The sequence below is a fragment of the Pholcus phalangioides genome, unplaced genomic scaffold (assembly GCF_987345545.1).
Source record: "Pholcus phalangioides strain wild (caught in Gottingen) unplaced genomic scaffold, Ppha-v1.0 ptg000015l_1, whole genome shotgun sequence".
Taxonomy (NCBI): domain Eukaryota; kingdom Metazoa; phylum Arthropoda; class Arachnida; order Araneae; family Pholcidae; genus Pholcus; species Pholcus phalangioides.
Genome location: NW_028301608.1, coordinates 99840541 through 99984719, shown reverse-complemented (window position 1 = coordinate 99984719; position 144179 = coordinate 99840541). Strand labels below are relative to the sequence as shown.

General features: G+C 36.9%; 4 protein-coding genes across 4 annotated transcripts in view; 2 read left to right on the top strand and 2 right to left on the bottom strand.

Moving 5' to 3' along the window:
• The window catches only part of LOC149077193 (uncharacterized), a 22681-nt gene extending 7795 nt beyond the window's left edge, over nt 1-14886 (top strand). The window contains exons 6-10 of the mRNA XM_089242353.1: nt 10286-10484; nt 12712-12924; nt 13026-13208; nt 14041-14173; nt 14397-14886. Of these exons, the coding sequence (XP_089098479.1) occupies nt 10286-10484; nt 12712-12924; nt 13026-13208; nt 14041-14173; nt 14397-14751 (1083 nt within the window). The 3' untranslated portion in view covers nt 14752-14886. The remainder of the gene's footprint in view (nt 1-10285; nt 10485-12711; nt 12925-13025; nt 13209-14040; nt 14174-14396) is intronic.
• An 8809-nt stretch (nt 14887-23695) lies between these two features.
• SdhB (Succinate dehydrogenase, subunit B (iron-sulfur)) lies at nt 23696-28499 on the top strand. Its single transcript, XM_089244936.1, has one exon. The coding sequence runs from the start codon at nt 23715-23717 to the stop codon at nt 24576-24578; it is 864 nt and encodes a 287-aa protein (XP_089101062.1). The 5' UTR covers nt 23696-23714; the 3' UTR covers nt 24579-28499.
• Nucleotides 28500-31071: 2572 nt separating this feature from the next.
• On the bottom strand, nt 31072-57919 carry LOC149077191 (general transcription factor 3C polypeptide 3). The gene is made up of 27 exons (XM_089244935.1): nt 57763-57919; nt 54615-54701; nt 53031-53163; nt 52645-52719; nt 51641-51702; nt 51062-51188; nt 49952-50028; nt 49687-49801; nt 49316-49485; nt 48808-48895; nt 48654-48712; nt 47858-47964; nt 47669-47756; nt 46598-46744; nt 43048-43228; nt 42837-42868; nt 42586-42715; nt 41386-41448; nt 40678-40748; nt 38571-38675; nt 37864-37950; nt 37661-37759; nt 35672-35747; nt 35082-35206; nt 34869-34956; nt 33245-33324; nt 31072-31260 (listed from the first exon to the last, which is right to left on the bottom strand). The coding sequence occupies exons 1-27, from the start codon at nt 57853-57855 to the stop codon at nt 31150-31152; spliced, it is 2676 nt and encodes an 891-aa protein (XP_089101061.1). The 5' UTR covers nt 57856-57919; the 3' UTR covers nt 31072-31149.
• A 3322-nt stretch (nt 57920-61241) lies between these two features.
• LOC149077190 (netrin-1-like) lies at nt 61242-141527 on the bottom strand. Its single transcript, XM_089244934.1, has 7 exons — nt 140351-141527; nt 79655-79843; nt 71027-71176; nt 70817-70900; nt 67478-67546; nt 64604-64792; nt 61242-61928 (listed from the first exon to the last, which is right to left on the bottom strand). Exons 1-7 carry the CDS (start codon nt 141375-141377, stop codon nt 61789-61791), a joined length of 1848 nt encoding a protein of 615 aa, XP_089101060.1. The 5' UTR covers nt 141378-141527; the 3' UTR covers nt 61242-61788.
• Between the last annotated feature and the right edge of the window lie 2652 nt (nt 141528-144179).

The window sequence follows — 144179 nt, the reverse complement described above, 5'->3', positions numbered from 1 at the left end:
CCAAGGACACTTCCCTGAGGAACTCCACTTGTGACGTCTGTCCAACCAGAGAATTCCCCGTTCACCATAACTCGTTGCGACCTATCTCTTAACCACGATTCTATCCAATTCAGCAAGTTGCCCCCTATTCCAATCTCGTGTAAACGCTTCAAGAGTTTGTAAACGCTTCAAGAGTTTGAACTTGTTGAGTATTGAACTTGATGACTTCGAGCCAACCGAGTGGATTAACATTGCAACCTACTGATGAAATAAATGAACTGGGCCAGAAGTGCTGGAACCTGCGTTGCATTGTATATTCATTAATTATTGGGGAGTGGGCTCAAACACACCCTTAAACAATTAATACAAATATACAACGCCACAACAGGCAAGATGCCCAACGAGGTGGCTGAGAAAAAGGTGCCCTTAACAAATATGGATGTCATATTTCAAAAATACAGCAACCCAAATAAAAACACAATCACAAATTATAAGCAATATATACACATGATAAAATATTATACAATGCCCCATAAGGAATATATTGTGGTTGTCTTATTCTAAGTATGGATAGCTTCTCGATTTACCCCAACATGTTTATTGTATTTCTTTTTAAACGTGCCAATTGTGTTACAATGTGTACTAAAAGTTCATGGTCCGTCCCGTTGAAAATATTGAACACTTCGATCATATCTCCTCGACACCTGCGTTCATCCAATGTACGCACATTCAAAAAATGAAGTCTCTTTATAATTCCCACTTACACATTTATAGTTCATTGGACCTGAATTTGTCCATGTATCCTGTTTTTTTCTTTTCATGTTCTTCATTCGGGCCTATGAAAAAACCCTTCCAACAGAGAATGAGAGGAGTTGGTGTTGCAAATCGGCTGATGGTTGGGGACAGAGTACGGTGATGAAGGCGGATGGCTCGGGATGTTTTCGTTGGTCTCTTGCGGGCGATCCGCCCGGGCTTCTTGGCGGCCGACGGGGGTTTCCGGGGACTTTGGGGGTGTAATTGCCGCGAGTCGGAGGCGATGGGGGCCCCGGCGGGGTTGGGTCCTGTGACTTACGGGCCGGGGATGCCTGCCGGGCCCGGACATTAAGAATTTTTCCCAGCATGGCCCAGCCGCTAGGTAATCTTCAGAGCTGGGCGATGTTTGGTGTTAATGTTTTTAGTCCTTTGCGTGGGTCGGAGGTCGGTCCGTGGCCTTGGTGGCTAGCGGGGATTTTTCTTTTTTCCAGCATGGCCCAGCCGCAAGGTAGCCTGCTTATATCCCACAAGGGAACAGAGCGGGGTCCATGTTTGGTGTTTACGTAACTCAAGCCCCGTGTGCCAATAAGGACACGCGTAGCTGTTCTCTGCACCCCTTCAACCAAGTCTATGTCCCTCTGTAAGTATGGTCTCCAAAACCTTACCCCATCCTCCTGTATAAGGGCTAGAATCACGTATATACGGGACAACCAGAAACTTTCAGCCCCCAAAAAGTGGGCTGACAAGAGATTACATCCGGCTCGTGAAAAACTTAAAGTACCCAGTGCTTGCAACACGATAACTGCATCACTTTGTCAAGCTGTTGCCATCTCATATCCAGCTCGCAGACCGAAATACGATTATATGATGCGCTATTAATTGTGGTGCAGTAGTGACTATGCAGCAATTATTCCAGCATCAATTGAACATTTTCAAATTAATTTTATCCGGTTTTCTTTTGCCATATTTTTGCCATATGGCCCGCGAGCCGAAAATTTTGAACATTTATGTCGGGGCCCGAATCAGACGGGTGGGGATCTGTGACTTGGATTCAAACGTTCATTAAATCAGTGAACTTATGTTTAAATTCTGGGTCCTCCAGAGCAGAGCCACAGGTTGAAGTGCGCATGTGAGTCTGGTGTCGTGGGATGTAAATTTCATCTTGTACCCTCTCTTCGACACTACAAGGGAGCGCCAAAATACTTGCTTGCCTCGGCTGACCAAGCATCTAGATGTGACCCTGACCAGTATCATCTTAACGCATGGGCTTACCTTGACACGGCTCGGGGGCCTTAAAAGAACAAAGGGCCACACAAAAATAGAATCTGGTTGAAATTTTCGAGAATTTGTCAGAAGGATGTTGGAAAAATCATATGGCCCGGAGGCCCACGATGCTTTTCAGACGGCCCTGGCGGAGATACGGGGTAGGGCATGCTCCCCGCCGGCCAGCGTCGAAGGTGAAGCTGAATGATCTAATATACATGAGTATGTATGAATTGATATCAGCATAATCATGCCCCCACCCACCCATCCCCTTCAGACTCTCAAGTCTATCTCCGACTATGGCATTGGCCTCGGGCAAACGCTTCACTTATCCATGTGGAAATCGGACCGTGTTCTATGATCAGCAAGTAACGTGGAGCCGAGTTATAAAAAAAAGATTAAATCGTAACTTATATTAATTCCCAATCAACGTTAAATATCGAAAGGTTACAGACACTCATACTCTGTAACAAAGAGTTGTCGTAAAACTGGAACGCCTACCAGCAAATTCAAGATGTAAAATGGAAATGAAATTACCTCAGCTTATAAGTGCAACGTCGATTCTGAATTTTTAGCTTCAAACTGGCTGCAAGAGTGAACGTTTCAAGAGACCTTTTCGCACATAGCTACTCATTTAAGAGTTAAAAGTACCGTTATAGAGGGATTTATCGTAGTAATGGGCGCAGTAGCCCATTACTACTCGCCTGAAGCACAAAATGATGCTTAGAGGTACCGCGAGTTCGATACCTGGTTCGTCCTTGTCAGGAACTTTCCTAACACAGGGGGTACAACAGAAACGGTGACATGACAACAGAAAGATTGCTGCCGCAGGGAGCCCCGCATCAAGGGGTTAGCGCACCAACCTCTCGATGAGTATAAAAAAAAGGATGCCGTTCGGAATCGACAATAAATTGTAGGTCCCGGTCTAATTAACCCTCGTGTGCAGAAAATGACCGTAGTGCGACAAAAATGATAAAAAAGATCGTAGTAAAGCAATCATCCTCATGAAGTATGCGTCACGGCTCCTAGGGGCGTCATCAAACACCCCTAGGAGCGACTTTGTCAAGGGCGACGCGATGTGCATGAAATTATTGACGTGTGTGTTTATATGTTTTGAAGTGGTTCTTTTATGAATGCACCATATACAAAAGTTTGAGAGCCACCTGTAGTAAAGGATATCGTTGTATAGAGAGGAGTTTAACATTTTCGCAGTTCCAAACTAGATTTTAAAAAGTACCCCATTGTACAGAGATTTATGGTTATATCGAGTATCGTTGTAGCGAGGTTTTATTATATATAGTTTTTCCGAAAATCATTCCATCCAACACATCCACAGTTTGAATTTTATTTAAAAAAAACTTTATTTTCCCAAATTTCAGTCAATTATTTTTTTTTCCTACCAAGTTTTGGGCACCCCCCCCCTCCTATAGAGACGATTCGTGTGGCCCTACGAGTAGTACAGCCAAAGAGAAGCTCCCGACTGTATATGAAGATTAGTAAAGTAATTGTTTTAGTGCTGTACTAATGTCATGCACATAAGGTAAAGTGAAACGATGAAATGCCCCGATTCACGTTCAAGGAAAAACGAACTGTTTTTATATACTCCAGTAGGTTCGTGTGTGCCAATTACAAAAACTGTCTCCTCATAACCTGTATTTTGGCATCACACTTGACCTGACAGCATCTTTCGTGTCGACGTAAAATATTTTTAGACAGACGAAGTAAATAAATTTTTTAAAAAGACATTTTCTGAGGAAAATAATTTGCTTTTGACTAAAAATGACTTGAATTTTGATCGATAACTAACCACAGTAACATCATCAATAACTCTATATAATTACTAATGTAATTACAGTGGGGTATGGCATTTTATTGGCAAACCTTGATACTAGAGGTATACTTCCACCTAGAAAAAAATTCCAAATAACGTGTAGTACACTCAGACACGTCATTCATATTTTAAGGGGTTGCATAGTTATTAAAACAAAAAGAAATTACCTTTTTATACAGTCCCCGTGTGTCCCAAAACCAAGTTAGAAAGTTGTTGCCCTGTCTTTTTTGATACCACCAAAAAAATTTCCACGTTTCTAAGTGCAATGTTTGTTTAGATATTTGAATTCAAAAATCGGAGAAAAGTTGGGAAAGAACAACCGAAACTAACGGAAACACACACGCACAACAAACGCTTCTTTCCCAAATTTTTCTTCAATTTTTTTTTTTTAAATTCATATATTTCTACGAATATTGCACTTAGAAACAGGGATTTTTTTGACATCAGGAGAGACAGGGCAACAACTTTTTAATTGGGTTTTTGGGCCCAGGGTGTCCATATATAAACAGATAACTTTTTTTTTTACTTTAATTACTATACAACCCCTCACAACATGAATGCCGTAGCGTCAAATTTCTGACTTCGCACATTTATATTCCGCTAGAATGACTTTAATATCTGTCATCGTTTTCTTGTTATCCCATTTGGGAAACCGTCAGTCGATTGTGGTACACTCTGTAACTAGTTGTGTAATCGCCTTGTAAGTGTGCTTGATCACTGCATAACGTACGGTTTTTATGACAAATTATAGGTTTCTTTACATATTCTACTACATCGTTTTTACATTTCACACATCGCTGTTTTTTACTTTCCTGACCATGGCAACAACAGATTTTCTCTCATTTAGTCATTTGTTCTGGCTTAGTTAGACCAAACTGGTCTTTCTGCGGAGCCAATAAAACGAAAATCCAATCTAATAAGATTATCTTTGTTTTCGTTCTGCGTACCATTTCTATACGCTTCGTGAGTCAAAATGCCTCACAAATGATATACATAATTAAGAAAAGCACTTCTCGGTGACTATTCAGAAAGTTATTCTGATTGAGTTCCAAAAACCTTTTTTGGATAGTATTTGAAACAAGTACAAGCGCATTGTCCTGTTGAAACAAAAACTGTCGAAAGCAATGAGCTGCGCCTCAGGAAAATAGAAATTCCATCGATAGACGAGTCTTAATATGACTATACAGTGGATCCTGCTTATAACATTTTACGAAAAATATCGTCATGATAAAACATTGTAAGCGGGAAAACGCTTTAAACGGGAAATTTCAGTAAGAATTAGTTAGAGTTGGAACCACTAAAATAGCTCGTACTATCCGAGGATGATGTCACTCTCTACTATCCACACGAAGGTTTTTAACAGCTGGCTGATACGAAGATATATTTAGGAAAGAGAATAAATTCAACTGCCCTTGCGGGGAATCGAACCCACGTCCTTTCACTTTCCGGGTGAACGCCCTAGACTCAAAGGCAACGAATATCTCAATTTTTCCTTGGAGCTTGTGTGCATTGAACGGGATCGTACATGGACGATCGGACCTAACTCGGGCCAAAGCTCACAACTGTTGACACTGCCACCAGATGGCGACTTATCCGAGGATGACGTCACTCTCCACTATCCATACGAAGGTTTTTAACAGCGGGCTAACTCGAAAGATTGAGATATTCGTTGCCTTTGTAGTCTAGGGCGTTCAGTGAAAGGCGTGGGTTCGATTCCCCGTAAGGGCAGTTGAATTTTCTCTCTTTCTTAAATACAGTATATCTTCGCATCAACCAGCTGTTAAAAACCTTCGTGTAGCTTGTACTAAGTGGGAAAACTTTCTGAGTGACAACGTTGTAAGCGGGATCGACTTTATTTCCAAAATATGGCTCTATAATTTCAAAAGTCATTAATATTCAATATTGGTGAGTCAGGCTAAATTGCTTCTCATCAAAGAAAACATCCTCATCCCACTGAAATATGCGCGATTTTTGGCCGATTCACGTCGCTTTTGTCTGCTGTTTTATGAAGGAAAGGAAAGGAGGGAGGGAGGATATTTCGGTTTCGCATACTAGACATGAGTTTTTCTTTTTATCACATTAAGCACTGTTTCACTTGTTTAAAGGTTAAGGCCGGGATTACACTATAAAAGTTTGATAAAATATCTTTGACGAAACTTGAAAAAATAAACAATAAGCCAAGCCTATTGAACGCATTCCCTCGAATGTAACCTATGAGCTTTGTTGGTTGGATTTTTTTAAGTTTTATAAGAGGGATTTTATCAAACATTTATAGTGTAAAATCCCGGCCTTACTTTAGTTAATTACTTCCAGTTCCTTTCTCTTCTGCTTGCAAAAATCCCTAAATTACGATGTATCATTGCTCACTACTTCGCTTAGCAATGCTCAGAACTAAAAACATAAGCTGGTGTATTTAATCATTTGAATGTGAGGAAAAAGGTCGGGGCATATTAAATCACAGCATGTTTATAACTTGCTCGTATGATCGTGCATGCACAGAGATGCTCGCCTCAGCTGTGCAGTGAGCCAGGCCAACACCTCCTATAACTACATCTAGCTATAGATGGCGTTGGCCAGGCTCGCCGGGTCTATTCTCCTAGGGTGCTTTCAACCAGCTGAAGAAAGAAATATGGCCGAGGAGTTTGAATGTAGGTCCTATCTTCCAGAAAAATACCAAGTTGCCTAGCTCTCAAAAAACATTCTCAATTCACAAAATGAATTCAACAGCATATAAAAAGCCTTTCTTTCGCTAATATATTTCAGTTTTTTTTTACAAAAATATTTCAAATTTTTTTAATTCAGTATTATTTATTGGAGGGCAGGGGGGTCCCTATATCACCCCTCTCCGTGCCCCTGTGTACTCTTCTGGAGGAGGCATTCGAAGCTTCCTTGGATGAGAAGAGCACCAGAGATGGAGGATTTCGGTTTCGCACACTAGACATGAGTTTTTTTTTTTATCACATTAAGCACTTTTTATCACGTCCAGCACTAAATTTTGCTGACAAGGAGGGGGGGGGGGTTAAAATAGCCAAAATTCTGTACTTGCGCGGCTAATTAGAGGAAACACACAGTTCCCTGAAGGTCTAAAAATATGAGGAATTTCGAAATATTAATAATGACTAAGATTTCAGATCACTCCAGGAAGGAAAGTCATCGGTATGAGAGTTACTTCTTCTAGAACATTAAGGTAGTAACAATTTTGAAATTTGAAATTTATTATTACTCACACACATACAACATATAATAGATAATACACACAAAAACAAAAAACACATACAATGCAGACGCAATATACAAAAACATATATATTACCATTTATGTATTAGCCCAAGGGATTACATAATCCGTCCAGGGCATATTGGAGTTGACAACAGACCAATAATTAAGATATAATATTCAGTGGAGTTGACAACAGACCAATGGTGTATATAATTAAGATATAATATTCAGTCCTCACATTACATTCGTAAAGAGGGAAAAAAAGAAATGCATGTATAAGTTATTATTCAGTTGCGTTGATTTTATTTATTAGTAGTTTTTTAAATTTGTGCAATGATTTTTCTGATTTTATTTCGTCACTCAATCTATTATATTCCTTAGGCGCTATGTATTTGAATTATTTTTGTATTATGGTTTTGTTTGGTTTAGGTATGGCGTATTGAATTGTCTTGTTTGTCTGTTGGCGTTTAATTTCGAACCAATCAGGATTTTTCTGAATAAAAAATAATATTTTGTAAAGATAGAGTTTATTGATGTTAAATCTATAACCATTGTGACACAGTCTTGGATTGTATTTATTTTTTCAGATATATTATTCAAAACTTTACTCAGAGTATTTCTTATTATACTTATATTTAAGTCATAATCACCGCCCCATACCGAAATACCATATTGTATAATTGGTAAAATCCAGGCGAAATAAATCGTATGGAAAAATTTAGGGGATATATAATATTTTTCAAGCAGTAAATCCTGATATTAATGTGTTTTAGTTTATTACTTACTGTCACCGCTCGAGACTTCCATTTAAGCTTTTTATTAAAAACGATTCCTAGATAGTTTATTTCATCGGATTCATTTAATTCGGTGCAGCGACAATTATTACGTGAGCAATGTTCTACATGATATTGTATTATTATTGGTTCTATGTTTCTGTTGTTTTATAATTGGAAATGCATAAATTTAGTTTTATTTAGATTAAGAGTCAATTTATTATATTTTAGCCATTGTGAAATTATTGTCATATCATTTTCATCTTTATTTTTGAGGTTTAGGTTATCATTATCCGAAATGAAAAGCACTGTGTCATCTGTATAACTTATAATATTTCCATTCATTTGTAAGTGTTATGTACCATTTACATAAATCAAAAAGAGTATCGCTCCGAGTACCGATCCCTGTGGGACACCGCTTACTATTTGCTTAAAAGATCCTATTCCATTTTTAATTTTATTTGCCTGTTTTCTGTTCGTTAAGTAGCTTTTAAACCAGTTGTGTATTTTTCCTCTTATACCAGCCTTATACATTTTATCCAGGAGTGTTTTATGGTCAACGCTGTCAAATGCTTTACGTAAATCCAAAAAAATAGCAAGGGTTTTTTTTATTGTGTTATTGACATTCTTGTAAATGTATTCAGTGAGTTTTAGAATTGCCATTTCTGTGTTTTTATTTTTAAGAAATCCAAATTGGTTTTTTGCAAAATAAGAGTTAGAGTTGAGGAAATCTATAATTTTCATTTTCAGAACCCGTTCTATGACTTTAGACATAATTGGAAGTATCAATATTGGGCCATAATTATTATAATTATTAATATTTCCAGTTTGGTGAATAGGTCTAACAATGGCATATTTAAGTTTTTCAATAAAAGTACCTTCAGTAATTGAAGTATTGATTATATGTGATATAAACCGCAGATGGTGTTTACAAACTATTTTTAACATTCTAGCATTAATGCCATTGTATCCAATCGCTATATTATTTAATTTCATAACTATATGTTTAACATATTTTTCTTCTATTGGAGTGAAAACCATAGCGTTAATTTGGTTACCAGGCACTTGTATTGGGGAATGATCATTATCAGTATTTGTCTCATTTGATTCACTTCTGGCTACATTAATAAAATAGTCATTCATTTTTTCTGCCACTATACCGAGATATTCATCAGTGGTGTCTTTATTTTTTTCTCATTTTTATTTATTAGGTTATTAATGATTTGCCATTGCTTTTTTTCGTATCGTTTCCACAAGCATTAAATTTATTTTAAAAATAATCCTCTTTAGTACACCTAATCTTTTTTTTCCAGCATTTTTTCATAAGTTTTGTACTCTAACCTGGCTTCTTGATTATGTGCGTTTCATTTGAATTTTTTATATAATTTCTCTTTAATATCAATCATTTTTTTTTTTTAGTTCAACCGTAGGGTTATCCATTCATTTTTCTTTCCATTTTTTTTATTTTTAATACTAATTTTTACTTTTGCATTTCTTATGGTCGATGCACGATGTAGATCGGGTAGGTTTATCGATATAAGACAAAAATCCATTTTTCTCCATCATGCCTGTTAATTACTCCGTTTCGTGGTTTATCTTTAAGATATCAATATTGAAATCTCCCATACAAATGACATTTTTATATTTTATATTGTTAATAATTGATTCAAATTCTGTTACGGGTTGCATTGGTTGGAAATCATGTGTCCTATAAATCAATATTACACACAAATCGAGATTAGAATCATATGAACAAGTTATTTCTGCTGTAGTCATATGCAAATCGAGTTTTTGTGCAGCATGAGAATTTTTTATGTACTATGCTATTACTCCTCCGGAATTATTCCTAGTTCTTGTCTCACAATTAATATATAATATTCGGGTATTTGATATAAATCTATTCCATCATCTTATTAAGATCGCTTAGTATGGGGCAGCTCCCCCCCCCCCCTCATCTTCATTTCAATTAGGAACTCGATTGTCATTGGAGATGACTCATATTTTCGCTTTAACAATTTTCGACCCTTATCCTTATCTACACTTACAAGTGTGTTACGTGACACCTACTTTTATTCCCTCAACGGTTTTCGTTCACAGTCGCTGTTTATTGGAGGATCATTCGTTACAGTTCGTTACAATTACGAAACGGTCTGTGATGCTTTTTCTTACCTTCCCTCGACTTATTAGCGTCTCAAATGACACATGAAGCAGAAGCTCGTACACAAACAGACATTACGAACCTACCTACACACGCGTGCACGAACACAAGCACAGCTGCAAACATTGAGTGTTGAAAGTAGTCCGTTACAGTCACGACGAGATCCTTCTTCTACATCACCACAGAGTTATATTATCAGGTGTTTGTCTTGTCTGGTAAAACCAACTACTTTCATCAAGGTTTCGTACACAGGTTTAAGTTTATTTAAAGCTTATATATTTGATGAAATATTGAGTGGTGTGAATCATGATTATCAAACTCTTCCATTACTGCTTGTGTTTCGCTGCCCTCTACTTCATTATCTTCAGCATAACCTGTTTGAAGACATGTTTTTTGAACATGTGTGGAATTTTCGTGTTGTTTCATTTATCGCAATGGCTCATGGAGACGACGAGAAGATATTTTTCTGTGAAGTTACCAAGGGACAAACGAGCCGTATTAATAACGGGTAAGTTGTCTTACTTCAGTTATGATAGCTATACAGAGCGATTCCATAATTCCCTTGACAGCATTTTACTGACGAACCGTTCATCCCAGACGCATACTTCTAATTAGAAAAAGTATTCAAATAACGTGTAGAACTCAGATACGTCATTCATGTTGCAAGGGGTTGTGTAATTATTAAAATTTAAAAATAAAAAAACCTTTTATACGGACACCCTGTGTCCGAAAACCGAATTAGAAAGTTGTTGTCCTATTTTTCTTGAGGTCAACAAAAGAAGTTCCACGTTTCTAAGTGCAGTATTTGCAAAGATATTTCAGTTCGAAGAGCAGAAGATAGTTTGGAAAAAACAACATAAAAAATCAGAGAAAGAGGCAGAGAGAGAGAAGATTTTTGAATTCAAATATTCTAAAATCAAGTTCGCCTCTAGAATCAACGGTTCGCCAGTATAATACGACAAGGGGAATCATGGAATCGCCTTGTATACGAGCTACTCAGGAAAACCCATTAAAAAATAACCTGAAAATACAAAGGATAGTTAAAAATAATTCTCAGATGAAAATAATTATCTATTTACTCTATATATACATGGTAATTCAAAAATGTATATGCAAACTTATAGGAGGTTTAGGGGAGCACTAAGACAAATCGGAGTCATGAGTAATACAGGTCAGTAAACACCTCCTCCGTGTGGTATCTGGCATGTATGGCTCTGTGTTTCTTTTACGACATCGTCTTCAGTAAGAATTCCTAAGGATTAAGAACGACTGCGTTTGAGCTGACTAATGCACATTGGACACTGGGCGAGAGGAGACACGCTAAATTGATTGCACCAGGAACTGTACACTATAAGAGGAGTATAGAACCAACTTAACACACATTGGTGCACCTGAGCGCGCGGTAGCCCAGGTCGATAAGATAATCGCCTAAAGCACCAAAGGACGTTTAGAGGTGTCACGAGTTCGATACCAGGTTCGTCCTTGTCAGAAACTCTCCTGACGCTGGGGTATAATGGAAACGATGACATGACCACACAAAAAAGATAGCTACTGCAGGGAGGATCTCACCGAGGGTTTAGCGCACCAACCTCTCAGCGAATATAAATAAGGCTGCCGTTCGGAATCGGCAATAAGTTATAGGTCCCGGTTTAATTAGCCCTCGTGTGCAGAAAATGACCGTGGTACGGCGAAAATGATCAAATGCTCACTTCTTCTAAAGAAGTGACAAAAGACCAATGTAAAATGCGAAGAGGAACTTACAGCACGAATTTCATTGTCTCTTGGAATTGTTTTAGACACACCAGACATTTTTTTTTTTTTTTTTGCAAAATGTACCTAATTCCATTTGTTAGACTAACAAACATGTCTAACAGCCTTTTCAATAGCCGTTGTGCGGTCGTGAGAGACATCGTGCTGGACGCTCATAGTGAGGATTCAATTTTCGAATCCTGTTGACGGGACAGGGAGGGTCGGCTGAAGTTGGTTTTCTGTGGTTTTCTAACTTCGAGAAGCCTTTTCCCCATCTGAAAAAACTCTCGACAGAAAGCAGGCAGTACATAACATGAAAATTCACGCATTTGTCGTTTCAACTTCAAAGTATGGAAGACAGTTAGCAGCACCAGCAGAACAAGAAACAAGCACAATTCTGACGACGTAAATACGTTAGATGCTGCACATACACTTAGAGCACACATTTTGGCATTTACCGATGCGTTAAAAAGGAATGCATTTCGCAGGCATGAACGTGCAGAATTTCTAACGTTAAGAAGCACTGTTAAGAAATAGTTGCTTTCCCAATACTGTAACCATACGCAGGATGAAGTTTACCTGATGCGGCGTACGTAATAAAAGCATATATCACTGGCACATGATGGGAGCCGAACAACCTCCATCTTGATGGTGGAAACCTCATTCGCAGACCTCATTGTCACATGGTTGTTATGATCTGTCTTTGTGAATGTGATTCCTGCCCTTCTTGGAAGTGTATGGGCAGTCCCCTCCCCACACCCAGATAATACAGTGTCAGCCTATATATATACATATATATGCATGTTATTTTTTTTTTTTTATCAGCCGACAGGTATCTGAAACTTTTTGCATATTTTTTATGTAATTTGTAAAATGGTAATGTGTTATGCTTTCTGAGAATGGGGCTAAGAGTACGTCAAGCATATATTCAAATGTTGGATATCCTGACGTTTTTCATTATAATTCTGTGTGTTTCTCCCATGTAGGTTGCGACTCCGGGTTCGGGAATCTCTTGGCCAAAAGGTTTGACAGACTAGGTTACCAAGTGTTTGCTGGTTGCATGTTCGTGGACGGTCAAGGAGCCAGTCATTTAAAGTGTAATTGTTCGTCAAAATTACAGATCGTTGAGATGGACGTCACGAATGACGACAGCGTGCGAAATGCTTTTGATACGGTCAAGAAAAATATGCAGGACAATGGTATTTGTATGATATCTGTTGTTTATAATTGCTCACAAAATAACAAGATTCAAAATCTCTTTTCCGAGTATTGAAATTATTTTTGAACTTTTTCTCCGCAGTTTTGTGGGCCATAGTAAATAATGCTGGAGTGATTCAAACCGGTGAAGTCGACTGGTGTCCATTGTCTGACTTCCAGAAGGTCATGGAAGTCAACACCATGGGAATGCTTCGAGTGACCAAGGCTTTCCTACCTCTAATAAAGAAATCGAAAGGAAGAATCGTCAATACGTGCAGTCATATTGGTAAGTCGTACTTAAGGTTACCATAACTAGTAGGTGGATGAAATCAAATGCATGATGGCCTAACCACGTGATTCTTCGAATTATTCTACAATATTTTCACTGCAGAGCTAGGGGTTTTCAAAATCCGAGGCTACTTCACCAAACACCAACTCTGGCCATATCGCTATATTGCAATTTACTGCCATTAAAATTAACCCAAAGGCTGGGTTCATGCGCCATATTTCTGCGGAATGTGACGCATAAGTGGGTACGAGCTCTTCGAACGGGTGGGCAAATCAATAGTGAAAGGGAAGTGGAATTTTCCCCCTCCGCCTATGCTAATAATAAACATTTTTCGGGGAACGGATAATATATATTTTTCAGGGAGATAACCACCTATGTTGTGACGTCAGTTTTATCACCACAGCTAATAGTTGTACCCTATTCTGCTTTTTTAACGATTAGGCATCACTTGGAGCAGAAAACTGGTTTTGCCACTCAAAGCTGCAGGACAATGAGTCCGATCGGTATATTCCAGCCCACAGAGAGCAACATGCCTACAACGGTAGAATTTTCTATCATTTAACTTATAGTTCAAAATATAGATGGCAAATGGCAACGCTATAACAATTAATTACAGAGAAATAAACTTCACGTTAGGTTTACATCAGATACACGCACACTTTCCATCATGGCCCAGGTTTTCTTCGATCACCTTCTCTTCATTAATAAAGAGCGGCGAGCCATGTACCGAAGTAATATGTGTAAATGAAATTTGAACATTTGAATTTTCTCAGTGTGTGAAGATGGGAAGAAATGTAATTTTTTATCAATTTTTCCCACACATATACAGGCCGCAAAACGTATCCTGGATTCGTAGGATACGGCATGAGCAAAAGCGCCGCCATTTCACTAACCGAAGGTTTGCGTATCGAGATGGGAAAATGGGATGTCGGTGTCATAGGCATCGAGCCATACTTCTACAGGTGACGTATTGATTCTTCGCTAAGATATAAAAAATCAACTTTATTCAATATCAAAAACGTTGGCCTTCAAATACGTCTGAATGTTTATTCAATTTGTACTCGCGTCTAAATGTGTATAATTGTGTATATATAATGTGTATAATTTAATATGTACTTAATCTTCTACAAGAATCGACAAATGGACTGTATCCGAATGATTTGATATCGCTTGAAATTTTTTCAGGACGCCTTTGACTGCTCCGGAAGGCGTTGTCGGTCAACTAGTCGATGCCTGGAAGAGAGCACCGCAAGATCTGAGGGATATCTATGGCGAAAAGTACTTGGAATCACACAAAAACATTTGCCGTATCATAGTAGGCCTGAGCAGTACTCACGTCGAAGATGTCTTGGAATGTGTAGAGGACGCCGTCACGTCGATGGATCCTCACACAGTCTATTTCCCATGTTACGCTCCGCACAAAGCGCTTCTCCGAGTTCTGGAATCTTTACCGTCTGTTGTCATCGAGACAATGCAAACCGTTTATTACAGTTTTTATACAACGCCTCAAGTCGAAAATGTGCAAAGTAAAGAGGATTAAAAACACGGTGAATCTTTATTTCTTTATTCATGTATCGCAGGGTTTTTCAACCGGTGTGTCGTGAGAGAATCGTAAGTGTGACACGGAAAATTTCAAAGGAAATTAACTTAATAACTTTCTAAAGAAGTTCAAATTCTGTAACAATAAGTGTACAAACCAAAATTGCTTGGTATCTATTACATAAGTACAGTAATAAAAAGTACAAGGTGGACGAGAAGTCTCAGAAGCACATTTGAAACATTTATAACAAATCAACCAATTGGCATAAAAAAGGTGCGGTTTGCACTCATCCTTTTTACTTATCATGGATTAGAGGGTTTTTTGTTTTTTTTTTGATAAATTAAAAAAAAAGTTCAAATTTCACTCACAGGTGGTGCTATAGACGAAAAAACTCGGCACGACACGTAAAATGCAACACACACACAGTGTATAACTATTGTTTATGACAATTTGCGTTACATAAAAACTAAAATTTCAACATGAGCACCCTTTCCCATTTAGATGTTGTTATTCACCCATTAGAAATGTTAGCCCGAGCTAAAAATGGCACTCAAATTTATATGCGATAGTTTTAAACGCAAATTTTCGTAAACATTAATTATACACTGTTTGTGTTGCATTTTATGCGTTATGCCAAATTTTTCCTTTTTCAGTGCCACCTGTGGGTAAATTTTTTTAAATTAAAAAAACTCTAGGGCAGGGAATTATCGCGGGCCAAATGAGGCCCTCGGAGCTTTTTTGCTGCGGCCCGCTGACCATTTTTAGAAAAATATCTACTTTACACACATGAAAATGATCAAATTTCAAAAAAAGAAAATCCTTAGTGTCCTGACCACTGAAATCTGTACTGCTGTATTTAGAACTATGGGATACTTTTAAAGAGGACCGGATTAACCATTAAGCAAAATAAGCACGTTAGGGCATCAGAAGAAAAGGGACACCACAAAAAGTTATGAAATTGTATTTTTTTATAAATGCCCAATTTTTTTTCTTAGTATCAACCATTCGGTAGAAAATCCTCAAAGATCATATTAGAAATGAAAGTATCTTGAAATTCCTTTCGGACGCAGGATGAGACGCACATGCAATTTTCCACAGCAATAACATTGAATTCTCAAATTGTTGTTACCATAGAAGCAAAAGAAATCCTACCGGATCTAGATTGCAAGCGAACCCGGAAAATATATCAGAAGGAGAAAAAAAAGCACCCGATGATAGTGATCAACCACAAATATAAGGATCTATAAGTAGAGTCAATAATTCGAATCCCGAAAGTTCGAGGATAATCCGAGGTATGTTGGAATTTTTTGAAATTCCTTCACAGAAAACCCTCACTTTTTCTGATTTTTTGCCAAGAACGTGTTTTGGTTCATTTTTCCTAGAAATGTTAGTACAGGCGTCTCTCGTTTTACGCGATTAACTGGTTCAGCAAAACATTCGCGTAAAAAGACGAAATCGCGTAAAGTGAGTTGAACTTAACGTGGGAAAGATAGAGATCGGGTGGGTTGGTTTTTTTTCCTTAGAAGGATTAAAACAATCGAACCCAACATCAAAGGAACTTTTTTAATGAATTAATTATTCAAACTAATTTAATCAATTCATTAAAATTAATTTCAAATTAATTTATTGAAATAATAAATTAATACTTTTTCCTCTCTCTTCACTACTTCTGCTTGATTCTAGTGAGTGTGGATGTTTTTCTTTCCCGAAGAACCAGGTATCATAGGATAATAACTATGAAAAAGATTTGGCTGACAAGCAGCATTTTTGTCTCCTTATAAAAACATTTGTAGTTGAGCCAGAGAATTTTCCGCATATTTCTCGCAAATATGGAAATTCTAGTTTCACTTGAACCGCTTTTTTTTCGATACAATTTCTCTTGGCATTGTTAATGTCATTTACTAAACGTTATCAATGAGGTTTGGTGAGTTTTAATGCAATCCCTTGCAATTTGATTGAAATTTCCATAAAAATAAATGCTATGAAGTGTCTCATAAATTCGTTTGAAAATTCAAGGGATTAATACTCGTATATTTGAATGCGGTTTGCGAAAATATATTATTCCCGGAAGGTGACTTTTTCTTGGTAGGGGAAAAAAAAATTCCTCCAAAATTTTGTCGACAGAGGACGCTGCATGAAAATAAAAATATAGAATGTTGGAATGTGGAAATACACTTCACTGGGAATATGCAAATCAAAGTCCTATAAAATGCATAGTGTACGATTAATACCCCATTTCTGAATTTTCCTTTTACGGCGCTTACATTAAGTTTTCATTGTGATCTTGGCATTGGGGGATGAAGCACTTTTGGTGAAGTTGGCAACCAAATTAAGCGTCCGCTAATTATAAGTGTTAATTGAAATTAACTTGTAAATTAATTGACTGCCATAATTAATTAATTATTTTACTACAAACAGCAAAAACAAGTTTTTAATGAATCAATTAACCATCATTATAGTATATTAGTTCCGGGCACTTATTAATTAATAATTATAATTCATTATAATAATTAACTGATCAGAAATGATCACGTTTTAGTATCAATTGTTTCATGTTGTTCTGAAAGATGTGCGTACTATATCAGACAACTCTTAGGGGTTAGGAGGAGCCGTCCCAAGCGTGACCGTTTCGAGACGGGGGGGGGGGGCAATACGGGCTAGCTTTCGTAGGGTAACGACCGTATTGAGCGGCCACAGCTCTAACTATAGTGATTATCTTTACATTGATTCGCAAAAGAGCCCATCGCCCCGTGCGACAACGCGATCAGCAAGTCGTCATGACAAAACAAAAGCGAAATCACGAATTAATGGTTAATTACGTAATTAATTAACGATTAATTAACGATTTCAATTTTATTCATCATTTAATTTTATTAATTACTTGATATTATTGATTAATTAGTACACGGAATTAGATGTTGGTGAGCATACAATGGTATTCTTAAAATTGGACAGTGCGATTTTATTATTCCAAAGCTGTTTTTTATTCAGACTCTGGTGGGGGGGGGGGGGGATTTAGTGTTTCACGGTTAAATGATTAATTAACGATTTCGCTTCATATGTCATAATCAAGGCACGGGGGGGGGGAATGTTGATGATATTTGCTTCTTTTCTTTTCTTTTATTTCGTTTTGGGGAATTTTTGGCATTTACATGATATTTTCTCACTTTTTAATTTTTTGACGATGAAAAAGATTGAAAAAATTATATGAATATGAATACAGATTATGATATATATACACAGTACAAATCATATATTTAGCATACACAGGATTTTCCCTTGGCGGGGGTTCATTTTCTGTTTTTTAATACACACACACACCTTATCCCCCCCCCCTCCCCAGTAAGCACGTCATGGCCCCTACATCTAACAACTTCTCAATAGTGAATCTCTTCTGAGAAAACAAAAAATAATAAGAATCGTCTCTCGTCTCAGGCCCCAAGCCGGAGCCTAACCCCACCCTTGTGTTCCGAACCTAGTGTTCGAAAACTGAGGTAGGAGGACGGCTGCGCACGCACCTTTTATGACACTTTTCCAAATTTTCACCGCAGATGACACCACAAGGAGTCAGTATTGAGGGTGTTTGAATCGTGTTTTTTTTGTTTCTGTGAATGGAATAGGTTAAAAAAAATCCTCCTCTTACTCTAACTCTCCCATTACAACACCTATAATTCCCAGAACACGGAATTAGATGTTGGCGAGCATACAATGGTATTCTTAAAAGTGGATGGTGTGATTTTATTCTTCCAAAGCTGTTTTATTCGGACTCAGTGCCATCTTAAGGCATGGGCCCACCCGGGGGCCTCAAGCGAAGAGGGGGCCTCACAAAAATGAAATCTGGTTGAAATTGTCGAGAAGTTTGGTAGGGCCTCAGAAAAATCAATCCCATAATACTCTTAAGATGGCCCTGTTCGGACTGTCTTTTCCATATTATCCTGGGGCAAGCTGGGCCTATAGAATAGCATCTGTTCTGCTTGGAGGCAATTTAATTGGGTTCTTGTATTCTTGGAATTTCGAGGGTGATTGGTTTGACCAAAGCTTGCAAAAATGTGTGAAAAGCAAAAAAAAAACACATGAAAGCACTCATATGAATAAAGAGCTATATGTTTCAGAGTGACAAAAAAAATTTCCCCAGAAAAAAAAAGAAAAATAATTCTGGCAACCTGAAAAAAAAAAGGACAAGATATCAGAAACGTTGGAGGACGCATGAAATGACATCAAAAAAGAAGGACGTCTGATAGCCTTATCCTAACCGATTCATGTACAACTTGTTTATTAAAAAAATATTTTGATGAAATCTAAACAAAACAAAAAAACTTAATTAAAAAATTTATACATGACTTTGAGGCCGTCTGAACTTTTTTCTTCCGCATTCGAACATTATTTTGATGCCATTTTTTTCCAATTTTTTATAGGGCATTTCTTAAAAACATTGGACAGATATCTTAAAGACATTTTCAAGATTGTTTAGGGAAACAATATCCGTTTTGCGGAATGCGAGGAATTTTTACGCCGAGTCCTGCCCTCAGGGCGATTACAGTTTTCAGCCAGACCAGCATCAGAATTTTACCCCCATTCCCAGAGCCAAATGGGCTGATAGTGGGAAATCCAAACGGGCCCAGATAGGCCTATGAAGAGGAAGAGAGGTGTATGTCAGTACAGAGTTTTAGTGCAAAAAATATCCATTTTATAGTGAAAAGAGTTTCCGTATCATAAAGGAATATGATTCTAACTAGAGTGACCATACGTCCCGTATTTCCCGGGACAGTCCATGTATTTTCTGTTTTTTTGGTCTTCCCGACTTTTTGGCAAAAGTGTCCCGGTTTTTCCCGTATTTTACCACGACCTCCTATATAACCTTATCTAGGTGGTCGTGATTTTACACAAAGCCTACTTATAAGGGGGACGTCGCGTTGAAGGTGCGTCTCTTTTCCGTGAGGTGGCGGAATATCCCCAATCACTTGATATTGGAGGGATGTCCAATTGATACACGAAACTACGGAGCTTAACGAAGAAGACTTTATTTCGAAGCACACTCAAAACAGACAACCGTACAGAACGGAAGCCACATTCCAACTCACGTTCTCTTCTCTTGGAAGATAGATTTTCTCTTCTCAACTTCTTTTAACAACGTATAAACATACAAAACGCATTAGGTGCTGTAAGGCCACAGAGAGTTAGTAAAAATATCCATACTGGGAAAATAGATTCGTTACAATCTCCCCCTCTGGCTCCGACGACGTCTCGGCGAGGAGCCAGTAACAGCCATCTCTCCTTTGGGAGTAGTTCCTGACGAACAGAACGGGAAGCTCCGGGCAACTGCTGACACTCTTGTCTCAGGTCGAAGTTCAGTTCTCGAGTCACACCGGTTCTTGGGACGTCGACTAGGGTCCGGATGCACTTTTGAAGGACGCCACTCTCTTGGGGTCCGGGTAACCACGGTTGTGGTCTCAGCATCTCGTAATGGAGTCAACTCCCTTTGGAATCGGTACTGCTTTACCGGATTCAAGACGAGTTCTCGTTTCCTCCCGTTTAGGAAATCAGCTTCCTGAATAGATTCAACGTTTTCAATGATCTTATCCAAAACACCATTCCCATGTTGGGAGTCGTGGAGAGTCCGTGCACTCTTCTCCACTACAATGAAGTTCAACAGCTCACACTGCTCGGCTCCCTTACCAATTTTGCTGGATAGTTTATCAGCGTGGCTGCCTGGACAGTTACGAGCAATATGACCACGATTTTCACACTGGTAACACACTATCTGATCCCAACATCTTCGGGCAACGTGTCCACGTCGACCGCAGTTATAGCAAGCATGCCTTCCTCGCAAGGTCGAGCGAGAATTTGAAACACGACACTTTTCGTAGCCTTCTCCAGGGTCACCTTTACAGCGGTATACCCTGTCATCACCACACTTGTTGATCTGGTGCTTGAGGAAAGGTCTTCCTCCCCCTAACTTGGAACATCTATGGGATTCTTCTGAGAAGGAATAAAGTTCTCGCTGCTCGATGAAAGGTATCGGGCCTCCCCCTGGCTTGAAGCATCAATTGAACTCCGCCGGGGATGAATCAAGTTCTCGTTGCTGAGAGGTAAGGTGGGTACCTTTATGTTCACGAAGTCGACACGATTGTGACTCAGCAGGTAGTGCCAGGAGGGCACTGGTTTCAGATGGGCCTTCGACGAACGGATGTCGCTTCTCAGGAGCTTCAGAGAAGTACCACTTTCCTTGCTGAACATCCAGGACGATACCAGCATCACTGAGAAAGTCGGTACCGAGAAGGGTTCGGTTTTCTCTGGCCTGTGGTAGCACCATCATCTCGGTGGGAATCACTTTACCTTGGACGTTAATGTCCACAGTCGTAGTTAGGACTTCGGCTCTACGAGCATATCCATCGGCTAGTCTCATAACGATAGTCTTGCGGGAAAAGGGCAAACCATGTTCTTGTAGGAGATGATATAGCTTCTCCCCTGCCACCGAATGTGTGGCACCCGTGTCAGCACACACGGCTCCGCGCTTATGACAGATCATGACTTCGATAGCATTTCTTTGACGTCTCTCAGTTGAGAAACTGTAAAAGTCCAACTCGTCGACACTAACTTCTGGGGTGTTCGTGGCAGGATTGCACGTTCGACATCGGGACTTGACGACACCAGGTTCTCCGCACCCGTAACATCTTAGGATATGACTGCTACTGTCATCTTTCGATTCCGTATTAGGATGGGATGATAAACTGTGTAAGTCCAAAGCGTTGACACTGGGTCCTGGTCTATCCGTTGGAGGATTACACGTTCGGCATCGGGACTTGGTAACACCAGGTTCCCCACAACCATAACATCTTAAGACAGGATGACGTCCTGCATCTTCCGATTCCGGATTCGCACGTTGATTAGAATGAAAGTCTCTTTGTCGCACTGGGGACCTAGGGGGTTCATGTTGCTTTGACTGCAACCTCTTCCTCTCATATTGCATCTCGCTCTTTTTGTTTCGAAGGTTATCATAAGCATCAAGCTTCTCCACGATTTCATCAGGGGTAGTCCACTCACTCCAAACATCCAGAAAATGTTCTTTAACTTCAGGTGGGATCCTCTTCTTCATCTGATCCGAAATCATCAGATCTTTCAGCTCGTCAAAGTTGCTGATGTTCAGTTCGGACAGCCAGCCTTCGAAATAACTTTGGATCTCAAAGTGATAGTCCTTCCAGGTACTTCCAGGGGATTTTCTGTGCGTAGAGAAGAGCTGCCGGAACCTTTCCGCACTCAGCTTGAAACGGCGTAAGAGAACCTCCCGGATGTGGTCGTAATCATGAGCCTTATCTTCAGGTTCTCGAGCAATGAGTTTAGCAACTTCATTCGGCAAAACTCCCAGCAGATACGCAACCCAGTTCACCTTCTCCACTTTCAAGAATTTTAGCTGTCTTTCAAACAACTTTAGGAATAGCGACATATCATCTTCACTCGGATTGAAATTCGGGATCAACCTCTTCACGTCGAACTTGGGCTGATCGATGAGAGCCACGGATGACTCTTCTGCCGGTTGCGAGAGTCGTTGAAACTCGAGCTGCAACCGCATCTTTTCAAGTTCAAACGAACGTTCTAGTGCGATTCGTTCTTTCTCTCTTTCTTCGGCTATTCTGGCTCGTTCCTTTTCTTCAGCGATTCTAGAGCGATTTTCCTCTCTCTCTCTTTCTTCGGCTATTCTGGCTCGTTCTTCTTCTCTTTCCTCAACTATTCTAGCTCGTTCTTCTTCTCCCTCTCTTTCTCCGATAATAGTAGCCAGCAGGGCTTTCACGAATTCTTCCTCATAACCGGAGGACTTTGTTATTATATGCTTGAGATCTACTACACGCGAATCATTCGGAACTTCCTCTCCTAATTCTAGAGCGAGTAGGATCAAATCACGTTTCTTACCTTTGGCCAAGTACGCCATTTCGATTTTAGGAGCTATCAGGAACCTCACAGTTGAGATCGAATGTCCGTTTCGTACTGCCTTGAGTTCGAGCCACGACGTTGGGCGCCAGTTTTATAAGGGGGACGTCGCGTTGAAGGTGCGTCTCTTTTCCGTGAGGTGGCGGAATATCCCCAATCACTTGATATTGGAGGGATGTCCAATTGATACACGAAACTACGGAGCTTAACGAAGAAGACTTTATTTCGAAGCACACTCAAAACAGACAACCGTACAGAACGGAAGCCACATTCCAACTCACGTTCTCTTCTCTTGGAAGATAGATTTTCTCTTCTCAACTTCTTTTAACAACGTATAAACATACAAAACGCATTAGGTGCTGTAAGGCCACAGAGAGTTAGTAAAAATATCCATACTGGGAAAATAGATTCGTTACATACTTGAATTTTTATTCTTTATTGAAGTTAAAGATCGACATTATTTTTCAACTCAAATTATTTTATGATTATTACAACTATATATGAGAATATTAATCTTCCACATTTGCCTTAGTTAACGTTTTTTGTTTTCGTTTAATATATTTTAATCCAATGCAATTTGCAGTAATGCATCATTTCCCGCCATTGTGATTTTTCCGTAATTTCAACAATATTTGGCAGCTTTTTTTGGTTTTGGCGTCGTTTTTGGCGATAATTAGCAATGTCCCGTATTTTCCCGTATTTGGAATCTCAATGTCCCGTATTTATCTCGAAGAAATATGGTCAATCTAGTTCTAACTCTGTAAACTGCAATTAATTCCATTCTGTTGTGAATTCCCATCAGAAGATGGCGACATGTGTGCCATATTTCTATAAACATAGTTATAGTTATATATATTTCATAGTTTTGAATTCGAATCAGCAGATGGCAGCATAAGCTGAGTGTAGATTGATAAACGTAGTTTTTTTTGCTTCGATGAACACATGGCAGCACAGACCAGCTCCATAACACAGAGGACGCATCGAGCTCCGTAGATTTTTCCTACCGGGTGGAAGTAAACAACTCGCCGGCGCATCGAATGAACTTGACGAAAAGCAAGATGGCAGCCTGTTGTTTGTTTTCGTTTCCGAAATCCTTGATGGCCGTAAATTTCAAAGTCATATCACGTGGCGCCGCGACGGCGTCAAACTCCCGGGTCAAGACATTCTCGGTCTACAGATGGGACCCGGACAAGAAGAATGACAAGCCGCGGATGCAAGATTACAGCGTCGACCTCAACACCTGTGGGCCCATGGTGCTGGACGCGTTGATAAAAATAAAAAACGAAATGGATCCCACGTTGACCTTTAGAAGGTCTTGCCGGGAAGGCATCTGCGGATCGTGCGCCATGAACATAGGTGGCGTCAACACCCTGGCCTGCATCTGCAAGATCGACACGAATTTCTCCAAACCGGCCAAGATATATCCCCTCCCCCACATGTACGTCATCAAGGACCTGGTCCCGGACATGAACAATTTCTACGCTCAGTACAAGTCCATACAGCCTTGGCTTCAAAAGACCTCCGGCGACACCAAGCTCGGCCAACAGCAGAACCTGCAGAGCATCGAGGACAGGAAGAAGCTCGACGGCTTGTACGAGTGCATCCTCTGCGCCTGTTGCTCGACCTCGTGCCCAAGCTACTGGTGGAACGGGGACAAATACCTTGGGCCGGCTGTCCTCATGCAGGCCTACAGGTGGGTCATCGATTCCAGGGACCAGGCCACCGGAGACAGGCTCGATAAGCTTCGAGACCCTTTCTCTGTCTACCGCTGCCATACCATCATGAATTGTACCAAGACTTGCCCAAAGGGACTCAATCCTGGCCGAGCTATCGGGGAATTGAAGAAGCTGCTATCGGGTATCGCAAAGAAAGACGAACCACAACTGTCCGGCAATGCCTAGATACGATTTGGTAGAATGTTGTAAATGGAGGATGTTTTTCCCCCTCTGTTTTCTAGCAATATAATCCACATAGTTTGTTGACTTTGCACCTAAAAGATGGAATTTACCTGTGATGACGTGCTCAGAGCTATATCATTTGGGTTCCTATTTTATTTCTAATGTAGATTCAATATATTGGGTTTATTTACCTCAATTTATACCGATCTGCCATCATTTGAAAAAAAAATGCAAATTGTACAAGATTTCAGAACAATATATTTATTAATTTCCTTATGTTAAATTAAATCATGTCAACTTTGGAATTAAATACTAAACACTGATGATATGTGCCATCTACCCCTGATTGCATTCTCTTGGCAGCAAGAAATGCGTCTCTGGTGACAACTCCAGATGCTCGTTAACCCTCACAATTAAATTACACAAGCACCAGTGAATTTCAAAAATGGTAAATTTCCAGTGTATGGTATACTACTACTTAGCAACTTTCTTTTTTCTTTGGCGAGAAAAACATGAGTATGATGAGAAGTCAAGAGTGAGACACGATCATACTTTTTGGATGCCTTTCTTGCCAAAGAAACAATCGCCAACACATAGCTAAAAAGAAATAATACTATGGCTATTAAAAACAAAGAAAAAAACAGTGATGAAAAAGAAACATCAAAAACAATAACCTCAGACAAAATAAGGGATTGCGATTAAAATATAACATCCTGGAACGTAAGAGTTCAGTAAAAAACAATTGCAAGGTTGAAATTATAATGGCCAGTATGTTAAAAGTTAATTAAAATGTGAAATGTGGAACCCCTGATGAAACAAATCTGAAATAACACATTCCGACAGGAAAAGCAATGTAACATGCTGGGAAAACAGTATATACCATAAATGAATAAACAAAAAAAAAACTAAACTTAACATGCTCTTCAAATGGGACGGTCTATACTAAATACTAAAGCTTATTATTAAATGACTACCACTGAGATGTGATGTCACCTTCAGATGATAACCGATGATGAAAAAAGTAACAACCCAGAAGCCTAAGTGGCCATTCGCGTATTACGTCAACAAATGTTCAGCCATCTTTGACAAAATTTCCTCGGCTCTGCCCCCCCCCCCTACTTTCTAACACATATTGGGATCAGAGACACGCAGTTAAAAACAAAAAAAATTGCTCATAACCCCCGCCCCCCTCTCTTCCTGAGACAGATTTGTTTTTCGATGCAAAAAAATTTTTAAAAGAAATTAAATATCAGAAAGTCCTTGATATGTTATGGAAGTAAATTCCTGTTAATTTCAATTATATTTAAGGGCTCAAAACTGCTCTGAGAAATTCATCTCAATTCCGTTCAAAGAGCATGTATCCTCTTTTGTACAGGAGTCCAGCAAATCACTCAAGGACAATGCATGTAACGTGACACGAAAGTTTAGCCAACCCTCTCCCCTACTCTCTATAAGTGAAGCAAGACCATCTATATAGTATACTATATAAAAAAATAGACTATATATACGAATCTATTATCTGGCGTTGATAGAGGACTTGTCAATAGAAGGGAATGCTAGTTCAGGTGCCCCAAACTAGGGAAAGGTTTTTCTTGGTTTTGGCAGTCCCAGTAAAAGTATTTCATATCGTTTAAAAAAGGTGGTTTATGGGCATAAGCATCATTCAAACACTCTTCCCTCTCCCATTTTTATCAAAAGTCAGCAAATCTGAAACCCCCTCCCCTTATTGACGCTGACGTAATACTTGAATGGTTCCTAAGGAAATAATAGACAAAAAATGCATGTGGAATAAATTGGTGGACCAAGAAGAAAAGGGATTATACTATAGCTGTTCCCTAAAATGCTTTCGAAGGAGGGTAAAATGCTTAAAATGAAGTACTGCAAGTCCCTGACAAATAAATAGCCAATGTTGTTGAATACAAAAGCATTTATTTTCAATTAATTGCATGTAGATAAAATCAGAATTCATAAATTGAAATAAAAATTTGATTATTTCACAGAAAGTATATCAAAAGTGAAACATAGTCCAGAAAAACTGCCAAAAGAATGTGGTTAGGAGGAAAAATGTATCGCATTGATAAAATGAGTGAGCAGTTGAAGAAATATGTTTGTTTTGGCTTCTAGTCAAAAAGAAATCCTATATGAGCTATGTATGATGTGATGTATTTGTTTCAGCAGTAGTGAATATATTTTTCCTTTCCCTCGTTCTGACTCATGAACAATGATTGAGATAATACCAATGTAAAGGATTCTAAGATCTGTAGACCCCAGCCTGTGTTGATGTTTTTTTTTTTTTTACTGTAGCCTACATTTGTTATTGCTGTAGCATCAGTTTCAGTTCATTCTGATCAAATCCATGATGAAAATTTAAAGATAAGGCAAGTCAAAAATAATTTCCTGCTTTTGAACCTTAGCTTTTCGAGAAGTGCTTTCTTTATTAATCAGCAAAATATGTAACACTTCAAAAGAAAATGCAATCAAGTTTTACAGCTATCTATGTTGCATTGTGAATACCCGATATGTGTTCCCTGTGATAAAAGTTTTTTTTTTTCAAATCAGCGAAAGTCATTTGTCATACAGAGGCACGTAAGCACGATCCTTTATATATAAATCCTCTCTCACCCCTCCCCTTTCCACACACAAAGTGTCATCTTTTGCATATACCTATATAGGGGTCTGTCCATATTTTTTTTATATAAAGTCTAATTTTTGTGAAAAAAAATCATTTTGTAGGAAAATGTCACATTTTGATTTCATTAATTTTTATTTTGTTAAGGGTGTGGAAAACGGACCCAAATTTGACTGAACAGAACAAACCCTTGCTATTACTATGGGTGATGCATTCAAAACTTGCACATATTACTTTTTGAAGCATAGGAGTAAATAGACTTGAAAGTCTGGCGGGGGGAGGCACGATGTCATATATACGTTAGATCAGACGACTCCACCTTTAATACTGGGCCCCTTCCCGTATCTTTGCCCATGTTTTGAAATAGAGCAGCGGTTCCCAAATACTTTTAGTCCTAAACCCCCCTCTCCCGGAAATCTTGGTGTCTGCCATGTACCACCATTCATAGCAGCAGAAACTACCACCATCTACCAGCAAGAATATCCTCAAACAATGGAGGGCATTCTATCTGGTGCTAGTAAATGTGATGTGAAATGGCACTGCCATCTACTGGACTGCAAAAGAACAAAAGCAATGTTTCATACTCCCCTATCAAGAGATGTCACCACAAGTATAATTTTTGTCAAATTATATTACTACTGCTGCAGTTTACCAGCTGTGTTTTTGTGTGTTTAATTTTAACATTTTAATTTATTACAATTATTTTTTGTTTCAACTTAGCTTCAATTTTTTTTTTATAATTCTTCAATTGGGCCGTGGACCCCTAATTAGAAACTGCAGGCCTAGAACACAACCATTGCAGCATGGAAATCATTAGGGATTAATTTTTTTTCTCTCCCAAAATAATTGCATCATGAATTTGAAATTTTTTTGTCCAATTGTCATATGCATGAGAAAAGCTGACCAATTAAATTAAGCACCTTAATATGTTAAATGTGTGTGCAGTGGATGGTAAACTTGTATAAAATGGTTATTTTCATTTACCTCAGCATTGTATTGGGACGATTATAACCCAAATTCGAAAGATTTTTCTGTTATCTTCGCTTCCAATATGTTCATTGCGAGATTTACGTCAACAAAATGCCAAATTTAATATTAATTTCATCTATTTAAACCTAGATCGCACAGCGTTATTTATGAATTTTGTGTTTTATTAAATTATATCCATAGAGAAGCTATTTGCATGTTCATTGAGAATCATTGAGAGAGGTAGCATATTTTGGATTACAGGGTTTTAATTTATGGATGTAAACGATATGGTGGTTTTTAGTAGCAATAAATATGTTCAAGCTCAATTTTTTTATTTTTTTTGTCAATTTACTAGCTAATTATTCTGGGTATTAGTCGATTATCAGGACAATGCCTATTGGAGACAACAAAAACCAGACAAGCCTTATGTTTGAGCATTTTGAGGGTTAAAAAAAAGTCACTTCTAAAATTACTATTATGGATAAGAATACTTGGCTACCATCAAATATAAAAAAAATGTGCTCTATATAATATCCCGCGCGCGTGCCCACTAGGGCATGTCTTGGGAGCCTAGGAAATTGAGGTCTGGTTCAAATTTTCAGGAGAAAGCATGTTAATTGGTAAGCATTTCTAGCTAGGTGGGGGGGGGGGGCTGCAGAAAAACTACTTTGCCCGGAGGTCCTCATGATACTCCTATTAAGACAGCCCTGGATGAAACTTGGCTATATGTCTCATGTCAGGCAATCCTATTCTTTTCTAAAAGCCAACTGTGAAAGCTTAGGTGCTGACAAGCGATTCTCGATACAAATCAATCACTTTACCTAGAAAAATAGAATTGTCCGCCACAACGTAGCTGTCTCATCTTGTGGTTGGAGGACTATATTAGATTTTTGAATTATGCAATTACTATATTACAAAATTATGACCAAAAATAATAAATTTTGGAAATTTTTGTTTTTAAAAATACCAGTTCTCACAATTTTACTGTGGCAAATTATTTAGTGCCAACTTTTTTGTCACTATTTGTTATAATGGTGATTGGCAGTGCAAATGCATTTGTAATATTAAACCACACAAAGCTAAGCACAATATCCTGCTATACTACAGAGAGGGAGGAAAAACTGTATTATATCTGTTTTGTAAAAGTGTTTCACGAAAGGGATCAAGCATTGTTTCAGCCATGGCTTGACAAAAAAAATTAGTCACGGTCAAATTTATTTCAAGCCAAGCACATGTTTTTCCTCAAGGAAAAATAGATTCCAAAATAATGTTTATTTGAATTTTCTACTTAACCTTTCGCTTGTTTAAAAATAAATTTTCACAAAGTCAGAATTTTTGTGTAATCCTCATACTAATTTTATGCAGCACCGATTTTCTAATTGTCACCTCGAATTCGTCAAGCCTTGGTTCAAACCAGAACTTTAAAAAGTAAAAAAAAATAATGTGCCAGCCAAATTAATATGGAGTCAAGTGTATTTTTGTATCTACACACATATAATAAGAAATAATGCTCATTTTTCTAATACTTTGTTATCCCTATTTCCTGTTGATATTCAATTTTGCATTGTCTTCAGACTCAAATTTAATGATCACACATAGAAACCTTTAGATGGCCCAGTTAATTTTGTAGTCACCATGGGAAGGTTTCCAACTTCAAGGCGCGAATGCGAGCCGATCTCCCCGTTGAAAAGTCTCGCCACAGAGAGCAACAGGCTTACAACGTAACAAATATTTAATCATTACACTTCACTTACAATTTGAAATATAGATAACAGCACTGAAATATCAAGCACAACACTAATTACACACTCAGACTGTTAGGTGCACTCACTTCGTTCCAGACTCTGCCACGAAGCTGGGCTGGAAGAGATCTCGGCAACGGGATAAGTCCGGTGGCAGAGCCCCTAGCGTTCATTCATTCAGTCACCATGGGAACTTACGTTTTGTCAAGTCCTTATTTCAACAGTTCTTTTACAATGCCTCTCTTCAAAGAAATTGTTATCAAACCTGTGGACCGCCACTTGGCAGAGGTGTATGCAGGGAGGGGAGCATGGGTGCCCAACCCCCCAAAAACAATAAAAAATTAAGAATAATTTTAAATATTTAGAGAGATATAGATGCCTTTTTTCTCAGCCAGAGATATCAAGGAAACAGTTATTTTCCGGATATTATGCTGAGGTGAGCTCGGAAAGAAAAGTCATCACGTCCCCGCCGGGACTCGAACCCAGGCCCTCTTGCATACCGGGTATGCAAGAGGGCCTGGGTTCGAGTAATAATTTCGGCATAATATCCGGAAAATAACTTTCCTTGATATCTCTGGCTGAGAAAAAAGGCATCTATATCTCTCTAAACCGTCCCACCCGGGGGCCATTTCCTGAAGTTAAGAGAGGCTACTAATGCCTCTACTTCAGCGCCTCACGACACAGTGCGTGAAATTAGGAAGGCAGATTCATGTGTCTCCAGTGGTGTAGATGGTAGCATGCTTGCCCGGTATGCAAGAGGGCCTGGGTTCGAGTCCCGGCGGAGACGTGATGACTTTTCTTTCCGAGCTCACCTCAGCATAATATCCGGAAAATAACTGTTTCCTTGAATTTTAAATATCTTGGTAAAATTATTGAAACATTGAAAGAAAATACAGTTATGTGCTAAAATGTTTTTTTTGTAATTTGGTAATAGAATTCTCAGGAACATGTTAATTGCACCCCTCTCAAACTTGGTATGCCCCCCTTCAAAGGTCAATCTTGCATACGCCCCTGCCACTCGATTAAACACTTCCATAAACTCAAAATACTGAATAGCTTTTCCTGTATAAACAGAATATTGACAGAACTTATACAATAACACAATTTCTGATATGTGGATACACAAAAAACTTGAGTACAATAAAGTTTAAAGGGGTCAACATTGAAAAAAGAAGTTTATTTACAAATATATAAATGTATATGGCATTGACCTGTCTGGATGGCTCATCATATACTACACAACATTGTAAGTCCGAAGATACAAGGATGCCAGGTCGTGAGAACCAGAACTTTGGTATATCAGAGCTAGGTTATAGGCGATTTCACACTTCAGGTCGAAAATGTTCTGCAATGAATTAATATAAAGTGAAAGCACATGTGCAACCCAAATAATGTTGTTTAACATTCTTAATCTGCATACGAAGTGTCAAATCAATTTAATTTTGATCAAAAAGACAAAAGTAGTTCAACATTTTCCTCTCTTTAAGGGGGTCTTTTTAATTTTTATGTTATTCAGGGGCCTTGACTTGTAACTTTAAATCATTCCTGAACGCTGCTACTCGCATTTTGAAAAAATTGTGGCGTGGAACAAAGTTTTACCATATAAAATAATGGACATTTCTTTAATTCCTTCTCTGCTAAAAACAAATTAGGATTGAGCCATACAGAGTATTCTATGAAGAATGAAAGTAATAACACTTCTCCACATCTGAAATACAAGCTTTTTCTTATGAGTTTCATATTCTGAAGTTGAATATTCATTCTTGCTATATCAAAGTATTTCCATCGAATATGTTTGCTAGCAACTTGATTACTTGTACACCAACGTATATTAGTGATAATTTTCTGTTTTGACATCAGTTAAATCACTTAATATTAGTGACTCAAATATTCTTTAGTAAGAAGTGAAAATAAAATGCTACTTAAGCATTCAGATTTTTTTTGTGAATAGGGAAAAGAAAGCAGTGTAAAAAAAATATTGAAAAAGCCATGTTTTTATTCAAAAAAAAAATGAGCCAAAAACCTATTTCCAAAACCATAACATTCAGGTTCCAACTCACAAAAAATACAGAGTTTGCACAAATGAGTGAAACAATTTCAAAAACTCATATTTTCAAAACTATCACATAATATAATCAGTGTACATGAAAATTAATAAAAACATTTAAAAGGGTTTTTTTTTTTTTTTTAGTGAGAAATATTCAGTGCATGAACCTTTCGTAACACGATAAACATCTAATCTACAACATTATTACTTTATTCCCCCTCACCCGATTTTATCGGCAAACTGTTGATCCTAGAGGATCAACATAGTCATACCGTCGAGTCAGAAAAATTATCTAAATAACATGTATAACTTATGAATGTTTGTGTGATCATGTTGCAAGAGATTATACAGTTATTGAAATAAAAAAATTAACATTTTATACAGGCACCCAGTCAAAAACCCAATTAGAAAGATGTTGCCTTGTCTCTCCCAAGGCCAAAAAAAAATTCCCACAATTCTAAGTGCAATATTTGCAAAAATTGGAGGGAAGTTGGGGAAAAACTGTGTAAACACTAATGGACAATGTTTCTTTCTCTGATTTATGCTGGTCTTTCCCAAATTTCCTCCGATTTTTAAATTCAAATATCTCTGCGAAAATTGCACTTAGAACTGTGGAATTTTTTTGTCCTCTGGTGAAACAGGGCAACAACTTTCTAATTTGGTTTTTGAAGATAGGGTATCTGTATAAAAAGTTAATTTTTTTTATTTCAATAACTGTACAATCCCTTGCAACATGAATGATATTTCTGAGCGAATGTGTATACATATTTTTCTGAGTGAATGATATTTCTACACGTAACTTGGATAATTTTTCTGATTAGAAATATGCCTCTAGGATCACTGTTCATCAATAAAATGTGGCAAGGGGAATTAAGTAAACCCCTGTTGTGTTACGATAAACAGTTCCACATCAAACATTTGTAACTGAAAAAACCTTGAAATGTTTTTCTTAATTTTCATGTGTCACTGATAATATTATGCGTGATAGTTTGGAAAACATGAGTTTTTGAAATTGTGTCATTCATTTCTACAAATCCTGTATAGTATTTTATTGAAAAGAAAAGCTTTTATAGATATGGCTTTATTTAAGGAAATATATATAGGTATACATTATTTTAAGGAAATGATAATATACTTGTCCATTGAAAAAAATTTTAAGTGCATTCAGACTTTTTTAATAACTTGAATTTGCTGGATCACACAAACAGTAGAAGCTTTAGAAGCTTCATCATTGAGTGTTTTAGTTAATTCAAAATTTTAAAAAACCTCAAATTTTGCTTACTTCTTCCCCTTCTTGACCTTTGATTACCGGAGGAGCGTCTAGTGCTTTTTTATAGTAAACAACAGCACCATCTTTGATGCCTACACAAAAAAAATGTGTGCAACAATGAGCATATAATTGAAAATAAAAATGCTGATATATTTTATCAAATTGACAATTGTGTTACATATTTATATGGTACAAATTTGACATGCTGTAACAAATAAAAATTTATCAAATTAAACCACAGGTTCACAATCTCATTTGACCAACTTATCTGAATTAATTACCTTTAATACATTAGTTAAGAGTTTAGGGGAAAGAACTTGATATTACAGTGAAATCTCGTTATAACATTACTCTGCGGACCAAGAGAAAGTATTGTAGAAAGATTATTGTTGTCTCAAGAGGCAGCAGTTTAGCATTAGGGTATAGGCATTTCAAAACAAGACTTGAAAAAATAATCTCGTAGCAAGATTTATTGTTATATTGAGTACCAAAGGTTTTCAACTGCTGGCTGACGCAAAGAGGAATTCAGGAAAGGAAGAATTAAAAAAATATAGTTTGACATAAAGATGGTTCAAAGATAATTTAACTGTCTTTGCTGGGAATCGAACCCACATCCTCTCACTTTCCGGCTGAGCACCCTACAGCACTAGACTACAAAAGCAACAAATCTCAATCTTTCCTTAGAACTTGTGTGAACTGAACGGGACTGTACATGAATGTCGAACCTAGATCAAGCCAAAGCTCAATTGCTGACACTACCATCAGACAACTACTTATCCAAGAATGATATCGCTCTTCACTATCCATGTAAAGGTTTTCAACTCAATCGCTGGCTGGTGTGAAGATGAATTTAAGAAATAAATAAAATTCAGCTGCTCTTTGCAGGGAACCGAACACCCACATCCTCTTACTTGCCGGGTGAACACCCAAAACCACTAGATGGTCTGAGAGGATGTGTGTTCGATTCCCCCTCAAAGGCAGTTGAATTTTCTTTCTTTCTTGAATTCATCTTTGCACGAGCCAGCTGTTGAAAACCTTCATACAGATAGTGGAGAGTGGCATCATCCTTGGATATTGAGTACCATTGAATTTAGGTTTCAGTTATCGAGGGAGGGGTGCTACTTAACCATGCATGCACCTCATACGCAGGATTTACCTCCAGAGGGGTACAATGAATTGCTTCCAGAGAAGGGTTACCAGCATTCAAAAAGCATTTTGAATTAACAGAAATTGATTAATATAGCATATGAACGTGTTTTATTTTAATGCCTCAATCAGTTAGTTAACAGCTATTTAAAAATATATTTTTAATTTTCGATCTTGGGGTGGGCACTGGAATAGGCGTACACAGGGAGTTCCTTAGGGAGGAGGCATTCCAACCCTCCAAAAAGACCAAAAATTAGAGAAAAGTTATTTTGGTAAAAAAATTAAAATATCGAAATACCCTTACATGCTTTATTAACCAATTTCTGTTAATTCAACTGCTGTTTGAAGAGTGGTAACTCAAAATTTCTCTGGAAGAAAATTTTTGTATCCTCCCTTTCCCAAGCCTTTTGTGTCCCCTTCAAAGGTTGATTCTGCATATGCCCCTGGGCACGCCTCATTTCACTGTATGTTATAATTAGAATTCACATACCTAATTGATGTAATGCTCTTCCAATATTATAAAACGCTTCTTGGTTTGAGTTCCGACTTTCCAAGTATTTCTGAAGAAATGCAAAAGCCTACAACATGAAGAAGAGAAAAACATATCTTGAATTTATAAAAGAAAATGCTGGCAGTAATTTTTTTAAGTTCACAATTTTTTGATTTATTATAGTTGGCTGCAATCCAAATTTGTCACACACACCTGGCATACAAGCAAATACCGCTTCGTAGCAAACTTTTGAGATGCCATATGGGTGAAGATGATGCCAACATAGAATAGAAGCATGGGATCACTGGGATGCTTTCTCAGAAGATTTGTATACTCCCCTGTGGGACAAACCAAAAAATTAATCAAATCACTAGTCAAAAATAAATACCTGATCGCTTTCCTTATTTTAACAATCATTCAATTTAATTTTGAAATTATTAAATTATATGAAAAATGTGTCTATTTAATTTCAATTGAAACACAATATCACATCAATTGCTCATAGGTAACTGAGAAGTTTGAGTGTGTTGATGTAATACAGTTGAGTCCCATTTTAACGAATACCGTTATAGCAAAAGTCTTGTTTTAACTAACACTTTCTAATCCCCCAGATAAGTTTACATAGAAACAATGCAAAAACCTAGATTTTCATTATAACGAAGTGATTTTCCTGGTCTTTTGAAGTTCGTTATAACGGGATTCAACTGAAATTCAACATCTTAAATGACACTAAACTGAAGTTATCTGATAAAAGTAATAAGATAAGAACAAAATAAAGAAAGAAAGAAAGAAATATATACTACCTAAAGCATGTTTGTAACTCCCAGAATTCATCGCTGTATGACCATTGAAAAGACCCAAGGCAAAGTTATCAATGTTCTAAATTCAATAAAAATACATAAATTTAAGCATTGCATAACAATTTTGTATTAGAAAACAGATCATATCACCACACATTTGCAATGTGGTAAAACTAACAATTCAATTAATAATATTTTCTCGAGCTTAAAAGAGCCATCACAAGTTTGAGTGCAATTTCTATGTTTCTTCAACACCATGGGTTGGCATCATCATCAGATATTAAATCAGGGGTCTTCTAATATTGTGAGTCAAATAAAAACTTTCAATGAAGCCTACCAGCCACCAAGTCATACTGAGAAGTATTTCCCATTATTAAACAGGGTTCCCCAAATTATTGAACACTTTTACTTACTGTGAAATTTTCTTTCATTGAATTTGAATTTTTATTTTGAAATTATTTCTTTTATTAAATCTGAAATTTGCCCCTATAATTCTGAAATTCTTTTTTAATTAATTCACCATTTAGCATACTTGTCAAAACTGACTATAATGATTTTTTTCTATTCCGTTCATTGCAGTCAATTTCATCCAAGGGATTACTTTCTGTTACCCACAGCTGACGCTGGGGAAATGTAGAGTCAATATTCAAACTCACAAACTCATGTCAGCTCTTAAGCTAAAGAAAATCATATTGCCATTAATCATATTGCCAATCAAACAATTGCCATTAAAATCTAATCCACTAAGAAATTAAGTTACTCCAGTTTAACTAATTTCTCAGATATTTTTTTTCTCCTCATCCTATAGATGAATATAGAGCGTTCAAGTACAACACAAGTAGAATTTTGGCCATTTTTGACACCCTCTCTCCCCTTGTCAGTAAAATTTAGTAAGCTGGGCCTAGACTGGTACTAGTCTCGGCGCGAAGGAAAGGGGGACATAGGGGCCCTGTGCTCACCAAGAGGAAAAAAATAAATTTAAAATTTTGAATGTGAAATATTGTTGTTAAAAATCAATGAAATATTGAAGGAAAGATGCCTTCATATTTTGTTTCAGTTAATTTCTATAAATTCAAAATATTTTTTGGAAACTATTAACCAAAGACTTTTCTGGAAGATTCACCCAGTATCCCCTTCAAATGTATATAGGTTCTTTGTGATCCCCTGGTCCCTCTTTTCTTCTCCAGTTAATTAAAAGCACCAAGGAGAAAAGACCTGGTGAGTCTGGTTTACTGCACTACTACTAAGGTGAGCGTATCTTCATGCATGATCATAAGTTATAAACATGCTGTGATTTAACATGTTTGTGTTTTTCTCAGAGACCCATTGTGTTTTTCTCAGATTTTTTTGAGACCCATCTTCCCTTGAGGTGCCCGGGTGGGTCCCCATACGTTAAGGCGGTACTGGTTCTGAGCATTACTCAACAAAGTGTGATGAGCAATGATGTATCCTAATTTAGGGATTTCTGCGAGCAGTGGTAATTCATAAATACTGTAAAAATATTTGTGTCATTCATTCTAGGTTACTGCAATTAAAAAAAGCAATATACAAGTGAGTACTGTTTCATAGTTAACATTTATTTTTTTTAACGATCACTTTATTAACCAGCAAAAAAAAAAAAAAAAAAAAGTCAATTAGAAGAAACCTTTTCTTTCTTCACTCTGTAATTTAGAGCGGTAACTAGGATTTTTGTCCAAGTTAAAACCAATTTCCTTCATTTTTTATTTGAATAAAATTATTCCCTAATTTCATATTGCACACCCAATTGCTTGCGTAATCATCATTCCAATCCCTCTCTCCCATTTTGTCATCAAAAGTAAGCAAAGGCCCCAACACCAATTGGTGCTTTCATAATACTCGAACAGACCCTATGCACAAAATTTGGAATAAGAAAATATATATATTTTTTTTAGTTTGTTTGTGCATCTAACTTTTTAAAATAGTGAATATCATAAACTAATGCAGTCTAAATATAACCAATAAAGTAGAGACCTTGAAACTTAGGCGCAGACAGAATCGATGATGCCTGGCTTGTTGACTGCTCATCACATTGAGACAGAAAAGATTCCACAATCTATGATTGCCGAGATCCTAAAATATTTTAAATGTACAAGAGTTTCATTGAGTAAAAAAATCTTGGAGTAAAAAAAAATTTACAAAAGAGTTATCAGCGATTATTGTTGTTTGAACATTACCTTGAAAATTGCATCTCTAAGCAATGTGTAAGCAAATGAGTGAGACTTATTATAAAAACACGATAGCAGAGCTAGAAATTCAGCATCCTGATAATTGGGAAAACAAGAACAAACATGTAATTATATTACAGAAAATATTTTTTTTCATTCTAATCAATGCAACATTTCATTATATCCTCACAAAATAATATTTAATGAATTGTAATCAGTGAAGTTGCAATAATTAATCTGATGAAACACATTTAAAGAATAATGCATTTTATCTTTGATCAATTCAAGAATATTGAATTTTTTTTTTCATACATGCTTCATCATGCAACATAACATTCCGATTGGGATATATGAAGAACCTATCCCTACTTAGAAAACACAACCATAATTTTTTTTATGGGCAGTGTATCATATTTTATCATAATTATTAATTTTTTTTGTGATAGTTGCTATTACTTTGGGTTAACTTTATTTTACAAGTATTTGACATTCATATTTTTATGGGTTTTTTATTTCAGTCCCCTTACTGGCACAGAAGGTTCACTATACATACACACACATTCCAACATGTACCAATTCGTTAGAAGTTCCACAGAGGAATATGGACGAGGTGCTTTTCTGGTTTAGTAGTAGTAGTCACCTCACTGGCCTGTTGTGTCCTTTGTATCTGTGATAAGGAGGAAAAATATACATATATGATGCAGAATAAAATTTACTTTTGTCATTGTAGGGCTTTTCCTCCATAAACTTGATGCTAATCCCATGAGAGAAACATTCTGTAGCTCTTGAAACCTTTCAAGTTCAAATAGTTTCCGGCACAACTGCAAAAAAGAATAATAAATATGCACAGAATTTAAAAAATAATTCTTATATTTTGAGTGAAAAATAATAAAAATTGAACACTATATCTACCAGGGCTTAACAAATTTATTTCAGATGAATGTAAACATTTTGACTGGACATATATTTTTTTCAACCACATGCCTGACTTAACCATATAAAACATTGTGATTCGTACATATATTAAGTTGGGCATGTAAACTTTTGGAGATTAGTTTTTTTAGAGAATTAGTTATTTTTTAGGTTAGTCACTGATTTTGAAACAATTTCCATCTTCATATACTGTTGCTCATTTCCCTTAGAAACTGTAGGAGATATCTGGGGGGATGCTGCTTTCTGTATGATAAAATTGCTCTTCACTGTGAAGACAATAGGTTTTGAACTTTTCATTTAAAACTCTCATCAAACTCAATTTGAAACTGAAATCCTCACCAGTTTTTGTTGAATCGACTTGTCGATTCTCTGAGTTGTACAGTGATTTTTTGTGCCAAAGGAATAGCAAAATAAAGCTTTTTTTTTTTTCATTTATATAACTTATTTTGCAATGTACCTCTCAGTTATGTCACAGAAAATTCAGATTTTTTAATTTTTTCCCCAAAAACGATTTTTTAAAAAATCTAAACAGATTTTCAATGTGTATAATAAAATATTTTTGTATTATATGTTTGTTGATGATTTTATTTTTAACGTGTAAAATACGATGAAATTATTTTACTTTTCTATTATTTTTTGTTACTTGTATTTTTCATATTTTTTATATCTGTGATAGTTTCCCATCCAGGGTTTAAGTTACGGTTGCATTTTTCGCAAAATGCGAAAGAAAATCATAGAATGCAAAAAAAGTAGTAGCCACTTTCGCTAAAATGTGTACAGGAGGTACGCAACGAGTAGACATCCAACCATCAATCATTACATTAGCATTGTAGCATTTTGCTAAAGCTTTTTCTCCCCATTTTCGCTTTTTTGCAAAAGGAATTTTTATCCAACTTAAACCCTGTTCCCATCTCTGTAATTGGGCTCAACCTGTTGAGAAGTGTGAATAAATATAACAAATATGTATGAATATTTGTTATATTTGTGTTCAGAGAGACAGCATTCTATTCTTTTCTTTCCCTGAACTATATCTCTGTTTATGACCGACTATCCATGGATCAGAATGGGTTCTCTATGAAAAAAGGGGTTCTTTTCCACTTCCTACAATCCTTATTGTGGGATTCTAGTATCCATCATCACCTTGTTCGATGTAGCTTATCAATATCAGTTGACCAAGCTCCTTCACAAGTGCTAGGGATTTCAACTGAAGGGGTTAGTTGAATTGATGTGATGAGAGAATGGTGATAGGACTAAGAACTTGCAACCAATAGCAAGTGTTTTAGAAAGTGTTGTTTTTGAAAGAAATTGCATTTCAAGTTTGACCACTCACTACAGCTTTATTAGCTTTATGCTATATATTATAGCTCAAGCTATATTTTTCATGCCTAAAATGGGTAAATGATTCAGTTATTGATTCCATTCAAAATTAACGAATAAAAATTTGATAACTGCGTCAGTAGAACTACAAAACATTCCTTTTAAATGCACATGACAATGATCAAGAGATCAATGCAGAAAATAATTGAAAAAAAAATATTCAGAAACACCTGAAAAAAATTTAGATGAGCTAGAATTTTTTCATAATTTTTACAACTAACATCCAGTCATACAAATCGAAAATACAGCTTTCACAGGATAGATGACAACAAAAACAGTGTTTGATTTTAAGTATCTTTATGATGAAGAAATATTAGAGTATGTTCTGAGAATAAGACCAGTATCTATACTAAAATACAATGCACTTGCGTCTGAAAAAGACATTTGGAAAAAAATATATTGTTTGAGACCAGAGAATTACTTTCTAAGAGCATGCAAGTCTGTAAATTGAAAGTTCATAAAATCAAGCATTCGCTGAATTTGTAACATGCACAGAAAATTATTTTATGATACCTTTTGGTAAAGCTCCCACTGTTTTTCCATTGGGACATCTGTGTTCACAAAAGTTGGCTTGCTGCTTTGAACTGCAAAAGATAATCAACCATTCACAACATAACATTTATTTGTCCCCAGTCAATTACCAAAATACAATACAAATTAGAGTTTACAATTAAATTATATATTTTACAATATTTGAAAGAAAATGCAAAGAAAAAGAAAAAATATTTGAACGGACACTGTAGAACAGTTAATTCATAATGTGAAGAAGAAAGCTAGAATATAGGAAAGAGAGCAGTAGCTAAAAGCTAGTAAAATGCTCTAGAAACAAGAATGATGTGATATGCAATAAAAAATCATAGCAACATTCTTTCAAAATTTATTATTATTGGCCTACTCTACTACGCATTTAGCTTCTAACTTGACTTTTCTAGAACTAAATTTAACTGAATTCATTTAAAAGATAGAGAGCACTGCAATGTTAAAAAAAAATCTACAACCATGTGATTGAATTAATTTAAAAAAAGTCTGTCAGATTGATTGTTTCACCATAGGCCTATGGATGAAACAGTGTATAGGCTTACAGTGTAATGTGAAAACAAAAATGAAATTTAAGAATACACTTCGATCATGTGATTAATGGGGTCAGAGATATAAAAAATTACTAAGAAAACAACTTTATATGGATTATTTATTTAATCATGCAGAGCATAAAAATTCTACCGATAGATGGTAATTCCCTCAAAGCTTCAACTCTCCTTCTGTATTGCTGAACCTGCACAACAACTGTAAAAAAATGTGGTATAAAAATAAAATTTTAAAAAACTATTCACTTTTCAACTTTTAAAACTCACTTGTTTAACAAAAATTGTGAATTCCATATAACACAAGTAAACAAACCACACCTCGATATTTTCACAACAGATTTGAGAATTAAAATAATTTCAATGTAAAATTCAAAAAAAAAATTAAAATCCATTGAAGCACAGGTGCCCTTCGCTTTACATGATTAATTCCACAAAATGATTGTGTAAGCGAGTTGAATTTAACATAGGTAAGATAAGGATAGGGAGAGTTCCTTCAAAATAAAAAAATAACTAAACTCAACCAGAAGCAAAAGTGTTTTGTGAATAAATTAATGAAATAATTCAAAATTATGTAAATTAATCTTGTAAATTTACTTTTGATGAATGAATTTAAAATATTTTTACTTTCGACTTTTCTCAACCAAAGAATGAATGGATTAGTGCTGGTGAGTTGATCTTCGCTTAACTGAAGAGCCTGGGATGATAAGTTGATAGGTCTTAAATTTTAAAATGAAACAGCCAAGATTCTGCTGAAACAGGCAGTGCCTCCTCCTCCATAAAAATTGTTGTAGGAAACCAAAGAATTCTGTATGAATATCCCTAAAAAATTTAATACAATTCTATTCTCACTAAGACCATCTCCTATCAAGTTTTGATGGTGTCACCAATATTATGAAAAAATTTTTATTAATGATCTCTGGCAAGTTGGATTTGAGCATTTTATCCACATTTGTCTCATCTACATCCTCAAATCTATCAGATTTTTGCCATTTTAACTATATCACACTTTTAATTTGCAAGCTCATTGCCAGATTTAATGTAATTAGAATCAAACTCCAGGCCAAATTTCACAGGTTCCGATTTATAAAATTATATATATAATATCTGTGCATATCTCGATATCTGTGCACATGATACATGTATACACATGTATCACGATTTTAAGTACATTAAAATCATTTTATACTAATTTTTATAAAAAGATATATCTCTCATAGAATTAATAGATATAAAATGATCTTCATGTAAAATAAAATTTAACACAGATAATGTGAAAATCATTCTACCCTTTGGAATATGATACAATCACAAAAAAGACAGAAATTTCGTAGAAAACCTTTATACTCTTCATCTGTCTCAAGTTTGTAGCAGTGGCTATACTGGGCTATAGTAGCAGCTTTTATGAAGTCTTCAAAATATTCCAGTTCATACAAGTATTCACATCTTTGAAAAAGAACACTCAGATCCTTGACAAAAGGAAAGTATTAAAGCTAGTAATTTTTATAGCAGTCCAAATGTAATATCATACGTCTCAGAATAAGCAGAGTAAGGTGTAAGTGAGAGAAATATGCAGAGTAAAGTACATACTGTAACAGCATCTTCTTTTCCATCCTCATATTCTAAGAGAAGAATGAAACAAAAAGTCTCTTCAAACAAGTTGTTCTAGTTAAGAAATTGAATTTTCTGGATGTTATGCTGAAACTAGTACTTGGAAAGAAAAGTTATTTGTCTCCTTATAATGTACTAATTAAATTAAATGTAATTTTCTTGAAATGTATAAACTAAAATATAAAAATACCTTGTTTTAGAACATTAGCAGCCTCCAGTTTATTTCCAGATTCCAATAGAATCTTAGATAAAGAAATTCTAGCTTCTTGATATGAAGGTGCCATTTGCAGAACTGTGTTATATGCCTCGGTAGCTTCATTGCCGCGCAAAAGCATATTCAAGCAATCGCCATATTTCAACCATACTGCAGCCTGTAAATAAATGACTGCTATTGGCCTAATATGAAAAATTAAAATATTTTATCAAAGTACAGGGTGTCTATAATTAAAAGACCCTATTTTGAAGTAGCCTACAAGCAAAACTAGTCATCAGAAAAGTGTGAAATTTTGTGGAGGACTTCATGAAGTGATGGAAATTTATTAAAGGGGGAAAAACATTAGATGCACATGTCACTGCCAGAGGGCATTTCACTTTGAATACTTGTAGTACACATGTAAATTTATGTGATGTCACGGAGCAGCTGTTATAAAACCTTGAAACATTCGTGGAGATCTTTTTTCTCAATGTGTTTGCTACTCACAATGACGATAAGTTTACAACATCACGCTTTCCTGGTCAAATTATTTTATCAAAACAGCGATTCAGCAGTAACTGCTCTACGGAAATATCAGACTTGGAATAGGATTCGAAAAGGTTCAATGAATGTTAAAAACCTTTGGAGAGTATGATAAAAAAAATTGAAACCACAGGGTTGTTGGCTGTTCATCCTGAAAAAGGAAAAAAACCCATTTCTATAGACATAGACGCAGTACAGGAGATTTCGCTGCAGGTGAAAGAGGACAGAGCTTCAAATTCTCATGGTAGTCTCAGGCGTGTAGAAGCGTTGAATAGGCCATGTCCAACTGTACATAAGATTATACAGAATATCCTCCAAACTTTCACTTGTGCAGCAGTTAGATGCACATGATTATGATGCTCAACTCCGGTTCTCACTGCAGTTTCTAGCTCGCGTTGAGGTCAATTCAGAATGGCCTTGGAATATTCTCTGGACAGACAAAGCGCATTTTCACTTCAATGGTGCAGTCAATACTCGCAACTGCCGAATTTGGGAACCAGAAAATCTGCACGCTATCTTACAGGTTCCATTGCATTCACCAAAAGTGACTGTATAATGTGGATTTACTGCATCATTTATTCTTGGTCCCTACTTCTACAAGGAGTTATGTCCTACAGGTTTAGTGACATGTTCAATCACCGGGAAGCGATATGCATCGCTGTTACAGAATGGAATTGTTCCAGCTCTGCAAGCAGGTCACTGCCTTGCAGACACAATCGTTATGCAAGATGGAGCTCCTCCACACATTGCAGTGTGTGTGTTAAGAATGTTCTTAAAAACATTTTACAGAAGAACATGTCATCAGCCGACACTTCCCTAATCTATGGCCTCCTTGATCCCTCAGACCTTAATCCATGCAATTTTTGGCTTTGGGGGCATTTGAAACGTCTGGTAAGTCGTGACAACATGACAATCCAAGAAATTTAATTGGCTTTAAAGGTAGCATTTCACGCAACATGCTGAACATTTCCCCGCACACACTTCAGTCAGTTGTGGATCATGCCATCTAGTGATTTCACATGGTATCTGAAAATAATGGCCATCATGTGGAACATGTTTTGTTGCAGTAACAATTGTAAATTAAGAATCATTTCATAATTATGAATCATTTCATTTGATGTTTCAATCATAATTTCATAAATCATGAATAAATCCTAATTTAGAACAAAAAAATAGAGTCATGAGAAAGTATTATAGGGACTTGATTTTGTCATCATACTAACCACAACTACATTCTTTATTTCTTTTTCTTGCAAAATTTATGTAATTTTCTTTCGCTTAATTTGATGACTAATAATATACAATAATAATAATATTTGTGTTTGTTAACATAGATTATAAATTTTCACTATCAACAAGTATGGGTCTTTTGGCCACTTGGCTAATTTTCTTCTTGTACGTTTTGTAAGAAACAAAACAGATAAAATAAATCATCATTGTTGTAACAAGGCAACATGCATCAGATGAAGGATTAAGGGGGCCATTCAAGTACTACGTCAGCAGATTCTTAGCCATTTTTTACCCCCCCCCCCCTCCATCAGCAAATTTTGTCAGCTCTGCCCCTACCTCTTAGTACATATTGGGGACTGTGCGCCCCTCCTAGATAATCAAAAATTTATTTTTTTATGCAAAAAATATTTAAAAAATAAAATTTTGGAAGAAAATACCTTTTTAAATATATATATTTCATTATTATCAATTTCTGTTAAGTTCAATGCTATTTGAAGGCTAAGAACTCAAAATTCTTCTTCAAGAAATTCATTGGGACCCGCCCTCAAAACCATATATGCAAGACACATGACTTGTGGGACAAATATGGCCCGTCATCTCAAACCTAATTTTTGAAAAATGAACTAAGCAGCACATTTACAGATCACTTAAAAGTGAACCCATGGTACAATTCCATAGCATTTGAGCAGCAGCTGTGGAACATTTACAGATCACTTAAGTGGCAAGCGACACATTCACAGATCACTTAAGTGCCAAGCAACATATTTACAGATCACTTGAGTGACCCGCGGTACAGTTCCAAAACACTTAAGTCTGTATCACATTTATTAGAGATCCTTTAAGTGATATGTGGCATAGTTTTAGAGCACTTTTTAAGCGGCCCATAGTGCAGCTCTGTATCACTAAAGTTACCCACGGTACATTCCAATCTTACTTAAGTGATTCATGGCATGATTACAGATCACTTGAGTGATGCAAGCCAGTTCCAGAGCACTAAAGCAGTCTGCTGCATATTTCTAGCACACTTGAGTGGCCTGGACACATTTCTAGATCACTTGAAGGATCAACGGAGATCACTAAAGTGGCTCTATAGAGGGCTTATCAACAGGTAGAATGGTATAATTCAGGTGTTAAGGTTAGTTCAAGTTCAGAATGTTAGTTCAGTTCCACAACATAGGGGAAAGGTTTTTCTCATTTTTGGCACACTTAGTAAAGATGCAAAAAAGAATATTTCATTTCTTTATAAAGGGTCCTTGATGGCATAAGCATCATTCAAACCTCCCCCCTTGTCATCGAAATTCAGAAAACCTGAAGCCCCTTCTTCCCCCTATTGATGGTGATGTGATACTTAAATGACTCCTAAAGAAAACATATATATATATTTCCTTTCAATGATATATATTCTGAGAACTGCCATAGGTTTATTTTTAATGCCCTGGAACTGATACCATGAGATGCATCATGACTGTTGCATTAAGCATTTTGAAAATTCTACTTTCCACTTATGAATATCAGCTTACCAGAATAAGATATTAAAAACCTTATTCACCTTATTTTGAAACAATAGGAAATATATATTTTAAACAACAAAAAGAAAGCCGTCTGGCAGTCGAGTTGATAGTATGCTAGTCTTCAGCTGTGCAGGTCTGGTTTGGATTTGGACATGGATGGCTACTAACACTAACAAATTCCCTTGACAAATCATGTGAATCTCTTGGGAAAAAGTAAAGGATTGTGTTACTTAAAAATATATATATATATAATAAATATTCACAAGATTGTATTTCTCAGATGCAATTAGGTCGATCAGAAGAGGCTCTGCATGCAATGGTTCATTTGCTTCCAAGAATGCTTCTGCAACATCCAAGTATAAATCACCGACAACATCAGGACTTTCCTGCTTTAACCTAAGCACCAACTCCTGATCAAAGAAAAAGATTGAAGCAAACATGTTAGCAGGTGAAAATCGGAAAGAAAAAAATCGAAACATGAGTTTGAAATTTTCAAAATGTAATATACTAATGAAGTTACAACTCCCCCTCCCACTCCTGACATCAGCAACGCATCTGATGAAATCTACCATCTCATCCACTAAATGTCACAGTCCTACATACTGTATGATAAATATAGCTGATTTAAACACAAATTCATTTAGTAACACATAGTAAGGAAGAGAGTGAAGCTACCAGTAAATGTGGAGAAAGAGTGAAGCTCTCATGAGGTTTTTAACAGGGCGTAGGAAGCCACAGTTTTGAGAGCTTCAATCAGAAAAAATAAAATACAACTGACAAAAGAATAATCTAATAAAAATTTAGATGCATGAGAAAAAAATATTTCCTGTCATAAGCAATGGTATTCCGAAACAAAAGAGTTATCACTATGAATCTTATTTAGATCTTCAGTCAGGTCCATACCCGTCATGCTACAAGATGCCAAATGACACAAAAACCTATTTTTGGCTGATTTTGCCATCAGAATTGTCCAAGCTGTAAACTAAAAACAGGTTTTTGAGTGGTTCAGTGTGATGGGTGTGGAATGGACTTCGGTTTTTAAAATAAAAATACCACTGATCAGTAATTTGTCACCCATCTTGAATAAAAATTATGCATACTAATAAATCTGAATCATCATTTATGGTGCAGCACATTACCAGAAATTGGTATACTTCCCCAAAGAATATTAGTATCATCAAGTGATTTAGAGAAAAAAAAACCTTGTATTAATTTTTTTTTAATGGATGAGAAAGGAATATAAAATTATTTAGTATATATATACTATTTTTTAAATAGATTTCTTCCAAAAATACTTCATGTTTCACGAGATGAATATAGCAAAAAAAACCCACCTCAGCTGCTTTTATAGCCTTTAGATGAATTATGCAAATCAACAGCTTTACTTGAATGTCAATAGGTAAAACATCTGGGACATCACATCTAAATAAAAAAAACAAATGTGTGTTTCAGGCTTTCTGAATACTTTTCCTCTATCCTAAAATAGCTTCCAATATTTAAAAAAAAAAAAACCTCATATTTACTTTTTTATTTCTTGCAAATGATCATCTAAGCATGAGTCCACTTCCTCTGATGATTTGATAACTTTATCTGCAAGATGAAGGGTCACGCCACAATGCAAAACATAAGTCTACAGGTAAAATATATTGAAAATCATTTAGATCAGGTGTCATTTTATTAATCATTTAGGCATATAGCATGCTTACCAAAGGGCAAAAATTAGTGACGATTTATTTAATTACAATTGTATGATTGCATGTTTCTTTAAATTTAGAGATGTCTGCATAAATTTCGAAATAAAACCTGCCACATTTGACAATATATGTATCATATGTATTTTTCTGGATACAGTGAAGAAAGAACATGATGAATTAAAAATGATATCAGGAAAATCATCAGTTTCGGAAAAAATCTTAGGTAGTGATTTTGGATTTATTGGTATAATACTGTTGGATATTAGTACTTAAAGATGCTTGATAATAACATCTGAATTTGCCAGATTTTCAAAGAAAAAAAAATTTATACTCCTTTTAAATAAGTATATTGTTCCTCTCATGCCAGAAGCATAATGAATATGTGAATTTTCACTTTTTGAGTTCATCAGCTGGTTGGATCTCTCATTTTGCTAAGTTTTGTCAGAAACGTGAATGTTGTTGATTCACGTTAAACGTGAAAGCTCCATTGAAATTTGTGTTACAAAGCATTTTAGGGAAACAACACTCCTAGAGTAACATGGGTAGAGTAAATATTCAAATCATTTCCCCCATTTTTGAAATTTGCACATTCATGCTTTTGTTGTGTGAGAGACGATATAATCACCTTCAAAGCAGCTCTGTAATATTTCTGAGTTACCTGTAGCTCTAAAAGGAGATTGACATCTGGGGGAAAAAACAAAATAAATATATTAGACAACTGTGCAATTTCCAACACAAAAAAATTCTATGTTATACTGTATTTTTTTTAAATTTTTTACCTTCTGACGTAATCAAATTCGGGAATTTGGAAAATGCACTCTCAAGGACTTTGATGGCATTAACAAAATCTTCATTTTCATGATGGACCTTAAATCAAAAATAAATAATGAAGCTTAAAAAATAAAAAGAAATGAATAAATAAAAATACATTGACAGAGTATTAACAAGTTTTTAACAAGTCATTTATTCAATGAATAGTGCTAATTATCTTAATATTTATGTCTATTCAATCAATATGCAATCAGAGAAATGACCTGCAGGTATTTTGCCAGCCAATAAAAAATTAAAATGAAATTGTTTTTCCTTCACCAAACAGAAGTCTGTTTCACTAAAAAAACAAAACGTGTCACTACATACTTTTTCCACATATTTGTTCACCGTAAAAATACTAAAGGGTTCCTAAAAAAACTGACCAACAAAACTGTAGAGATAATAAATTGGATAGGCACAATTATTTTTCAAAAATAGCAATACAAAACAATGTATACATGAAAAAAATTGACTAACCTTTGCTATTTCTCTTGATATTTCAACACACTTCTCACCATCATCTGGACTGCTGAGATTCTGCAAAATAAGCTCATAGCCAGCCAATGCATTTTTTCTATCTCCAAGATGTTCATACAAGTTACATCGTTCCCATAGATATGCAATATTTGTTGGCTCATTCCTGATGGCTAAAAAAATTCAAAAATACAGTACATATATGCTTAGAACAAACTACAACTAAAGACATTTCCAAGTGAATGTCATTGAGTAAAAAAGAATATAGCATTCAATTAATATACTTTATACTTATTCTAATTTTACATCTGGATTACTAACTGACGAAACAAATGACACTTATATAAAAACTAAGTACAAAAGTGATCACAAACCAGATGAATAACATCGAATAGCTTGTTGTATAGATCCTTGTTCCTGTGATAATCCAGCTAGGCGGATCCATTCTTCAGTATCTGATGGATTCAGATATGCAGCTAACAAGCAACACTAAGATATAAAATAAATGGCAAGAATATCAATGAAAGAAAAAATTTAAATAAATAAAAAAATAGATAACTTTCCACAAAAAAGTAAACTTACATTAATAAATATTTTAACATCAAAATTACAACTAAAAGCATTGAAGAATTGATTTACTTGTAAATATTTCTTCATATCCCCTTGCTCTTCATATATCATGGCGAGAGTCTGGTAAGGTTGTTGACTGTTTGGCGCTGCAAAAGAGCAAACTAGTAATGAGATGAAAATTTATGATAATTTTATTTAATAGGAATTTTGGTGGGTTTTTCAGTTGTATTGAAAATAAATAACTACTGCAATTTTATCACATGGGAATACTTCAATTTTTATTGACAGAGTTGCTGAAGTGGTTCAATGCAGAGTGACTTTCTTAGCTTTATAGAAATTAGTATAGCACTCACTATTGGATAATGAATTCAAAACAGCATATTTTTAACAGATTCATCAGAAAATTGATCAATAAAAGTACAGCAGACTCCCCGTAATCCAGGCCATTGCTGTAATTCAGCATTTTCAGATGGGCTGTTTGAAAGCATAGAAGAAGAAGGCATGTCATTGTGTCCTTGTGCATAGACATTAACCCTTTAAGCGGTTTTTAAAATTTTCCCGATCCGCATTATAACTGCCACATTGGAAATAAGAGCGCATTTTCACTGTGGAATGTAAAATCAAGGCTCTATCCCTACCACTACCATTTTATAGTTCCATAACAAAACGAATTGATTGACAACAAGACAATTGTGTGTCACCCACAGTGAAAGTGAAAAACCTGAGATATTTTGGGGTGACCAAAATAAAGCAGATCAAGTTTGAAGAGATATTTCAGGATTGCCGCTGTAAGGCTAAGGGTTCAAATAATTTTAGCATTGACATGAAGAAGCATATAAGTCACAAAAATTGAAAATTACTTTTTTTGCAAATAAAACACTAAACTCATGCCAAAGGCATGGTAAGGCAAGTCGCTAGAGGAAATAGTTTAGTATCTGCAGCTCCCCAAAGATAGTTAAAAATAAATGTTCATGGCTTTGCTACAGAGACCTTGGATTGTCCTGTAAAATTTGATTTTTGTGACTTGCATGCTTTTCCAACAATTTATAAATGATTTTTTTCTTTCTTCAAGTAATCGACACAACCCTAGTCTAATGTGCTGAATTAGTGAGAATCTACTGTTAAAAATCTGTTTAAAATAAAGTAAGAGACTGTTCATTTTTAACGAGTGAATTTTACCTTGTCTTATAATTTCCATGCATGTGTTCAATGCCTTCTCTGTCTCACCATTTGCAAAACACATATTTGCTGTTCCCATTAAGCCTTCTAGTTCTTTGGGAAGCTCATATGCACGGCGTCTGATTCTCTATAGAACATTAAAAAACTTTTAATTAAAAAAATTTAATGGCTAGAAATTTTGTATGAAGAAAAAATAGCACATCTCTCTCTCTCTCTCTCATAGTTATAGGCCAGAACTTTACCTCACTGCACTTTTTCATTCAAACAATAAATGTTGTTTTTACATATACAACATTAATCAATAATCTCAATAAGACATTAGATTACAAATTTCACAGTAGTGTTTTCTTCATGTTTTATTTTTTATTGCTTTATATGTGGAAAAAATTATTGTTGTTGAATTTATTTTTAAGCCAATTTAAAAAAAAAAAAATTAATAATATCAAGTATTGGTGTTTGAATATTTCTTCCAAATTTATTCTAGCTGGATTTACAATTTATGAAAAGCATTAGTTTTTTTTAATTTCTTGATAAGCAATGTTACAGTTCTGAAATTTGATATAAATATGATAAGCATACCTTCTTTTTCTTTGGTGTTGAGGATTGTGTGCAATCAACATCCATTGGCTGTTCATCCAAACCTTTAAATACAGATATAACAGTTATATCAAATCAGTCAATCAATTTCACATATCGAATCCATAACAGGATCATACATAATCCATCCTTGCTGGATCTAGATATTTTGCAACAGCAGTTTTGAGCCACTGTAATTCGTCACATATGATTCAAGCATCTGAATTTTGCTACTTTGAGAAAAACTGTCATCTTACAATCAGCAGTACTGTAGGTAAGTATTTTATCAACCTGAACTAATATGCACTGAAATCTTAAGGATTGGAAGAGGTTGTAAAAAACTGTCTATTATTTCCTTGTATCAATACAACATCTGTTGTTCTAGTCAAATACTTTGTTTGGGAATGATTTTTTTAAAACATTCACTTTCAATACAATATCTATGAAAAAAAACTGCAAGTACTATGTTGTGGCCTATAATCTACACCAGGCTTTGACAAAAAAAGATATTGAGGCAGAAGACAAATTACTTTGAGAAACCAAGCACATTTATTTACAAGAAAAACAATCCAGTATAATGCTGTTTGCAATTTTTCCGGGCATGGTGATTCCTACACTTAAAAACTTTGGTATTTTTTAACATACAATCCACAGGTTGAGGCCTCAAGATGAAATCTTAGTATGTGAAATGTACATAATTTTTTTTTCTTATTAAAAAACCATATCAATAAACATACATTGAAACCTATTATTTTTTATCTATGGTCTTAGTATATTTTGATCAATTGCAGCATTAGCTGATATACTGGACATCCTTAGAGGTAACATGGTTGCTATGTCCACATACAATAATTGAAGGGATTTCATCTCAAGATGTCTCTCATAAAAATTGGTGGAGTGTTAGATCAAAATGTATAAATATCAAATGGAAAAGTTTTCATCATAAGCTGAGAGTGAAAACCTACTCAAACACATAAATATCAGATTTAAGAAAAAAAATGCTGAACCTTTGTCTCTATCTGTTAGCGAGAGTTTTCTTGAATTTTCCATGATTTCAGCCAACTCAGCAAAGCTGATTTCTCCTAAACATACAGAAAAATGTGTTTAACTAAAATGAATAAAAAATTCAAATCTTGAAAAAAATTTAACTATCAAAACATATGATAAATATCTAACATACTTAATACGTTAAAAAATGAAAGTTCCAAATGGCATTCAACAGGGGAAATAAGTACAAAAATTCTCTTGAATTAAAAATTAAAACTGTATTGAAGCATATTGCATAATGATAAAAAAAAATAGATATTTTGTTTCGATTAACAGGAGGAAAAGATGAAGAATGTGTATGAGGTGCATCTTCGGTTAAGTAGTGGGGGGAAAAGATGAGACTTACCATTGACATATCGCAGAGCCGCATTACTATCCCATGATATCATAGTCCTGGGTGAAAGAGATGTACCCTCAGGACTATCTTCATCAGAATAGACCACACTTTCTCTGTCGTTTCCATGGACAATTTCAAATTTCTGTTCAAAATTAAATCATAGTTATCACTATTGATGTGATGGTGACCAAGAAAAAAAAATTTTCCCTTCCATTTATAAATCAAACACAGCAAAACACTACTTTTCAACAACCATAATTTTTTCTCCTAAATTTAAACAATGAATTGAAGCATATATAGTAGTCTTGAAAACCTAAGTTTCGAGGAAATTTCCTCAGACTGATGAAAAAATTTGATTATCCAAAAAATGGATAAAAAATGTGTAGGATGTCAGTTTTGTGCTCAAATTGATGAGTTTTTTACAAGATACAGCAGATGCCACTTATTAGATTCACAGACAATGTTATCATTCATGTATTGTTATCAATTTCGCTACATACAGAATGGACCAATATCATAATATGGCAAAAAAATTGTTTATAGTAATCAGGACTTCACTTCAAGTTATCAATTTTTTTCTCATTATTTTTTTCCATATTTTGAAGCTAAGGTTTAACCAGACTCATTTTTTCCCAATATAAATTATCATTATCAATCTACAAGACTATGTAGGGCATCAGAAGGCTCTCTTATTGACAAAAATTTCTGTACTCAGTTAAAAATGTAGTAATTGGGTTGTAATTAGTTGTGTGATCTATGTATGTATAGTGCTTCTTTTGCAATTTTTTGCCTATAGTGAAAGCATGTTTAAAGTTAAAAAGTCCCTTTCTTTAGTTCTCGGCCAGTTTCTTTCAACTGACCACATTCACAGTTCCTTGGCCAGAGGACTCACAAGGGAATCTATGAAACTTACCATACATTATGAAAAGTACCATAACTCATGATAGACATTTTATGCAGTTCCATTCTAATTCCTAACAATGGTGGAGTAAAAGAAAGGATTTTAGCATAAAAGGAAAAAAAATCTTGAAAAAAAATGATTTTGTAGTCTGTTACGTGGGAATGAAAAACAAAGTTGTCTCATTTGCATCCTGTTCAACTAAGTGAGACATATGGTGATTGTGCTTATAATCACAATTTTTTGATAATATTTATCAATCGGCTATTGTTATCAGAAACCTGAGTCTTGATGTGATCATATTAAACAGCATACACTGTACTTATATGCATGATGTCACGTGGACAATTTTCATGAAATTCGTGATAACTATTGAACTTTTTTTATATGATATGAAATGATTATTAAAACTTGTTTTTTCTTTCCTACCATTGTTCCCAATTCTTATTGGTTTTGTTTTTAAATCAACCTCATTTAGACTGAACCAAAGCAGAGCTAAGCCAAGCATTATTTTGCACTGCATGCAAATTATGGCTAGACAAATGATGACAAATATTTAAACACCTTTTATTGTATCACATCACTTTTTTTTATCATTGCATAGTAGAGAAAAATCAAATTTATTATGAAAATACAGAAAGAGGGGAAAAAAGTCAGTATTCAAAGTTTAGAAAATTAGAAAGGGGATGCCATACCGTCACTGAGGGAGAGGTTGCTGTTTCCTCCACCATGCATTCATCTTCCCCTTCGCTACTACTGCTGTCAAGTACCAAAACACCTTCCTGGAAGAACATCAAGGTGAAAATTAAGATAAATAAAACATGATTTGTTCCAAACATTATATATATATTTATTTATGTATTTATTTATTTTTTAAATTTGGGAAAAAATTATGAAAGGAGGTTTGAGATCTACTTACTCTCTTTAAGAAATATAAGCAAGGAAATTATAAAAAAAAATTATTTTCAAAAACATTCACGATCACAACTCTGTAATGAGTCGTGAATTAAGATATTTCATGAGAATTCATCCGAATTTTAATAACACGGTAGGCCAAGGGAACCTTGAAATAACTAGCTGACCAGAATTGCACTATAATTGAAAGAAAGAATGTCTTAACACTAGAAATACAGGACGAGGACTACGCCTAAAAAGATGAGCCGGGGTCTGTGTGACCCCATAGCTTTTTCTGGCAATGTTGGAACATTTTCATATTTTATAGCATGGTATAATATTTTTATAACAGAATAGAGTTATACCACAAAGAATTAGTGGGTGGAAAAACTATTGATCTAATAATATATTTTAATTATTATTTAGTTTTTAAAGTATTCTGTGCAAACGAACTCTCCCAATGTGCGTCATTATTGAGGAAACTCAAGACAACAGAATTTTTATTTTCCACATCACTGACAGGATTTCAGTGTCCTATCACCTCTAGGTTTCGAATAGGATCAGGTGTGGTGTTCTGATCAAAAAATCTCCCTTTATTTTTTTCGCAGTAGGAAGCACCTAGTGACGTTCTTTCTGAAGGGTTTCAATCAAACTTGTTGATTTTGATTTGAAAAATTCACATAATTTCAGTGATGTAGAATATGTATCTGTAAGAAATGAGTTTCTTGTAAAATAATTTGTAATCCTTGACATACTATTTATGAGGTAGTGCCCCACGATATTTCATACACTCCCTTCTGCAATAGTTTTTCGCTACGGATTGATGGGATATCATTGAAATCTCAGATATTTATAGCATCAAGTTGATGTTTGGGTGTAGGACAAGGTTTTGATTGGTAGTTTCAATGTGGTTTGCATTTATTGTATCTAGTATTATTTCATTTTGCATTAGTTGAGGCATTGATAGGTGTATGACGAGTATTTCATCCATCATCAGTATTGTTGCTTACTTCAAGCTCAATGTTTGCCGACTTCTGAAAAGTTTCCTCATCTGTGAATCTGCATCTGTTGCCATTTTTTACAGCAATCATAAGCACATGGATATTTTTACCTTGCAGAACAAATAATTTATCTGAGAAAATGGCAAAAAAATGCTTGATAACAGATGCTAAGACATCTGCTGACAACACCCACCATTAAGAATGAAGGTAAAAAAGTCTCTCAAATGGGGAGGAATTACAATGTACTCGATGCACAGAGATCAGAAGAATTTTTACCATACAAAAACCAATTGTGACAATGTTGGTAGTATTACATGATGAATGCATTCTAAAATGTATGGGAGGGTCAGAGTGACCCTCTCCGTCTTTCTAGGTATATCGTTTGTATCTCTGTTAATAAGAAAGATAATGGAAAAAGCTTTAGTGTACAATAAGAACATGGTAATCCAGGAAAAGTGGAGAAACTTTTAAGCTTTTCATTTATTCTTACTTGCAATGTGGGAGTCAAAAGAGCGTGCAGGATCCCACAGACCCTGTCTGTCTGTCCAGTGTTAAATTATCTATGAAAAGGGATATAAATCTTCCATAAGTCACAAAAACCGAGATTATTTATCATAGTTCACCCGTGGCTCCCAGAATACTATAACAAAGCACCCTCCAAACCACCTAACGGGCACATATTAATATCACCAGATCAACATGATACTCCGTGAAAAAGTTGGACAATGTCCTAGGCGCCGTGATGCACCCTTTAATTAAATACCACTGCCTAAGAGAATATACATAAACGCAAAATTGGGCTATGTATGGGACTAGCTCAGCTGATAGTCTCCTTCCTTCAAATGGTGACATTTGTTAGAGTACTCATCCAGATTGTGAGAGATTAGTGGTTTGATTCCTTGCAGAGGGATGTGTATTTTCTTTCCGAACTTCCATCTTCCTCTCGCTTGGTATCCAATCTTTCACACTTTGTCTGAACAGCAGAGAGTGAGTTTCCTCTCTAAAAAAACTTAGACTTATTCAAACCAATATGTCGCCTACCTCCCTATTGTCGAAACGTATTGCCATCCAGTGTACAGTTTTAAATCCCCAGTGTATAAAAATTCCACCTACATATAACTCCCACCATCAATAGAATGAATACAAATAAATTTACGTTCAAAGCTAGATACACGACATGAAAATTATTTAATGGTATATTCGGTATAAGTGCTGTATAACCCAGATCGCCAAGGGCGCTATAAGTCGCCAACGCCGGCGCTCTCACTTATTTTGCCAGGTTGTCGTTGTTCTTTCTAGAAGCTTCTATTACCCATCCATTATAGATGCCGCTTAAAGCGCTGGCGATTCAAACGGATAACGACGTTTTTTCCCTTTGTGCAGTAGCGTCGTTGTCTTGGATGATTCCCGATTACCTTTCGCTAGTTGTTTTTAGCGTGTCTTTTCAAACATTTGAACAGCCATTTAGTTTTTTTCATTCCGAGCATTAGGATTACACGAACCGGATTACATTTTCGTCAACTGGTAAGGCTGTATAATTTTTATTTATTTTTCTTAGTAATATTCGTTATTTTATTTAATTTTCATTACTTAAAAGAATCTGGATACCCGGAAAAAGTGTGGGTTTTAATTTTTTTATACCTAGAATATACTTATTTATACAACATGCAGGACCGTTGTTTATTTAACTATAATTATACTATTATATTTTATGTTTCATGATATTTTTCATATTTGAATGGGTTTTTATTATTGTTTTCCATGATAGCGATTTTTTTTTTTCGGCGTCCGCAGTGTCTAACGGCCTTGGCGACTTTTGGTCGGGTCGTCGGACATGTTTGGCGTCGAAAAAAAAGTCGCCAGAAATCGCTAATCTCTGGTTTATACAGCACCTGTTCCTTAATTCGAATTCTGTCGCCAAATTTGGCGGTGATAATAACGAATTTACCAATTTCCTTTGCTTTTTATATTCTTCCCATTGTTCTTCCGTCAATCCCCCGAGAACTGATTCAAAAAGGTCTAATGAATTTTCGTCATCCATTGAAAAAAGAACCTCAACAAAATCCAGTCAAATCTTGCTTTCAGTCTTTCCGCGGGATGTAAACAACAACACGTAACAGCAGTGTTGCCAAATACTCAATACTTATTACTAAGCCTTAGGAGAATAAAAATTTCGAGAACTGCCGCCATCTTTTGTCAGAAACTGAAAACTGCCTAATTATTGTCCAGATCGGTATTTGTGCTGCTATCTAGTAACGGACTGAAATACTAAGATTTCTCTAGCAAGCCGGTGGAAACAATTAATGCGCTGATTTTAAATCATTGACAAGAAAACGCACGCTTTTGTAAGCAACATGTTTTATTTGGCTATCATCAGTGATCATGCAGCCTTAACGCATGGGTTCACCCATGACCCGGGGGCCTCATGAAAATGAGATGTGGTTAAAATTTTCGAGTTTAAGCATGTAAATTGGGTGGCACAAATTTTCACCCACTTAAAGCTTCTCAGAAAATTTGCTTTACCCGGGGATCCCATGATCAGGGCCGTCTTAAGAGCATCATGGTTCTCCGGGGCCAAGTGATTTTTCTGAGCCCCTACCCTCAAATTCTCGAAAATTTCAACCGGTTCTCATTTTCGTGAGACCCCTCTTTTCTTGCCACGGTGGGCCCCATGCGTTAAGACGGCCCTGGACACAAATTGATGAGATGTTTTACACCACGCACCATACTTACCAGATCTTTAATTGTTTCTAATATTTTTTTTCACTTGAATACCTTTAGTTCCCATCAAAATTCTTTTTTTTATGATCAAAAATCATCGGTCATAGACACGGAAAACCAAATAAAATTTCCAAAGCAGGCAAGGATCCAGAGGCGTTGTGCCCGTGGCCACTACAAGGGTGGGTGCTAACAAGGCTCCAGCCCAAGACAATTGTCATCATTTTTTTTTTCACAATGTCAATTCAGTATGAGTGGCCCGTGAAAATCTGACGTGGGCCCAGCCAGAGATTTCAGCCCTATGGGATCTTCTGCAAGATGTGGGAACTTCTCCAAGAAACTTCTCCTCCCCACCCCTAAGAATATAGAAAACAACGTTTCTTTCCCGTTAGATACGGGACGCATATTCACCATACCATCCAACTTGCACTAGTTTAGCCCCGGGGCGGCGCAAGAAAAACTCTCGATCCTTATGGGACCTATTTTTTTCTCTCCCGACCACGTTCTTTTGGTCGGCTTTTTTTTTTTTTGTCCTGTCAGCACAGATTTGGCACCCCTCCTATTCTAGAGTGTTGGCCTAACGGCAGCGTGGATCGCACGGCGGAAGAACTGCGCCCCTGTTTAGCTCATAGGGCCGCAACTAGAAATGAAATTTTATTCTGTCCTCCTGAGATAGTGACCATTTTACGCCCCCCCCCCACCCACCCTTTCCGTAGTTTTTAGCGAAAATAGAGTAAACTCAGCACACTTCCTGGCCTATCGCCAGGGCACAACTTTTCCCTGCCTACTACATGGGTACACACACACATTCAAATCCTCCTAAATACATTTATACATTTAGGAGGCTTTAGTACATCACCATGGATTATTTCCCCCCATACAAGGTTAAAAGGTTGGGGCTGACAGTGCTGCTGCCCGGGGGACCGGGATGATTCTCGCCAATTTTTCATTTTTTTTACATTGTAAATTCACTATAGAGGGACCTGTAGAAGTTTGGGGTTCATCATACTGAAACTCACACTCTTTTAAAAAATGATGCACTTAAAATTTTGTTTTGAAAATAAAATCTCTAAAAAATTTAATGTCATAACTTCACATACACATACCTCTTAACCCTACGTGCAGCACCTCGTAAGCATTCATCTGGGAAATTTCTAACGAATTGGTAGATGCTGGGATTAGTGTTCTTAGTGTATGTGTAGCCCTAACGTATTTATTTTGGCAGTTTTGCTTGTTTTCCAAAACTGATGCAGCCATTTGTCTTTCATATATTGAAGTGGAATAGCAAATGCCTGAATGTTCACTTTATGTAAATGTCATGTTTATCCTCAGCGTACTCCCATTATCCAAGGATGATCATCGTAGCAGCGTGTCCATCATCTTGAGATGATCTGAATTTTTTTCAAAGAAATTTTTTAACATGTATTCTCAAAATGACGCATAGGTGGCGTATGCATTTGTACAGGGTGATTCAAAACTCAACGTACAAATTTTTAGGGGAGGTAGAAAACGCAAAAGCAGAATCACACAGGAATGTCTGTTCGGAAACCCCAACTTGATCAGCTGGAGGATAAACAAAGATGCAGAAATGACAAGCCAATAATGGGTGGATAAACTCTTTATTTAGCGATACTTTACGCGAGGACAGTACGTGTACACGTTGAGTTTCACTGCAAATGTTCAAAGTTCTTGTCATCCACAGTTATGCACATAAAGAAAAAAAAATTGTGATGCATTCCTATGGGATTCTGTTTTGTTTCTTCTACCTCCACCCTATACATTTAATTTTTTATTTATTTCTCTAATCTCTAACAGGTTTGTTTGTACTATGTGGGATGATTGCTCATTATTGAGTAGTGGTAGAGTGCCTGACTGCTCCCCCCCCCCCCAATCGCTATTTTGTTGGTGATTGTGGGGTCACCCCAGATTCTTTGTATCACACTTTTTTTTCGGATTTTATTATACAATGAAACCTGTACGGAACGGAACGTCAATTTCATATGAGACAGGTTTCCATTTTATAAAGTTGCATGTACACACACACACACACATGAAAGCATTAACAAATGAGGGGACTGCTTTTTGATTCTGTCTCATAAAGTGTCCGTCTTAGACACTGTTTCCCAAAGTGGGCAATATCGCCTCCTGGGGGATAATGTAGGGTCCAATGGGGCGGTAGAAGCTTTGGGTTTAATATGGGACCCTACGATGAGAAGAAAAAATTTTAAGAAGGAGGCGATAGAACCAAAAATTTGAAAGACTATAATCTTAGATAAGTTTCACTGCACAGTGATACTTCGGCTAACGAAAGCTTAGGCTAACGAATGTGATTCCGCAACGAATAATCTTCGTTAGCTGAGGTATCATTGCATTTGCAACGTACGAGTTTTAGTGCCACCTATCTCTCACAAAAGGTAACTAAAAAAATTGATTTTATTTTTTATTTTTACGCAGACGTTTTGAGAGCAGCTTTAATCCTACTATTCCCATAGCCTTGGGGTTAAAGGCCTGCCACTTTCTGTGAAGATACTTTTTTCAAATGGGAGACCTGCTCACTCAAAGTTGTAAGTATGCCGCCAACGGGGTCCAAACCTGGATCGTCGAGGAGGAGCGAGTCCATCACAATGCCCACACGTCCGCACCGAAGCTACGTATAGTATTTTTCATGAATAAGACATTTGTCCATACATATTAAGCATGATACAAAGAGAAAAAAAAAAGTTTTTTAATTGAAATAGAAGTATCGTGAACCATATTTACAAGTACATTCAAACGTAAAAACACAAGGTAAGTAACGGCTAATGTCCGAAGTATGACCAGCTTTAACAATGGACGGCCCCTTCGTGTATTGACTTGCCCAATACGCGAAGTGACCGTCCATTTCGCGAACTGAACAAACTATGGACATTGACCATGTAGGTACCTGTGTTGAATTCGTTACAAAAGTGAATACAAGAAACCCATGCAATGAATCTAATCGAGTTTCAAAATAGTGCGTAACACTTCGATTCAATACTTTTCTTGGCAAGGGTCATTTGGCGAAACATAATAGACGTACATTTATTTTACAAATGGAAAAAAAAGAAAAAACACAAATTGTACATTATACACAAAAAAAAGCTCTGGCCATTAAATCAAATCTGTCATTATCTACATTGAAAAGCCATGAAAGTTGTCCATTTGGCAAACATTGGTGGGGAAAATATATATGGAGAAAAAAACGTTCACAGTTCACGTCATTGTGAAGACGTGGTCATCAGGATGTTTTGCAGCGGCCATTTCTCTGTCTTCTTTGAAGTCTGGCCATTCGCCATGCCCAGTCATCCTTCCATTCGATTACCACGCTCGTCCTGTCAGCGTGCAATCCACCGTATTTCTTACCTTCGTAGTTGTTGCCTGCGTAAGAAAGGGATAAAACCTCATTTATCAAAAAATCAAATATTTATCTACGTAACAGTTATACTAAGCACCGTGCGTGGTTATGACCACGTAGGGCATCATGTAAGATGAACAACTATATAAGATCACAATATAAATGCATATTGGCGAGTTTCCTTGCATCAGTTACTGTTTACCTATCCACCGATATCTAAATAATATTATAAGGAATTACAGTTGTAGACGAGGTGGGCTCAATCGGTCGATCACGAGTGACGCGGTGCTCATTGGGAAGCGCTCAAGAGTTCCCAATACTGTATTCTCTATTTATTGATCAACAACTCAATTAAACACCCCTTTCAAAAAAAACCCGTAGGTTGGTTTGAGTTCGAGCATTTTCAGACTTAACCGATAAGTGTGCTTCTTCTAATGATGATGGGCTTAGGCATATGTTCTTCAACCGCTGGTCCATGGGAGTTTCCTGCCGGTCCGTGAAACATTTCATAAAATTTTCAAAGCCACTACATGATTGGGTTGCACCGTATTAGAACGGTTCTTTTCAAATTTCTACTTACATGAAAAAAAAAAATTGGAGATGGTTGCAAATATTGAGGGCGGGGGCGGGTCGGATCCATTAGACGGATACAGGTTTAACCTCATGGTTTGAACGTTGAAATGAATGAATTTGAGTTCTATTCCCGATATTTTCGTATAGAAGAGAAATGCGTATAAACATTGCTTGAAATCGAGAAGCTTTGCGCAATGACTTCTGTTGCTATCTATTCATCAAAACCAAAACAATTTGTTTAAGAATAATGCTTCAAACGAAATTGACTGTTGGTTCTAAACCGGTGAGTAGCATAAAAGTAAGTAATATGTTGGTATGATATGATTAATACCGGTGTAAATCTCATGCGCCATAATAATACCGGTTAATATGTTTTTACATTTGCATCAAAATCACTCTGTAATCTCTCAAAAGCATACTAAGCGTTATTATGGCTCATAAAATTAACATCAGCGTGCAATATAAAAATAAACAATATATTGATATCACACAACATATTGAAGGCTTTTTTCTCAACCCAAGATGTCAAGGAAACATATTTTCCTGGATATTATGCCGAGGTGAACTCGGAAGGAAAATTCATCTGGTCTCCGTCGGGACTCGAATCCATGCCCTCTTGCAAACCAGGCAAGCATGCTATTACCTATTCCACTTCTTTTCTTTCAAACCGAGCACAACTCAGGTCTATCACCATCTATGGGCGATTTACTACCTAGTAAGTTGTGCCGAAAGTGTAACTGTGTATGTACCTAACAGTCTAGTGCGTATGTAGTGTTGCGTTTGATTTGCTGCCATCTATATTTCAGAAGTGAAGAGCGTGATGTGTTATGATTGAATTACATTTTTACTGTTTGTAGGTCGGTTGCTCTCTGTGGCGAGACTTTTTAAAGATCACTAGGGATATCGGCTCGCATTCGCGCCTTAAAGTTGGAAACCACAGAAAACCAACTTCAGCCGACCACAATATCTACTCCACTGGAGAAACGACCCTACCTTCCGATATCATGCCGAGTTCACTTCGACATAATATCCGGAAAATATCTGTATCTGTGACATCTTCGGCTGAGAAAAATTTGTCTGTCTCTCTTTGACTGTTGGTGCGAACCTATTTGTACTACCTGAGGGCCATTTGTTGAAGTTAAGAGGCTACTAATGTCTCTACTTCAGCGCCTCATGCCACAGTGCTTTAAATAAAGAAGGCAGGGTCACGTCTCCAGTGATGCAGATGCTTGCATGCTTGCCTAGTTTGCAAGAGGGCATGGGTTTCTAGTCCCGGTGGAGACCAGATGATTTTTCCTTCCGAGTTCACCTCGGCATATTATCCCAAAAATATCAGTTTCCTTGATGTCACATATTGGTCATTTTCCTGCTGCATGCCAGTTTAAAACCAGTAAAAAGTCCGCAGAGAACAGGCAGACCTACAACACGATACTGACATAACAAGAAGATTCAAGAATTTCAATCTTTACTTTACATCGGAAGACAGATGGCAGCACGAACATGAAACAAGCAAGATTCTGACAACATAAATGCGTTAGGGCACACATACACAACACTCATTCCGGTATGTACCAATTCGTTAGAAACTTCATTGAACAATTTGCGGGAAGGAAAAATAGAGATTTGCCGCTTTACCAATGCCCATTCGACCAAACGGGATGTATGGTCACCACACTTGCAAACGGGACTTTCTCGGTTATTCTTATCAGAAACTTCGAGTCCCGGTGTGATTACTTTAAGTCAGAACTTACTATAATTTACTATAAGTCAGAAGGATATGATATTTTCTCTTATTGTTGTTACAGGCTCTTATCTTTTTTTGCAGGGTTCGCCAATTATTTTTACTGCTTATGGCGTTCCACGAGAAATTTTCCATTTAATTTCACAGGTTCGCAAGTAGAAAAAAGTTAAAGAACATTAGAATATAGGCAGATGCTCGCCTGTCGAAAATATTGTATTGCCCCCACCGTTTTCTGGGTTGTAATCTATACAGTCTATCGAATGACTAACAAGTTGTGACAAGGGGTTAAGATAAATAATTATCACGTATGGCTAATCAATAAAATCTCTCAATGTGGTGACACAGTGATCCCAAAATAATGTTTTTTAATAGAAAAATGCTCACCAAGTATCAGGTAAGACTTCTTCAATCTAATCTTCGGACAACTACACAGAAAGTCAGTCTGGGGTAACCACAGTGACTGAGCACCTGTGCGAATCTTCGTGATAGTAGCCTTGAAGACATGTCTAACGTGGACTGATAACCTCACCCAGTCACCGACGGTTTCTCTCGATAATATATCGGCCTGAATAGCTGCAGAAAAATCATAAAAGAAAATATACAATAATACCATATGAATATAATTATGCTGGCCATACTTCCTCAAGAAAAATAAATAAAATTAAGATTCTAAATACGGGATATTGCCAAAAAAAAAGTTGTCAAAAGTAAGAAAAGTCACCAATTATCTCTAAAATCACTCAGAAATCGCCAGCAATATTTTAATCTATCACATACTGTGAATTGCAACAGATTAAAAGGTGTTTCAAGAAAAAAGTTGAACGTATGGAAAATATCTATAAGATCAACATTCATATTTATTTTTAGTCATTTATAAGTTGTGAAAATAATCTTAATCTTAGATTTCAGTAAAAAAATATAAGCTTCGTCGAAACGTTAAATTTTTATAAAAAGAATTCGGGACGGTAAAGTTACGGGACAGTAGGAGCATTTTCCGTAAAACACGGATCAAATGGTCACCTTAAGTGTGAGCATGGATTCTCAAATTGTGACCTGTGACCACTCTTGAGCAGTGGTTCTAAACTTGGGGTCCACATATTCTCCTTGCGATTCTGAGATGTTCTAGGGGAGGGGAGGCACGGGTGAAGATCAAATGAAGGGGCGAGCCATGTCAGGTGGTGAAGAGAGCCACAGAGAACTACTATATAGAAATGAAGCTTCCGGTAAAATACATTCGACGCTTGTTATAACCCCACGTTATAGCAACAATTGCATTATAACGACTGGTAGAAAAAGTCCTAAATGCTTTCATACTGAAATACTGATACAGACTGTGCTATGTTTTCCTTCCGATATAATTCGTTTTTCGAATGAATGGGGGTCGTTATAACGAGCGTCGACTGTATAATGGAAAAAAATGTGACTATATACCTTCAGAATCCAGCAGAATTGTCTAGGAGGCCTCATGTCCATGGGGAGAGGGGGAGGGCTACATGATAAAATATGGTATGGGGATTTTTACGTGCAAGTGTGTAAATAGCTGTCCAAGTATGTAAATATACTTCCAGCTAAGTGTGGGCCCCGGAACATCCCTTTGCCCGACGACTCATGATGGTGAGTTCATTCCCACAAGAAGGAATGAACTCAGCCCAGGTGCAGACCCACCAGAATGATGTGTCGGGAGGTATGATTTATTGTGTAGGTTGGTCGGATTGTCCCATAGACTAAAGATATTATTCTTACTCTGTGGATTGTCCGGTATTTTGCACAGACTGGTTTTCCCCATGAATTTCAGGAGTTATGAATGGAATGATCACCTTCCTTTCTCCCCTTCTGGATCCATGCCTGGCCCAGGGTTTTAGAAATCGATGCTTATTTATTTAGAAAAAAATTCATTTTGGTTTAGATTTTACTAAATTCAATTCAATAAATAGAAAGGTCTTGATCCTGGATCATGGTACACGGGCCCTGGTGGACGGCCCACAAGAAGAAATGAACTCCAGCCCAGGGTAGGAACAGACCACAGAGTAAGAATTATATCTTTAGTCTATGGAACAGACCCAGAGTAATGTGTCGTACGGTGCGATTTATTGTGTAGGTATGTTGCATTGTCCTGTATTTTTCACAGATCTATTTTCCCGTAAAATTTTGGCTCTTGAGAGTAATCAGGGTACCACGAGAAGAAAATATAGTTAAAAGGGAACCATGGGCCGAAAAAAAAGGTGAGAAACACTGATCCAACAGTGGGTCCACAAATGTCTCGCGTTCAATGTTCTGAGGAACATCTGTAATTTCGATTAGTGGTTTAAAATGTTACAAAATCATTATAGTCGATTGACCCTTTAAACGGAAATGACGAGATATCTCGCCTAGATGAGCCTCTTGTTTTAGTATTATCAAGCCCAGATGTTTTGTAAAGTTGATTTCTTAATGGAAAACTTTTTAGTTTGCACCTGTTGAAAATCGGAAGAAATTCTACTTCATTAAAAAAAAAGACATGATATTTTGAAGAGGGTGTCAATGATTTCTAATTGCCGCTTAAAGGGTTTAAGAGAGACAACATGGACTAGAAAGGACGACGTCTTCGTACCATGCTACTGAATTGAAGCGATCTACAGATTCATAATCAGACGATGGATCTGAACTGTTTACCTAATATGGATTAATAAAGTCCATCCAAGTTATACTTCCGAATATTACTGAATATTACGTCTCAGTTGACAGATTCTTCTAACATCTCTTGATAAATTACCAACATGTCCAAATTCTTTTCCATTTATATTTATTATGAATGATAAAAGAAGGCACGACAAGTGACTCATTGCAAACGCAAAAACGTTGGACGCATATTTCATGTCTTTTGATACGAAGACATGTCTAACAAGGTCGCGGATGGCATCAAAAAAAGTATAAGAAGAAAATTATCATGTGTCATTAAGATTTGTCGCAGACACTCAGTTCCTATAAATCTGGTTGACATTGCATACACACACATGCAAGAAAATGAAGCCGACACATGCAGACACACACACACACACTTTATGTGCCTGATATCCAAGGTTTCCAAGAAATTATCACCAAAATGTTTTTTTTTAAAGTCTCCCATTTTTTTTCAGAATGAGTTAAATCAACATTAATGAAGGGATTCATATAACATGGGTTTTCTTTTTTTTACACACAGTTATATGGAAGCTAAATGCATCTAAATATCTCGAATTTAAATAAAATTCTCGTGGAATATTAATTTCGTATTCATACCGTAATCTTTCTTGCAGTATCGCTTCATGTTCAGCTTCTTTTTGGGTTTTTGGCACTTGGAACATTTGGCTGTTTGGGAAAAACATGAAATATAATCAAATTACTACCAGGTGAAAATTATCACGATAAATCAGAATCAACTACAGTCCAACTCGTTTATAACAACATCGACGATTCCCTGATATTTTTTCGTCATAATATCAGGTTATAATATCGAGTGATAATATTTGATCGAGAAATATACACGGAACAAGAATCTCAAATACGAGATATAACTAATTTTCGCGAGGAAAACGTTATTAATTGTCGGCCAAATTGCTAAATATCGCATATAGATAGAGCACGGAAGTTCAGGCACATTGTCATTTCTTTATAAATAAATGCCTTTTTTGCCTAGTTTCAAACTTTTTTCTCTTTTTTTTGTAAAATGCTTTTTTTGAACTTTTCCTGCCCTGAATACTTATTACGATTTTGTTCTATGTTCATTCGTGAATTTTAGAGGTCTTATTCGGTAATACTTGGATATTTTTAGCATTGGGAAATTCGAAAGAATATTTTATGTTTAAAATCTTCAACCCATAGTTCGAATTTAGGGGCTCGGTGGATTGTCATCAAAATGCAAGGGTTTGAATTTTGTGTTGGCTCCCCCCCCCCCCCATCCAGCGCCGTCTTAAGGGCCTCATGGGCCACCGGACCAAGTGATTTTCCGAAGCCGTATCTGGAAAATTCTCGAAAAATTCAACTACTTCTCTCTACTTCTCGTACCCCTTTTCTCTTGAGGCCCCCCTCGGGCCGTGCCCTGGTGGGCCCATGCGTTAAAACGGCACTGCTGCCCCCACCCCCCGACATGTCGATTACCCTCAATGTGATTTTCGTCATTGTAGGTCAGGCATCTTAAACCCATTGCTCGCGAGCACCACGGTGCTCCCTGAAGTACCCAGAGTGCTCGATGCTCGTATTCGATTTCGTGCTCGCGAGCACTTGATCAACGCTCCAATGAGAACACCTTATAAAAATTGCATTCAAGGATTGAAATCATCCTGCTTTTTCATGCATTCGCATGTAAAACTTGCCATAAGGGTGTTGGGATTTCGAAACTTCTCAAATGTTATTTCAGTGATCAGTAATCGTATCTCGTATCGTACGTGAAAATAGAGTGCAATTTGGTAAGAAATTGGAAGAGTGATCAAAAATGTGTTGATGCGTGTACCAGAAAATATATATTTTTACTAGCGTCCTCTGTGTTATTGACTTAAAACATTAATTTTTTTGAATTGATGCATAATTATAGGAAAATCTTTATCTCTTTTTGTGGAGAAATTTATGCCGCAAATTATTACTTCGATTAAATTTATTACAGTTAAGCTGAATCATAGATAAATTGCATACAGCCAAATATCGGTTAAAGGCCGTTCAAGTATTACGTCATCATCGATGGGGGGGGGGGGGGTTGGATAATGCTTACGTCATCAACCACCCTTTATGAAAATATGAGTTAGGATTCGGACGGGCAGAGCTGGTGACGAAATTTCGCTGACAAGGGGGGGGGGGTCAAAAATGGCTAAAAATTGGCTTACGTAATACTTGAACGGCCCCTTAATACATTTTTATTGAATTTTAATGTGGTGAACCAGACCAGAATTGAACGTTTCCGTTGCTGCCCAGCCTTTGCAGGCTGTCTGGCGACATACAGATCACCAGGGGTGGTATGTGAGGGAAAAAGACAAGTTTGCGCATAAATTTTAAGTTTTGATTTTATAGGTGTCAAAGTAGATTAGTCTTGCTTTACAGCATCATCTACCTTTGGCTTTAAATATCATTTTCTAACTTTAACGTGTAAATTTTGGATACATTTTTTTTAACTTTCTATTGTTTCTTTCATCCGAGAAATCAATTTCTCGATAACGCAAAATAATTGATTATTTTGAAAAGGTGTTGCCCTCTTATAAAATAATCGGATACACGGTGAAATATCGGTTTAATACGATGTTTCTTCTGCCTTAGTGAGCCAGAACTATTAGAAAAACGTTAAAAACTTGATGCACATTGCAACGTATGCATATTTTCGTAGTGTTTTTTATTCATTATGTTTCTCGAATGTAAGAACCAGTGGAAGGAGGGGTGGGGGGGGGGTAGAAATCTATTGCCTGACGTATGTAAAAATTTTGAACGGGCATAAATTCTTTTATATGCCTACAACAGATTCAGTGAGTGCAGCCAATTCATTATCTGGTATATCTCTTGCTGGAGATACCTGGGTCTCTCCGGGGGCCGAAGTGCTTACGTTGTTTCTTGCGAGACGGACTGGGTGTCTCGCGGTTTTTCCAGTTTCTCCAGCCAATACACAATTTTCGGATCCTAGATACGTAGCTTTTAGTAACTTTTCCTTCCCCCCCCCCCCCCATCAATTATAAATGTATTTTTAGTGTATTTTTATTTGCTCAAAAGACTATTTAATGAACTTTTCTTGTTTTTTTTTGCCTGCCCATTTTGACCATTTTTATTGCCTAAACTTCCGGGCTCTACTTATTACCCTTGGCGAGTAATACATTGCTACAGTAAATCTGCAGTGATTTAAAATGTATTTCACGAAAAACAAATAAGTGAACATGACAAATATGTGAGATAAATACTTATAGTAACATAACTATTACATATCTATTTATAGTCATATTCGTTATAAAACAAATTATAAATTATGCAAATTATTTTCTTCTCTGGTTATAGTAAAGATTATGATGTGAAAGTAAGCGAGAAAAAACGGGACTTTTTTGTGAAGGAAAAAATGTCTAACAGGCAAAATTACGGGGAAATTCGGCTCACGTCAAAGAGAGAAAGTTGAGCTTCAAATATGTATAATAACTCTTTTCTTCAACATTAAGATAATTAATGTTGAGAAACAACAATTAATTAGAGAAGCAGCCAAACATTGCCTCAATTTTATGAACTCTAATTCTTAGAATTTCTTGAGGAAAAAGACACCATAAAAAACGGAAGCAAAAGCGACGAAAAATGTGCTGCGATATCCGAAATGGTGCGTTTTTTTATATAGACACGTTTAAAACTAGATTTATCAGCATTATTTTATAAGGTAATTGGCTGACGTTATAGCCGAGATGTGTGATTACAATCGAGACGGTTAAAAAGTCGAAAAGGTTAAAACGGTGAAAAAGGTTTTAGGACTCCCTTGTGTCCCAATTCTATATATTTTGGGGAAATGTGTGTGTGGAAGAGTGTCCATCTATAAAACACATACACAAAAATTTCACGCCTAAAAAAAAATAACCATAAAAATTCAAAAATTTGAAAAATGTGTAGAAAACTATTTGAATTCGTTACCTTCCGTGTTATTGCTGTTATCTGTTACTTTCCCTCCTTTTCTTGAAGCTTTACTCTTTTTTGGTTCCTCAGGTTTGTAGATTTCTGAAATGATATATAAATAGTACTCAATTTTATGCCGAAAATTCATTCCTTTCGATTAATTGAATTGTATGGTGGTGAAAAATATTTATCTTTTTTTTCACGATGAAAACTTCGAAAGCTACTCACTAATACACGGAGCGACAGTCGATCGGCTCTGATAGAAACCTTTTGCACACCTGTTACAAGTGGTTCCGGTCACTCCATCTTTGCATGGACATTGGCCGGTTGTCTGATTACAGGTCATCCCCGATGAACCAACCGGATGACAATCACAAGCTAGAAATGTAAATATGCATAAGCAAGGCTTTTGGAACAGCAAAAATGAAACTATATGCTATTTAGAAAAAAAGTGGCTCGTCTGACATCCTCTAAACTAATCATGGATAAACTATGTCCAGCGAGCCAGATTCGGCCCGCTTTGAGGTTCTATCCGGCCCACTTCAGATTTCACACTAACAGTATAGAAATTTTCAATTTCAAAATTTAAAAAAAAATTCATTTATAAGGATGATTCCTTTAATACATATGGAAAATATAGTTGTGAAAATTTAAATAGAAGCTGATTTAAAAATTTTGCAAATGCAAAAAAAGTGAAACACATATGAAACAAATATAAGCGAATAGAATGCTGTGTTTAATTTTCAAAGTGGTCTCTCCGCGTTCTCTTGAAGTCATTAGTGTATTTTGCTTTTTCGTGGCCTAATTCGTCCTGCACTGGGGGTATTCCTTAAGATTTTGGAGACCATACCTACAAAGAGGGACACAGACTTGGTTGAAGGGGTGCAGAGAAAAGCTACGCGTGCCCTTGTCGGTACACGGGGCTTGAGTTATGAAGAGTGACTTCCTTTTTTGAAGATGTTTACATTGGGAGAACGCAGATGTCGGGGGGGGGGGGATATGATCGAAGTATTCAAAATTTTCAACGGGATAGATAGGATGGACCATGAATTCTTAATACGCCGCCAATCGAAGGCTTTGACAAGGGGACACCACCAGTATCGATTGGTAAGGGACAATTCTAGGTTGTGGTATCGCAGGGAATATTCCTCTAATAGGGTTGTTAATAAACGGAATTTCTTACTCCCGGGGCCTTGAATTCTAACACAATTGACCCGTTTGAAAAGAAATACGATAAACATGGGGGGGGGTGGAAATCGAGAAGCTATCCATTCTTAGACTAAGACATCCATAAATGTTTTTTATGGGCATTGTATTACATTTTATCATTTTATATATATATTTTTTAGTTTTGATAATTGTGTATTTAATTGGGTTGCTGTATTTTAGAAATATATGGCATCCATATTTGTTATTGGCATCTTTTTCTCAGCTACCTTGTGGGCATTTTCCTGTTGTGGGGTTGTATGTATTTGTATGTATAACGAGTTGTTACAATATAGGCCTACACTCGCTGTATTTATTTTCTCACAGTTATAAAGGATAATTAATTGTCCCATTTGCGAAACGGGGCAGTCTTCAAAGTATACAACACATGCCACCCTCTTCATTTCCCCCTGGGGCCCATAAGGCTCACTTGTGGTCCTGGGATATTCTAAGTGGGCCCATGGGTGAAAAATAGGTAAAAGGGGAGTCGCAATAAGTATGGTGAAGGGAGCTACAGAAAGCTCTGAAAAAAATAAAATTGACTGCGAAATAAAGTTTAAAAGGCAAACATTGTAAGAAAAAATATGACTACTATCAGAATCCAGCAGAGCTGCGCACAGAACCCGGACCATCTTCACGCAAGGGTCCATCCGAGCATTACTTCGGGCTTCCTGCCCAAAGGATGTCTACACAATGATGAGATCTGGTACCAGTTATGAAAGAAAATAAACTGCTACTTTCAGCGAAGTATGGGCCCCCAGAACACCGAATCGCCCGGGGTCCCATGATGCTCATCGAACGCGAGCCCAATCTAGGTTTTTCCCCCATTATAGTTCAGCTCGAGAGGGATCAATTTCCTTCCGCCCTCCCCTTATGCATTCAACCTCGAATGAGTTAAATTAATTATGGAGTCATAATTTTTAACGTTCTCCAAAATATTTACTTATAGTAATATTTTACCAGTAAGTTACTGAGCCTTAAATATTCAAAATTATACAATAATCTTGAACATTATTGAGAATAATAATAAAAATATCGCTGTTATCGTTTATTGACTGATCAATAAAACCAAAACTCAAAGTTTAATATTCTACCGGCAGATGGCAGTGTAATCTCTTTCATCTGATTGAAAAATTTCACGAGGGGCCGTTCAAGTATTACGTAAGCAAATTTTTAGCCATTTTTGACCCCCTCCCCCCCCCCGTCAGCAAAAGTCAGCAAAACGCTGACCCCCTCCCCCCCTCTTGTCAGCAAAATTTCGTCAGCTCTGCCCCTCTGCATCCTAACTCATATTTTCATAAAGGGTGGTCGATGACGTAAGCATTATCCAAACCCCCCCCCTTGTCATCCAAAAGTCAGCAAATCGGAAACCCCCTCCTCCCCCCCATCGATGATGACGTAATACTTGAATGACCTCCCCCCTCCCCCCGAATTAAAATCGATCACTCCACGCACACACAAATTGGGGAACAGCTCATACATATACCTTACTTTTGTGAGTCGAAACTTGGTCACGATTGAAAATTGCTTGCGCAGTTTGACCAAATTGGTCCTTGCGCCAGAAAATTTAAAATCCTAAATCCTTAAAAAAATCCTAAAATTGCTTACAAAAATGTTAGATTAGTCAAAAGTAAAACTCAAGAGAATTAGAGATAAAGCTTGCAAGAGAGAGAGAGAGAAAACTAGCTATTTAAAGATTTAAAATTCCAAGGCAAGTTCTTTGCTCGTGAGCACTATGGTTCTCCTTGAAGCACCGGAGAGCGCTCGATGCTTGAGGCTGGGTTTTGTACATGACAGAATGGGCTGAGCACGATCAGGCTCTGTCGCTTACGCGATATAAGCTCATTGCTCCGGAAGGCATGGTCGTGCCGCAGAAAATTCTGAGTTAGAAGAAGAAAAAGTAATAATTGGGGTCCTTCACTCTGTATCATTGGATCTAAAGCACCCCTAGTCGTGTATGTGTATTCATATACACTTACAAAAAAAAACCATGTGCGAAGTCAGACATATAACGAAGAGAATCCGATTATCAGTTTGAGGCCCCTTATTTTAGGGTACCTAGAGGACACTTAGACAATATGCATTCAAATACGAGATTCAAAGGAACATATACTAGTATAAATAAATAAAAATATATATATAGCTCTATGGCGCAGTGGTAAAATGCTTTTCTTCCATCATGAAGGTTGCCGTCAAGGTCCACGGGTTTGAATCCGGGCATAGAACGTCTGAAACTAGCTATTTAAAATTCCAAGAAGAGTTCTTTGACATTTCATTCCAAGACGAATTGACTTTACCTACCGAGCCTGAGGCGAATTCGCAATTCCAAAATATACTCATGACACAAATCTCAGAAACTTACATGGCATTATACTAGTTCGTCTGTACAAAACCAACTAGCGTTTCAATGCATATTATCAAAGGGTCCTTTGGGCACCTAAAAGGGGGGGGGGGAAAGGGTGAACTCCATGTACGAGTATAACCTGATCATTTTCGTATTTTCCTGTCCTCGCATATGCTTTTCCGAATTTTATCTGAATGTACATGACTCGGGATCCTTAGGTTCCTATGCCAGGCCTACCTGATTTATTTTTGTTTGTTCTGTACAGTCTCGCACTTTTGTGTATAATTTATACTATATTACACCAACTCCGGTCATATATAGCAATTTCCAACCAGTGGAGTTGGGGGGGGGGGGAAATGGAGGCACCATCAGTGATATTTGGTTGTTTAAATTCTTGGGTCTTGAGCAAATGCCACACCAGCCGTCCTGGCTGCCTCAAATTGTTTCCACAGCAGGTATCTCTGCAACCGTGAACTTGAGAGAGAGAAAAAACCATACCTCCAATTACAAAAAAAGTTCACAAATGGCGTGTGGGGGCTCAAAGTGCTTCAAATTTCCCAAAGGATCGTATATATATAAAAAAATAGGGGAAATAAACTTTTCATGTAGACCCTGTGTGCTAAAACTTCCAACAAATGAAATTTAGATACGGTTCTGAGAGTCACTTTAAAAAAATTCCTATTTTTAAATGCAGTATTAACGGAGGTATTTGGCCTTCAAGATTTTAGCATTTATCACCAATGATTGAGGGTGTGGTTCATAAATTGTGAAACATAAATTGGATTCGAAGTTGTAATAATTCCGTACTGGTCAATGTGATTGTCAAAAAATGTAATTGTTTTAATTAACTTTTGAGTTAATTGAAACATGCCAATGCAGTGAAAGTTGAAGTGAAAACGTGTGTGTGTGTGTGTGTGTGTGTGTGTGTGTGTGTGTGTGTGTGTGTGTGTGTGTGTGTGTGGATTGGTGTGGATAATGGCACTATTCTTTCACAGAATAGTGCCATTATTTTATGCTATTGATTGTGTGTGCACTTTCGTGAGAATAGCACGTATATTCACAAAGATATAAATGTTTTTTATACAAATTCAAATTTTCATCGCATGTTTTTTTGCTTTTAACACGCGCAGTCTTCGAACAATTTTTATGAAATCTACAGAAAAATTGGCAGTACACATGTGAGACACCCTACGTAGAAATTTAAAATGTAACAATTTATTATTTGATGAGATATGATCATTTTCAGTAAATAATTTTTAATCACGCATGCGCAGAATATTTTTACTTTAAATTTAGTTGAGACAAATACATAATGCAACTTATATAAAAATTCCAGTTGATTGTCGTGAAAATTCAGAAAGATACACACGGTATCGTTTTTAAGTACTGATATAATATGATTAATATCGTCTGCATCCAGACTGGGAATACCTGGATAAGGAATTTTTTTTCAACAAATTAGTATTTCAATTAGCTTGTATTTTAAAATATTTGATTATTTAAAAATAAGCCCACGGCTTTATGCGAATGAGCGAAGACATATGTCTGATGCTATATAAGAGAAATGACTGAACATAACACACGTGTATGATATCAAAATGAACAAACTGAACGAAATAATTTAATGACAGAAAATAATCGAAAAACGAATTTGTGGAAAAAAATCCCTTTCATCCAGGTACTCTTAGCCAGTAACTTAAATTATAGCTCACGATATCACGTATATCTTTCTGAATTTTCACGACTATATATATATCTGGCAACCAAATTATAGGAAAATAAAAAAGATTTCCTGAGCATACGGAATTAAAATTTATTTATTAAAAAATTAATTAATCTCTTCTCTCTCTCTCTCTCTCATTGAATAAGGAATCCCAAATTCTAAATTTATGCACATGATATCTCATGTATGGTGCCAGATTCTCTGTGAATTTCATAAAAATTGGTTCAAAACTCCGCGTGTTATAAGCAAAAACAACACGAGATGAAAATTGAAATTTTTATAGAAAACATTTATATCTTCGTGAATACACTCCTATTCTCACGAAAATGCGCACAATGATTGCACAAAGTTAAAGAAATATAGTGTGCAAGTTACAAATCATTACAGGGTTGATCAAAAACCTTTTTTCTCTTATTTAGTTTTTTGTTGATCCCCTAAACGCCCACATGGATATTTTCATTGGAAATTATGAATACAAACATAGTGTTCACGTGACCAAAATTTCGGAATGATTTACCCAGTATTTTTTTAGAAATTCTAGAAAATGTCTCAACTCCAAAAAGGACACGGATTTCTGGAAATACAGTGTATATTTCAATAACTGTACGACTCGAAGCAAATTTTGAGATTTCAAGTAACTCCACGTTATTTGAAAACTTTTTGTGATTGAAAGTATGTTTCTCTAAAGTCAGCGGTTGCAGAAATATCTGCTGTGCACACGTTGGAACTGTCTGCGTAAAGAAACAGCTCAAATCAATCAGTTGTTTTGCATATTGATCAATTTTCACAAATTTTTTAGTTCAGTATTCTCCATAAACGCTATGGCATATGCGTATCATAATCAGAAATTAATAAAAAGAAAATATCTCATTGTTCTAGAAAATTGGGGTTTTTTCTCAACTTTCTGAAATTGAACAATTCCAAGTCAGGCACTGAATAAATTTCAAAAACATTTAGGGGGGGGGGCTACATATTACTCATAGGATTGATATATGATCTCTCAACCCCCGCCCCTATATACATATTTATATATGAATAGCTATAATCCATTCTTTCCAAGGTGACTGTAGGGTATTTGCTATGGGATTTATAGCCAGCGATTTCTCTTGTATATCTTTTGTGAGCTAACTCCACATCTTGCTGAGCCGAAAGAATGCGACGAATCTGGGCGATTGTCCCGGATGTTTACAGAACCTTAAAAACGTCTCCCGAAAATGTAAAAAAAAAAAGAATATTCATAAAAAAAAAGAGAATTCCTTCACTGACTTTTGTCAAAGTAGAAAATGGCTTCTTTCTTACTCTCCCCCTCAAAGTGCGTGCATTGCAGGGAATCCACAATATCAACGATTTAGTATTACGACCCTTTGTACCAACTCATACAAATACACACAAGGAGAACCCTTATATTCTACGTTCTCATACCTTAGTGGGAATCTAAAGATGGAAAAGAGCTCATTTTTTTTCCTGTAGTCACGAGAACTCAATGGAATCTCTAGAAAACGGAGAGGGACATGATTCATAGAATATATAAGCCCAAGAATTCGTTACCGTCGTCAATGGAAAGAGGATCGCAAAAGAAGCTTGTAAATCTCTACGTGCGGCAAAAAGCTTATAAAATACGTATAATAAAAGCAAAAGAGATTTTATAGGGTTTCAAAACACACAAGAAAAAATATGTATAATCGATGTAGAAAATCTTTAACGATTTCATTCTATATATCGTATTGTGGACGTTTAACCATCTTTTTCTTGTTTGAAGAGTCTATTGCAGTAGCTTACTAGAAGTATCAGTGTTGTTCAACATTTCTACAACTGCGGACTTACTTACTAATCGAAACGGCGACCCAGTCCATACAACTGCGGACTAGTGAAAGTAGTTGAACAACATCGTGGACGGTAAAAAACAAATAAATAGCAAAAATATTTTTTGGACCGATGAAAAAATAAATAAATAGGAAAAAATGAACCGATGAAATGTTATTTAATAAAATAATAATAATTTCAGACCCCGCAAAAAACAAAGAATAAGAAAAATAATTGACGGACTGGCAAAGAATAAATGAATAGAATGTTTCGCCAATCGCGGCAGAAAATTCCCATGCACCAGCTGTTGAAGAATACTGCTCTATATGCCAGGCTGGAAAAGATATCGGCGACGGGAGACGTCTGGTGGAGTTACGGCATTTATTGCTCTAGATATCATTGGTATAACTTTTCAATAGGACCGTGATGTCAGAGAACGATACCAGCTTTTACCATCCCCATAAATCCATTACATACTCTACTGCGTTCAATTAGTGGATTTTCCGTAGGTCGAGAATGTACAATGAAATGAGGAGTCAGTGATGTCTATGCTCCTTTGAGCATAGAGAATCAAAGATGTACGCCAGGCAGTGTCACTTATTCCAATGTTCCATAATCTTTTTTGTTCCATGGTCCCCCCCTCTAGACCATGTATTTTTATGTTTTTCTAGTCCCCCTCCATCTTGATCAGAGTCCCATGTGTACATGGAGCAAGAGCAAGGCACTTTCAACTTATTGAGGGGATTTCTGAGAAAATTAGGTATCTAAATTTTTTTGCAATGTAATGGATCTCCGGCCTTCCGGGCTGGATACCCGTTAAACCCTGTTTGGGGAGGGGGTTCTACTAGATTTTAAAAGTAGTAACCTTTTTTACACCGTATAACAAGACTTTATACCATATAACAAGGGGAAGGGGCGACCATATGGCTTCAGTTGAGAACCACTGATCTATCAGATCGATTGTCCTTCGTTAAACGCTTTTAATCATCTTGCGACTGCTTTTTTCAGGTAATGCTGATACCTTGCTGATGCTCTTGGAGTCTTGCAAATTATGCTACACAACTTCCAACGAATTCAATTTTTGTGCAGCACCATTGCTTCTGTTTTGAAAACGTCGTGGCCGTACTACGTAACACCCATCATTCACAATACCTTTGTACTTGAAGTCATTGCACATGCGCATGTAAAAAATGGTGAAGCTCATTTGCGCTCAGGTAGGGTAGGTATGTAACGAACCTGTAGTATAAATGGCATTGTTTGGCTTCGTTTCATGGCGGTGTTGTAACTGGAGGAAACTGGAGAAACCACGAGACATCCAGGCTCTGTTGCAAGAAGCAACGTAAACTCTTCGCGCCCCCCCCCCGTGGTGGGGGGAGGTCCAGGGCATCTCCGGTGTTGTCACTGGTTTACAAAACAATTTCTGCATGTATTTTTTCTTAGATTTGCTTTTCCTTATTAGGTATTGAAAATTAGAGTGAATACAACGAACGGCCTACTTAGGAAAAAGGCAGAGGATGTAATGACCTGAAAGACCAGTTGGTATCTTTCTGTAATGCAATTCAATACAATTCATTAATTTGAAATGGATTACGCCATTGCAACAAATAAAATCATTCCATTTATTGCTTTTTTCCCTCCCAAGAAATGCATTCAACCAATCAGATTCGTGTTTAAGCATTTGAATATGTAGTGTTTAAACCAATGTGAAACCACACCCTAATTTTGTAGGCGGTTAAGATACAAAAACAAACTCTAAAATCGAATACAAAGAAATACCTACGCCTGCAGGCTTTCCGATGCGTTATAGGCTTCGTGGTGTCCCTGTAATATCCTTCCTTGCAATAATGGCAGTGACGTCCAGCTGTGTTATGGCGACAGTTGAGGCAAACGCCACCTGACGTGAAGCCTGATAATTTATAAAGCTCCATGTTGAAACGGCAACGCCTTGCGTGTAGATTGCAGTTGCATGCTGAAAGTAAAAAATCGAATTGAGTGATTTTGGTGCAGACTCATTTACACACGGTGTCCTGTAAGTTCGGTTTTTATCTCATCAACCGTTCGTCGTAAAGGTATGGTTATAATTTGAAGAAATGCTCAAAGTGTGTTCGGGAATCACTGTACCAGTCTCAAGAGTGAAAATACAATGTGTCTCGAAATACGTTTAAATCGACGTTGAATCGTCGATTTTTACATTAGATTTTTCATTTTATGGCACCCCGTATTTTTACTCTTGAAACTGCTACAGAGTTATTCCTTAACACATTTTGAGTATTTTTTCAAATAAGAACCATACCTTTACGACGGACGGGTGATGAAATAAAGGCCGAGTTAGAACTTACAGCACACCTTGTATACAGTAACGCACAGTAAATTACAAAATACCTCATCCTTTTGGGACGAGAGATTACAGAATGCTCGTCTAGTCTACCGCGCAGGGCCGTCTTGCCACACATCACCAAACACCAACGCTGGCCATATCTCTGTATAGCAATTTATTGCCATTAAAAAGAGGGTTGAAAATGAAGGCGTTATCTAGCAGTGGCCGCCTCAAGTTCGTTAGGGAAAATATCACCTATATCCTCCCTTGGGTTTGAACCTTCTCGGTGGTAGACGTGCATCTCACCACCACGTCACTCGGGCGCACGGACATAGCCAGGTGCTATTACGGTCTTGAGGGAGGGGGGGGGGATTCATGACAATTTAAAAAGTGTAAGTAAAAGCAGTTGTGGCAGGCCAGTTAGGGCCTCGGTGAATTTATTTGTCCGCGGACTGATGATGCTAATAACCGCTTCACGTACAAGCTGTTGGTGATAAATTTGAATGATCTGTGTTAGACGTATAGGCGATAAATATGGTAGCCATGTTCACACGTTAAAAAAAGGAAGAAAGAGAAAGAAATTAAAGGAAAAAAAGCAATGAGGGTTGGGAAGGAATAGTACAGGCAGTAGGTAATTAGATAAGGGAGTTACAGAGAGATAAGAAATATACAGTAAATTCCTTTTACGCCCTCACCTACGTGTTCTATTTCCTCACTTCCATGTACAGTATATGGAGGTTGAGATATGAAGTGGTGTTAAGTCACACTGAAATTTTTTTTCAAGACAAAGAAATTTGCATTTGAAATTACTAGCAATTATCGTGTTAGGAAATTATATTGTTGCCATCTGTAGGCTTCACTTTGCACCACTTCATTTCTTAGCGAGTGTCAAAACTCTTAGTTATTCTATGTATTTTATATGACTAAGTACACATCACAACCAAATCTGGGCTTGGACTACTTCATTTCTGAACCCTCCATTATTATAGAAGGATTAGTTCTGAAGAAGATGCATTATATGTGGAAAGGGGGGGGGTGTATTGAGGAGAACTTAAGGGGGAAAGCTGGTTAGAGCGGGGGAGGGAACACACGCACATCTTCGTTTCATAGAGTTTTAATAAGGCTTCGCGATGAGGAAAAAAGAGGTTTAAAAAAACAGTCAGCTGGATCGAATTTATTCCACTGGCATTTGGACTCAATATTGCGTCCCTGATCGTAAAGGGGGTTAAGATGGCCCTGACGCTGCATACCTTTTCTGTGATCCTGATCAATGACCTTAAAACTTTCATCATCAATCAATTGCTAAACTGTTGAAACATTGCACATTCATGCGTAAGCATTATCGCGATTTTTGTTAGTATTCCACTAAAAACGTAATCGTTTATGAATGCAACATAATAGAAACCCATGATACCCAAAGCGCGAAAAAATATATTGAATTCAGGCCACCGTAAAGGCCTTTTTTGCACACCAACGCTTATAATAAGTACGGCTCTGTTAAAGAAATTGCGTTTCATGGGTCGAACGAATACTGTACATACAAAAAATCCATTTGTCACCGTCCGTAGCTGTTTTTCGCACCGCCTTCCGCTTCGGTTGCGTCGCCATTTTTCTGAGATGCGGTTGATACCTAAATACAATATCATCGCGGCTCCTGCCGTCCATCATGAAACGCATCCGCGCACGACCCCCTTCAAAGAATGTACCAGTAGTACAAAGGACGCATTTATAACCGTAAAAAAGAAGAGATGTGAAGCCAAGCGGAATCCTCCGACTCCCGAACACAAGCGGGGAACCACAAGATTCAGTTATAAGGGGATATAAAAGAAGCTGACAATATATATAGCATGCATGCATACATACATAGTGAGAAGGGTCATAGTCCCGAACAGAGTAAAAAGAGGGATTTAGGAAACAGGAACCTCGAGCAGATATTTTCATTTTCATGACTTGGGGGACCTCCTACCAAAGTCATACGTGATACATCATCTTATTCATCATGTGACCTCACGCATAGACACTGCGAATAAGAAACGTGCTATCATTCTCATGGTGCTGACAATCATACGATGGATACATCAAAACTTCCCTCCCTCCCCGAGCCACATTAATTTTATTACCCATTTTGATATCGTATCCACATTGTACGTAAAGTAGCCCTCAGAGTGCCTCACAACGTAACAGCAATCTATTATCCTTTTTTTTTGTCTCCCCACTAGTGCTTTCAATTCAAGCTGGAAATCGAAATCCCCCAAGAGCGTGATTGTGAGACGCCATATGGAATAAGTACTTCTTATACGTTAAACTTGGTGCATTTTTCGCATAATTCTCAAATTGTGAAGCAGTGGTCATACAAGGTGCAGTGAAACCAGTATGAATAGCACCGACGTAAATTTATATTGTTATTAGCGGAATGGTCACAAGCAATATGTGTCGTAGAATTTTTGGGTGTCACTAAAGAGCCTTGGGATCGGTAGAGGTGTCACTAGCTGTCTAAAACTCTATTATCATTTGGAAAGGTGCCATGAACGTAACGTTTTGGGAATGCCTGTTATAAACTATCTGAGTGACCTTGCCGCTAATTACTGGGGAACCATCGATCCTAGAGGTAAACCACACTTCCAATCAGAAAAAGTATCCAAATAACGTGTAGACCTCAGGTAGTCATTCGCATTGAAAATGGTTGTATAGTTACTGAAATAAATAAATTAACTTTTTATGAGAACACCCTGTCCTAAAAAAACCCAATTGGAAAGTTGCTACCGTGTCTAACCAAAAAATAGGAACCAAAGAATCAGAAGGCGTCTCCAGATGGAGGTGTAATTGTGGGATCTCTACTTTTTGATTCCAGAAGTTGAAGACTTGTATGGAGATGGAAATTTCATTTGTCATCAAGATTTTACCCGTGTGAATTTCTGCAGCATCGATACAGCTCCTTGGACACGGTCAAAATCTTGATGGCAAATTAAATTTCCATCTCAATACAAGTCTTCAACTTCTGGAACCGCTGATGTACACCCCCATCCAGAGAAATCTTCTGATTCATTATTAAGTATATATAGTGAATTATATCATATTAGTCTTTATTTTTTGGTTCTAGCAGCTGAAGACTTTGTTAGAAGATGGAGGAAGCCCATATCATCAAGAACACGGCAATGTCAATCAAACTGCATCGATACTACGGTGATTTCGTGATATCTGATGATTGTACTTGATGCTGATTTTAACAAGAGATTTTGGAGTCGATATGAAAAAAAATTCTGATCGATCAAATTGCAAATCAGTTGCTATTGGCTATACAGTAGCGAAGATTTGATTCATGGCTGATGTCCGATTCAGATCTGTGCCGAAGACGTATAAATTCAACGTCTTGTTGCATATAATCCATTGGTCAAGGCCAAAGATGTCCACAGTACAATGTAACGATATCAACACGCGTTCCCCCATACTGTCCAAGCAACTACACACAAGTAATTTCGGATTTGGATAAATGTCCTGTTTTTCTACCCGTAATGCAAGGACTGAACTATTCTAAATTCACATCCATTACCAAGTATGGCATACAACACTTATTCGATCAAGCTGATGTAAATTTGCTGGAAAATATTCATGTTACCTTTATAATACGTTTTAAGTCAGATGTCCTAATTTTTTGAAACAAAGAGGAAAAAGTAATATTTGACACTTTAAAAAATATTTAATCTACTTTATGTAATATATATATACCGGGTGATTATAAAAAAACTATCTCGACATATGGGCCCCTAACTATCATACCATTCACAGAAACTGAATGAAATTTTGGCATAAGGTATTTTGAGGTATGCGCTCAAGAATGATATGGAAAACAACAGTGTCACTCTAACAGTTACGGTTACAGTGAGAAAATTTCGAAAATATCAAATGGCAACACCAAGTTTTTTGTATTGGAATGCGATCTCCATCCTGAAAAACACTAAATAGCGTTGGAATGGCACCTGTAGCACGAAAATCCCCGGAGCTAGGCAAGGAAAAAGTAAAAAGGACTTTGCCGTGCACCAGAGCATTAATGTTCGTTTCATTCGTCACACCGAGATCCCAGCCTGATTAGTCCTTCACAAGTTCATGTGGAAAATTTGTGAAACACAATAAAATGCTTTATTATATGCTGCTTCTCTGTCCTTATTGGTTGTCCTCACTTTTAGCCTATCTACCGCCGGTGATTTTCATGCTACAGTTGCCGTTCCAACGCTATTTAGGGTTTTTCACAATGGAGATCACATTCCAATACAAAAAAACTTGGTGTTGCCATTTGATATTTTCGAAATTTTCTCATTGTAACCGTAACTGTTAGAGTGACACTGTTGTTATCTATATCATTCTTGAGCGCATACCTACCTCAAAATACCTTATGCCAAAATTTCATTCAGTTTCTGTGAATGGTATGATAGTTAGGGGCCCATATGTCGGGATAGTTTTTTTATAATCACCCTGTATATATATATATATATATATATATTTTATTTTATTTTTATTATTTTTATTATTATTTTTTTTTTTGCTACGATATTGTTCGAAAAAGAACCTCTCGGAAGAAGAAAATGCAAATTGCAACCATACCTTTAATTTGGGCTTTCCAGTTTGAGCATTTAAGGAACTGCTCGTGCGTAAATTTCTAGTCTGTTCTAATTTTTTGAAAAGGATGTCAGGAAATTTCGCAAAGGAATATGTACGAGGTGCATGTATGGTTAAGTAGTAGTAGTAGTAGTTGATATTGGGGACATACGCAGGGTGGGCGCACAAAGTGCCCGCTTTCAAGGCGATTGAAACTTTTCAAATTTATTATTTAAAAAAAAACTCTGATTTCCTCACATGACGAAATAACCATGTTCCTTCAATTCAAAACGATACTTTACTCAAAATTTGTCATCAATCGAACTTCGGTAAGTCGATAAACACTTTCTTACTAGCCAGACATGGTCTTGTATTATTAAAATACCTCTTCATGTAACTTGAAAATCAAGGTTATATCAAATGGGGGTAAATTCTATAAAAGCTTTTTATATTGTAATATACGTGTTACGGTAAAAGTGATAAATCAGTTATTATGCATACTTGCCAATGGTCTTGGTAAGTTTGATAAATTTATCATTTTCACCGGGGAATATGCATAATACGTATCGTCGCTAGTAAATTTGGTTAAATACTGAAAAATATTATCACTTTTACCGGTGATTATGCATAATAACCAAGTTTCGTTGCTAAATGTAATAAATACCTTAAATTAGTCGCCTTTATCTGTGATTACATATAATACCCTAGAGTAATAGGTGTTCGTTGAGAAAGAGCGACGGGTCATATTCTGGTTAGGAGGAGTGTAATTGGTGAATTTGATAAGTATGAAAAAAATTTCAAATTAGTCTATTATGTGTGATGGGTCATAGTGACGGACTCGCGTTGCGAGGTCCCGGGTTCGAACCCCACCGTCGTTACAGTGGTGGTCGGCTAAAGTTGGTTTTCTATGGTTCCCAACTTCAAGGCGCGAATGCTAGCCAATCTCCCCTTTAAAAAGTCTTGTCACAGAGAGCAACAGACTTACAAACAGTACAAATGTAATTCAATCATAACACATCACTAACTACTGAAATATGGCACTGAAAAATCAAACACAACACTACATATGCAGTTAAATTGTAGGTACACACACAGTTTCACTTCCGGCACTAGGTAGTAAATCGCCCATAGATGGTGATAGGCCTGAGTTGTGCTCGGTTTGAAAGAAAGAAAGTATGTGTGTGATGGATCTAGCCGGACCCCGATATGGTTAATAACAAGTTTTACGATCACGATCGTGCCCCGATATAATGATACAATACACACATGAATTATCATGTACAGTATATCACACAGCACGATTTATCATGTTTATCAACGACGCTTAGGTTATTAAGCATAGTCGCCGGTAAAAGTGATTAATTTAGGGAAATTGATCAAAATTACCAAACTGATCGACAATTATGTATAATAACCGGCTTATTATGTATAATAACCGGCTTATTATGTATAATAACCACATTTACCGTTACAAACTTTTTACAATATTATACAGTCGAGTCCCGTTTTAACGAATACCGTTAGAGCGAAAACCTCGTTTTTGATGAAAACTTTTCTAATCCCCCTAGATATAAGTTTACGTAAGAACAATGCAAAAACCTGGATTTCCTTTATAACGATGTGAGGTTTCTCCGGTCCCTTGGAGTTCGTTATAACGGGATTCGACTGTGTATATAAACTTTTTATAATGTAATATAACTCAGCGTATATATTTTTTTGAAAGCTTTCCATTAACAACAACTGACGGAGATGAAGAGAGAGAGAGAGAGAGAGAGGAATTCTTCAATTTGTTATCACCCACTGTTCAGTATAACTAATGACTGTGAAAATAGAGATTTTTTTTTCGGTAACTATATAAGTGTTACACTCATAAAAAAACCCAATCTTTGAAACACATTAATCTAAAAGAAACTTCTCTCTCTCGTAGAACTTCTTATCTCATCTGAAAGGAGGCAATAAGAAATTCTGTGTGAATGTGTCACCTCTTAATCGATACTTAGTCATTCCCATTCTTTTCCAAACGTTTTTCAAGTGTTCTCGTAACTCATCACAATTCGGCTACTGACGGGCAACGCCATCGATGGCATGAGAGGTGCTGCTCTTGGTAAATGTCATTGAAGTTGGAAAGATTGATGTCTATGAAGCCAATCAAATCATACGCCTGATAATACCTCCTTTTTTTTTTTCATGTCGATCTGGATATTGGGAATGTTTATGAAGGACACTCACTGTAAATGGAGAAAAAGAGAGAGACGCAATTTCTCTCTCTCAGTAATATAAATTAAGTTATTATAGTAAAAAAAGAGGCAAAAAAGAACCACCAGAACAAGATGTCACTCCACCCAAATCGATCTGTCATCGCCAAAGATTCGTATATATATATATATATATATATATATATTTTCTAATGGGCAGGGCACCCGGAACTCGATTTATGCATTATATTGGAGTAATGGGATAAACGATTCAAGCTTATCTTCCAAGTGATGACAGTTGACATTAAAACTCTCATACGAGATTTCAGTCAAGTCTAGACTTCATGCATACGAAGTACGCATGCGAAATTCGTAATTGGTCATTCAGATACCGAATTTTTCGGCAGTTATGTGACCATTAGTTGCCCATAAATTACGGCGCCGATGTGAAAAATTAGTGATTCGGATCCCTATGATTCGTTGTGTGGTTTGTGAATCATTTCTCTTCAATCAAAAAAAAAAGCTACGGTTCTATGATTGATTATAATATTTTAAATTTTTATTTACAGGAATTTCCAAGGAAAATTTCGTTTCGAGTAACTCCTTTACGCTTAAAGGGGGTCAAGGGGTCATTCAAGTATTACGTCAGCATCGGGGGGGGGGTGGTTTCGGATTTGCTGACTTTTGATGGCAAGGGGGGGGGGGTTGAAGGTTGTTTACGTCATCAACCACCCTATTTGAAGATATGAAATATTCTAAACTGCTGACGAAATTTTGCTGACAAGTTGGGGAGGGGGGGGGGTCAGTGTTTTGCTGACTTTTGCTGACAAGGGGGGGAGGGGGTCAAAAATGGCTAAAAATCTGCTTACGTAATACTTGAATGGCCCCAAACAGTTATAGCGAGAGACAATTTTGGCCAAGTTTGGCTAGAGGCAATGACTGAAACGGTCAGTCGGCGATAGAGCCAAGACCGTGTTCAGTTTGTTGGGTTTCAATATCTAATAGCTTTTTAATTCATGTACCACGTAAAGTAATACGTGACTTGTAATCCCATTAGATGAAAACAAATCGAAAGTAGCCAAAAGGTACCTAATTCCCATACATATTATTACAATATTGGGGAAACTATAGAAATTTTAAAGAGTTCACTACGTTTGATTCTACGAAACCCCGAAAAACCCTCCAGGGTACCGCGGAACACCAGTTGGAAAATCTAAAAATCTATGTTCTAATACAGTCGACGCTTGTTATAACGACCATGTGCTATTGCGACCGTTCTATTATAACAACGAGTACGATAAGTTCCACATTTTCCTCTGTTCATCGTGTAATATTTTTCATCCAATATAAAAACTTACAAAGACCATTCAATCCAATACAACGTCCGAACTCAATTCAGTTTCACCTCTTCTTTTTTGCAAATATTTATACAAAATCTGTTTTCTCTTAGCCAAAATTGTGTTCAACCGTGACCCTTGATATTGAAAAATTCGGTGAATAAGTATGTGTATGCAATGAATTATTACAATTTTTCATTTTCCAATTTGATGAGTTTTCGCTGCAACCGCTTGCATTGTAACAAAATGAATAATACAATTTTTTATTCCGTCTGTATGAATGTAATGTCTGAGTATGAATTCTCTGAAAACCGGGTTGTTGACCTTTTGTGTTCCCCCTGACCCTTAGTACCAATAAGACGAAGGTCAGGGACTCTTTTTGGCGATAAAATGAAGGCACCATACTCAGCACATAATAATGTAAAAACAATAAGTTTATTTTTTTTCTCCTCAAATTTCATGGACCCCCCCCCCCGGTTAATAAACACTGGCTTAGAAAACTATTTTTTTCAACCGTTCGATATAATGACCTCCCCATATAACGTCAGTTTTCCACGGAACGTGGAGTGTTGTTATAAAAAGCGTCGACTCTATATTAATCTGTTACCTGATATTGTGGAGTTGTGTCCTGCACACCTTAAATCCAGTCATGCATGCATGTGTGTGTGTACGTAAAATGACCGTAGTGTGACAAAAAATGATTAAATGTCATTTATGGACAGTCTGTGTTTGTTTTTGCAGTCTTGTTTTACAATTTCACAAAGTTTAAAGTCGGTCAGCTCTCCTGTCAAAGTTAGGACCAACTTCTACATCCTTGAATAACATTTGCATCCTCCCCCTCCCCCAACACCAAAGATTTAGAATAAAACTGTAATGTCGCGAACTATCTCGTGACGATGGCGTTGGAATGATAACTCTGAAAAATTTAAGCAATATGGAATAACAAACTATTAAATATTCACGATATTTGTGGCGATGCATTCTCTTCCCCTCCCCCCCCCCATTCCCAAATCATTATAAATTCCACAAATACCTCAAGAAATAAGTACATAAATGAGTAGTCAAATCTCCAATGTTGTGCAATAACAATATGGAAACTGCAGGAGAGAGAGAAGAAGCTCAGTTCATACCCTCCGCTGAGTTAAACGTAAATGTTTTTTCTTATACTTCTTCTTTGTGGCCACCATCATCTTGTTCTTTTTTACCTGAGACATCAATCTCTCAGCAGCCGTCTCAAGTGGAAAAGAAGAGGGGGGAGGGGGAATGTATAATATATATTCACGCACGTATGTATGTATGCATGGCCCGTAGCGCCGCAATTCGCTTTGGGATCGCAGTCGACTCCGCTGGGGGTCTGCCGGATCCTCTGTAATGACCCTTCCCGAGGTGCGAACTCTTCAGCAGGTTGAACGAGTGTCAGTTCTCACACCGGGATCTTTTAAAAAGGTGAACGATGATGATGATGATGGCTGTGGTTTAAAATCGCGGTGTATGTCCCAACTTGGCCTAGCCCATAACCCATGACCCACGAAGAAAAATGTGAAAATGCATGAAATAAAAAAAAATATATTTTTTTTTTAGAGAAGAAACAAGACCGATGGAACGTCAGACATTTTTTTTTTTTTTTTTTTTTTTTTGAGCCGCACAATTGTATTATGGGCTGCAGCGTAAATTTTCCTTTCTAATTTACTTCTATATTTTTTTATTTCCACAGTAATACCTACAACACAAAAATAACGTGTGGGCGGATGGACGGGTCGTAAAAAAAAATCGTAAGGTGGAAAGGGTTAACGAGAAGGCTTGGCTTCATCTAACGTGTCAATCTCCGCTTGTTACGACTACAACAGAAACTTAACCACAAAAAATAAATAAATAAAATAAAACGATTTCTTCGCCACTGGTTTAAGCTTGAATCTTGAAGGTACTATTCAAGTACCCGTAACAAAATACGAAGTTTTTAAGGCGGTGACCGTGTTCTAGCAGCTTTAAGAAGACATTAAAGTTGATAGATTAAGGTGTTCCGAAACAGGAAACAGCTTAACCCTTAACGTTTAAGGGCCGTAAAACTCGACAGTACATCTTCGGCTTTTCTTTTATGGGGGGCCAACATGTTAGAGAAAGGCATAATTCTTCTGAGTTTTTTAGCTTTTAAGAAACAAAAATTATTTCTTATTTATCGTGTTTATATCAAATCGTGTTGCTCCATGTGGGTCCGAATGTGTTCGGACGAGTTTTCAAAAAATTGCGTAATCGCAATATAGAGCTTGCTGGCTTGTATTTGTTTGTATTTGTATTTGTATTAAGTATCAATAACCATTTCTGATTATTGAAATTGGTGAAACGAATGGAAAAAAATATCCCACCTGTTGTGTCTTAAAGGGTATGTCCGAAGTGGGGGTGGGGGGGGTCCCTCAAACTAATGAATATTTTTGTTGATGTGTAGTGACAAGATTTTCCATTTATGGATGGTTTGACGTATAGTGATGAGCAAACTACGGCCCACAGGCCAGATGCGGCCCGCTTTTAGAGGTTCTATTCTGCCCACTGCATCTTTCAAAATAATTGCATAGAAAATTTCTATACTATTATTGAACATTTAATGTTCAATTTCAGTATTTCAATAAAAAATCATTTTGAGAGTGTTCTTTTTTTGCGTATGAAAGGTATAATTATACTAATTTAAACGGGGGGGGGGGCGCAAATTGACTTAAAAACTTTTGCATATGCAAAGAATGGAAAACACGTAATAAGTATGAAATTTCTAACTGGAAGTATTCCTGTAAGATCAACGGTGCTCCAGTAAAATGCGGCTAGGGGGAATTAATCACCCTATACAGTAAAAATTATATCAAATAACAAAGATTTCCAGTGAAAAATATGTCTTCCCATCAACATACATACAATAAGAATCACCTCTCCCCCCCCCCCCCCCATTAGGCCAAGGTATTTGATGGAACCCCTGAGACGTTTAGCTTCTCTTATACCGTAAACTGGGGTTACTTGGGTGATTCCAGTTCTATCCGCAAGTGTGAGCTTCCATGATCAAAAATTGTGCATAAATTTCTCATAATTATCCCGTTTGCTTTTATCATGACGTGTGCTTTAAGGTTTCGTGAAAACTTCGCAAAAAAAAACATTGTTTTTAATGCTTAGTAGTATGGCTGTGCTTACAGTGGTTACCTCTTACAAATACTTATTGTTTCAACTATGGATGATAATTAATCTAATTTTTTATAACATGGGATGCGCGTTCATTTGAAACAAAATCATTCACGTCTAACACCATCCGGTCAACACAAAGTTAATGCATGGCAACACTAAATTCCTTATCGCTCAGATCACTTATTCGCGTTTAAGTGGGACTGAAGAGGTGGGGACTTTTTCTAACACCGAGATTTGGAAAATAAATTTTTAATAAAAGTAACACTTTTGTTCCAACGCTCAAAATATCCAAGTGTTCCGATTATGGCCTCTGAAATTTACAATTAAACTCAAAACTATGTTAAAATGGGCACTTATAGCAGGAAAAGTTGAAAAAAGGCATTTTTCACCAAAACGTATGAAAATAATCAAAAAAGGAATTTATGGCATTTCGCTTGAGCTTCCGGGCTCTAATAATAAGTTACAAAGCACAATTATCTTCCCATAAACAAATAACTAAAAACATTATGGCTCTCTTTCTTTCTTTCTCTCTCTCTCTACCGTTCTCTCTAATTCTTTCTCTCTCTCTCTCTCTCTCTCTCTACCGCTCTTTCTATCTCTCTCTACCGTTTTCTCTCTCTCTCTCTCTCTCTACCGTTTTCTCTCTCTCTCTCTCTCTCTCTCTCTAGTGGTGCGACTTTTAATTTAAAAAAAAGTTAATTTGTAAGAGATAAGGGAGATGATACAAAAAAATGTGTCCGATAGTTTTCATCTTGCATCCGTAATGTAAGTCAAAAAAATGTTTAAATACAGCGGAACCTCCCATAACGGGCACTCTCCATTAGCGGACACTTCCCGTTAAAGGATACTTTTTTTGAGGTACATCGATGGACCCGACAGTGTATTTTACTATCCCTTAACGGACACTCCTAGTTAGCGGAAAAACCTCTTCAGACCCGAGGGTGTCCGTTATCGAGAGTTAATAGGATTTATCCCCCGGGCATCTGAGTTAGAGGTAGTTAGTCTTATATTCAGGATATTGCTGTGGCCGTAAACGATTTTCGCACCACACCGCGAAATATCCAGACCTGGCCCAAGACAGAATTAAAAAATAAAATCAAAGTAATTTCTTAGGCCCTTATATGTACATAAATTGTGTTCAAGAGCCCCAAAAAAAACTTAAACCATGGAACGAGCTAATTGATACAGTCCCCATGTGTCCCACGTCAATCATTATCTCAACAGTTAATTTGCGGGTTTTTAATCCCTCTCCGTAACCGGTAGCCATGATAACCACTCACAATTATATTGATAACCATACTGATCTCATTAGGGCTTTTAACACTTCTGAAAACATACCTTAATTATTCATTCATTCACCTTACCTTTAAGAAAGCCTTACGAATTATTACCACTGACAATCATCGGATACAATCATTATAACATGTGACTAGTCCAACAACTTTACGACGGCCATAATAACAATAATGGCGTTTAATTGTGCTATTAGGTCATTGAGAGGAAAGATAGAGACAAAAATTTTCTGGTCCATCAATGTCGTGGATGCATATGCAGCACGTTCGCAACCACTCTTGGGTGTTGTCATATCGCATGGGAAAAAAATGTTTCTCTCGAGACGTCTACGGAGATAAGACGCGTCTTTAAAAGAAATAAGGTTCAAAGATATTTATACCATTTAACTTTGTCTGGTGCCACGTGGTCACGTTTCACAGCCTGTGGTGTGACTGGATTTCTAATAATCAAATTAAGGCTGGTCGATCGAGTATTCCGATCTCGCCCCTGTAAAAAAAAAATGGAAGGGATCGTTCGTCGTGTGGTCGGTCATACAAAAAAAAAAAAGCTACAAAAATGGTTTGTGTGTCTTTTAATGATATGCCGCCGTAGAGTTTTTCGCCTCTTTCGTTGCATAAATGCATGTGATGTTGCACTGAACAAACTTTATCGCCGACCGACCGGCGGCAGTGTCTAATAACTGGACCAAAAAAAATCTATTAGCAAAAAGAAAATTTTTTTTTTTTAGATTATTTTGTTATATGGCAGCTGAATATAGTCCCGGTCTTAAAATACGACAAGGGTTCGATCTATTGTGGTTCTTGATGTTTTCTCGGATAACAATCATTATTCTGACATCATTAAACGTTGACTTTCTCCGGTGTTAATGATCAGTTCGCAGTTCTAGTATAACAGAAAAAGTTATTCGTATAACTTCATAATCACGTAAAAAAAAAATCTTCTGAGACTTTATGAGCCTTATCAGTAATATTCTCCATAAAACTGAGAGATTGATTTAGTCGAGATCGTATAGTAGCCTATAGATCTGTGCCATTTCTTTTAGCTCTTTATATAGTTGAAATCGGAATAGTGTATACAGAATTGAAAAGTCTAGTGAATATTGCAGTGTCTTGAATGTCTGGTGAATAACTAACTCATCAGATGGTCTTATAAAAGCTGAATAACATTCTTGACGGCCGTATACAGTAACAGCTGAATATTCGAGGTTAACAAAAAAATATTCATAAAATCTATTTAGATTTACCAGTATTAAATTTTTTGGTGAGGTGGAATTTTTGCATTTAATCTCTACGAGTATTCACCACTATAAAATTTACGTAGCAGCAACTATAAGGTGTGACTTAGAAAGGGAGGGATCTGTCAAATCCTTGGTCTAATGGGGGTCCTTGACTGTACAGTATGTATTCTCGTTAATGAGACATTAGAGTAGACATATATCTTTTTTATGATATTGTTTCACCATTTGAGATGCATGAAGATGCTCGCATACCCCCAGAAATGCGTACACAAAACTTGCACCAAAGCCGCGCAAAAAAGACTCTCTCACTCTTCCTTACCGCGTACCATTAAAAATGTGTGTGCATGGTGTACTTTTCTAATTGTTTTACGTGTGTTCTCCACTGGTACTTGTTAATTTTTCACGTACCCCAGAATAGACTGTCCGTATCTCCAATTAGGTACCACCGTTTGGGAACCACTATTCTCAACCTCGGGGCCAATCTGACCCTTTCAAGAATTTTTTTTCAATCCGCAATTTAGTAAAAAAAAAAAATAAGTCACAATAATATCAAATTCCATACTTTATGCGAAATCCATACCCAGACTTGTCGCACCGGAGCTTGGTGCTGCAGATGTGTCTAGCTCGAGGTGATGCTTACTTCGGTTCACTTAGCTACTAGATTGCACAAATACGCCCAATAGTAATAAATATCTACTTCTGATAGTCAAAAAATCAACATTCTTATGGATGCATAAATAGTCAGAAATTTTCAGAATTCATTCTAATTTTTACTATTTCACCGTTGGATTTTTATAAATTTATTTGAATGATGATACAGTAAAACTCCTCTTAACGGGCACCCTTCAGATGCGGTCACCCCCTCTTTTACGGATACATTTTTTTTGTCCCACCGGTGTCTACAAAAGAGAGGTTTCATTGTATTCATAAAAGAGCAATAATTTAAGCCCAATAAGCAATCTCAGTATATAACAATGAATGAATTTCAATTGAAACTATAACTAGTTTCTTGATAACAGTTTTTTCCCTTGTGTTATCTAAAAAGCCTTAAAAAAGCACGATTCTTGTTAGCATCCATTACTCATTCTTATCAACATACAATACTATCGCTCAAGATAATTCAAAAACTGCTTATCCCGAGATCACGAACCATCAGAATTAAGACATGTAAAAACTCATTTCCTTAATTATAGGTACTTTTATACATGTAATTAAAGTCTAACTCGAGGCCAGCCATTAACTCTCACGGTCTAAGTCAAGGCCCACGGACTATCATAATGGTAACTTGGATGGACAGCGTGTATTTAGGGGTTACAGTACCGCAGTAACGTACGCACCTGCCCGTATGTTACGCCTATATTCTTAACATATACGTGTGTATATATATATATATATTTAAAGCCCTTAATGAGAGATGATTCCAAAAATTCCACGTTTCTCAAGAAGGTCTCGTAAGAAAAATAAAATTCTCATTATCTTCAAGGTCCTTTTCTTGCAGTTCCAGGATAATGTAGGTCGTAAGCTGTTTGTGTTTGGCCCTCACTTGTGATTCTTTAAAATGCCAATTTTCTTTATATATTTTTTTTGCACTTTTGCCTTCTCTCTTCCTTCATTTCCTTCTCTTTCATTCATTCTACTCATAAACGCATTCTTCTTGTTTCACATAAGCATAACACACCCAACTCTCAGTCAGCCTTTCTTTAAAAAAAAAACCCTCACAAGAAAACCATTCGGGCAAGCTTTCTTTTCTAACCTCGACCATTTTTCTGGCACCTCCCTGCTATTAATCCCTCAACAGTTTATGCGAAAAGAACTCTCTCTCTAACTCTGTCTCTCTAGTGGCCTGGTGCTATCTTTTTAGAAAATCAAGACACGAGGCTTCCAGCCATCATGGAAGCTTTTACACGAATCTCGTGAAAGAAAAGCCCGATATAGAATTCACGTAATTTCATTTTATTTTTTTTCGCACAGCGTCTGTACTAGAGTATTTCCGCAATTGATCTCTTCAGAGAGGCTCTCATTCTCTCGCTACTGATGCATTATGGATGGATGTGGCCGTTACTGTCAGTCTGGTATCAAGACCTCTGGTTGAGCAAGGAAGCTGAAATAACATTGCCATAGGCCGGACGGGAAAAGTGGAGTGAGGTCTAGTCACTGAATGGTTAGCCTAGTGCTCTCGAGTTTGAAACGGTGGGGCGGTGCTGGATATATGTTTAAACAGCAGAGGAAAAAGAAATGGCATCCCTTAAATTTCTCACTAGATGATCAATAGAATGGCCTCACAGAGTGTGTCTGAAGGTTTTTTTTTTCTTCTATTTTTGTTGTTGTTTTTGGAAATATGGTTACTTCACAGACGTTTAAACAAGGTTATTCACGTTTTTGGTGACGAGAATAGGTTATTGCAGCCGTTTGCCGTTCTTTTTTGAAATCGGTTTGATGATGGAGAGACTGGCTTGAAGTGTTCTTTTCAATTAGCCTCTTGGGGATGTTTCAATGGTGTTAACGATTGATATCATGATGTAAATCCATTGGAACACTTTTTTCTCTAGCAAAAACTTGATTCTAAAAGTAATTTTCACACTCAAGAACGGATATAATATAACGAATATTCAGAAAGCTTTTCAACCTTTTTCCAGTCGAGAGCACAGTCTATGAGCACCCATATGGAATCTAACGGATATTCTACCTCAAATCAGCAGAATAACGATCCTTAAATTCAACTTTTACGAGATATTTAATTACAGGGATCATAAATGAATTTCCCCCTTCCCGTGTGTGTGTTTTATTATGGGGGGGGGGGGGGGATTGCAATCAGAATTTTACAAGATGCGTAGGTGGGACATGGCCACAAAAAAGGTTGAGAAACACTCTTCTAGAATCAAAACTGTTTCGTTTTCAAGTACTGAAAATATGCTAATTTTACATATAAAATTGGTAGTATAATTTTTTTTCGCAAAAATTATTCATATGAAATAACATTTATTTTTTTTGTAATAACATTTAAATAGCATTTATTTATTTTATTTTAAATTTGATTTTATACAGTTTAATTAATTTTTATTTTAGTTTATTTTTCTTACAAGACCTTCAGAAACGTGGAATTTTTGGAATCATTTCTCATTATAAGGGGCTTTAAATATATATGAATCTATATATATAAAATTGATTTTCTGTGTGTCTGTGTGTGTGTGTATGTTCTCTATACAAATCTACAATTTTAGATCGATCGTCGCCAAATTTTGCATATATACCAAATGGGACCCGACTTGAACGATAGGCTACTTTAAAATTTCGTCAGCCCAGGGCAAATGCCCCAAATGGGCAAAAAACTGTCGGGCAACAATGGTTTCTCGGCCTCAACAATCACTTTCCGAACGTTTACTTTGGTTACCGTGGTTCCCTAGCAATGCGTTTCAGACGTGTATATGCCTTTACAATGGTTTGTCACTTCTTCAACGCTGCCAGTGTATATGTATAACAGTCCATGCCTTTATAATGGTTTGCCACTTTTTTCAATAGTCGTCAGAATCATCATCAGCATCACTTTGAAGGTCAGACAAAGGATGATCCTCATAGATATCAGTGTTTAAAATTGCAGATTTTACTGCATAAATGCGGAAATTTTTACTGGGAATTTACTGCCACATCAATAATTTTAAAAATTGTATTGAATTCTCGATTTTTGAAATATTGAGTTCGCTTAGAGATATACGAAGCCCAGGAGATTAAATATGAAGTAATTAGCCGGACCTACTTTTGAGTTGGATATATCATCATAATAACATTGATTTAAACTTTTTATTTATATCTTCTCAAGCATGAAAATTAATGTCTCCGTATAGTCTTTTGATATTCAAACTGCATAAATTCAAGTAGAGTAAGATATTTTAAAATTAATTATGGGCCCGTAAAAAGTACATCGAAAAAATTCCACAGCTTTAATTAAGCATTTTTGGAAGCTGAAACTGGCAGATGGATAACTTTAAGTTCGGGGAGGGGGGGGGGTCGAAATACTGAGCGACCCTTAAAAATGGGGGAAAACATATATATATATTCATTTCTACGCTTCTTTAAATCTAGATTTGTTTATTTCATGAAGTCGTCATATTGGTTAACTTGGACACGGCTTGCATGTCCCTCAAAGAAAGAGGGAGATATCACGTGATCCAAAAAGCCTCATTCAAGAAAACCCGGGCAGCGCCGGGTATTATAGCTAGTCTTCTATATATATAAAATTCATTTTCTGTGTGTGTGTCTGTGTGTGTGTATGTTCTCTATACAAATCTACAATTTTAGATCGATCGTCGCCAAATTTTGCATATATACCAAATGGGACCCGACTTGAACGATAGGCTACTTTAAAATTTCGTCAGCCCAGGGCAAATGCCCCAAATGGGCAAAAAACTGTCGGGCAACAATGGTTTCTCGGCCTCAACAATCACTTTCCGAACGTTTACTTTGGTTACCGTGGTTCCCTAGCGATGAGTTTCAGACGTGTTTATGTCTTTACAATGGTTTGTCACTTCTTTAATGCTGCCAGTTATGTATAATAGTTTATGCCTTTATAATGGTTTGCCACATTTTCAATACTCTCAGTAATGAGGCTTTTTGAATAGACGTCATAATCATCACTTTGAGGGTCAGGAAAAGGGTGATCCTCATACAAATCAGTATTAAAATTGCCGATTTAACTGCATAAATACGGAAATTTACTGGGAGGGGGGTTTCCTGCCACATCAATAATTTTAAAAATTAAATTGAATTCTCGATTTTTGAAATATTGAATTCACTTGTAGATACGAAGCCCAGAAAATTAAAAATATTAATAATTTGCCGGATTTCCTTTTGAGTTGGATATCCATGTAATAACATTGATTTAAACTTTTTATTTATATCTTCTCAGTCATGAAAATTAATGTCTCCGTATTGTCTTTTGATATTTATTTGCATAAATTCATATAGTTTAGGATGTTTTTAAAATTAGTTATGGGTCCCGTAAAGTGCATCGAAAAAATTCCACAGCTTTAATTAAGCATTTTTGGAAGCTGAAACAGGCAGAAATAGATAACTTGAAGTTCAAGGGGAGGGAATCGAAATACTTAACACCCATAAAAAAGTGGGGGGGACTATTCATTTCTACGTTTCTTTAGATTTGCTTATTTCATGAGTCGCGCAGGACGTCGCCATATTGGTTACCTTTAGACACGGTTTGCATGTCCCTCAAAGAAAGAGGGAGATATCGCATGATCCAAAAAGCCTCATTGAAGAAAACCCGGGCAGCGCCGGGTATTGTAGCTAGTACTATATAAATTAAGAATATAGGCGTAACACATATGGGCAGGTGCGTACGTTACTATGGTACTGTAACTCATAAATACACGTTGTCTATCTAAGTTACAATTGTAATGGTCCGTGGACCTTGACTTAGACCGTGAGTTAATGGCTGGTATTAGAGTTAATAGCTGGCTTCGAGTTAGACTAACTATTTGTATAAAAGTACCTATAATTAAGGAAATGCGTTTTTACACATGTCTTAGTTAAAATATCTAAATCAAAAGTACATTTGTTTTATCTAAAATGAACTTTTTTTAAAAAAAAAGAGGCAGGTCCCCCTGAAGACCCGCAGTCGCCACAGAGATCATAAATGAATTGATTCATGTAAAAAGGGTCACACCCATTAGTGAAAACTAATTTTTGGAAAAAAAAAACTGTTCAAGACTAGGCTTTCCCGCATAAAATTTTGAAACTTTATTTATTATCAATTATATTTGACCAGGCACCACAAAATGGTGTCTTTTTGGTGTACAACATGTAAAATCATGTACTGAAGTGGAAAAAGTAAAATAGTAAATTTTACGAAAAATAGACTCATGCCCTTTTTGCATAAAACGATTCAAATACATGGTAAGAATGAAAACGAACCTAAGCATCAAGCACTCTTGGGTATTCAAGGGAGCACCACAAAGCATTGGTTGAAGCAGGCTGATTTCAAAAAGAGGAAGGAATAGGTTTAATTGATTCGCCTGTTTTTCTCGCAATGGGGTATACACGAGGCAGTGTCCAGGGCCCACAAAATTTTCGAGGGACATGCTAATGCCAAAAGTGGCTTCTTCTTTCGATAGTCTAATTTTTACTGATATTTTTAGCTTTTGATCGTTTTGGTGATGGGGCACGGGCACTTCATGCCTTTCCTCCTGCGTATGCCTCTGCCTCAAAGAATGCTGTATATAAAGTGTCCCCCAAAAAAGTCGTGTTTGCCCAGGGCCTCAACTTATGAGGAGCAAGCAGGTACTCGCCTAATGGCACAAAACGAGATTTCAACGCAACCCTGTTGGTCGGCAGCTGAATTTCAGCAAACACCGGCATCTACAGATAATGTTTTAGGAATAGTTTTATTAATCGTTGCTTTCGAAAAGAGTGTTTAATTATGAAATGAAAAAGTATGCTATGTGTGGTGCAAATATTGGACAAGGAAAAGTCAACAGTTTTCACGCGTTAATTTACTCCACGTGTTATTGCAGACGAAAAATTCAGTAGTATATACATATGTATTTATTATTTATTTATGATAATTTAAGCTGCTTTAGATCTTATCTCATTAACCACAAAATAAATAAAATGAGCACGCTATGACAAAATGCGTCGTAAATTTTAAATGTATGTAGACGTATATCAAATTGATTCATTTCTGGAAGTTGCTCTCTTGAGATCGGAAAATTCGTATCTCAAAGCACACTTTCCCATATGAAATGAATAAGATCTGATTAATTCACTCCTCATCCGCCCAAAAAAACGTATAAAAATATACAGTGGATCCCGCTAATAGCGTTTTTCAAAAAACTGTCATGATAAAACGTTGTAAGCGGGAAAACGCTTTAAACGGGAAATGCACATGAGAATTATAGTAAGAGTTTAGCTCAAGCAAATAAGTCGTACCAAGCGGGAAAACATTCTAATTGGGACGTTATGAAAGGAATCCACTGTATTAGCTAGGACTGGTAGATTTTAGTGCTTTTTTGCACTTTGAACGAACTTTCCGGGAAAGAGGGAATCATGACCCTCCCCTATGAGAAAATTCTGCGTACGCCTACGAAAGCCAAGCACAACATACTACGTAAGAACTTGAGTGTAAAAGTTTTCAACAACACGTTGAACACTATGACGTTGAACACAGTAACGCGTTCAACACTAAATAAGAGTATTTTGACTCAAAGAACAAATACAGTACTCAGTGCAGTACGACAACACTGTTAGTTTCAAACATAGACGTAAGATTAACTTATGTCTATGATTATATTATGTTTTGATTATATTATACCTATGGTTTCAAATTACTGTAAGCCTGTGCTTTCGCATATTTTTAAACTACACCCCCCCCCCTCCTCCTCCTCCTACCATTTAGTATTCACACTGATGAATCAAATATTCGGTCGGAAATCCGACCTATTTTATTTTCCAAATTGCTTTGCTCATAAATTTCACTACTCAAAGCTCACGACACGGGAACATTTTCTGCTCGTTACTTGCATTATCCGCGAATCGGAAATGTTAACTCGCAATGCTCGTTAGTCGGGGAAATTTACACCGAACGTTTTATTTCTTGTGGCTTCTTGCATTACTCGCACATGTCAGAACATTTTCTGCTAGTACAGTCAAATCCCGTTTTAACGAATACCGTTATAGCGAAAATCTCGTTTTAACGAACACTTTTCTAATCCCCCAAATAAGTTTACATAGGAGCAATGCTAGGTAACCTGTAATTCCTTTATAACGAAATTTAGTTTTAACGAAGTGATTACTCCGGTCTCTAGGCGTTAACGGGATTCGACTGTATTACGCGCATGTCGAAGCATTTTTGTCCGATGTTCCCTGCTAGTAGCTTACACTACTTCGCAAGTAGAGACAGTCTCAAGTCACAGCATTTTTATCGAACATTTTCTGCTTGTAAATTGTAGTATTACTCGCGCTGTCTGAACATTTTTATTGAAAAATATTTGCTCTCAACTCCTACTGCTCGCATATCGGAACATTTGTACTGAACATTTTCTACCAGTGACTTGCACTATTCGCAAGAAGTGACGCTCTCAGGTCACAGCATTTTTATCAACATTTTCTGCTCGTAACTTGCATCATTCGCATGTCGGAACATTCTTACTGGACATTTTTTTTTTCTCTGGACTTGGACTGTCCCGACCAGTCGATCCAACTGTATTCCACAAAAATTACCTAAATAACCGTAAGAGTTATTAATGCTGTTGTATTATTCCAAAAATTATCTTGACTATATCGAGAGCCTGCCGCTGGCAGACCAAGACCGCAAGAGAAGAAAAATAAATAAAACTTTACATGCATGTATATGTATACTCATACATGTGTTCGCGGCATGGTTTGATGTCACAGACCGGATCCGTAAGGATTGGTAATCAGCATATTTTAATAAACATTAGCGTAATCCATCAAAAAAAGACTATTTCGGAGCCTCATTTCCGAATACTCATTTTTATAGAAAGAAAAAAAAAACATGAATAACCCTTGCATGTGAAAAAACATGTTAGTTGAGGACGTCCTCATGTTCTCACTTCCTTGAATTTGCTGGAGTTGGAGAATAAAAACCTTATATAATTAAGAAAAATTCAATCTCTCTCTATTTGAATTACAGTATAGTAAATAAAAATTGACTTGACCTAATCAGATGCAGTCAAACTCGGTTATAACGTCTTCGGCTGCAATGATACCTTGTTATAACGTCTTTTCTGATCCCCACGGAGAATAATGCCAATGAATTTCACTTACAACGTCGATGAAAATGGCATGAACTCGGATATAACGACACATTTTTCGTTGTTTTATGGCGTTTTCGATTACCTAAATGGATTTTTTTTTCCAAGAAGTTTGTTGCTCCGACTTACTCCCAATTAACATGACTCGTATATACGAGACATGACTAGTCGAACTAAACGAGTATTTCCCCATAACTTCTTCCCTTCCCACTTTTTTAATCACAAAAATGTCCTGTTTTCCCTGCTTTGAACGAACTTCACTTTAATTACACTTATATAATCTGCACTAGTCAGAGATGAAGGTATTTTGCATAATTTGTGAATTGTAAAAATAACTATAACTATAAATATTCATCTCATTTATTGACCATGTTAATTTTTTTCCCCCGTGAAATACATTTCAAATCACTGCACACTTTCTAGGTATTTACTGCATTTCTCGCGAAAGGGATATTCATTAACCATATTTGGCGATTTCTCTGATAGTTGGTTAATATTTTTTATGAGAATAGCTGATATCTCATATTAATGACCCCATATTTCCCATTTTCTCTCGATTAAATATGGTCGCCCTAATCATAATGGCCTAATGGCATAGTAAATTAACATGGCCAATAAATGAGATGAATATTTAGTCATATTTATTTTTCGTCAAAAAAGATCTCGAAAACGACAACATCGGTTGTAACGACACTACTCAGTTATAACGAATAAAATTCACGGAATCTTCGATATCACTATAACCGAGTTTAACTGTATGTTTAGATTGGATATCGATGTTGCAATCGGGAAAAAAAGGTATATTTGAAGTCGATTATAAGCGGAAAATCATATATTTGTAGAAAATATTGATGTCTATTATTACTCACGAAAAATTTCTCTGAATTCTTGTGAAAATACATATTCAAAATAAAATTCTCCTATGTAATATGGATTTCACTATCATTAAACATGGATGTTTATGGGTTTATGAGGAATTTCAGTGATTATTTTTCGGAATTCTTTCCACGGTTGAATAGAGAAAAATAGACTTTTTTTCTCCTTATAATGACTTTATAATGATGACATCATCATAACTTCTTTAATATGATAGCAGTTTTTTGCCCTCACTATCTTGCAAAATTGTACGAATATAAGCAGAGAGCCGTAATGGTTAGTTACCTGGCGAAAGATGTCGGGTTCGATAGACAACAATAGTCTGTTGTTGTCTATTATTCTCCGGGATTGTTGTAGCTAGACACGGAATGTATGATTTCAAAATAATGAGTGTAGAGATACACACGCGTAAACGAATGAGTGTTATTGAATGAAGAGGGAAAGCATACCCAAAAACATGAGGATGCATGGTTTTGATTTGATGGTGTGTTGAAGTATCTAAGGGTGAGATTGGCGTGAGAGGCACTGCGATATTTGAGGATAGAATTATACTGAATATAGCCGTTAGGACAGCGATTCCCGATCCATAGCACTTTAGGGAAGTGGTTCCGAATCGATGTTCTACGAGTTCTGTTATGTGTGGTAATAGATAGTAATGAAAATAATTCGAATATAGAGTAAAAAATGTTTAGAGAAAATATAAATATTATTCACTGGGTTTTATAGACCAAATATTTTTCAAGCGATTGTTTAACCCTTTAAGCAACATTGACGAAATATCTCACCTCCTTATTTTAGTATTGATATAACCACAGATATATTTTGCGAAGTTAATTTCTCTCAATCGAGCATTTTTCTCTACACCACTTAGTTTGTATCTACTAGAAATCGGAAGAAAGCCCACTTCATTAAAAAATGTATAGCATTTTATGGGGGGAGGGGGGGGGGCTTAGTGATTTCTGCTGTACCACTTAAAGGGTAAAGCATTTGTGTGTGACTTTGAAGATTAGTTAGAATGTGCACATTTTGCTTCAAGGGTGCCCTTGAATATGAATCTTGCTTGTTTGAGCTATTTTTATTTGAAGGTCTTGTTAGCAAATTAATCTTGCTTCGAATGCTCCACAAAACATGGATATAAATCAAAGATTCCGTAGAAAATAAAAATAATTTCAAGGTTTCCGCAAGTGTGTAAAAAAAAGTTGGAAAACGCTGTATGAAGGCGTGATGAGATTAAAAAAAAATAAAGTTATTTCAAGAGAGAGTATTCCGTAGAAAATAGAACTATTTCACTGATTAAGTAAAAAATAAAATTATTACAAGGGTTCTAAATAAATAATTTCACGCATTTCAAATAAAATAGTTTCAAGGATTCCGAAGAAAATAAAAATATTTCAAGTATTCCGTAGAAAATGAAATTATTTCAACGATTCCTAAGAAAGTAAAACTATTTCAAGGATTCCAAAAGAAATAAACCTATTTCAAGGATTCGTAGAAAATTAGTTTCGTCTAGGATTCCGTCGAGAATGAAATTATTTCATGGACTTCGAGAGAGAAGAGATTAAAATTATTTCAAGGACTTTTCGAAGAAATTAAAATTATATCAATGGATAAGTTCAAAAGTTTGAATCAAGAAGCTATCCCTTCTTTGATGTTCATGGCAGTGTTTATACATACTTCATCATAATTATTAGTTTTTTCGTAGAAATTGCTATTTTTTGGGTGATCGTACTACAGATACATTTACATTACGTAGTATTACAATACATTGATACATTTGACATCCATAACTTTTATGGACACCTCTTTCCAGCCACCTCGCTAGTTCATTCTGCTGTTGTGGCCTTTTTATTTGTATAATTAAAATTATTTTAAAGATTCCAGGAAGAAAATTAAATCATTTCAGGAGTAAGTAAAATATGCATATCCCTCCAGATCCCGTAGAAAATAAAATTATTTCAAGAGATGTACAAATGTGAAAAAGCCACAAATCGCAGTGTTAAGGTGTCTCTCGCTAAATTACCTCGATACCAAATACGGAAGCCGCTCCGATATACTGACCCTGGTCTGTCCTTACAGGCGTCTTCAACGTTTCGGTGGGGGTTGTCGATAGTTGTAAAATTAAAGAACTCTTATTAGGTGTTTTTTGGTGAGTACCGTGGTGATTACGAGCAACATGTTTGCTGTAATATAACCAAATATTATGACCCAAGTCATCAAGTTCTATGCAAACTTACCAGTCTTTCTGTGGAAAAGTGTTAATAATTCTATACGACAGAGCAGACGTGAAGGTGCTATCAAAGCAACAAAGCACGTGCGTCACCGTCACTGGATCTGAATAAGTTGTTAATAACTCCGAAAAACCTTAAGGCTAAATTTTCAGACGTCGCCTCATAGTGTATACACAGTAGTGTGTGACTTGAAATTTTCTTATCTTCTTACAAGGGCCTTTCAACGCCGAGGAAAGATGGGAATGTGTGATTCTCGCCTTTTATTACTTTTTTTTTTAACTTTTAGTAACTAACGAAAACCCTCGTCACTTGCCAACACTGGTTCCCTTATCAGCTTCCGACGCCTACACTCGACAAGAGAGGTCGCTAATTCCCCAGGCATGTCACAAGAGGCCACAGACGTCTTGGAAGAAATGTTCTGTCCAGAAACATTTCCCTTCATCCTTTTATGGAATAAGAATTGGATCTTTCGAAGCAAAAGCTGACCATCCTTTCAGGCATTTTTTTCTTGTCCAAATCACCTGAGTTACTTAAAAATTTAGCAGTTCAAAAAATCCTATTTATACCCTTTAAGCGACAATGACGAGATATATAAATCGCCTCCATAAAAAGCCTCTAATTTTAGCATTAGCAAGCTCAGATATTTTGTGAAGTCGATTTCTCAATAGAAAACTTTTCCTATTTCCCTTAGTTTGCATTTGTTGAAAATCGGAAGAAAATAGGGAATTTTTGAAGGGGGCGTGATTTCTAATTGCTGCTAGAAGAGTTAAAGAGGATTTTATAAAAGTTATACATTTTGAGTGATAACTCGCATTATATAAAAATTAATATGAAAAATTCTCGCATCACATGTGAACAAGACCTTCCATGTCCGAGCAGAGTGCTTTTACGTTTTAGAATGATCACAAAATGACCAAAAAGGGTAGAAAATGGATGAATTGGTGGATTTTGATGGAAATTCCACTTAAAAGGTAACCAACTACGTTGAAAACATCATTTTAGAAGAAAATATCTATTTTACTTTCTTTTTTATTTCTTAAGAAAGCCCCGTTGTTTGCGATTCCAATACATGCTTTCTTTTGTTTATATGGCGCTCAGAACTGAAGTTACGTTTACACTTTAGTGTTGCGTTTTTACATTCAAGTAAACAGTGAATAAAAACTTTGTACGCGTTTTACGAAGAATGCTATTTCTGACATTTTTCCTGAGTTTGGAACATGATTTATAAAATTCATTTCATGTATCATTACGAAATTTTAGTGATATTTTGCTATATATTTTTAAGGTTATGAACCAAAATCTACGGTCTATTACATGTATATGTCTAACTACAGTGCACGATATGTGGAATGAAATTTCAGAAACTTCACACATACATTAACATATTTGAGTGAAACTTATGAGCATACCATACAATCCAATAAATTTTGGTTCATAACCTGTACCATTACTATGTACATGTTCTGTGAAAATAGCAAACATTCCATTACTGAATTTTTTGGAGTCGTATTTGGAATATTACATGAATTTTGCTTAAAATTTGACATATAAAAATGACTTTTTCATAGAAAATGACATAGGTCAAAATTTACTACCGTTTTCACCACTTTGGGACACTTTTTATCAAAAAATATTATTGAAGTGACATTTTATAGAAAAGTGACAAGAAATGTAGTCGGATACCTTAAAAATTGGTACCGAAGATATGTTCAAGTACATTAAAAAAAAATAACCAGAAAACTTCCAAAATGAGTAAATTGGTGTTATTTTGATGGAAATTCGACTTGAAAATAGATTCCGGATTACCAATGGCTACTCACTCATTAAACCGAAAAGTAGACACTATATTAACAAAGTAGGTTATACATTTTAGACGCATGTATCTCAGGAAGTTAATGGTGTAAAGAAAAGCTAATAATGTTTCTGTGGATAAATCTTGTTTACACGAATCCACAACGATGATCCCCATCAATGTGGTTACAGCTTTAGACTTCGGTACTCTCGTACCAGACCGACAGACAGATCACAATTTAAATCATACATGCTTAACCCATGGCTCGCAGACCAAATATGACCCTCGAAGTCATCTAATGCGGCTTGGACCAACGGCATATTTGCACATCTTTTAAGTGAAGAGGGGCATAATTGGGGTGGCTCTTGGACCGTACTATCCTTGCTACCGCATGAGGGGTTGCCGCTCTAAGAGGGGTGCTAAATCCGAGGTGAAGGGGTAAAAAAAATTTCCATCAAACAGTGGTCAGGAGGCACCAAAAAATACATCCCGCACTGGCAGAAATTGTTTTCTCGAGCGTCCCTGCGTGACCCGCGGCACAGTTCTAGAGCACATTAAGCGTCTCACGGCATGTTTCCAGATCACTCAAGTGACCTATGGCACAGTTTTAGATCGCTCAAGCGGTCTATGGCAAAAAATTAAAAAGACCCGCATCACATTTGCAGATCACTTAAATGACTCGCGCCACATTTACAGATCACTTAAATGACCCACGCTACATTTACAGATCACTTAAATGACCCACGCTACATTTACAGGTAACTTAAATGGCCTGTGGCGCTCTTTTCAGATCACTAGAGTAGCCACTGTGCGGTAGTGTGTGCATCGTGCTGGACTGTCGTCCTGAGGATCCAGGTTCGAACCCCGTTGGCGGCACAGTGGTGGTCGGGAGAAGTTGGTTTCCTGCGGTTTTCCAGCTTCGAGGCGCAAATGCGAACCGGTCTCCCATTTAGAAAAAAGTCTCTCCGCAGAGAGCAGGCAGACCTACAACACGATACTGACATAACATGAAAATTCAAGCATTTCTATCGTTACTTCAGAAAATGTAAGACAGATGGCAGCATGGACACGGAAATCGAGCGCAACACTACAACATCGATGCGTTAGGGGGCCACATATTCCGGCATGTGCCGATTCGTTAGAAATTCCGGAGAGGAATGTGTACGGTCAAGTAGTTGTAGCAGATCACTAGATTAGACATAGTGTTCCGCGACATGTGTCTATATCTACAATAAACCACTCACTTCTGTATAGAGAAAGGATGTCACTCTCCGCTGTTCATACGAAGTACCAAAGCCTGGATAACCAAGCGGGGATCGAGATGTAGTTCGGAAATAAAACTCACATTCCTCTGTGGGGAATCGAACCACCAATCTCTCACCGTCCGGGCGAGTGTTCTAACCATTGAACTATACAGAGGACAGACATTTTCTTTCCTTAGAGCAGCGGTTCTCATCTTTTTTGACTCACGGAGCCCTTTCAAGTAAAAAAATTCTATGGCGGAGCCCCGTAGGCCAATTTTTAAATTATTCATCAAAGTTACTGATTTATTTTTACTATTTAAAAGTATTTAAAATTATTTTTTTTAACTTTAGTTTTTTTTTTTAATTTTCTTCGAACGGCCGCGGAGCCCCTGGAGAGTGCACAATGAGCCCCAAGGGCTCCGCGGAGCACCGGTTGAGAACCGCTGCCTTAGAGCATATATATGAATGCTGAACGAGACTGCGCATGGACAGCCTCCTAGCTCAGCCAAGAGCTCTTACGACGTTAGCCCCCAGATGGCGACATGTAGAGAGAAACTATGTTAACAGAGAAACATAGAGTTCAATGGTTAGAACACTCTCCCGGACAGTGAGAGATTGGTGGTTCGATTCCCCACAGAAGAATGTGAATTTTCCTTCCGAACTACATCTCGATCTCCGCTTCGTTATTTAGGCTTTCGTACTTCACTTACTTCTGATTGATTTCAACAGATAAAACTATTTCGTATTAAGCTCCAGAAACCTCAAATTATTAAGGGTTCAACCTTTTAAATATGGTCAAAAAGCCTAAAAACTATGCTTTAGTAGAAATATCATTACAAATATTATTTAACCACGGATTTATTTCAAACATATTACACATATTTTCGATTGTATATGTTATGCTATGTCAGCAAAATATTTTTCTTATCTCTACTATTTATTTTTTGATAAATTTTCAAAAATTAAGAAAAGAAATATATCGTTATTACCCTCGCGCATGATAAAATATGAGACATCAATGTAATTCAAAAACAGAAATTGATTTAAAATAAAGAAAATTGTACAGTTCATCAAATGAGGTAAAATATTTCATTGACGAAATCTCATTTAAAATAAAATTCAAAATTTAAAAAAATTAAAAAGAACTTTTTTGAATCAATTATTGATGAATGGGTCTAAAATATTTTGCCTCATTTGATGGACTCTGAACAGCTTCATTTATTTTAAATTAATTTTTCTTCAATAATATTGATGTCCTGCTATTTTATCATGCGCGCAACGTGTTAATACAGGGTGTCCCATAAATTCAAAAATGGTTTAAAAATTCATAAAAATTGAAGGAATTGGCATATTTGAATACGGTTTGCAGAAAAAGTTATTCTCGCGAAGGGGGATTTTTTTTTCCTGTACGAAAAAAATTAAATTTTTGTGAATATAGGGTACTGCCCGGAAGAAAATCACTGGAAGTATGCAAATCAGAGTCCTATAAAATGCAAGGTATACGATCAACAACACGTTTCTAAATTTTCCTGTTACTGGTGCATACATAAGGTTTTACATAAGGCATACATAAGGGCAAACAAGGTTTCCATTGTAATATTGACACTATTGGTGAAGTTGTTTTACCACAAATCGCCGGCGGTAGCTTTACGAACGTTTCGAAAGCCGAAGAGACTGAAGAAAGGTTGAGGTTTATAAAATTCTGTAATTTTAATTTCGATCAGTGCCCTTATTAACAAACATTTTAACTAATTTTTTTTTCCTGAACCAAAAATAAATCTCCTTCCGTGAGAACAACTTTATCCGCAAACTGCATTCAAATATACCATTTCCTTCATTTTTTTAATGAATTTTTAAACGGTTTACGACTTTATGGGACACCCGGTATATAATTTTATTCCCCCTAAAGCCTTTGAAAATTCTCAAAAGAATAAATATTGGAGATAATGAGAACATTAAACTATCATAGAAAACGTCGAAAACATGTGCACCAAATTTGAAATAGCGCATAGTTATTGAGGACTTCTGAAAACGTCAAAAGATGTGTCGATCCTTAAAACAGTTTGAACATGGAATGTGAATTCAATATCCCTGATACAACTAAACAAACCTAATCTCATTTTAGAGGATGGACAACATGATTTTGGGGAAGGACTGGGCATTGTGCAAACTTGAAAACCGCCTCCCTAATTGCATCGTAATTGATAAATTTTTCGCAGAAATGTCATAGACTGGAAAATTACGAGGTAAAAAAATTTTTGATTGAAAATCCCCAGGAGAAATTTTCATTCTACATGAATGCGTCCGTGTCATGTAAAGTTAATGAAGTCTTCGCTTAAATCATTCGGTGCTGTTGATGATGATGCTAAGCAAGGGTTGGGGGAAAAAACTCTTCCACTGAACCCATGAATTGTTTCACGCTGTTCGAATCATCAATTACTCTCTGTCTCTTCTTCCAGTGGACTGTCAAATATTTATTATATTACACGTCCAGAACGTGAAATTCCTCACTTAAAATTCTATATGGGGCAATATATATTTACCAGTGACAGCGACTGTTTCTAGTGTGAATTACAAATCATTTTTATTCTTAAAAAGCCGCCGTAACTTTCATTTTTAAACTTATGACGTTGTAGCTATTGGTTAGTGCAATGAAGATATATAGAATATCTATGAATAAGAGAAATTTATGGATCTTTCCAGAATGTGGACTGTAGCTTACCAGCCGTCAATATATGGCTTACTGAGGGCACAAGACCCATACTTTTAGGTGACGCATCTATTAATAGATAGAACTTAGAATAGAACTTTATTAATAGATAGATAGAAGCCCCACCCCCTCCCGTATAAACGCCACTGACGGGGTACACGACGGGCTGAACGACCGAAAGAGAGACTGTCTTAGACACAGAGGCATATTTACGGAGTGGGCGAAGTGGGCTATAGTCCAGGGTGGCAAATTTGGAGGAGAAAGTCGTCAAGAAAACTGGACTGGAATGAATGGGGGTGGGGAAGTGGTGGCAAATTTTTTGCTGCCCACGGGAGCTTCATCAGAGCACCCTAAAACCATGTGGCTCTTATAAATTGCTCGAATTTCCACGTGAAAAAATCAGGCATTTGCCCAAGCGGGACCTGCTATTCGTCATAGCACCTGATCCCATTATCACGGAGTCCTCCAATGCACCCGAGAAGGTTCTTCGGGCCATGCTTTGTGGTTCCCATACGTTAAGACGACCCCAGGGTAGTTTATTAAGGAATCACGCAATATCTTCCTTCTTCAATTCAGAAACAAACGAAATGGGGGGAACAACACTCGATGTCTGATAATGAACAAATAACTCCGTTGAAGAACAAATAACCCGTTAACAATCACCGTTATAAAATGTATACGTAATAAAAGTGATTCCGTTTTGGTTGGAAAATAACTGTTGTTCGTTGTTGGTGTAGTGGCGCCATCTGTTGCAAACATATGTAAGGAACATGGGAAAAGATGCGTGTGCATGTATCCTCATGTCCAAGTTTAGAAATTTCTGGTGACCCAACTTCAACGCGTTCTCTCGCATATTCAGTACGTAAATAATACCTCTACATTGGAGCCCATGCTGTCATCTATGAAATGTAAAAAAAAAATTAAACATCAACGTGTTTAAAAATCCCGCTAAGCTGAATAATTTTTTTTATTATTTCGGTTGTACCAAGGACCCTTTCTTTCCAGATGGGGCATATTGTCTTTTATTTCACCTGCACTGACCTATTTTTCTCCGCACAGAATTTTGATATATGCGGAATAACAAAATAACATGATATCTTATACAATATGGGTATGTTTTTTGGTTTTTTTTCTAAGCAACAAAAACAACTCTGTGTACGCCGAAGCATTTTCAGACTCTAAAAGTCCATATTTTGTAATTTATTCACCATGAAAAAATGGTACCTTGCTTTGTAATTTTTGTCCATAACCAATAAAGCGGTGAAAATAAAATTTTTCAGCAAAAAAAATATGGCTTCTACATAGAAAATGCTTATACTATACAATACACATACAGTATTATATTACACATCTTTGAACAGGAACTTCTGCTGCCACCTATCAAATGAAGCTGTTATTATTCTCCCATTAAAACTGACGACCAGTTTTGATTTATGTGTCGTATGAGAAAAACAATATCTTATGATATTAGTAAATATTTTAGGAGCAATAATTATTAGTTAAATTGTCAAGTTTAGTTCAAAATTTTGGGTTATTATTAAAATAACGTTAGTAACACATTTTGGAAATTTTCTAATATTATTTTACAACACACAAATATCAACTGTTAAAATTTTCAAGCACACTTGATATTTTAATTAATATTATTGCCCATAAAATATTAACTAATATCAAACTATATCGTTATATTTCATGTGGAACATGAGTCATATTTGTCGGTCACCAATTTCAATCAAAGAATTTAACAGTTTCATTTGATAGATGGCAGCAGAAGTTCCAGTTCAAAGATGTGTTTCTCACATACGAAAAATAATACTGTACTGCAGTGGTTCTATACAATAAAATCTGCAAAATAAAAGTGAAAAATATTTATGAAATATTAAACTTCAAGTCATTGGCTATAAAATTTGAGTTGAATTTTATTTTGAAAATTCAACTGCGAAATTTTTCATTTAAAAAATGTGGAACGTACACTTTTTTTTTTGGGAATGAACCACATATTCGACATCCATATTTTTTATGGGCAAATTTTTTTCAGCCACCTCGTTGGGCATTTTGTTTGTTGTGGCCTATGCATCTAGATCAGTATTTATAAATCTTTTTTTTTTTTTGCGCCCTCTGGACCATATTTTTCTCGTGCACAGTCTCACCCATGGGCCCCTACCTTCATCCAGGAGAAGGAGACCCTTTCACTCATTGAATTGAATTTCGTCAAAACTGAATTTGTAATGAACAAAAAATAATTTAAATAAAATCGATCTCTGGAACCGTGTACCCGGCATGGATCTAGAAGAAGGGGTGATATAGATCATCCTCTTCCCAAGTGTCGAATTGAATGGGAAAGCTATTTTTGGATAAAATACAAGACCACCCAACTCATCTACATACTCGTAATAAATTGCCCCTCCCGGCCATAGGTCCGTGCCCATGGGCGTACTCAGGATTGACCCATGGAGTGACAAAAGGCTTGTGGGGGAGACAAAAAATTTCTCTCCCGAGAAATTTTCAGTTATCACCCAACAGAAAACATTTAAATTAACAGAAATTGGTCAATATAAAGCATATAAAGGGTATTTTCTTTTGATATTTTAATTTTTTCACCGAAATATTTTTTTTTTTCCAATTTTTGTTGGCTTAGCCCCCCCCCCCCCCCATGTACTCGTCTATCCACACCTACCTTGGGCTAGAGTTCAGTGGGCTTCCTTGTTGTAAGAGTCCTATTCATGGCCATCTCATCGCCACGGGTCCCTAGCCAAAGTAATGTTCTAGGCCTCATACTTAGCTGGAAGTATATATGTTACTGCGCCAAAGACCGCCCGAGTGCGGCCACTTCGCGAATTGACCAAGAGTTTTGGCCAAAGTTCGAATTGCAGAAATGATTCAACTTTCGCCATCCATTTCGCGAAGTGACCGGAGATCCCCAATCAAAGCTCGATGTGCTGATGTAAGACTGCCCGGTAGGAGCCAAATCCTTTCTTTTTAATCGCGTGTTATACATGTCTATACATGTGCATTATATATGTTTATACATAGCAAGCTGTATAGGATTAGTTCCATGTGTCGAGAGAAAAAAAGTGAAATTTGAGAGAGAAAACTATACAAATAATTGTATAAACATATAGTTTTTTCTGCCAAATTTCGGAGAAAAAAAATTATCACCGCATCGTGGCTGTTGTTTGACGAGTTGCCATAACTAACTTGGAGATCGTTATCACGAAAAAATATGCCAAATCTTGACGATGATCTCGAATCATGTCTTTTCTTATTGGACTTTGGCCAGGGATCACCGGCCACTTTGCGAACTGGCTGGACATGTACGAGTCAATATTGTAATAGGTACATTGTACGAGTCAATATTCAACGGAATTAGCCGATTCGCGAAGTGACCGGCTTTGTCACGAATTGGCCAATTTCCGGCTTTTGCAGTAACATATACATGTTAAGGTAAATGTGTTAAATCGGTTATTATGCATACTTTCCAATCGTCTAGCTAACATTGATAAATTTATCCCTTTTACCAGTAAATAGACATAATACCCAAGCGTCGTTGAGAAAATTTGATAAATACTGAAAAATTATGTTTTTACCGAAATTTGGACAATACATATATGAATTATCATGTCTACTATATCACATATATAGTACGATTCATCATGTTTACCAACGACACGACGCTAGGGTATTACGCATACAATCGCCGGTAAAAATTATTATTTTTTTAGTAGGCCTACTCATTAAATACATCAACCACGTTTGGGTACTACGCATAATAACCGGCTACGATGCATATTAACCGAATTTATCGCAGTTACCGTAACATACCGTACATAGCCTACTCAATTAACATATTTATGTTCAGGGCGTCCATAATTGAAAGACCCTGTTTTAAAGTAGCCTACAGGCGAAACCAGTCATCAGAAAATTTTGAAATTTTGTGAAGTGATGGGAATTTATTTCAGCGGGGGGGGGGGGGTTAGTTGCACATATCGCCACCAGAGGGTGGTTTATTAAGAAATGACACATTTAGGCAAACGTTTACAATTTTAACAATTGTTAAACGTTTTTAAAATTGTTACTGCAACAAAACATGTTCCATATGATGGCCATCATTTTCAGATACCATGTGAAATCGCAAGATGGCATGTTTCACTGACCGAAGTGTGTGCGGGGAAATGTAAGGTCCGTGGATCGGGAAGGCCTTAGATTAGGGAAGTGCCGGCTGATCACACGTTCTTCTATGAAATGTGTTTTAAGAATATTCTTAACACACACTGCAATGTGTGTGTGTTAAGAATATTCTGCAATGTGTGTGGAGGAAGTGACGTGCTTGCAGAGCCGGAACAATTTCGTTCTGTAACAGCAATAATGCATATCGTTTCCCGGTGATCAAACATGTCACTGGACCCGAAAGTAACTTCTCGTAGAAGTAAGGACCGAGAATAAATGATGCAGTAAATCCACACCATACCGTCACTTTTGGTGAATGCAACGGAACCTCTAAGATAGCGTGCGGATTTTCTGGTTCCCAAAATCGGCAGTTGTGAGCATTGACTGCCCCATCCGATTGAAAATGCGCTTCGTCTCTTCGAAGGATATTCCAAGGCCATTATGAATCAACCTCAACGCGGGCTAGAAACTGCAGTGAGAACAGGAGTCGAGCATCATAATCATGTGAAAGCAACCGCTGCACAAGTTTGTACGGATAATATCGGAGGATATTCCGCATGATCTTATTATGGACAGTTGAACGTGGCCTATATCCAACGTCTGTGCTACACGCATGACACTAGTGCGAGAATTTGAAGCTCTGTCCTCTTCTACCCGAAGTGAAACCTCCAGTACTGCGTCTATAGAAGCGGGTTTACTTCCTCTTCCAGGACGAACAGCCAAAGGTCCTGCGGTTTCAAATAGTCCGAAGGTTCTTAACATTCATTGGACCTTTCCGAATCCTCTTCCAAGTCCGATATTTCCGTAGAGCAGTTACTGCGGAATTCAATTTGAGCAAGAAAGCGCGATCTCGTAAACTTATCGTCATTGCGAGCAGCAAACACAATGAGAAACAAGATCTCCGCGAATGTTTCTAGGTTTTATAACAGCTGCTGCTTGACATCACATAAATTCACGTGTTTGTTACAGGTATTCAAAGTGAAACGCCCTCTGGTGGCGACATGTGCGACCAATCCCCCCCCCCCCGAAACAAATTCCCATCACTTCATGAAGTCCTCCACAAAATTTCACACTTTTCTGATGACTGGTTTCAGCATTAATGCATATAAATGCATAAAATCAAAGAATTTTGAGCATAAGTGCATATTTTTGAAGGTTTATTGAGGGTCAATGACTTTTTCATACATTTTTAAATGAAATAATCAAATATATATTATTTATAATATTTCCATAGCATCAATAGTATAAACTACTTTAAAGAGTTAAAATACCTACTTTAAAAACCTGTAGGCTACTTAAAAATTGGGTTTTTTAATTATGAACGCCCTGTACTTACACTCAAAAATCATAGTACCTAATCTCTTCATATAGTCCCCCCCCCCCCCATGGGCATGAGGACGAATGCCAGGGCTTAAGATGGCCCTGGTTCGATAGGCAGCTCTGCTGGATTCTGAAATAGGTCACATTTTTTACAACATATCATTTCAAACATTTACTCCAACATGCGCTTCCCCCTATTCAGGCTCGTTCAGTCACCGACAACACTGCCTCACAAAGAGCCACGTAATTTCGGGAGATGTCTGCCATAGGGGCATAAAACATTGATTCAGAGCAGGACCACAACTAGGCGTGGGGGAGAAGGCTAGTCTGCTGTTCCGGGCGTCGGACCAGATAGGGCGCGAAATTCACCCTTTAGCCTCTCTTTTTTCAACATTACAAAGGGACGCCAAAACGCGTACTTGACCCGTCTGAGAAAGTTCCTAGTATGCAAAGACGAAGGAAAATTGAGCCGTTCATTGATAAATAATGATCTGTCTAATAAGTGTGAGTGTCGTCTCTCGCTCTCGCCCTCTTTCCCTTGGTTGGTTGGCAAGCTGCCAGCCCACATATTAATTAGCGTTGCCAAATTAAGAGAAGAGAAAGTTTTTTTTTGGGGGGAGGGGGACAAAAAAAAATGGCTTTAAAAAGCAAATTTTGGCTCGCACACGAATCGTGCCTAATTGCCTATAGGCGTTCGCTGTAGATGGATGACACTGATTCGAGGATTAATGTTTTGGAACTAATGAGCTCAAACTCTTGTTTCTCCTTCCTGAGGGAGAAAATGGGGTAAATAACACAAAAATTCGGGGGTTTTTTTTTTCATACCCCTCTCCACAAGATAGAATTTTCTGCAGCGATTATCTTCACTCTTGCACACCCCATTTCATCTGTTTAGGGGCCCCCCAAAAACCTTCAGGATCACACAGTTAAATGTCCAAATGTGCTCCAGGAATATTAAAATGATATTCAAAAACAAAAAATATTTATAAAACTGTTCAAATTTTACGTATTTTTCTAAAATAATTCCAAATAAAATTTTAGTTCTATATTCTAAGTTAATAGTTTTAAATTACGTGAGAAGAAATAGCTTCGTAATAATCGGGATTCCTTGAAAAACCCTGGAGTTCCCATGACATCGTTGGGGGAGGGGGTTCCGTTAGAAATACTGTAGTGATAACTTATCAGCTAGCTGGTTGTATCACCCAGGATAATTTTTGAGAGCCTTCGAGGATAGTATAAATACTGAAAAATGAAGCTGAAGAAATGCGAAAGCAGTATAAAAGCTGGAAAGATTTGAGAATAACGTGAACTTCACATGAGAATGTTATATGTACATTGTGACAAATTTGAGGGTAGTATGAGTTATGAAAAAGTTCGAGAAAATTGTGAAAGCTGGATATATTATATTCTAGGGCAGTAAAAAAAACTGCATAAGTTAAGTTCGGGAGCAGTAATGAAGCTGAATAAATTCGAGGCAATATTAAAGCTGAATGTATCTGAAGCAGTATTAAAGCTGAATGTATCTGAAGCAGTATTAAAGCTGAATAAATTCGAGGCAATATTAAAGCTGAATGAATTCGGGGAAATATTAAAGCTGAATGAATTCGGGGAAATATTAAAGCTGAATGAATTATGAATTCGAAACAGTATTAAAGCTGAATGAATTATGAATTCGAAACAGTATTAAAGCTGAATGAATTATGAATTCGAAACAGTATTAAAGCTGAATGAATTATGAATTCGAAACAGTATTAAAGCTGAATGAATTATGAATTCGAAACAGTATTAAAGCTGAATAAATTCAAGCCAATATTAAAGCTGAATAAATTCGAGCCAATATTACAGCTTAATGAATTTTCGAGGCAATATTGAAGCTGACTAAATTCGAGGAAATATTGAAGCTGACTAAATTCGAGGAAATATTAAAACTGAATTAATTTTTGAGGGAAATTAAAGCTGAATAAATTCGAGACAATATTAAAGATGAATGATTTAAAGGCAATATTAAAGCTGAATGAATTATGAATTCGAAACAGTATTAAAACTGAATAAATTCAAGCCAATATTAAAGCTGAATGAATAATGAATTTGAAACAGTATTAAAGCTGAATAAATTCGAGGAAATATTAAAACTGAATAAATTCGAGGAAATATTAAAACTGAATAAATTCGAGGAAATATTAAAACTGAATAAATTTTTTGAGGCAAATTAAAGCTGAATAAATTCGCGACAATATTAAAGTTCCATAAATTCGAAGGTGGCAGCAGTATCCTGGAAAAAAGTCTCGAATATCCCGGAACTCTTACCCTAAAGCTCTAACATGGGGGGGGGGGGGTGTTCAACAAAGAATTGTGTGGGGAGGGAGATAATACAAACAATACGATACACGTATTTATTGTGGCTGGGCGCGGTAGATCAGCACCTCCTAGAGATAGAAGGCTTCCTCAGTCTGCTTGTGACGTCAGTAAGTAGTCCATTTTCCCTCCGAATTTTCAGGGGAAAAAATTCCCTGCTCGTGCTAGTATCATCGTTGTGAGGAAAAGAAATGGTCGGGCTCAGAATTGACAATTTCTATGCCCCACATTAAATCACTATGCGGTATTTGTGAGCCAATCAGGAAGATTCTCCGCCAAAATAAGAAGAAAGGAAATAGGATGCTGTGTTTTCCAAAATGTGGCAAACTTGCTAGGTAGTCTGAATGACGTTTATGGTAAGCAACAGTGCAGAGGCCTTCTATCTCTAGGAGCCGCTGGGTAGATACTCGCCTAAAGTACCAAAGGATGTTTAGAGGTGTCGTGAGTTCGATACTCGGTTCGTTCTTGTCAGAAAACTTTCCTGGCACAGGGGTACAACAAAAACAGCGACATGACCGCAGAAAAAATGGCTTCCGCAGGGAGTCCCCCCATCGAGGAGGTAGTGTACCAACCTCTCAATGAGTATAAAAAAAACAAGCCTGCGTTCGGAATCGGTAATAAATTGTAGGTCCCGATCTAATTAGCCCTCGTGTGCAGAAAATGACCGTGGGGCGACAAAAATGATCAAATGTATTGTGGGTGTCTAAGATGACGTTTTATCTAAGTTTAGTATCTAATGTTAACTACTTTTAACAGGTAACGCAAAAAAAAAAAACAACCCCCCACAAAAAATCACGTCTGGGAACGATTTGTACGCATGTTGTATTTGTACTTCGAGGCATACGATGGCTCATCCAAAGTCAGGATGGCAATATGTAACACCGAAATTCCAGTGAAGCATTTCAAGGCACTCGACCGAACTGTTGCTGGTATTGTATTGCTTTTTCTCCGTGAAAAAATAATTCCGGGAATCACAAACACGGAAGAGCCCCCCCCCCCCCACCTTAGGAATACAATGACGTTATTTTATTTCGTGAGAGGAGTCCCGAGGAAAAGGAGGCCTCAAATTAGAAGAAGCAACAGCTAAGGGGAGAGAAAAAGAGAGAAATAGAGGGGATTTTTTTAAATATATTTTTTATTTTTTTGCGTCTTTCGCCACAATTTCTCATTTGTTAGCGTCAAGCTGTCTGTTTCGAAACCCTGTGCTGATCAATCAAGTCGCTTCTGTGTCTAGCGCAAGCACACGCAGTTTATTGTAGGATGTCCTGAGCGCTGCCGCGCGATACACTTTTCTGCACTTATTATTACCGTATTTCTTTCTCCTTTGAATTTGGTAAGTCCTTGCTGTGCAAGGAACACATCCTTTTCGCTCTCATAACTCCTTCTTCTTCAGACATTTCTTTTTTACACATGGCAACCATGTCTCATGTGTTCTTCCTGCCCGATTGAGAAACATACGAACAACACGTGTAACAGTTTGTACGTCGGTGTCAATGTCTTCTGCTAGAACGATCCCAATTAGTCTTTGAATGTCTCAATTTAGTGCTCCACAAAATGTACATACAGGCCAGCCCTCACTCGATGTGAGACCCGGTGCGATAATAAATAATAGCGGGGACGGTGCGCCTCAACAATTGGGGGCATGAAAAATGTTAAGGTTCCCCTTTGAAACGATTTGGCTTTTTTTTTTTTTGGGGGGGGGGGAGGGAGGGAGATGGAATCATCATCTATTATTTTTAGAAGAAACAGGAATGCTGAGAAATATCTACAAAAAAGAATTTATACGCAAAAATCAACGTAAATCAACACAAAAATTAATGAAAATTGATCATTGAAGGCAATTTTAAATTAATGATAAAAACAATTTCTGAAACTAAAATGAGAATTTTAGAATTGATGAACTTAAAATAATTCAAAGAAATAAAACAATTCCAGCACCAATGAAAATTCAGAATCGATGAAAGAAATAATTCCAGAATCGATAAAAACTCAGAATTAGTGAAAAAAATCTAACAATCGCGGTGAAAACTCAGAATTAATGAAAGAAATAATTCCATAATACATAAAAACGCAGAAATAATGAAAGAAACAATTCCATAATTGATGAAAACTCAGAAATAATGAAAGAAAGGATTCCATAACTGGTGAAAACTCAGAATTAATGAAAGAAATAATCTAAGAATAGGTGAAAACTCAGAATTAATATAAAAGAATAATCTAAGAATCGGTGAAAACTCGGAATTAATGAAAGAAATAATTGATGAAAACTCGGAATTAATGAAAGAAATAATTGATGAAAACTCGGAATTAATGAAAGAAATAATTGATGAAAACTCGGAATTAATGAAAGAAATAATTGATGAAAACTCGGAATTAATGAAAGAAATAATCTAAGAATTGGTGAAAACTCAGCATTAATGAAAGAAGCAATTGATGGAAACTCAGAATTAATGAAAGAAGTAATTGATGAAAACTCAGAAATACTGGAAAACAACGATCCCATAACTAGCGAAAACTCAGAAAAACGAAGGAAATATTTCCATAATAGATAAAAACTCAGAATTAATTAAAGAAATAATTTAAGAATTGATGAAAGCCTCCAATGATTTATCGTGAGTGCGGGGGGGCCCCCACAAAGTGCGACCGTACTTGTCGCGCACCACCAATGGGGCGGCTCTGATCCAGGTTCTCAGAAACTTCAAATCTTGTCGACGATCGTGGTCAAGAGTAATCGGAGTACCAATGTATACAGGCCAAACCAATTTGTTTGCACACAGCAGATATCTATCTATCTCTACAACTGTTGATTTTAGTAACATTCTTTTAATTACAAAAAAGATTTCAAATGTGGTGTGTAGTTTCTTAAAATCTCAAAATTTGGTTGAGGGGTCGGCACGTAAAAAAAGTTAGTGAAATTAACTTTTTACACGTTCCTTCATGTGTTAGAACTTTAAATTATTAAAATGTTGATCCTGTGCTATGAAAAGTGATTTGCAAAACATTTCATATTTTAAATATAATATATATATAGGTATGTGTTAAATGTATAAAATTACTATATTTCGGCCAGGGCAGCCCTTACCAAACGCGGGGCTTGGGGCGAAAATAGAAAATAATCACGGGATGGGAGGGGTCTTGATAATTTCGGCGGGCCCCTAGCCCCAGACATTATATATTCTGTGGGAGAGAGAGATCGGAGCATCCAAAAATTAATGCATCATTACAAAATTTTCAGGAATGCTGAAAAATATCCTTACACAAAAATAGACACAGTTAAAAGTAAATTTAAGAAAAATAATAATGAAAATTTCAAAGTGAAAAATAAATTTTAGATTGATAGAAGATATAATTCCAAAATTAACTAAAATTAGGTCCTAATGAAAGAAATTGTCTGAGAACTAATGAAAATTTTTAGAATCGATGAATCGAAAATAAGAAAAATAATTGACAGAAGTAATTCCCCACCACCCATGAAAATTCAGAATAAAGGAAAGAAATAACTGCAGAATCAATGAAAATTCGGAATAAGTGAATGAAGTTTTTTCAGAATTTATGAAAATTTCGAATAAATGAAAGAAATAATTCTGTAATTGATGGCAATTCGAAATAAATGAACGAAATAAAGCCAAAATCGATAAAAACTCAGAATTCCAAAAAAAAGGATGGAAGTTCAGAATTCCAGAACTGATGCAAACTCATATTCCCGAAATTGGTGAAAATTCATAATTAACGAAAATTGCTTTTATTTTGGATTGCCTGAATTTTTAGATTTTTATTTGGCACTCGAATTTTTTTACGGGCATGACAGGGAAGCTCACAAAGCTTTCGGGCCCGCGACCCCTGGAGCGTCGACTGTATTTTTAATCAATCTTGATTTGATGGTATTGAGAAAAAGAACAATATAATCAATTTTCCAATTTTCAATATAGACGCCCCTACAGGAGACCACCAAGATATTTGGAGACGCCCCTTTTTTTCTTATTTTCCATCTTCATCCTTCTTGTGGGAATGGGTGATTATTCCTTTTGCGTGTTCAGTATATCCACTGAGCATCTTATATAGCTTCCAAGGGACGTGTTACTGCCTTTCAACTTTGACCTCGGTGACATTACTTAAATATATATTACTGGATATACGTGGGATCATGTGAGGGGCGAAGAAATACTTCACACGGGCTGAGAAGGAGGAGGAGTGGGCAGCATCTTAAGAAACAGCGCGTTATTCGTGAAACTCGCTGAAGAAGAAAACCATGATTATTGAAACATAGATCATTATCTCGTCCAAACATGGGGTCACGTGGTTTGTTTTAAAATGATGGGGGGAAAACCCCCTTCAAGAGGCCGTAATTATTTTTTCAAGTGATACTTACTAATTTACTTCAGTATTTATTTTTCATTGGACGATGAGTTTGTTTCGAATGTTTATCAATGGATATTTCACAATTATGGACTGGCGTATGCCGTCAGGTTTTACAGAGGGACATTGACTTGGTCGAGGGGGTGCAGAGAAGAGCCACTCACGCTCTTGATGGCACACGGAGCTTAACTCTTTGGTACAATTGCTCAAAGCCACCATGTATGCCATGAGATCATCATTACTGCACATTATACACTATAGATTCAGAGGAGTGTCACAGACCCATTCGTAAATAACTACATTCGTCAAGGGGAATACACACACACGCATAACCAACAGCGAAATTACGACAAGAAACATCTTCAGGTAGAAAAATGATTACAGGACCGTGTTTGCCGTTTTTTTAGAGTATAAATATAGCCCTTTGAGAGAGAGAGAGAGAAAAGAAACGCGTGGGCCCTACTCTCTATCTCTCTCTCTCTCTGTTTTATGAGATAACGATCTCATGAGAGATGCTTATCTCATCCAAAAAGAAAAACTTTTTTTAACTTAGGAGTTCAGAAAGAGAGAGAGAGAGATTATGGTATCTGGTATATATGTGAATGAGAGATATTTCGCCACAATCTTTGATAATGGCTTTTGGCGTTATGCCGCCGCCGCTGTCCATTCATTCCCATGTTTACATGGATGTGCGTCAAAGATTATTTTAGGGCTTTTTTTTCCATAGTGAGAGTAGATATTTCTACAGCATGGTGGTTGTTTTCGTCGTGCGTGCAACGAACGGATGTTTATTTACCAGGTTTTTTCCATCCCGAGATAATCCAATGTGGGTTCACCGTCTTGAAGGTCTCTTCCTGAAGGGATGTTGTTGCTGTTTTTTTGTTGTTGTTTTTTTTCACATTTATATTAATTGTCATGAAACATTGTTTTTTGAAATTAACTTCAATGATATGGCGACTTTGATGAATTTTGAATTTATAACTTTGATGGCGTTCACTTGGTGTCCACTGGTGATTCCGAGTGGGGCATTGCTCGCTACTGATGATACGAATCATTAATTGTTGTTAAATTTCAAAGAATATTACAAAACTTCACCGATAGGTGGCATCGATAGTGAGTGGTAACTCGATAAATCCTTTTATCTTTTTAGGGATGTTCAATGAAATTCCCTTTCCTGATTAATAGTCATATTTTCTACTCTACACATGTTTCCTGAGTCACGTGTTTTTTTGTTTTTTTTTAATTTTTGTAATTATATATATATATAAATATATATATAATATATGCAAGCTCGCGACATGTTTTCTACCCCCATTTTTGTAATTTTGCAAGTTCGCAACATGTTTTCGCCCGCATTTCTATAATTACGTAAGTTCATAGCGTATTTCCTATCCCATTTTGGTAACTATGCAAGTTAACATGTGTCGAACGTTAAATATTTTCTTCCACATTTTTGTAACTATGCAAGTTTAACTGTGCTGCAGTTCAATCGATCTGTATATATGCCACGGTCGCTCAAGTGATCTGGGAATGTACCACTGGTCACTTACGCAATCTGTAACTGTACCGTGGGTCACTTAACTAATTTGTAAATGTGCCGCGGGCGGCTTCAATGTGCGACACATTTGTAAATGTGCCACTTAGTTTATTTTAACAAAATTTGGTTTGAGGTCACTGGCCACATTTGGCCCGCGGGGGTTAAGCGTATACGATGTAAATAATGCGATTTTGGAGACATTCAGAGGATCATTTTTCAACTGCTAGAGAGATAGAGATAGCGATAAAAAAGTCACTGTGTGACGTTCCATCGTTGCAAATCGATCGGGGACATATGATTCTTCATAAGGGGGAAATGATTGGGAGATACACTCAATTTTCCTACAAACTAAGTTATGGTGAGGGGGGGGGGGGGGGGCCTGACGTTCGTCCCCTAACTGAGGCGAAATTAATGCGTCTGAGATGAGTTTCCTCCATTTTTATTGCATGGTGCCCCGATTCATCTTCTCGATGGCATTTATTTCCCCCTATTTCATTGCGGAAGGGAAAACAATAAGTTAATGGAAATAGAAAAAGAAAATTGTATCCACGGCCATATAGTGCATTTCGTATGATAAAAACTTCCATACAGAAAATTCTGAATCGACCTCGCGATTTCAGCCAACCCAATCGTGATATTAAGTGTTATTTTATATGATGACTCGTCTGATCCTGAGTCAACCGCATAAAAACAAACGGAATTTCCAACATGCCAAGTCAAATAAAAGATTAAAAACAATTTTCAGAGTAACTTTCCAATGAGAGGTCACGAGACATATGATTGATTTTTAGAATGATTCTGAACACCTGTATGATAAGAAAATACACTACATTGCCACAGAGCCGAGCCGCCCTTGAGGAAGTGTGCGACAGGTGCAGTCTCACCGGGCCCCACACTCACGGTAAATTATTGGAGGCTTTCACCAGTTCTCAAATTATTTCTTTCATTGATTCTGAATTTTCATCATTTCTGAAATTTTTTTATACCGTTAATTCTTAACTTTCATCAATTGCAAAATCATTAATTTCATTAATTATTGATCTTAATCAATTCGGGAATTATTTCTCCCATCAGTTCTAAATTTTCATCAATTCTAGAATTATTTCTTTCGCAATTAATCAGTTCTGGGATTTTTCCTTTCATCAATTAATCAATTATAGGATTTTTCTTTCATCAATTAATTAATTCTGGGATTATTTCTTTCATTAACTCTGGGATTACGTTACTATTTATTCTGGAATTATTTCCTTCATTAACTCTTGGATTATTTCTTTCATTAATTCTGGAATTACTTCTACCATCAATTCTGGAATCATTTCTTTCATAAGTTTTGAATTTTCATTAATTGGAACTATTTCTTTCCTCAGTTCTGGAGTTATTTCTTTCATTTATTGTGGAAAAATTGCTTTCACTAATTGTGGAAAAATTGCTTTCATTAATTGTGGAAAAATTGTTTCCATTAATTGTGGAAAAATTGTTTCCATTAATCCTGAATTTTCATTGGTGCTGGAATCATTTTCTTCAGTCATTTTTAATTCGTCAATTTCTGAACTTTTAGCTTTGGAAATTGTATCTCTCATTAGTTTAAAATTACCTTCAGAGCTAAAATTTTCATACATTTTTGTGTTAATTTACATTTAATTGCGTGATCAAAGTTTTTTCCAATGGATATTTGTATATCCATTCCTGTATATTCTGAAATAAGAAGTGCCGATTCCCCCCCCCCCCGAAATATATGGAATCGGGGCACAGGGACGGGGGGAGGGGGGTGTCCTAAACATTTTTTGGTGCACGAAATTTTTGAGACGCACCTGTCACCATTATCATTTTAATACCGGGCCCCACGTCTGGTAAGGGCAGCCCTGTATTGCCACAAAAGTCTGTTTCCTTCCCTTTTCTTTTTCTTTTTTTTTTGGAGTTGAGACATTGTTTCTCGGATTTCTAGAAAAGTACTGGGCAAATCGTTCTGAAATTTCGGTCACGTAAACCCCCATGCTTGTACTCACACAATTTCCAATAAAGATTCAGTCACATTTTGGGGACCGACGAAAAATCAAATAAGAAAAAAAAAGGTTTTTGATCAACCCTTTTTGTATCAGGAGAAACTGCAAATGAATTGTAACTTCATAAAATATTTTACTAATCATTGTGCAATAATAGCGAGCATTTTCGTGGTAATATCATGTATACTCATGAATGTGCGAATGCTTTCTATAAAAACACCAATTTTCATCGCATGTTTTTTGCTTATAACATGCGGAGTTTTCAACCAATTTTTACGAAATTAACAAAAAAATCTCGTACTAGACATGATATCATGTATAGAAATTTAGAAAATTGATAATTCCTTGTTCAATGAGATATTACATTTTTAGTAAATGATTTTCAATTGCCCATGCGCAGAAAATATCTGTTATATCTTTTGATAATTTGATTGTCAGATGTACAGGGTGTCCCGTAAGCCCTAATGCGGCTTTAGTCTCATCAACTGTTAATCGTGTAGGTATGGTTTCAATTTAAGAAATGCTCAAAAGGCGCTCAAAAATTACCCTGTGCCAGTTTTGAGAGTGAAAATACAGTGTGGACGGTTGATGAGATAAAGACCGTGCTAGTACTTACAGGATATCCTGTATAGTGCAACTTATATAAAAATTCCGGTTGATTATCGTGAAAATTCAAAACGATGTACGTGATATCGTGAGCTCTAATTTGAGTTACTGGTTGAGAGTTACCTAGATGATAGGGGAATTTTTTTCCACAGATTGGTATATTGATTATTTTATGTTATTTGATTATTTCTCAAAAATAAGCATGCAGCTTAATAAGTGAAGACATTTGTGATGCTAAGTAAGAGAAATGCTTGAACACAAACACACGTGTATGATGTCAAAATGAAGAAACTAAATGAAATAATCAAATGACAGAAAATAATACACAGATAAAGAAAAGGGGGAAAAAGAGGAATAAGAGAAAGATGATTTCTCCTAGAAGAGAGAAGCTGAAGGAGAAGAAGGAGCTAGAGTGTGTGAGAGAGTGAAAAGAATTAGTTATAAATATCACTAACAAGGAAAGGTTCCCAAGGTAAAGTTTTCAAAAAGTTTTAAAAAATTACCACTGATTTTAATCATATAATCACTGAAATATATAATTACTCAAAATCAGCCAGACCAGCACGTGTAGATTCGGCCATTCGGGAATCGTGATACACTATGTGACACAATGTGATCACACACACAAAGGGATACCGTTTAGAAGGGCCACCAAACGGACGAGAGATCTTACGGAAACGGAAAATTATTTAAGAGCAATTTTTTCGAAAGTAAGAATAAAGTGTCCTCACACACCCTATTTTAAAAACAACACACTCAGCGACCCTGTCGTAAACAACCGGAACAATAATACAAATATTTTTATATATACACTGACATACCATGATTATAATTTTGTAACCATGAATATTTGTATGAGCACATAATGATATTTGCTCGCAGTATGTATTGCATTTATAGTAATGTTTATGTGCATTCCCAATTATGTAAAAAGGGAAACATACTAGGTAAATAATATATGTAATTCAAATGTGAATGCCCAGCACTGTGAACGGAGGCGCTGTTTGATTATTCCCGTCGCAGTGGAGGCTCTGTGTGTATATTACATGTTCTGTAAAAAGAAAGGGAAGCAAAACCGCTCAGCACTGTGGACGGAGGCTTTGTTTCCTCTTTTCCCGTCACAGTGGAGTAGTTGAATATATTTTGTATATATGGTGAATTTAGATCATTCTCGAATCTTCCACCTCAACATGCCAACTTCACCTCTTCTTACTTGCCCCATAAGTCTTCTCCTCACTTATTTTGAAATCCCAAGCTGCAGTCTCGAGCCCTTATGTGCCACTGGGCACACATGCAATTTTTCTCCCTTGTCATTGGGTTCAGCTATCCATTTTGAGTCAAATGGCTTGTATGTTACATCGACAGTTACCTCTTGCCAGGGGGACAAATCGCTTTTCTTTCCAAATATTAGTTTCGGCATAACACTAGAAAATTAAAATTTCTCACTATATTTCAGACCGAAAAACTATCATATCTCTTAAGCCAAGAATAAATTTAAAAAATCACACAACCCTTGAGTGACGTCATTCAAACACTACATAATCAGGTACAGCGCAGAAAGAGAAATAACTACTTTTTTTTCTAGAAAGGGCAAGCTGGAGGAAAGAGAGGAGAAGAAAGGGAAAAAAGAGAAGTTTTTTTTGCAGATATTATCAAGAAGGGCGAGAGGCGATGAGTAGCCGACCATTATCATTTTTAATCTTTTTTTGCGGCTTTAATAATTGCATTCCACCGCTAATTTTTTGTTTTTATGTGTTTCTGGGTGAGATGAATGTCCTACATTTTTTTCATAATTTTTTTGAGGATGACACCTTGGGACAGTTTTCTTTTAACACTCTTCTAATTTAATTAACATGTTATAGGGTTAATGTTCAGCAATTCATCTCCATTAATTCATTAGTCCATTCTAAATGCCAGTAATGTCAGACCAAAAAAAAAACGAAAAACACAGAATTTTTTAATCAGACAACAGCAGATTAAGTCATCGTCAGTGGAAGGGAGTACTCTCAGATGTTGGGGGGGGGGCCCACACGAAAATGATCTCACAAATGAAGTAAGATGGAAGCAAGACAATAAATTCACGCTTTTTTACGTAACCAAGCCCACGAAGAGTGTCTACCACTACCACAACCGCCATGTTTAAATAATGATGACTACTGCTCTTTTTATCCCCCCCCCCCTTTGAACCACAGGACCTCCTCCCTCCTGCACCCCCACAAGCTTAGAACACTCCTATATTTAACCATCATATAAGATCATATTCCGACTTCATTAAAGTTTCTTTTCCCACCCTCCAAGAGTCTAGGGGGGCTGCCATTTCACCATCTAAAAAAGAATATACATATAATATATTACAATCCATAAAACAAGATGGCGGCGCCAGGATATTGACACCCCGTCGGCCTAAAAACATTGGTTAAATGAGAAAGATAGAACAAAAAAATTGGCGGACATGGCTTTTTTTGTCTATTTTATGCGGCTTTTATTTTTATAACATTATTTTTTCTTTATTATCAAAAGCCCATTTATGTGCACGCGATCGGGCCGCAGTTCCTAAATCATCCTAAAAGATAATATAGGGCCTACTATAAAGAAGAATGAAAAATGGAAAAGTGGGAGCAGTGTGCAAAGTAACATTGGGCCTCATCCTTTCCAAAAAAAAAAAAAAAAAAAAGTTATCTTTACAGCTCTTTTATGGGGTGGAGGCCATATGTTCAGCTTCCAGAGCTCGGGCCCTTCTTTCGTAATCATTTAACCTACCCTTCCTGGCGCAGAATTCGGCCGATTTATCTTAATAAATGAGATATGAATCTCATGTGCGTAAGTTCTCTTGCTCTCCCCCCTTAATATGTGAAGTTCAGGAGCAGGCAGGCAGACAGGCATAGGCCGGCCGATCATATATGTGAGATAGACTCGAGAAATCTGGGTGTTGCCGGTAGAGAGGAACCCGACAGAAGTTGAGTAGATAGCACTTATGGAAGTTAATCATACCGTAGCTTTGATCAGACTACAAGAGGCCCGGCAAAACCTGCAAAATAGGTAGATAACCTACCTATACCTATCTACTTATATATAGGCAGCAAGATTTCGAATCACCCGATCATCTATGATATCACATACCTTCGGTCAACGATTTACATCTCCTCTATTCCTTTTGCAAGGTCATCAAGGTGGATCCAGTGCCACTTCAACGCAAGAGCTTAACGGGCTCTTGGTACATTAGGGACCCAATCGTGGCCATGCATTGGAGTTAGCATCAATTGCGTCAGACATGAAGATATTGTGACACTTTGGGCTCTAAAAGGCCATTTGCACAAGTGCTATATGACAGTGTTTCCCAATCTTTTTGATATCGCGGACAAACTGTATTGAAGGACAATGCACCGCGGACCTCCTGTGGTACCAAATCAATTCACCGCGGGCCCCTCGGAAAGTCAACTTCGACGCCGCCCTCCTCCTCATAAAATCCAAAATACTGCATATTGTGTTATGTAATTTGCATTATCGTAAAAACTTGAATAAATCAGAATTTCACAGTATACAATGAGTTATTCATGGTGGTAAACGGAAACGATCCCGAGGACCTCTTACAAAGTACTCACAGAGCCCCAGAAGTCCGCAGACCACGGGTTAAAAAACACTGTCCTATGATATTGAGAAAAGCAATTGTTTTTCACGAGTCTACAACGTACCTTCATTCATAAACGATGAAGTGGAATGATTACTTCGCGATTTGGTCGGTACCATTCGTAACAGTACTGCACAGTGAAACCTCGCTCCAACGATACTCGATACAACGATAAATCTCTCTACAACGATATTTTTTCGAATTTTGTTGGGAATCTCCTGTATTTTAAAATGCTAAACTCCAATCGATATTCAACGATATTCTTTACTACGATAAACCCCTCTATAGCGATATTTTTTGACGGTATTCCGAAACCGCTACTACGATATTATTTACATATATCACTCAAAATAACCTTCAATGTATTTTAGAAGTCTCATCAGTGTTTGTTTAATAACATTAGTATTTTCAATATCTATCAGTTATCTACCGTCTTGAAATAAAGGCCAAACTTGGTTGTAACGACATCGAAGTCTTATCGTTATAACCGATGTATCGTTACAACCGAATTTGAGATTTTCCAAGACATTATAAATAACCATATTAAATATAAAAATGTACTTATTTCACGACATTTACTATGACCCTATTTTATCGAGAAAAATACCGAGATCATAAACATTAAACATCACTAATTCTCACCAAAATTTTTGCTAATTTTTTTTCAAAATCACAAATTATTGCCTATAATTAGCGATTTATTCCCCCTGCCTCCCTTGGTTGGAAATATAGTGCTACAGCAACGTCTGCAAGGAACTGAAAATTATTTTACAGCAAAAAAAAGGGGGGAGAATTCTTCTACATGACAAATATTTGAGGGTTTTTGTATGTATAACAATATTCTTATGACGTTACCTGTAATTTACGCAAATCATCTTCATTCCCGATTTCAGTATTTGAAGTAAAGTAAGCTTCGAGGAAAAAAATCAAGACATTTCTTTAGAAATTTTTTAGGAATTTCTTGAGAAACGAAATCAAAGTGACGGAAAATGTATCGTTATATCCGAGGTCGTTACGCTTTCATCGACGTTATAAGCAAAAGTTCATTAATATTACTCTTCATGTGAATCAGCTAGGGCCGCCGAATATTGACGTTATCCCCGAGCTATCGTTACTGCCGAGGTTGCTATAACCGAGTTTGACCAAAGTTACTTTCGGTCTTGGGTGTGTATGAAACATTGTTAAGCAGACGGTATAATCATTAGTAAGGTCCTATTATACACACACATAACTGACGATTCCCATGAATCAAGTGTATGTACATAACCTCTTTCTTTAACAAAAAGAAAAAGGTAACTTATATTAAAGGTTCCCAACGAGAAAACCGCGCCTAGTAGTGAGCGTATCATTAGATGTTGCCCTTAGGGAGGGAGGGGGAATAATGCCCGGCATTGGGTAACCAACTTCAGCTACGTCATATGTGAAAGCTCGTAATGGAGGCAAACCGGTGGCCCAAATTAACTGTAAGGTGTGCCGGGAAACACCGCCGCTAAATCTTATTTTTTTCATCTTGATATACTTGGCACAATCTCTCACAGATTCCTCGTGAGGCAATAATACGCCATTGTGAAGAAGAGTGAAGGTATTTGTTACAAGTATGGGTCGGTCATATTGCGAATGGCGGCTGCACCAAATTAAACGGCAATAACCATTTGTCTTTTGTTGTGTTAAAAAAAAAAAGGAAATTAATTTCTTTGAAATTAATTTCCAACTTGGCCTTGTTACCTTCGGTCATTCTATTCTTCTTACGGCAGAGAGATATACTTTTTGGATCCATGACCTCGAGAATGAACGTGAATTATGAAGCTTCGTGAAGCCCGACTGACCAAATTTCTCATACAGAGAGAGGAAAAACAATTTCTTTCTTTTTTTCGATTAAGGTGAGAGAAACTGACCAATGGTCACACACACACACGAACATGGATCTATTGACTAGTATTTCTCAAACTTTAGTCACCAGTGGCTCCATTGCTCAATTCATGGTTTATCTGTGGCTCCCCGGAATAGTTTAATAGATATTTTCCCTTAAAAAGAACTACTTCAAAGCATGAATAAGCACACAAATATGAATCAATATCTCCAGCTCACCACTCGTGGTGAGCTGGAGATATTGATTCATATGTGACGATTTTTTTTTTTTTTTTTTTTTTTTTTTTTTATCCCTTAGACACTAGAAGAATTATGTCATTGAATTGGTAGAGAATATGGTTTATGGGCACCCAGTAGGAACCCCTGGTATGGTTTTTGGTTTACGTGTGGGAAAAGCTAAGGCCCCAGGAGAGGAGACACAGTGATGACGATGTATGGCATAGTTCTATATGCAACCATTTCGCATCACTTGATATAGGGACATTTAATTTTTAAAGAAAACATCTTGAGCGGGATTGCTCACTCAGCGTCCGATTAACAGATCTTGTCGTATAGACCAATGGGGCTATGCGACAAGGCTTAGATGATCATCACCACGACGCTCTTGACAAAGGTTGGCGACGCCCCTAGGAGTCGCGACGCACGCTTTGAGAATCACTGTTGTAGACCGTTCTGATGGGTTCTGAAAATATTTATGTTACGGTAAATGTGATAAATCGGTTTATTTGCACTATAACCAGTTTTTATGCATACTTACCAATCGTCTTAGTAGGTTTGATAAATTTTTCACTTTTACCGGTGAATATGCATAACACCGCACAAGCGTCGTTGGTAAATTTGATAAATACTGAAAACATTCTTTTTTACCGGCATTTATGCATGGTAACCAGGTGTCGGTAAATTTGATAAATAATTGAAATTTATCGCCTTTATCTACGATTATGCATAATACCTTAATATGCTTGGTGAATTTGATAAATATGGAAAAAATTTCAAATGAGTCTAGTATGTGTGATGAATACAGTTGGAACCCGATATAATGATAAATTTTATGATCGTACTCTAATATAATGATACAATACACGTTTGAATTTTCATGTATAGTGTGATTTATCATGCAGTATGATTTATCATATTCACCAACGACGCTACGCTTGGGCATAATCGGCGGTAAAAGTGATAATTTTTTCAGTATTAATTAAATTTGCCAACGAGTATGTGCAAGCATGTGGGTGGCCAAAACAGCGTGCTAGCATCATGACCTAAAGATTTACCTAAAGAACGAGGAATCAGGTCGATGAGTGACCGAAAACGTGTAGGGCGTGTGCAAGCATATGAGCTATCAAAAAAGTGTGCAAACAAGAGAGCGATCGAAACAGTATGCAAGAATTTGAGCGACCAAAACAGTGTGCAAACATATGAGTGACCTGGAGAGTGAGTGACCAAAAGAGTGACCTGGAGAGTGAGTGACCAAAAGAGTGACCTGGAGAGTGTGTAAGCATGGGAGTGACCTAGACAGTTTGCAAGCATGTGAGCGATCAAAAGATCGACTTAGAGAGAAAAAGAGGCAGGTGAGTGAGCGACCAGGATGTTTGAAAGCATGTGAAAAACAAAAAGAATGACAACAGAAGGGAAGAGTTCAGGTCTGTGGATCACCAAAACAGTGACCTAGACGTTCGTAAGCAAGTAAGTGATCAAAAGAGGGAAAAAAGCATGTGAATGACCAACTAGAGAGCGAGGTACCAGGTCAGTGAATAACCAAAATAGTGACCAAAAGAACGTACAAGCATGTAAGTGACCAAAAGCGTCACTTAGAGATGGCTTGGGGGCTAAGCGGGCTATGGCCTAAGGCGGCAAATTTCAGGAATGAGTGGTCACGAAAAGTGGACTAGAATGGAAGAAGGGCGGCAAAACCATAAATGTGCGTCTGCTCGGGTCAAGGCTGGCCCAAGACGTTAGTGTGGCCTCTCCACCATTGGCAATGATCGTCAATCTTCAAATGTTGGAGGCTGGAAAATATTGTAAGGCTGGTCAAGCAGAAAGACCAGTACCTTCAAGCCTTCGACCTAAATCAAAGAAGCCGCCTACCTTTCCGATCTTCCAATCCATCTGGCCACATATTGGTCGAAGAATGCCAATAGTCACAACAGGGAGAATACTCTGGAAACAAATATTCACCAAGGAATATTCGGTCAAGCTGGGTTAGTGGCCTAGCCAGCCTATGCCGCTGCTTCTTTTTTGCATCAGGAGAAGACATATAAAGGAATCAAATATTTGAGAATGACTATTGGGCCAAGCTTGATACGAGTGTGGCCCTGGCTTCATGAGAATGGAGACATACCGTGCTACTTTGTTTCCTCCTATCAGCCTCGATGCGTTTCCATTACAAGGTATTGGTGGAATCAATTTCAACATGAGAAGAAGATGATCTTTTATACAGGCTCGAAATAATCGCGTCCAATCTATTACTATTATTATCATCATCAACATGTATTTCGACCACCCATTTTAAACCGGGGGGGGGGGGGGGGGAGAAGTATCGCAAAGTATCGCGTAACAAACAGTATAATGTTATATCCGCAGTAAGGCCTCGATTTCGGGTGAAATCATGAGATTAAAATGAGGTAAATGAATAAGGTTTCACAAGAAAACAAAGGTTAGAGTGACATGGCCATGACCATGATCATCATATATCCACGAAGTTAATCAATATCAATAGCCTTTCACGGTTACAACGATGCCTAATTTGGCTATTACATTACAGGTATCCCTCGCTTTAAGCGGTTTCGCTATAACGCGATTTTTAAAAGTTGATTTTAGGAATTCCAACCTGCAAAATTCGGCTTGGAATTTAACTGTAATCCTGGAAATGGCCTTGTAAATTGTAGATACATATGTTACGGAAAATTGTGATAAATCTGTTATTATGCATACTGTTATTATGCTTACCAATCGTCTTGGTAAGTTTGATAAACTTATCACTTTTACCGGCAGTAATATCCAAGCGTAGTTAGTATAAATTTAGTAAATACTAAAAACATTATCACTTTTGCGGGTGGTTACGCATAATAACGAAGCGTTGTTGGTGAATTTGATAAATACTAGAAATTTATCGCCTTTATCTGTGATTTACCCTAGTGTGATTTGTGAATTTGATAAATGTGAAAAAAATTTCCAAACCAGTCTAATACGTGTGTGTGTGCCCGAGTGGCATGGTGGTAAGATGCTCGTCTACCGTCGTGAAACTTGTTGTTAGGGCCCCGGGTTCGAACCCAAGAGAGGATATAGATAAGATATTTTCCCTAACGAACTCGAGGCGACCACCGATAGACAGCGCCTTCACTTCCAACCCATCTCACTAATGGCAGTAAATTGCATTCTAGCGATATGGCCAGAGTTGGTGAAGTAGTCTAATATGTGTGACGAACACAGTCAGATATAATGATAACAAATTTTACGATCGTACCCCCGATATACAATACATGTATGAATTATCGTGTGTAGTGTGTGTGTGTCATATAGTAAAATTTATCATGTTTACCAACGACGCGACGCTTGGGTACTATGTATAATCAAAGGTAATTTTTTTTTGTTATAATTTTTTATAGTACTTATTAAAATTACCAGTGACGCTTGATTACTGCTCATAATCACTGGTAAAAGTGATAAATTTAAGGAAATTCATCAAACTTACCATAATACTTTGCAAGTATGCACGATAACCAGTTATTATGTATAATAACAGCCTTTATCACATTTGCCGTAACATATATTACATAGTTAAATCCTTTGACGACGAAATACGTTGGATTTGATGATGTAAGATGAGACAAATATGAGCGAAATTGTCAGATACAAATCACCAGATCTCACTCACTCCATGAGAAATTCAATCGGGGAAAAAAAGCGATTCCAATGAAACCGGAATTTTTAAATTTTGCGAATTCTCTGGCTTTACTACAGCTACTAAAGTTTTTATTGAGGAGACGAAAAATGCTGCTTGTCAGCCAAATCTCGGCTGTTTCATTAGAAAGAGTTATCAGCCTATCATACCAGGAGGCTACAGTGAACAGATAGATATCCCGATTTTTCGCTATTGAATTCACTGTCCCGACAAAGGCTTTCAAGATGCCTATTTGTCCCGGTTTTTCTTTGCGCAAAGATCGAATGAAATGGAACCATATGCAAATGCAGTCCATCCCGCATAATTAGATAACGGATTAAATCCCTGCAACCAAAATTTCTGCCATAGAGACAATCTTACGATTCCCATTACGATTCACACGACAACTGTAAATGTGCGTTAACCACTATGTACATAATATTTTTTATCAGTTAAAACATTTGAAAATTATGACAAATACATTTCCAGTTGAGACATGTAAAAAATCGAGACTTTATAGGGTTTGAAGTGTATAAGCGGTCTTCAGTACATACATTCAAGTAATTCATTTTTGTTCTCTGTAGAGCCAATAGAGTGCGCTAACATTTCCAATAGAAGTAAAAATCTCAAAAAATCTGCACGAATGACTTATTTCCATGAAATATCTTGAAATTAGAAAAATGATCACGAAGAGAAAGGATTTCTGTTTGTGCAACTAATTAAAGGTTTTGGTTTGAAGTTTGGTAAAAAGTTTGGGGTGAAATACGAAAAAAAAATCCTCCCCCAATCACGTGTAGGCTTTTCATCCCCGTATATACGGGACGTCCGACATTCATAGCTCTACCCTCATGTTTTACTGATTTTGGCACCTTTGTGTAGAGAAGCCGTATGATAATATTTTCGTAAACATTGCAATTTTATATTCTAATGTCTGTCAAAAAAAGCGTTTCTAAAATGTCCCAGTTTTGTCCCGGTATTTATAAATGGATTCCGCTCGTGTTATACCCCCATATTCAATCACGAGGCCCCGTAGGAGTCCTTAAGCGTGGGATTTTTACATTAATTGAAATTATCTTTTCATTAATTCTGAAATAATCTTTTCATCAATTCTGAGAGAAATTATCTTTTCATTAATTCTGAAATTATCTTTTCATTAATTCTGAAATTATCTTTTCATTAATTCTGAAATTATCTTTTCATTAATTCTGAAATTATCTTTTCATTAATTCTGAAATTATCTTTTCATTAATTCTGAAATTATCTTTTCATCAATTCTGAAATTATTTTGTCATCAATTCTAAAATTAACTTCTCATTAAATATGAAATTTTATTAATTCTGGAAATATTTTTTATTAATTCTAATTTCATATATTTTAATTTTCTCTAGAATTGCGAAATACTTTTTTTTTCCTCCAATTCCGAAATTATTTCTTTCAATAGTTTTCGGAAATTCATTTATTTAAATAATTCTGAAATTATTTCTTTCAATAAATTTGTAATTACTACTTCCACCAATTCTAGAATGCATTTTTCTTTGAGGTTTTTTTAACACTCCTATAAATTCTGAAACTGAGTAAGCCATTTCCATGGCGAGCCGCTGCAGAAAGCATCAAAGGTCACGCGCGACCCATCAGGTCATGCATTAACGACCCTTATTTTAAGAACAAATGAAAGAAGTAATTCCATAATAAAAGAAAAAAATAATTCCATAATAAAAGAAAAAAATAATTCCATAATAAAAGAAAAATATAATTCCATAATAAAAGAAAAAACTAATTCCAGAATAAATGAAAGAATTAATTCTAGAAACTGATAAAAATCCAGTATGTATGATATAATTCCAGAAACATGAAAATCCAGAATAAATGAAAGATATAATTCCAGAAGCTAATGAAAATTTAGAATGAATGGAAAAAATAATTCCAGAAACTGATGAAAATCCAGAATGAATGTAACAAATAATTCCAGAGCTTAATGAAAATTAAGAATAAATGAAAAAAATAATTCCAGAAACATGAAAATCCAGAATAAGTGAAAGATATAATTCCAGAAACTAATGAAAATTAAGAATAAATGAAAAAGAATAATTCCAGAAACTGATGAAAATACAGAATAAAAGAAATAATTCCAGAAACTGATGAAAATACAGAATAAAAGAAATAATTCCAGAAACTGATGAAAATACAGAATAAAAGAAATAATTCCAGAAACTGATGAAAATACAGAATAAAAGAAATAATTCCAGAAACTGATGAAAATACAGAATAAAAGAAATAATTCCAGAAACATGAAAATCCCGAGTGAATGAAAAAAAACTCCAGAAGCTTATGAAAATTCAGAATAAATGAAAGAAATAATTCCAGAATCGACGAAAACTTGTTATCAAATTTTACGTCAACATTTTTATTTTATCATGTATATAGTCTTTAGTTTTATGATTGCATTTTTAATTGGAGATTGCTGTATTTTAGGAAATATATGACATCCGTATTTGTTATGGGCATCTTTTTCTCAGCCACTTCGTTGGGCATTTTGCTTGTTGTGGCCTTGTATTTGTATAAAATAAAGAATAAATGAAAAAAATAGTTCCAGAAATTGATGAAAATCCAGAATGAGTGAAAGAAATAATTCCGGAATTATATCTTTCCAGAGGGAAATGCAAAATTTCAGAATTTAACAAAGGAATTAGTTTCCTGTAAATTCGGGCGTTCCATAACGCGAGAGCCTGTTCGACCACACCTGTCACACACCCCTAAGGGCAGCTCTGGAAAAACGCATACAAAACGCATTACATTAATTCTGCGAAAAACCCTACACTAAAAATATGCGCACCGCGAAACAAGAATTAAAATTCAGAAAATTGGAGTAAATTTGAAGTTGTCGGTAATTTGGGGGCCCCTCGTCTTCTCAGGGCCCCGTTCACTAACTCGTTAAGATATCACTGTTAACATTAGGAAATATACGTATATGTGAAGTTTTTCACTTACCAATGCATTCGTGTGCATCATGTACAGTCGCTCTACCCCAGGGTCTGTCGAAATGAAAGGCCTTGCAACGCTCGCAATCTTTGCCGATCGTATTGTGTCTGCAATCGCAAAAGAAATCGTCTCCTTTCCTGATGCATCTGGAAGCGTGGCCGTTGCATTTACAGCGTCCACCGATGGCTAGATCCGAGACGCTATAATACGTCAATTCCGTGTCGTTGATGAGGTCTTGGACGGCGTAATTCCACGGCCTCGTCCTAACCAGGACGACCGTGATGTCCGTCGCAGTTATCCAATCCTGAAGTACCGGGCTGTTGTCGAAGTCGTAGGCCGACGGACGTCCCTCCAGCGTGCTGAATGCTATTCGTCCACCGGTCAACGCGTCGACGGACGATTTGCCGTCCGAGCAGAGTGGTTCCTGTTCGTTCGCCCTGGATAATATCACCTGGGGTGTCCGACCGAAAACTTTCCGGCAGTGGCTGGAATAGAACTGGAACGGCAACCACGTCTTGCCGTAATCCATGCTCTTGTAAATCGCCAACGAATCCGGCTTCGGTCCGCAGAACTGTAAGCTTATGTATGTGAGTTCGTACTTCTTGTTCAAGCTTACGGTCAGGTTAACGGCCTGCGTCGGAGACGACAGCGGCTCCGATATCCAACACGTGATGTTGTTCGGGTTGTGCAAGTCTGTTAGAAACCTCGCCGGATGCGTTTTCGTCGAGTCGCACGTGTGGCATACCTGGACGACTTTGCCGTGGTCGTCGAGCGACGCGTCGCAGTAGGTGGACGGCGGGTCGCCGCATACGCTGTCCGCTTTGACGGGCTTACCGTAAGCCGCGTTTACAAAATCGGCTATGCACTGGACGGCTCTCCCGGATTTGTCGTAACACGGATCATCCTCGGCGGGTTCCGAGAAAGGTTTCAAGAAAGCGGACGTCTTCGCGACGATCGCGGCGGCAATCACCAGCAGTAAAAAGTTTGTCGACGGTGTGGACGGCCGCACGGGATCTAACGTCGAACCCGTCGGCATAGCTAGATGATGCTGGTCCCCCCTCGACAGCACTGTGGATGGATGGTCCTTTCACTACGGAGCAGTTCTCGTTTCTGCACGCGCACGTTCCTAGCGACGGCAATCCAGAGAGAAGAGAGCGCGAGAGGAAAGAGAAAAAAATCTATTCTCACCGGTTACCTACCGCGCGCGCTTTTTGACAAATCGCGCTGGTTTTTTTTTTCTTTAGTAAATCGCGATTCCACGAGGTTTTCATTCAAAAATTTTCTTTCCTATCGTCTCTTGACAAAGAAGAAAAAAATATTATTTTTCATTTTCAAGCACTTCAGTTGATTATTTACGGAGTGTGGGGGTGGGGGGGGGGGGCAAAAAAAAGCAAGGAATGAAAGAAATAATTCCACAAATTGATGAAAGTGCAGAATAAATGAAAGAAGTAAATCTAGAAAAAAATTGATGAAAGTATGAGAAAATCAAAATCATCAAAGTTCAGAAAATGAAAATCACGAAAATTCAGAAAATGAAAATCACGAAAATTCAGAAAATGAAAATCACGGAAATTCAGAAAGAATGAAAGAAATAATTCCAGGATTTGATGAAAATGCAGAATAAATGAAAGTTGAAAATGAAAACATTATGTGTACTATCATTTTTAACGGTTGTTAATGATTTTAAATAGTTTTAATTAATATGATTCTTTTATCAAGTTAATGCTTGATAAAAGTTATTGCAACTCGGCGAGAAAATCCTTGCATTCCGCATTAATGCTTGAGGTATGCGTAAGGGTACCTAAAACTCAAACGGTCCCAGTAAAGATATCGACCCAAAGTATTAATTAATTAAATTTTTTCAATTTTTTTTTTCTCTTTTTAAAGGCTATTTTGACATACAATAAACACAAAATCAATAGAATAAAACTTTTTTTTTTCAATGGTTAGTTTGGCTCAGGTTTGAAGAGGTTAGAGAGTGAGGAACCATATCAATTTGCATTCAATTTTCTTTATTTCTGAATGGAAGAGGTAGCACATCCCCTCCCTTACTTAGTATCGCGGGCGTCTTAAGAGCATCGTGGGCTCCTGGGCGAATGGTTTTTCTGAGGCTTCCCCCCCCCCCTCTTCTCTTGACCGTGCTCCCGTGCCGTGCCCGGGTGGGCTCATGCTTTGTAAGACGCCATTCCTTAGTATACGGCATTGAGAAGTTTCGCGGAGGAATATGGACGAGGTGCATGTGTGGTTTAGTTGTAGTAGCAGTATATGGCATTACCCCACCGTTGCCACAGTGGTGGTCGGCTGAAGTTTGTTTTGTGTTGTTCCTAACTTCGATTCACAAATGCGAGCTGATCTCCCCGTTAAAAAGTCTCGTCACAGAGAGCAACAGGACTGCAAAGATATAATTATCCAATCATTACACTTCACTCATAGGGTAAATCACTCATAGTTAGAAAAATTTATGACCGATGGCAGCACTACACATGAGGAACATCACACAGAAACAAACTTAGATTCACAATGCATACACGCACATTCCAACATGCACCAGTTCGTTAGAAGTTCCGTGAAGAAATGTAGGCGAGGTGCATGTATGGTTGAGTGCTGTTGATGAGCAAGCAATTGTATTTTCGAAATCGGTGTTGCGGTTATCTATTTCCAATTATTTATCTACTTTTTCAGAATAGCATCTGCCCTGCTTGGTGGCAACTGCGATGGACAAAGAGTGTGTGTGTGTGTGTGTGTGTGTGTGTGTGTGTGTGTGTGTGTGTGTGTGTGTGTGTGTGTGTGTGTGTGTGTGTGTGTGTGTGTGTGTGTGTGTGTGTGTGTGTGTGTGTGTGTGTGTGTGCGTGCGCGTGTGGAGGGTTATAATTAAATGTGTTTCAGAGTGCGAAAAAAAATCTGGAAATCTGAAAAGAGGACAAAAGGTGAATTTTATAAAACGTAGGAGGACGCTTGAAATGACACCAAAAAAAAGGGACGTCTGGTAACGGTTCCTTATGTTTCGGCCACCGCGCTCGCCGGCCGTATCTCGAGTCGACGTTACTTGACGTTCGGCGGAAGCTCCTCCGTTGAGCTGCGGTATCGGGAAACAATCTGCAACGATAGCCAAGGGAGGAAGGGATAGTATCGATGGTCCCTATCCGGACAATGTGGTCTCGTTGGAGCCGATGTCTTGTCGAACGCTCATGATATTCACAATAGCATTTAGCGCCGGCTCCCAGATTCAAAATTATCGATCCAGGCGTGCTATAAAGGGCCAGGCATGCGTAGGTCGGAGGTCGGCCCTTGCTCTTGGTGGCTAGCGGGTTTTTCCATTTTTCCAGCATGATCCAGCCGCAAGGTAGCCTGCTTATATCCCGCAAGGGACAGAGCGAGGGCCATGTTTGGTGTTCGCATGCTATAAAGGAAATTTAAAAAAAAAAAATTTTAATTAAGCGAATTCTTATACTGTTTGAATACTGGTTGTAGCTTAGGAATTAGTTTAGGAAGTAGGAAAAAGACTCGCAACGAATGTAAGGCCCTTAAGGGTGATTCAAGTATTAAGTCAGCATCGATGGGGGGGGAGGAGGTTTCTGATTTGCTGACAAGGGGAGAGGAGGGTTCGGATGATGCTTACGTCGTCATCAACCACCCTTTATGAAGATATGAAATATTCTTAATGGCATCTTATTCGGTGCGCCAAAAACGGGGAAAAAAACCTTTCGATAGTTATTGGGCACCTGAACTAACCAGTGGCGGATTACCGCACAGGCGCATGAGGCGCGCGCCTGGTGCCTCGGCAGAGCGGGGGGGCCTCCAAATAGTTGTGTGCTTCATCCTACATATGAATTTACAT

What these genes read in the sequence shown, in the direction of transcription:
- SdhB (XM_089244936.1), top strand. Translation starts at nt 23,715, where the DNA reads ATGAACTTGACGAAAAGCAAGATGGCAGCCTGTTGTTTGTTTTCGTTT.
- LOC149077191 (XM_089244935.1), bottom strand. Translation starts at nt 57,855, where the DNA reads ATGGATGACGAAAATTCATTAGACCTTTTTGAATCAGTTCTCGGGGGA. An exon ending in TATCAAGAGAAATAGCAAAG is followed by an intron (nt 48,896 to 49,315) that starts GTTAGTCAATTT and finishes TTTTGATTTAAG; the next exon opens with GTCCATCATGAAAATGAAGA. An exon ending in AAGAGCATTACATCAATTAG is followed by an intron (nt 33,325 to 34,868) that starts GTATGTGAATTC and finishes TTTTTTGTGTAG; the next exon opens with GCATCAAAGATGGTGCTGTT.
- LOC149077190 (XM_089244934.1), bottom strand. Translation starts at nt 141,377, where the DNA reads ATGCCGACGGGTTCGACGTTAGATCCCGTGCGGCCGTCCACACCGTCG. An exon ending in GCATCGGAAAGCCTGCAGGC is followed by an intron (nt 71,177 to 79,654) that starts GTAGGTATTTCT and finishes TTACATTTCTAG; the next exon opens with CTTGTGATTGTCATCCGGTT. An exon ending in GAAGTCTTACCTGATACTTG is followed by an intron (nt 61,929 to 64,603) that starts GTGAGCATTTTT and finishes TTTCTTACGCAG; the next exon opens with GCAACAACTACGAAGGTAAG.